The sequence below is a fragment of the Hemitrygon akajei genome, chromosome 22 (genome assembly GCF_048418815.1).
Source record: "Hemitrygon akajei chromosome 22, sHemAka1.3, whole genome shotgun sequence".
Taxonomy (NCBI): Eukaryota; Metazoa; Chordata; class Chondrichthyes; order Myliobatiformes; family Dasyatidae; genus Hemitrygon; species Hemitrygon akajei.
Genome location: NC_133145.1, coordinates 52,718,439 through 52,862,617, shown reverse-complemented (window position 1 = coordinate 52,862,617; position 144,179 = coordinate 52,718,439). Strand labels below are relative to the sequence as shown.

At 44.0% G+C, this 144,179-nt stretch overlaps 1 protein-coding gene and 1 pseudogene across 3 annotated transcripts; one reads left to right on the top strand and one right to left on the bottom strand.

Moving 5' to 3' along the window:
* Positions 1 to 14,874: 14,874 nt before the first annotated feature.
* LOC140714909 (DNA-directed RNA polymerases I, II, and III subunit RPABC5 pseudogene) lies at positions 14,875 to 15,687 on the bottom strand (annotated as a pseudogene).
* Positions 15,688 to 27,570: 11,883 nt separating this feature from the next.
* LOC140714725 (dual specificity mitogen-activated protein kinase kinase 6) lies at positions 27,571 to 108,456 on the top strand. 3 transcript variants are annotated; one of them, XM_073026235.1, is made up of 10 exons: positions 27,571 to 27,616; positions 34,093 to 34,206; positions 52,214 to 52,333; positions 56,501 to 56,617; positions 58,022 to 58,073; positions 58,923 to 59,050; positions 65,877 to 65,954; positions 68,754 to 68,893; positions 91,728 to 91,773; positions 102,626 to 108,456. In XM_073026235.1, the coding sequence occupies exons 2-10, from the start codon at positions 34,168 to 34,170 to the stop codon at positions 102,701 to 102,703; spliced, it is 798 nt and encodes a 265-aa protein (XP_072882336.1). In that variant the 5' UTR covers positions 27,571 to 27,616; positions 34,093 to 34,167; the 3' UTR covers positions 102,704 to 108,456. The 3 variants fall into 3 exon arrangements, with proteins under 3 accessions (XP_072882336.1, XP_072882335.1, XP_072882337.1); XM_073026234.1 differs by lacking the exon at positions 27,571 to 27,616 and adding an exon at positions 33,594 to 33,639; XM_073026236.1 differs by lacking the exons at positions 27,571 to 27,616; positions 34,093 to 34,206 and adding an exon at positions 36,468 to 36,535.
* The last annotated feature ends 35,723 nt before the right edge of the window (positions 108,457 to 144,179 follow it).

The following is a 144,179-nucleotide window of genomic DNA, read 5'->3' as shown; positions in this document are numbered from 1 at the left end:
GTACCAGTCTAGTGGGCTGCTTTGTACTGGATGGTGTCAAGCTTCTTGAGTGTTGATGGAGCTGAACTCATCCAGGTGAGTGGTGAATATTCCATTACACTCCTGACCTGAGCTTTGTAGATGGTGGACAGGCTTTGGGGAGTCAGGAGGTGAGTTACACACCGCAGGATTCCTACTCAGTTTCCTGTCAATGGTAACTTGCAGGATGTCAATAGTAGGGGATTCAGTGATGGTGATGCCACTGAATGTCGAGGGATGATGGTTAGAGCCTCTCTTGTTGGAGATGGTCATTGCCTGGCACTTAACGTGGCTGGAATGTTACTTGGAATGTCAACCCAAGCCTGGATTTTGTCCAGGTCCTGCTGCATTTGGGTATGAACTGCTTCACGGTCTGAGGAGTCACGAATGATGCAGAACATTGTGCAGAACATCCCCACTCTGACCTTATGATTGAAGGAAGGTCATTGATGAAGCAGCTGAAGGTGGTTGGTCCTAGGACACTTCCTTGAGGAACTCCTGCAGTGATGTCCTGAACATGAGGTGATTGACCTCCAACCTCCTTCGTGTCAGGTGTGATTCCAACCAGTGGAGGGTTTCCCCCTAGTTCCCGTTGACTCCATTTTAGCTAAACCTTGATGCCAAACTCAGTCAAATGCTGCCTTGATGTTGAGGGCTGTCACTCTCACCTCACCTCTGGCATTTAGCTCTTTGGTCCATGTTTGGACCAAGGAGATGATGAGGTCAGGGGCTGAGTGACCTTGGCGGAACCCAAAAGCAGGTTATTGCTGAGTAGGTGCTGCATGATATCACTGTTGATGACCCCTTCGATTACTTTGTCTCTGTCTCCGCCTGTGCCACCTCCTCTGGCAGCGCACTCCAGTTAATCTCCCTCTGTGTACCCTTGGGTCTCGCCTTTAAGCTTAAGCCAGTGCCCTCTAATTTCAGACTCCCCTACCCTGTACTGTTCGACCTACACAAGGATATCTTGAGAGTGGAAAAACAATTTCGATTGACGATAGAGGCGGAATTGGATGAATGTCATCTCTGGCACAGTTTTCAGGCTGTTACTTCCTACAGAGTGAAACCTAACGTCATGAATGGCTGTGATGCGTCCTCAGGGAGAATAAAACTGTGTCAATCTGAATTCCTACAGTATCCGATGATCTTGTGATCTCTTTTCTCGGAGGCCGACATCAGAACCTATTTCAAGGGGGTTAATGTGTCGGGCCCTGATGGTGTACCTGGTAGGGGAACTAACTGATGGGGGTGTACAAGGGTGTCTTCAGTCTCTCACTGTCGTGGTGGGAGGTACCCACCTGCTTCAAAAGGGCAACAATCATACCGGTGCCCAAGAAGAGCAGGGTGAGTTGCCGCAATGACTACCACCTGGTGGCACTCACATCCACTGTGTTGAAGTGCTTTGGGAGGTTGGTCGTGGCTAGAGTCAACCCCAGCCTAAGTAAGGACCTAGACCCACTGCATTTAGCCACGATAGGTCTACTGCGGATGTTATGTCATTGGTTCTCCACTAGGCCTTGGATCATCTGGATCAGCAATACCTATGTCAGGCTGCTGTTTATTAATTGCAGCTTAGCGTTCAAAACAATCGTACCCTGAGTTCTAATCGACAAGCTCCAAAACCTGGGCCTCTGTACCTTCATCTGCAGCTGGATCCTTGATTTCCTCAAGAGGAGACCACAGTCTGTGCAGATCAGAAGTAACGTTTCCTCTTTGCTGACGGTGAACATCGGCGCACCTCAAGGATGTGTGCTTAGCTCACTGCTGTAGTCTGTACACCCCACGATTGTGTGGCCATGCACAGCTCGAACACCATCTGTAAATTAGCCAATGACGCAACTAGCGCTGGCGGAATTTTAGATGGTGTCGAGGAGGTGTACAGGGGTGAGATAGATCCCGTGGTTGAGTGGTGTCGCAACAACAACCTTGCACTCAACATCAGTGAGACCGAGAAATTGATTGTGGAGTTCGGGAAGAGAAGTGGAGGGAACACACGCCAGTCCTCATCAAGGGATTAGCAGTGGAAGAAGTGAGCAGTTTCAAGTTCAGCATCTCTGAGGTCTGTCCTGAGTCCAACTCATTGGTTTAATTACAAAGAAGGTCCGACAGCAGCTATATTTCATTACAAGTTTGAGGAGAATCGTTTTGTCACCAAAGAGAGTCGGAAATTTCTAGGGAAGTACCGTAGAGAGCATTTTAACTGGTTGCATCACTGTCTGATATGGAGGGGCCCACTGCGCAGGATCAGAAGAAGCTGCAGAAGGTTGTAAACTCAGCCAGCTCCATCATGGGAACTAGCCTCCCCAGCGTCATCAAAAAGGTGATGCCTGAGAAAGATGGCCTCCATCATTGAGGACACTCATCACCCAGTACAGGCCCTCTTCTTATTGCTGCCATCAAGGAGGAGTTACAGGAACCAAAAGACACAAGCTCAACATTTCTTCCCCTCCACCATCAGATTTCTGAATGGACAATAAACCCATGAACCCATTTTAAAAAATATATATATAGTGGCTGGTGATCAGATTAAGCAGTCTGTGTAGTATGTACATGTCTCCTAATTCTGCTTCAGTCTTCCTGTGGGCCCGAGTATTGGGAAGTAACTCATTACCAAGTGTACTTAACGTGCAAGCATGAAGTCTTTATTTTCACTGTGGTTCGTGCTGGTGATCTCTGGCAGTGTGTGATACAAAGAGCTTCACAAACGAAATTTTTTTAAAGCAAAAAAAAAATTTGAAATGTCTTATCCTTTCAAAACTTCGAACAACAGGAAAACATCTGAGCCCAGAACTCCATCATTTTCTTTTCCTGCCTGTATACACAAGACTGTTTGCTTTACCTCAGTCATTTCCCTTTCCTTGCATTTGAACTGGTAAAGATACCTGATGTATGATATCTCTCCAACATTAACGAGCACACATTAGATTACACCCGTTTACATTTGGTGATATCTTTGCGATTTAAAAAAAATATATTTTGTTGGTTCCTGTTCCAGTTTTTTTTTCCTCTGCCAAATATCTGCCTTAATTTCCCTTTTCAGAAGTGTTCAGTAATATCCCAGACATTTCACGTTGCGTTTTGGACTTGCTCCTGTCTTTAAAGCCTAAACATCCTTCAGAATGAGTCGTCCACAGGATTTTAATCAGAAGTTTATTATGAGGAGGATAATGTAAAGTTTGAAGCTGATGATTCACACCTTCTGATACTATATGATAACAAAGTTCAAATGTCTTGAATCGGTGAGTTTTTCTCTCTCCAACTTATTTTAGCTTCTCACTATATACACCGAGTGGTCACTTTATTAGGTACAGGAGTGGAACCTGGTATGTTCTTTAGCTGCTCTAGCCCATCCATTTCAAGGTTCGACAGGTTGTGCGTTCAGAGACAGTTTTCTGTACGCCACTGTTGTAACGTGTGGTTCTTTTAAATTACTGTCGCCTTTCTGTCCGCTTGAGCCTGTCTGGCTATTCTACTCTGACTTCTCTGATTAACGAGGCGTTTTTCGCCCGCAGAACTGCCACTCACTGGGTATTTCTGCCTCTCACACCATTCTCTGTAAACTCTGGAGACTGCTGTGCGTGACAATCCCAGGAAGTCAGCAGTGTCTGAGATACTCAAGCCACCCTGTCTGGCACCAGCAATCATTCCACAGTCAAAGTCACTTGGATCACATTTCTTCCCCACTCTGATATTTGGTCTGAACAGCAACTGACTGTTTTTGACCATGTCTGCATTTGAGTTGCTGCCACGTGATTGGCTGATTAGATATTTGCATTAATGAGCTACTGAAGTGAAAGTGGTCATGGTGTGCAGTACGTCCCCTGGTTTTGGTGTCTGATATTCAGATATAGTTTCATTCAGTAGTTCTGTTCTTGGGAAAGGGGCGGGGCAGGGAAAAGGTAGATAAATGGACATAAATATTTTATTGATGGCAAAGGAAATTAGTTTCACAGTAGAATTACAAGTGCACAGATATACAAATAGTAGGAAAGTAAGAAAGAATTAAAAATAAGTTATCTTTTTAAAACTAGGATGTACAAGATTTACAGGTTCACACTGATAAGATGGTAGTGCAAGAATTACCATGATATCATACAGTAATAGGTGCACACTCACACCATCCAGATAAGTGCTGGTGGTATTGCACAGTATCCGTGGTGCCAGGGTGTGGTAACAGAGGTTAATAACAGTTTAACAGGAGAGTGTTATCACTTCCCCAGCTATAGGTTGACTCATTGCAGAGCCTGATGGCGAGGGTAAGAATGACTTCATACAGCGCTCTTCGGAGCAGCGCAGTTGTCTTAGTCTTAGTCTATTACTGAAAGTGCTCCTCTGTTCAGTGAAGGTGGCCTGCAGAGGGTGAGAAACATTGTCCAGAATTTGCCAGGGTCCTTTGTTCTGTCACAGCCTCTAGTATAGTGGTCGCGGGGTTTTAGTTCCGTTCTTTCTGGCCAGTGCGCATGCGTATAGCTCTCCCGCGCTACACAGTGTAACTCAGTGGTCCCCAACCACCGGGTCGCGAGGAAACAATATGAGTCAGCTGCAATTTTCCTTATTCCCTGTCAGCCCACTTTTGAACTTGAACCCACGCGAAGTCATCAGGTGACTAAACGCAGCGATAACCTCGCGCCAGGGATCACCGGTTGGCCTCGGGCGGCTGGCGGGAAGAGCCGTCGCTACTGGCCTGGAGCGCTGCCTCTAAACCTGTTTACCACACCGAATGTTTGTGGGGAACCCAGTGCTAAAATATTCGCAGACAACCTAATTCGGACTCAGCGTTTCATAAGTACGAGAGCAGCTACCACGCTGCGATCTACTGAAACAAACATTTGTCGGCCGATAGATCCTACGGGGGGGGGGGGGGGGGGGGGGGGGCGGGTGGGCCCGCTCCTTGTTACCTTCCTCGCTCAGTTGGCTGCACTCCCCGGACTGCGACCGCCGCGGTCCTGGTACAGGGACCTCCGTCCCTGAACTTGTCCTCTCACCCCACCCACGACCAGCCGCACCTGGCCAAGGCGTCTGGCGGCAGGCGGGCGGGAGGCTGAGTTCAGGCCTGGAGGTTGTCTAATGAGGCCTCAAAACTGCTTCAGTACCCCGAGTCCAAGCATCCAGCACTTAAAGACGAACCCGCTGAGTTTTCTCAGCGGAAAAAATGTGAGCAAGCGGGACAGAAGCCAAGAGCCACGAAAACTAGAATAGACTGGACATAAGGAACCTGCTTCGAGTATCGCTGTATTCTGGTCATGTTTAACACCCCCCCCCTCGCCCCCGTCTGCCGGTCCGCAAGAATATTATCAATATTAAACCGGTCCGCGGTGCAAAAAAAAAAGGGTGGGTACCCCCGGTGTTTATATATTATTTCTACTTCTGGGTTACGGGGTTTTTACGTCCGGTCTTTTCTGCCCTGGTGTGCATGCGTGTAACTAATTGATGTGGGGTCGATCTTGCCTTTTACTGAGGCTGAGGTAGGGGATCTTGGGCTTAAAAAGGTTGGTGACCACTACTCTAGTATGTCCAATTTGGCTCCTATAACAGAGCTAGCCTTTCTAATCAGTTTATTGACCTTGTTGGCACCATCTGTGATGCCATTGCCACAGCACACCACCACATAGAAGATTGTACTGGCAACAACGGACTGGTAGAACAAGTGAAGGAGAGGTCTGCGAACTCCGAAGGACCTCAGCCTCCTCAGGAAGTAGAGGGGTCTCTGGCTCTTCTGGTACGCAGCCTCTGTGCTGGTGCTCTACTCACGTCTGTCATCCATGTGCATCCCCAGGTACTTGTAGGTCCTCAACCACATCCACGTCCTCACCATCAATAGTAACAGGGAGCAGTGCCGGCTTGGTCTTCCTGAAGTCCATCACCATCTCCTTTGTCCTACTGATGTTGAGCTGCAGATGATTCAGCTTGCACCATTTGACAAAGTCTTCCACAAGGGACCAGTATTCATTCTCCTGTCCTTGCTTTATACACCCAATTATTGCTGTAGAAGCTGAAGTGGATTTTTTTTTGTGGTAGGGAGGGTACATGGATGATTGGGGAGAAGAATAACCTCTTTAGGCCCAAGAAGTAACAATTTGTAGATTAAAAAAATATATATATTGATAATATCACATACCCAATTTTAGCTCCTATATTTGTGTTTTTTATGCGTCTTAAATCAATAGATGTTGACTTCACCTTGCATTCATAGACTGGAAATAGTTTTACAGTAATTATTAATGGGGATGCATTTGTAAATTATCCATCAGTCAATTGTTCTAAAATGGAGTAACTGGTCCACTTTTCCTGTGAATTTAATTTTTCTTCTGAATTACTGCAGTGACAAAGCTAATAAGGTTTTTATTATTGATTTATGCATTATTTTCTTTTTTTCTCTGGGCCAATGATTATACAAACCTAGTAAATGGTATAAGGTCATTAATTGGCCTGGAGCACGAACAGTGCAATGAGAAATTGAAGTCCAAAAAATAATCATTTTCTCAGTGTTAAAAATGATTAACAAATTAAATCACCCCATTGTGATGTTCAGTAACAGTATATTTAATTCTGCATGTGAAGCTTTGGTCAGAAAGTAAATTCTTTCTGTTTCCATTGATGTAGCCTTGAATGTTGAGTTTTTCCAGCATTTTCTGCTTTTATTTCAGCTTTATATTAATTTGAATGAGGTTGTTGGAGTGGATTGCAGGTAGTACGACTTTGCAACACACAGCAGGCCAGGCAGCATCGATGGAGAAGAGCAAACAGTCGATATTTCGGGCCGAGACCCTTCATCAGCACTGGGGAAAAATGGATGACAAGTTAGAGCAAGAAGGTGGGGGTGGGGGGAGGGGAGGAAGAAGTACTCGGTGGTAGGTGAGAGGGGGAAGGGGTGAGGTGAAAGAGGTAAGGGCTCCAGATAGTCACTAAACAAAAAAAAACCCATGGAGCTGTTGTTGAAAGAAAAGACATCACTCCCCCCCCCCCCCCATGAAAAAGAAACAAAAACTCACAAACCCCAAACCCCTCACCCCGTCCCTCGTTCAAAAACTAACAGATCGCCCATGTGGAAAATGGCAACTGGAACATCAAACCCCAAGTCACCAACCCCGCTCCCTCGGGGGGGGGAAAAAAACATTGCCCTCATGAGGGGGGGGGGAGAGAAAAAACAGTAACAATAACATCAAACCCTCAACTCCCTCCCTCGCACAAACAACTAACATATCGCCCATCCAGAAAACGGCAAGGACATCGAACTCCCACCAAGGAAGTGAACTGAAGGAGACCGATATGAACTACTGTCCCCCACCACTAATCACATAAATCTTAAAACTTCGATATTGCCCTTCACAGGAGGGGCCACAGACATGGGGCATTGAGCTCAATTTGAACCAGAGGCAATTGAGCTAGAGGTCATTGCGGTCTTGAGGAACGTGAGGATGAGACTTGTCGCCCATGATGCACCACAAGAATGCAATTTCTTTACATTTTGATTCCCTTCATTTGCTAATGAGTCACTAAATCAGTATTTTCTATCTTTTATATTTACCGGTCCAGCTTACTTATTATTATTATTTTACTTGGCATAATGTACTTATTATTTAATTATCTTTGGTTTTATATTGCTATATTTCTACACTGTTCTTGGTTGGTGCGACTGTAATGAAACCCAATTTCCCTCGGGGTCAATAAGGTACGCCTGTCTGTCTGTCTAATTAAAAGTGTGTTTCCAGAATGGGGAGACGAGAAAACTGCAGATGCTAGGATTGCGAGCAGGAAAAAAGGGCTGATGGGAGATCGCAGCAGATCAGGGAGCATTCGATGAGGGAAAGAGGCAGTCAGCGTTTCGGTCCAGATCGAAGGGAAGTCTTGACCTGAAAAGCTGACTTCATTTCCCTCCACTGATGAACCACTGAGCTCCTGCAGGAGCTCGTTTTATTTTGCCGCTGTTCCAGAATGTTCTGTACACATAACACCAGGGTCGAGCAAATATCAGGCTTCCGTAAGACTTCTGGTAAACCTTCAGCAGAACTAATCAGCATTAATTTAGTTGTGCCTGGTTGTTATTTTCGAAAGAGATGGGAAGCATTAACACAAAATCAGCCTGCTGGCCATCTCCAAGTATATAGCACTGAGGCTAATTTAGCTCTTCCTGCAGTTTCAATTTCAATTTGGTTCCTCCTTTCTCCTGAGGATTATCGTCTTGTTCATTAGCATGTCTCCTGTTGACTAAGGTAGCAAAGTGTGTGTTCAGAGGCTCACTGGCTAACGGCTGCACTGTACATTTCACCAGACGGGCAGTCTGTCATTTTCTCCTCATGCACCGACCGGTTTGATCTCTGTTGAAACTTACTCAGTAACAGTCCTTTGACTTGACTTGGATCTTCCAGTCAGGGTTAAGACCACAAGTCATAGGAAGAGAGTTGGGCCATTCAGTCCATCAAATCTGCTCTGCCATTCAATCATGGCTGATTTACTTTCCCTCTCAGCCCCATTCTCCTGCCTTCTTCCCATAACCTTTGACACTTACTAATCAAGAAACTATTAATCTCTACTCTAGATATATCCAATGACTTGACCTCCACAATTGTATGAGGCAATGAATTCCACAGATTCACCACCCTCTGGTTAAAGAAATTCCTCCTCAACTCTGTTCTAAAGGGACATCCTTCTATTTGGAATCTGTGCCCTCTGGTCTTAGACTTTCCCAGTATTGGAAGCATCCTCGCCAAGTCCACTCTAGGCCTTTCAACATTCGGTGGGTTTCAGTGAAATCCTTCCTCACTCTCTAAACATGAGAGAGTCTGCAGATGTTGGAAATCCAAAGCAACTCTCACAAAATGTGCAAGGAACTCAGTATTGTCAGGTAGACACTTCTGCACTTCTAAAGTGCAAAATGACCTGCCCAATGCTGTCCTCCTCACCAATGAATTCACGGGCTGTCAAGCAGCAAGGAGTCCTGCTCTTCTATACCTTTCGGAGACTTGGACTCCTTTGAACAGGCACCTCCAGCTAATGGAGAGGTACCTCTAAAGCAAGACCCTTTAAATTCACTGTCAGGAGAAGCGGGTCAATGTCAGAATAACCTTTCACAGATCAGCACCCTGGCCCTGAGGTTTTAGTTACTGGTTCCATTGGGCAGGAAACTTTTTGTTCAGATGCTCAATGTCAGACTCCCGGAAAACAGACACACCATTCTGTCACATCAAGGAACTACAGGAGGGAAGTGAGTCAAGGATGTTCTCGGAGCCTCCTTGAGAAAATGTGACTTTGTCATTGACTTGTGGCAATTCCAGGTCCACGATCGAACAAAGTAACGGCGGGATGACCATCAGCCGTTAATGTCTGGTTTGTTGCAGTGTCTCCTCACAATGTACAAAAGTTGCAGCGAACTGTCAGGACAGCAGAGAATGTCAGTCTCTGCAATTTACCATCACTGTAGGCCTTTATTTAGATCTACAGTGTAGAACATGCTCTTCTAGCCCAGCGACCCACCTATCTAACTCCAGCCTAATAACAGGTTAATTTACAGTGACCAATTAACCTACTAACCAAAACGTCTTTGGAGGAAACCAGTGGACCTGGCGATAACTCACAGGCTGACGTGTAAACTTCTTGCAGTTAAATCGGAATTGAACTCTGGTGCCCCAAGCTATAATAGCGTTGTGCTAACCTCTATGCTACCATGGCGCCAGTGGACTTGTGTGTGTCTAGCACAAAGATCCAGGCCGGAATAATCATTGTGAACAAGACCCACCCAACAAACTCCCTTTTCCAGAAGCTCCCTTCTGGAAAGCGCTGTGGGGCTGTTGAAGCAAAAACTTCACAAAGTTTCTGACCAGATTAACTGCCGAGGGGAAATCATTCTAGTCAATCCCTGCCCCACTCTTATCTCAGGCACTGCACTGCAAACACCTTAAACAACTTCCTATAATGCTGTTTACAAATACGTGCTGGTGTTAATGGATTTATGCACATTTTATTCCATATCTACACTAATAACATTTTTAGGTAATTCAAAGTACGTTTATTATCCAAGTGTGTATACATTATACAACCTTGAGATTCGCCTCCTTACTGACAGCCACAAAACAAAGAAACTTTAAAGAACCCATAAAAAAGACTGTCAGGCACTCACTGTGCAGAGAGAGAGAAAAACAAATCATGCAGATAATGGAAGTAAGCAAATAGCATTCAGAACAGAAGGGAGTCTACAGATGTTAAGCCTGGAGCAGGCCACGGCCTCAACTTCAGTTCTGTACAGAGCTGAGTATATGTTGCAGAGCAGCAAGCAGAGCCGGACCGACCCTTGTCTTTGATCCATACACCCTGCCTTTATGATCCATCTGGCTTGATGTTTAAATTGTCCAAACATCAGCTCATTCCTCGCACTGGGACCTGTCACGTCACTCTGGACCTGGACCCGGCTGCCGCGTTTCAGCCCCGTACCCAAGCTGTCAAACTTGGCCTGGCACTTGCATCGATCAAACCTTGCTCTTGGTTTAGTTGGATAGGCCATAAATCTGCCTCCCCTCTACTCCGATGTAGCTCTGCTCTGCACGCCCTGACTTGGCCTCAAATATGCCTCAACTTCACCTCAGCCCCGCTTCAACCCTCGATGCAGCCTGACTTGGTGGTGTTAGTGTTATGCTAGCAATTTGTGACCTTCAATATGATTTTTTTTGGGTTTGGATGTTGAAATACAGATGTGTTGAAGTTCTATATTTGTGAGGCCAAATTTGGAGTTCTGGGTGCGTTTCTGTTCACCAACCTACAGGAATTAGCTTAACGTGTCTCTAACAGGTCTTAATTTTTATTTATGTGTAGTCTTGTATTGTTTTTATTTTCCTGTAAATGCCTGCAAGAAAATGAATCCGTAGGTAGAATATTGTGACATGTATATTCTTTGATAACAAATGTACTCTGACTTTAACCCTTGTAGAATGTGATGAGGATGGAGGGTGGGAGATGGACTTTCCTCAGCCTTCGTAGAAAGTTGAGACGTTGCTGGGCTTTCTTTGCTATGGAGCTGGTGTTGAGGGACCAGGTGAGATAGGTGAGGTGAAATGGAGCATTTGAGATATTTGTTGCACCCCCTCTCTGCTGTTCTGGATTGTCAGATTGGAAGTGGGTTTATGGAATTCACAGGGATGATCTCATGTCTGTGCAGGTGTGGTTGTCCCTTACTGCATGGAAGAAACTTACGATAGTATTAGAGTATGGAGAAGGGAATGGATGTCCTGTTACTTTACCGCATCGTCTGCTGAGCTGTGGGTAGTTTTCTATGTAGCAATGCACTGTATAGGATGTGACTAAACACGTTGATAGAGTCATAGATGGAGTGTATATGGATTTCAGCAAGGCATTTGATAAGGTATCCCATGCAAGGCTTATTGAGAAAGTAAGGAGGAATGGGATCCAAGGGGACATTTATTTGTGGATCCAGAACTGGCTTGCCCACAGAAGGCAAAGAGTGGTTGTAGACGGGTCATATTCTGTATGGAGGTCGGTGACCAGTGGTGTGCCTCAGGGATTTGTTCTGGGACCCTTACTCTTCGTGATTTTTATAAATGACCTGGGTGAGGAAGTGGAGGGATAGGTTAGTAAATTTGCTAATGAACAAAGGTTGGGGGTGTTGTGGATAGTGTGGAGGGCTGTCAGAGGTTACAGCGGGACATTGATAGGATGCAAAACTGGGCTGAGAAGTGGCAGATGGAGTTCAACACAGATAAGTGTGAGGTGGTTCATCTTAGTAGGTCAAATATGATGGCAGAATATAGCATTAATGGTAAGACTCTTGGCAGTGTGGAGGATCAGAGGGTCTTGGGATCTGAGCCCATAGGACACTCAAAGCTGCTATGCAGGTTGACTCTGTGGTTAAGAAGGCATAACGTGCATTGGCCTTCATCAACCATGGGATTGAGTTTAAGAGCTGAGAGGTAATGTTACAGCTGTATAGGACCGTGGTCAGACCCCACTTGGAGTACTGTGCTCAGCTCTGGTCACCTCACTACAGGAAGGATGTGGAAACTATAGAAAGGGTGCAGAGGATGTTGCCTGGATTGGGGAGCATGCCTTATGAGAATTGGTTGAGTGAACTCTGCCTTTTCTCCTTGGAGTGGCGGAGGATGAGAGGTGACCTGATAGAGGTGTACAAGATAATGAGAGGCATTAATCGTGTGGGCAGTCAGAGGCTTTTCCCCAGGACTGAAATGGCTAGCACGAGAGGGCATAGTTATAAAGTGCTTGGAAGTAGGTACAGAGGAGATGTCAGGGTAAGTTTTTTATGCTGAGAGTGGTGAGCGCATGGAATGGGCTGCCGGTGGCGATGGAAACAATAAGTCTTTTAAGAGACTCCTGAATGGATACATGGAGCTTAGAAAAATAGAGGGCTATGGGTAAGCCTAGTTTGAAGGTAAGGACATGTTTGGCACAGCTTTGAGGGCTGAAGGGCCTGTATTGTGCTGTAGGTTTTCTATCTTTCTATGTACGGTTGGCAGCTCTTCAGTCACTTCCAAAAAACGAGTAATACCTGAAGTAATTGAGAGAAGAATGTGAGGACAGATAACCCTATTGCATTATTCAATTGTTTTAAATTGTAAACCACTTCCTAACCACAGGAATAAGAGGAAGCAAGAGTAACTGACTTGTAAGTTCAAATGATTGAGTTATTGTTTTACTGCAGTGTTCTGATACAGGCATGTTTAACATGAAGCATTTCATTTCTTAAAAATAATTTAACCAAATATTGGTTAGTAACCAATTTTTTTTTAAAGCTAGGTGAATATGTATTGTTGACTTGGCTGTGTTTGAGGACATAATATCGAATTGCCTAATTGTCAGTCTTGCAAACTGCTTCATGGGAGCATGGTCAGTAGGCGGCACTGTAGCGTAGTGGTTAGTGAACCCAGCGACCCTGAGTTCAGTTCCCGCTGCTGCCTGTGAGGGGTTTGTACATTCTCCCTGGGATTGCATGGGTTTCCTCCGGGTGCTCTGGTTTCATCCCGCAGTCCAATGACGTAGCGATTAGTAGGCTGATTAATCATTGCAAATTGTTCTGTGACTAGGCTAGGGTTGAATTGGAGGTTGCTGGGTGGCGCGGTTCAAAGCGCCAGAATGGCCTATTCCGCTCTGTACCTCATAAATTTAGTTTACAGTGAAAGCAGAAAATGTTGGAAATAGGCAGCAGGTCAGGCTGCGTCCGTGGAGAGAGAAGTAGATATAAAACTTGTTGATAACCTTCACCAGCCTGAAATACTAACTCTGGTTCTCTCTTCACGGATGCTGTCCGTTGCCCTGAATATTTTCATAATTTTCTGTTTTTATTTCTGTTCCCAAAAGTATTATTACCAATCTGTGTGGATTGGTAATAACATCTCCTGGCTTGTGGGCAGCAGGGTGTGTGCTTAACCCACTGCTCTACTTTCTCTGCACCCATGACTGTGTGACTAGGAATAGCTCAAATGCCATGTTTAAATTTGCTGATGATACAGCTATTGTTGGCAGAATCTCAGATGGAGATGAGAAGGCGTACAGGAGTGAGATATGAGGAGCTGGTTGAGTGGTGTTGCAGCAACAATCTTGCATTCAACGTCAGTAAGAGCAAAGAGCTGATTGAGGACTTCAGAAAGGGTAACATGAGGGACCACAAACCAATCCTCACAGAGGGTACAGAAGTGGAGAGAGTGAGCAGCTTCAAGTTCCTGGGTGTTAGTATCTCTGAGGATCTAACCTGGTCTCAACGTATCGATGAAACTATAAAGAAGGCAAGACAGTGGCTATATTTCATTAGGAGTTTGAGGAGGTTTGGTTTGTCATCTAAAACACTCAAACTTTTACAGATGTACTGAGGAGGGCATTCTGACTGGCCGCATCACTGTCTGGTGTGTGTGTGTGTGGGGGGGGGGGTGCTATTGCACAGGATTGAAATAAGCTAGAGAAAGTTGTAAATATTAGCTTCATCTTGAGTACTAGCCTCCATAGTATCCAAGATATCTTCAAGGAGCAGTGCCTTGGAAAGGCGGCGTCCATTTCTAAGCACCCCCATCACTCAGAGCATGTCCTCTTCTTGCTACCTTCAGGAGGGAGATAGAGAAGCCTGAATGCACACACAGCGATTCAGGAACAGCTTCTTCCCCTCTGCCATCTGATTCCTAAACGGACTTGGAAGCCATGAACACCACTTCGCTTTTACTATTTCTGTTTTTGCACTATTTTTAATGTAACTCTTTAACATACATATACTCAATGTAAATAATTTGTAGGTTTCCATAAATGAAGAGAAGCGTTTTATGTTTCACGAAATCCGTAACACATTTTATTGAACCCCAAAACCTGCACACAAAAGGGCGCTAAAAATCTTTCACATAATTACGTCATCGCATCAGACCAGCCTCTTAAAGTGAAACCCCAACTCAATGTCGGTGGTTGTGAATTCTGTACATTTCTCCCAATTACGTTACCCTACACAAGGCCCCCCCCCCCCAGAATTCACTAAAACCGGCATTGTAAGCCTGTCTGGGGCTCTGTGTTCCATGGATGGAGGAACAGCAGGAGCATCTGGCTCGTCCAGAGGTGCGTTGACACGCTCACGGTCATATTGTGACAGCAGGGGCACGGCGGCGGAATACTCCCAGTCTTTTATTTTTCTAAACTTTATTTTACATATTGCAAGTTGTAGTTTTTATTTTATTGCATGGTACTGCTATCACAAAATAACAAGTTTCATGACACATGCCAGTGATATTAAACCTGATTCTGTTTCCGAACAACCACGGCTGCATTTGTCCAGTGTTTCAGGTGAAATTGACTCCATCCCTTCAATGAAACACGGGAATAAAGAACAAAGGTCCAATAAATTTATGGTCATTCAAATACTCAAATTAAATCCATTTTATTCAGGATACACAAATGCAAAATGTCTTCTGAAACGATAAGATTAAATACAAGTCAGTCTTTAGATCTCCACAGAGATTCGTGCCATCAACTCCAGTGAGGTTGGACTAATACTTTGCCATTATTGTGATCCACAATCACTTCTCCAAAGGTGCATAGTTCAGGAGTTTCTCAATCAGGTCAACATGGGAGAGGAGCATCCGTCTGCAGCAATATTGCTTCAGGCCCAATGCATCCAAAGCATCACCCTCAGTATATTCAGCCTGTAGCAGGCCCAGATGGGCCTCCCACTTGTTGCCGACAACTTTGCCGCAAGTGAAACACCACACTGGAATCCTCCCAGTCTTGGTGGGCCGGTTTAAGGGGATCTTTCGAAATGCGTTCAGGTTTACTCCTCTTACCTATGACAAAAGTCTTTTCTCTCCGTTCCAGAATGCGGAACGGGACGTCGTGAGGGGGCCTAAGGGGATGTTGGTGTGTGTCATGGTGGACGAAAGCAGATGAGGCAGAACGTAGGTCAGCGGGTGCCCAGGAATGCTGCACGCCACGATGGGAGGTGGGAATAGGTGAAAAGGAGTTGAACTTACTGAGGAGGGCGGAATGCTGTTCAGAGGCTGACCAGGCAGTCGTGGTTGTCAAGAATGAAATCACCTGGCACTCGTAACAGCTGCCCGTGTACCACATCGGCCACGGATGACTGTAGGTCCTCCTTTGGAGCCGTTCTGAACCCTGGCTGGACCCATGGGAGCCGATCATGCTGAGCAGCCCAGGTGCTGATGACTGCCCGAGCCACATCTTGGGCTGTTGTCGAGGCTGGAGGGAGCACCTCTGATCACCTGGTGGTACAGCCCACCATGGTAAGAATCTGGGGAGCAAAAGGATTTGAGGATGTGTACGCTACCTGGGTTGCATCAAACATTGCTCACCATGAAACATACTCCCCCACATCTACTTTTCTCAGAGTGGTCTTTTAACCTGTCTGTGTCCATCCAAATATTTGTATATTTGGTCCCTTAAAATACCTTCCAATAACTTACCCACAACTGATGTCAGACTCACCGGTCTGTAATTTCCTGGTTTAGTTTTTGAGGCCTCCGTCGGTTAGAGTTGACCGTGCTGTCTCCTTGCTCTCTAGATATGTAGCCTGGGCAATGATGTCCCGATGCGCTGTCTCTGTCGAAGCTGTGAGGCAGTCGACAGTTCCTGGTGCTCCTACCAAAGCGAGCACGGTAAAAGCATAGGCCCCCCCCCCGTTGTGTGTATTGCAGCTGCAAACATTCTTTTGTTGGGGGCCTTGCTGACCAGGCTTATTGAGGTAGGGAGAGGAGGAACGATGCACCGCTGCCTAGCTACGTGTAGACTATCAGCCATTTTGGCAAGCTGCCTATAGTCCATCACGGGTGCATTAGCGAGGGCTACGTGAACGGGATCAGGTATTTGCTGCTTGAAGAGTTCTTTTAAAAATAAAACAAGGATATTTATTGCTCAGGAGAGAGACAGCATGTGGTCCAGTAGCTTTGAAGGGCTACCATTGCTGAGACCGGGTAGGGAGAGCGACTGTTTGGCGCACTCGGACTCCAATATTCCTAAAGTCTGTAAAAGGTGAGCTTTCGGCGATCGATATTTATTGTGTGCTGGCAGGTGTTCAAGCAGCCTCGCCGCTGAGCGACACAACCACGTAGAAATATTTGCTGTTGTCAGTGGAGATTTCTCACAGAGCGAACTGAGCCTCAGCTCATACGAACCAAGTGACGGCATTTTTGCTCCCAAAACTCTGGCAGTTTCAAAGCGATAGCATTGGCCGACGTGTTCAATAACTCTGGAATTGTCCCAGAGTGTCGGGGCCACTGATGTAGGTTTCTGCAGGTAAAACAAAGTGAGGGGTTTTATGTTGCTAGGTTAGTTGGTCACAGGGCTGTAATCAGTTGGAATGGGATTGTGGGGCCGGAAGGGTCTGTCTCTAAATAAATAAAAATACAAAATAAAACTTCTCTGCTTATGGAAATATTTTCAGTTGTTGTATCCTGAGTTGCTACCGGCTTGATGTAACAGGGACAAAGGCTTGCATGTGTTGAGTAGCTTTCCAACTGGGTCAGGTTTGAAGAGTATGTTCGTGCGGTGAATGTTCAGACCTTGAACACATTTTCTGTCTTAAACTAAAAGCACTTGAAGCTGCAGTTTCAGCTTCTCTAGACGGACTGTAAATTCTGCATTTTCTCTCAATTTCATTGGAAGTTATACAAGTGGCAGATGATAGGAGAGGACCACGCCTTTGATCGGCAATACTAAACATATACAAGGTTTGTCGTTATAGGTTTGTACGGCCTGGAAACAGGTTCTTCAGCCCAGTCCCTTCTGGACATTTATTTCCACTGAAGTCCACTTCAATTATTTTAGGTTTAGTTGTAAAAGGAGTTTATGTTGAAGTTGTGTAAGACTTTTGGTGAGGTCAGATTTTTTTAAATTCTGTTCAGTTCTGGCCATCTACCTACAGGAAAGCTAATCGATACTGTTAGATACATGGGTTATAACCAAAGGAAAAAATGGCTGGAGTTGCTTAGTACAGAAGTTAAATAAGATAGTACAGGTGGCCCCCGTTATTCGAATGTTTGCTTTATGACAGCTCGCTGTTATGAAAGACCTACATTAGTACCTGTTCTCGCTAACCAAAGAGGATTTTTGCTTTTATGAAAAAAAGACGCCCGCTTTATACGTGTGTTTACCCTGAGAAAGACTACCATGACCGTGAAGCCTTGTGCGGGCAGTTGTGTGCGCGTATGTGTACCTGCCGATTTTAAAATTTTTCTCCTAATTGATTTTGGCTCGCTGTCTTCCCGATTTTGATAAGTGAAACTACACCGTACATACAATATTTCTACTTTATATAGGCTGTATATTTATCATATCATTCCTGCTTTTACTATATGTTCCTGTTATGTTAGGTTTTATGTGTTAATTGATAGGTTATTTTTTTGGGTCTGGGAACGCTCAAAATTTTTTCCCATATAAATTAATAGTAATTGCTTTTTCGCTTTACAACATTTCGGCTTACAAACGGTCCCACAGGAATGCTCTACCTTCGGATAGTGGGGGAAACCTGTACTTCATTCTCTGGAGTTTAGGAGAATGATGGCAGCTCTTACAGAGTTAATACAAAATTAGAAACATAGAAAAACCTACAGCACAATACAGGCCCTTCGGCCCACAATGCTGTGCCAAACATGCACTTACTTTAGAAATTACCTCGGGCTACCCATAGCCCTCTATTTTTTTTTTAAGGGGTACAGATAGGATGAATGAATGCAGGTTTTTCACTCTCACGCTGGTTGTGACTAGAACGAGGGGCCATCGAAACGGTGACATATTTAAAGGGAATCTGTGGGAGAACTTCACTCAGAGGGTGGTTTGATGTGTAGAATGAGCTAAAGTGGAATCAGAATTGGGTTTAATATCACTAGTGTAGTGAAGTTTGTTATGTGGCAGTAGTACATGGCAATACAAAATACGAACATTAAATTAAGGTGAGAAATCTATACATTATATGTTAAATAAGCAGTGCAGAAGGAGAAAAGGGAAGTGCTAGATGCAGGTTTAATTGCAACGTTTAAGAGAATTTTGCCAGGTGGTTGGGAGAAGTATAGAGGGCTACGGTCTTGGTGCAGGTAGATTAGACTAACAGTTCAGCACAGACTAAATGGGCCAAAGGGCCTGTTTCTGTGCTATTATGCTCTATGACTAAGCAAGGAAAATGCACTGGCAATTAAACAAAGTTGTTAAGCCTGGTATTTTTTTATTTGTGCTTTGCTCTTGTCCAATATTTGGGAGTGGTATATGGTGGATTTCCTACCTCCCCCCCGCATTCTCATCTATTTTGGGTCTTTGGTGATTGGTGGCTGCTGCACTGCCTGCTCAAGGCAACAGTCACCAAGGCAAGAGTGAATTCTCCAGAGCACATAAACTGTGAATTCCAGGAGTCTGGAGAATTCCCAGGTACGCCTGCAATGTTACCCAGCAAAAGCAGCTGTGTTGGTAGGGCCTGAGAGAAGTAAATATGCAGGACAGCAGCTGATTCTCCCCCCCTCTCTGTCTTAATTTGTGTCTCAGCAGGTAAGAAAAAGAACCGAGGGCTGAAGTTATCAAAGGAAGTTTTCGAGCAGCCACAGGCAAGTCCCCACGTAAGTAACTGACCAATCACAGTTATTTGAAGTTGGCGACGGGGAGGGAGTTGGGGTAAGGTTGCTCACTTCTGGACTGGACTGCGCGGGTTTACTCAATGGAGTGTGGGAATGAGGTGGAAGGTAATCCCTGGAAAAGAGGGAATGGGACCATCGCTTGGTAGTTTACAGATCTACTGGGTAACAGGACTGAACTGAGTGATAGCACAGAACCAGGACCTTCAGCAAAGTTCCCTCTAATTTGTAATGACCAGTGTACGCAAAAATCCTGCGCCGTGCAATTTTTTTTTGCCAGTGACAGCAACATGGGCACACTGAATAATTTCTACAATAAAAACAGTATAAATAAATCAGTTCTAAAATCTGCAGACAAATCATCGCAAACTCCACATTGTCAGAAACCGGAAGATGAAATGTGACCTGGGTACGATCGTGAAATATACTTAACATGCCAACGAGGAAGAGGGTGACAACCTTTTGTGCGCAGTTTAAATTCCTATGTGTGCTAGAAGCAAAAGATGTGAACGTTGCCCTTCAGCCCATCTAGTCTGTGCTGAACTGTTATTGTGCATAGTCCCATTGACCCACACCTGGATCATAGCCCTCCCATTCACGTTTGTTAGCCAAATTTCTATTCCATTTTAACTTGCACCTACCACTTCCACTGGCAGCTCATTCCACACTCGCACCACCTTCTGAGTGAAGGTGATCCTCCTTCTGTTCCTCTTAAATATTTCATCTTTCACCCTAAATCTTTTAGCTTTCGTCTCATCCAACCTCAGTGGAGAAAGCCTGCTTGCATTTCCCTTAAATATTTTATACCTCTGTATAAGCACTGTGCAAAAGTCTTAGGCACGTTTCATTATTTAGAACGTAGAACATAGAAGACCTACAGCACCATACAGGCCCTTCAGCCCACAAAGCTGTGCTGAACATGTCCTTACCTTTGATCCACCTAGGCTTACCCATAGCCTTCTATTTTTCTAAGCTCTATGTAGCCATCCAGGGGTTTATTAAAAGACCCTACCGTTTCCGCCTCCATCACCACCACTGGCAGCCCACTCACCAGTCTCTGCTTAAAAAAAAACACAAACAAACAAACAAACTTACCCCCGACATCTCCTCTGTACCTACTTCCAAGCACCTTAAAAAAATATGCCCCCTCGTGCTAGCCATTTCAGCCCTGGGAGAAAGCCTCTGACTATCCACACGATCAATGCTTCTGTTTATCTGTCAGGATACAGTATGGATCAGGCTCTACCGGCCTCTGGGCCGCTCTGCCCAGCAGCCCCCGACTTAACCCCAGCCTAGTCAAAGGACAGTTTATAATGACCAGTTGAAGTACCAACTGACATGTTTTTGGACTGTGGGAGGGAACCAGGGCACCTGGAAGAAACCCAGTGGTCACAGGGAGAACATACAAACTCCTTACAGGCAGCAGCGGGTTCTTAGGCCAGACTCACCACCCTCCGGCTAAAGACACTCTTCCTCATTTCCATTCTAAAGGAGCGTCCTTCTATTCAGAGTTCAAAGTAAATTTATTATCAAAGTACAGGTGGCTCCCGCTTTTCGAGCGTTCGCTTTACGACAGCTCGTTGTTACGAAAGACCTACATTAGTACCTGTTTTCGCTAACCAAAGAGGATTTTCGCTTTTCCGAAAAAAAGACGCCGGCTTTATACACGCGTTTACTCCGAGAAAGACTAACATGACCGTGAAGCCTTGTGCGGGCAGTTGTGTGCGTATGCAAACTCCTTGACTTTTTTTTTCTCCAAATCGATTTTGGCTCGCTGCCTTCCCGAGTTTGATAAGAGAAACTGCACCGTACCTACAATACTTCTCCTTTATGTAGGGTGTAAATTTATCATATCATTCCTGCTTTTATTATATGTTAGTGTTATTTTAGGTTTTATGTGTTATTTGCTTTGATTTGGCAGGTTATTTTTTGGGTCTGGGAACGCTCAAAAATTTTTCCCATATAAATTAATGCTTCTTCAATTTACAACATTTCGGCTTATGAAAGGTTACATAGAAACACACTACCTTTGGATTGCGGGTGGAACCTGTATGTATCTGTCACCATATACTGCCCTGAAATTCATTTCCTTGCAGTTATTCACAGCAGAACAAAGGTAGAGTCAATGGAAAAACTACACGCAAAGACTGACAAACAGAAATTCTGAGGCTGAATAGCCCAGACTCAGTTTCATAAAGGAACACCAGTACTTCCTGACCGTTCAGCTCAGTGCCCTGACTAATGAAGGCGACCATGCTGCGTGTCTCCTTTACCAACCGCACAATGTGTGGCCGCTATCAGGGAGCTATAGGCCTTGGACCTCAAGCTCCCTCTGTACCTCCCTTATCCCTGAGACTTGTTCATTCTCCTAACTCCTTGACCATCCTCCGGTGAGGAGCATCACCACTTTGTTCCTGGCTGGTCTCCGAGAGGTGTGGCGAACTGTTTGACAGTATAGCTACTCGCTTGTATCGGCGGCTGCACACGCAATTTACCAGAAGAGCTCGGCTGTGTCAGGCGGCATCCAGTCGACGTTTCCAGCTGAGACCTCTCCTCAGGACTGGAAAGGAAGGGGGCGGAAACCAGATTAATGAGCTGGGGTGGGGGGAGGGAGGAATGAGGAAGGAGTCAAGATGGCAGCTGATAGGTGAGGGGGAAGTTGCGTTGGTGGGGGGGGAGGGGAGGAATGAAATGAGAAGCTGAGAGGTGATAGGTAGAAGAAGTAAAGGGCTGAAGATGAAGGAATCTGGTTGGACAGGACAGTGGACCATGAGAGGGAGGTGATAGGTAGAAGAGGTAAAGGGCTGAAGGTGAAGGAATCTGATTGGACAGGACAGTGGACCATGAGAGGGAGGGTTTCAGCATCGGCAGAGTTTCCTGTGTCTGTCATTCTTACTCAACCTACTTAAGATTCATTGTGTGCTTTTAAAGTTGCGTATTAGAATGTACAAGTGGTGGTTAAAGAAAATTGTTGTAACCCTCCCGTTAGACGTGGAGGATGAGGAAAGTCGTGAGCTGTGATTCGTAATTTCAGTGGTGGGGGGGGGGGGGGGGGGGGATCCATTCCTACAGTGACTATGGGCCTACCTGTGCTCAGCAATGAGGTGCAGGTTTGCGGGAAGTTGGCGCAGCGTTGCCGCAGTTCACGCTGCTGCCTCTGTAGCTGCAGTGAGCCCGGTTCAATCCTGCCCTCGGACGTCGTTGGCGTCCGCTCTCTGTGAGGTGGTGCCAGTTTGCCTTGGGCGCTGTGGTTGCCCCCCCACGTCCCAAAACCGAGCAGCTGGGTCAGGAGATGCCAGGAGCAGCCGACGCCGGGATCTGGAGCAACGAGCCGTCCGCTGGAGGAACGCAGAGGGTCCAGCAGCATCCTGTGGGAGGGGAAGTGATGTGCTGACATCTAGGGTGGAAACTTTGCATCAGGACTGGTCGTTTGGTTGCTTTAATGTGCCCCAAGTGTGGGTGGGTAGCAGGGTAATCGGGAAGGGGGGAGAAGGGCAGTTAATAGGCATCCAAGGGAACATGGGTTACAGGAATTAAAGATGATGCCTGGCCTGCTGGGATGGGTCTGCTGGGGGGGCTGGTATAGACCTGATGACTTGAATGGCAGCACATTAAGTGTGTGAGTGTGTCATGTTCTAAAAGAGGGAAAGCACCAAAATCTCAGGAGGAGATGCCACAACTCGAGTGGGGTCTGTTTTTCTAGAGTTGTGTTAGAGGGGGAGTTTCTTTACTCAGAGAGTGGTAGCTGTGTGGAACGAGCTTCCAGTAGAAGTGGCAGGTTCGGTATTGTCATTTAAAGTAAAATTGGATAGGTATATGGGCAGGAAAGGAATGGAGGGTTATGGGCTGAGTGCAGGTCGGTGGGACGAGGTGAGAGTAAGCGTTCAGCACGGACTAGAAGGGCCGAGATGGCCTGTTTCTGTGCTGTTATGTTTATATGGTTTTGAATGAATTGGGAAACTGACATCTGCTTGGATGTTGCAGAGGGTTGGTCTTTATTCCTGGAGCGAGTCCAGTCACCCTGTGTGTCTTGGAGGATAATTATATCGGGAAAAACGCATGGTATGTTTTCTCTCTGTGTGTGGGAAAGTGAAGAGGCGCACAGCCCAAAGTCCATCCTATCACTGAGTGAAGGCATTTTCCCCCACTGAGGTTGTGTGGAGACTGGAACCGAAGGTCATAGGTTAAGGGTGAAAGGTGAAATGTTTAAGGGGAAGGTGAGGGGGAACTTTTTCACTCAGAGGGTGGTGAGAGCGTGGAACGAGCTGCCAACTCAAATGGTGAGTGTGTATTTGATTCCAACAGTTTGAGAGAAATTTGGATAGGTCCATCAATGAGAGGGCTCTGACAGCTATGATCCAGGTGGATGGGAGGAGGCAGATTTACAGTTCGGCATGGGCAAGATGGGCTGAAGGGCCTGTCCTGTGCTGTAGTACTCTGTGACTCTCAGATCATTTTGGGCTGAAGGTACAAGTAGGTGGTGAGAAAGATGCCATTAAGCCAGAGATTGCTGATTACTGAATCCCAGAGTGTATGACTGGTCAAAGTAGAATCAATCTGTGCCTTCTGAAAGGGACTTGAGAGTAATTAGCAGAGCTCTGGAGAATGGGACTCATGGGATTGCTCTGCTAGCAGGTGGTAAGTGGGTTGAATGGCCTCGTGATGTGCTATGATAGAACTGTACAGTCGGCCCTCCGTGTCCACAGTTTCTGCATCTGCGGATAGAAAATACTCGGGGGGGGGGGGGGGGGGGAAAGTTCCAGAAAGTTCCAAAACGCAAAACTTGAATTTGCCGTGCGCCGAGCACTACGCTGAATCCACGCGAATGAAGTGACGTGCAGGCATACCCTTCTGTAGCCTCCCGCCATTTCACAGATCCTCAGTCTCTCTCCAGCACTCGTTGTTTGAGCGTTGTTCATCTCGCGTCTTGTTCGTTCGCTACTTGTGTTGTGAGTGAGAGGAAGGAGTTTAAGGCTAGTAAGGGATGGCTAGCTAGCTATGTAAAGCACTACAGCCTCAAGAACTTAAAGATTGCAGAAGAATCGGCATCGGCTGATGCCAAGGCAGTATCGGCATTCCCAGAAGAGTCACGATGGTTGTATCTGTACTGAATATGTACGGACTTTTTTTCTTGTCATTATTTCCTAAACAATACAGTATAGCCACTATTTGCATAGCATTTACATTGTATTGGGTATTATAAGTAATCTAGAAATGATTTAAAGTATACGGGAAGATGTGAGTAGGTTATATGCAAATACTACGCCATTTTATATGGGGACTTGAGCATCCTCGGATTTTGGAATCAGCGGGGGGTCCTGGAAACAATCCCCCACGGATACTGAGGGACGACTGTACTTTATTTTTAAATAAAATTGCTGAGTATGTAAAATGACAAATGCACATTATGAGCACTTCATGCACACGTGCTCTTGTACACTGTATGTACCACAGCATTTGTATACTTCACTTGTTATAATGTCATTAGTAGGTACCTGTAGTTTAGATATTTAGATCCCTGTGATTTTTCATCAGATAAAACTTCTATCAGAATTCCCCAACATCTTGGAAACTTTTATATTCTGACTACTGTGGACTATCCTCCTAATGAAAGCACTGTCAATTTGATTCCTGTCCCCCATACCTGCTCTTTGTTGTTATCATGTAAGACATTAGGCCATTTGGCTCATTAAGTCTGCTCTGCCATTCCATCATGGATGATTTATTATACCTCTCAACCCCATTCTCCTGCCATTTCCCTGTACCCTTTGACGCCCTTATTAACTGAGAACCTATCAACCTCCACTTTAAATATACCCAATGACTTGTTGTTCAGCACTCTCTGGCTAAAGAAATTCCTCCTCATCTCTGTTGCAAAGGGAAGTCCTTGTATTCTGAGAATACGTACACAGCGCTGGAAGAACTCAGCAGGTCAGGCAGCATCCGTGAGAAAAGAGTAGCCAACGTTTCGGGCCAAGACCCTTCATCAGGAATGGGGGGGAAGGGAGGGCCGAAGCCCAGTAATAGAGATAGGGGAGGGGGTAGGGCCTAGAGGCACCAGGTGGAAAACCAATCGGGGAAAGATAAAGGGGGAGGGGATAAGCATGAAAGAACTGTAGAGATAAAGAAGCAGAAAGTTGAAAGGGGAGAGAGACAGAGAGGGACCTGGGATAGGGGGAGGGGGAGGGAATTACCGGAAATTGGAGAATTCAATGTTCATACCACCAGGCTGGAGGCTACCCAGACGGTAGATGAGGTGTTGCTCCTCCAACCTGAGTTTGGCCTCATCATGGCAGTAGAAGAGGCCATGTATGGACATATCTAGATGGGAATGAGGCAGAGTTGAAGTGGGTGGCAACTGGGAGGTCCTGTCTATTATTCCTTACTCAGGTTGGAGGAGCAACACATCATCTACCATCTGGGTAGCCTCCAGCCTGGTGGTATGAACATTGAATTCTCCAATTTCCGGTAATTCCCTCCCCCTCCCCCTTCCCCTATCCCAGGTCCCTCTCTGCCTCTCTCCCCTTTCAACTTTCTGCTTCTTTATCTCTACAGTTCTTTCATGCTTATCCCCTCCCCCCCCCTTATCTTTCCTCTGATTGGTTTTCAATCTGGCGCCTCTAGGCCCTACCCTCTCCCCTATCTCTATTACTGGGCTTCGGCCCTCTCTTCCCCCCCATTCCTGATGAAGGGTCTCGGCCCGAAACGTTGGCTATTCTTTTCTCACGGATGCTGCCTGACCTGCTGAGTTCTTCCAGCATTGTGTACTTATTCTTTGATCCACAGCATCTGCAGTTGTATTTTTGTGTCTTGTATTCTGAGGCTGTGCCGTCTGGTCCTAGACTCCTGCACTATAGGAAACGTCCTCTCCACATCCACTCTTTATAGGCCTTTCAATAGGTTTCAATGAGATTCCCTTCATCATTGCTCTAAACTCAAGTGCGTACAGGCCAGGAGCCATCAAGTGCTCTTCGTACATGAATTGAATTATAATATTTAGTTATTCCTTTGTACTGATGCTTTGCTTCGAAATACTTGAACCCAGAATAAAATCCTTGGCACCTGTTTTCCATGATTTCGTGCACTCTGGCTTGGAACTCAGTGCTACAGTGAAGGTTATGATTCGGTTAGTGATCTAGCTGTCACCTTGTCCAAGCCCTGCTCACACTGGGCACCTTCATTCAGTGAAAAGTACACCTTCTCGGGTCCTTGAGAATTTTTCTAGTTTTTAACACCCTGCGTTTGCTCAGTGAGTGACCTGGGAGTTGCTGCAAGCTATTGAAAGAGGTTCCAAAACCAGAGGAACAATAGTTCACCTTTCCAGCCTTCTGTACTCTTAATTTCCAGGAATATTCAACGTCTGCTATTTTGTTTTGCATTTGCAGCACCCGCTGTCTTTTCTGCTCTTGATTTCAGACATTTTCAGCTTTATCCTTTTTTGTTTTACTTCTTCCACGGGTGGCGGGGTAACGATAGGGCGGTGTAAGGCGCTCCTTCCCTTCGCTAGCCTGCAGGTCACCCTTGGGCAAGGCTGGCACCTGCTTAACCTCTCTCGACTAGGGTCACATGAAGCCACGGGATCAAGTGATGGGTGGTCCTGGTTATGCAACCACTGACGATTTCTGAAGAGTATTGGTAATTGCTGTGGTTGTAAAGACACTGCCCAGAAAGAGGCAGTGGCAAACCGCTTCCGTAGAAAAATTTGCCAAGAACAATTGGTCATGAATAAGACCATGATTGCCCACGTTAAACGCCACAGTACATAACGAACAAACTACTTCTGCTGTTCAAGAACATGGAGCAGTACAGGACAGTCAGGTTCTTCGTACCACGCAGTTGGGCTGACCTTTTAACCTACTCTAAGACCATTCTTGGCCTTCCCTCCTACATAGGCCTCTATTTTGTTTCTAAAGTGCCCCAATATTCCTGGTATTATTCTCTCTCACTGTACGCCTTGTTCTGGTGGTAGTTGTTGCTTTTCAGGGGCAAGCTCCATCTGCTGAGTCTCGTGTCCCCACAAACCCTCCTTCCTCCATCCTTCTTCCCTCCCCTTCCCCTCTGTTATATCTGCGCCGGACAGCTACGTCAGTATGGCAGTAAGATTAAATGTTTCACTGGGCCAGGTTAATAGCGGTAAACGCGGGACAACTTGCAGCGTGTTTGCAGTGAACTGGGCCCGCCGAAGAGAGGGGTTTCTGTGTGTTGGAGGCCCAGTCAATTCACTGCGCGATCGTTCGGCCCCATGCGCAATTAATACATTCACGCGGTCGATCCGATTGGAATCAACCTTCAAAATTCTTTAATCGCCGGCTTTTCCCAATTCTACTCAAAGGCCGTTGTCTTGAAACAGTCCCGACCCCTGCCCTTTATTCACAACAGTTGCCCGAGCCTCTGAAGGGTTCCAGGGTTTTCTGATCTTGTTTCCTCTTGGGGTGGTAGTTGGAGGATGTTGTAGCTGAATTAATTGTGTTCATTCTGTCTGCAGCCCTCCCAGGGACCTGGACTCAAAGGCCTGCATTGCCATCGGCGAAAAGGTAGGATTCACTCGGCCTCGACCGTTCACTTGGCATCGTTGCCAGAGTAATTGCATGGTATTATAGGGCACTGCATCACCACAAACAGCTTTAAGGTCGGAATGTTTCATTGTCCGTTTCTTCTGGAGTTCTTGGAAAGTAAATAAAAGTGCGAGGAATCCTTAAAATGAAACATTGACATTGGAGAGTGTTCAGAGGGGGTTCACGAGAATGATTCCGGGAATGAAAGGGTTAGTGGATGAAGAGTGTTAGGCACCAGGTAGCCTCCAACCTGATGGCATGAACATCATTTTCTCTGAGTTACAGTAATTACTCCTCTCTGTTTTCTCTCCGTTCTCACCCCCCCTTCCCTCATATTCCATTCCCTATCCTAATCATCCTGTCACCCTTCCCACCACTTCCCTCTGCTTCCCCACCTCCTTTCCTTGACTCCATGGTCCACTGTCCTTTCCTATCAGATTCCTCCTTCTTCAGCTCTTAGTCTTTTCCACCAATTCCCTCCTAGCTTCTTACATCATCCCCCCTGCCCTCACCCACTCACCTCCCCCCCCCCCACACCTCACCTGGTCTCCCCTGTCTCCTGCCAGCTTGTATTCCACTCCCTCACCTACCTTACTTTAATTTCTGTACCCTACCTTTCCAGTCGCGATGAGGAGTCTGGGCCTGAAATGTTGGCTTTCTGTCCCCCTCCATAGATGCTGCCTGACTTGCTGAGTTCCTCTAGCACAGGGGTTCCCAACCTGGGTTCCACTAGCATTTTGTGTGTGTGTGTGTGTGTTGCCCAAGATTTCCAGCATCTGCAGATTATCTGTGTTGTTGATTTTGCTGCAGTGCTTGCTTTGACCACTTGAGGGGGCTGCTCCCCTATTCCCTGCCTAAAGTAGAACAGCAAGTGCACTTTGCTTCTTCACAGAAAGATTTTGAAGATTTCCCTGTAACCTGTGAGACTGTCTTTTCAATCATAAGGTTTAACTCTGATTGTATAAGGCTGCATGACAGTGTAAGGTGGGGAACTTCCCAGTGTGTAACTTGGAAATGCGTTTTGGTAGAAGGAATAAGGGCGGAGACTATTTGCTAAATGGAGAGCAAATTCCGAAATCCGAGGTGCAAAGGGACTTTGGGAATTCTCATGCAGGATTCCCTAAAGGTTAACCTGACTTGCAGGTTGGATCAGTAGTAATGATGGCAAATGCAATGTTAGCATTCATTTCAAGAGGACTAGAATATAAAAGAAAGGATGTAATGCTGAGATGTTATAAGGCACTTGCTCACTTCTCTAGCCTCGAGACAGGCTGTCTTCTTTTTTCTGGCCTCCAGCCACCGGTGGGCTCTGATTCTGACCCAGGCATACAGACGTTTGGCCTCCGTTCAATAAGTATCCACAAAACTTCTGTTATTATTTATTTACTTACTTAGAAGTACAATGTGAGACAGGGCTTTCTGACCCAGTGAGCCACACCGCCTAGCAACCCACCTGTTTAACCCTAGCCTAACCGCAGGACAGTTTACAGCGGCCAGTTAACTTACTAAACGATCCGTCTTTAGAATGCGGGAAGAAAGCAGTGCGCCCGGAAGGAGCACACGCAGTTCTCGGGGAAGAACGCGCAAACTCCGTACAGATGACATCAGAGTTGAATCCCGAACTCCAGTGCCCTGAGCTGTAATAGTGCCGTGCTAACTGCAACGCTGCTGTGGTACTGAGCACGGACAGGTGGGATTATATCGGATCAGTACAGACCTGTGGGTTAAAGGCCTTGTTCTTGCGCTGGACTGATCTGTGTTTTGTGTTAGCACACGGAAAGGGGCAGGACTGTACCAGTAGCACTCGGGGATAATCTAGCCTTGTCTCAGTGGAGCTGTGTGGTCATGAGGGGGCAGCAGCAGTCCGCGACTACACTGTAGAGTCACAAGTTGGTTTCAGGCCATGTATCACACGATGCCTGAGCAGAAACTCAAACAAGAAATGTTAGGACACAGCAAAAAGCACACAGAATTTGCTCTAAAAAGTTAAATACTCACCTTAGTTCCTTTTGGTGATATGTGTGTTTCAATACTGCAGACTTTGCTAAGTAACAGTTCACTTTAGTCTTACAGAAAAGAGAACACAGAGCATTATAGCATAGTCCAGGCCCTTCGGCCCACAACATTGTTCCGATCTTTTACCTACTCTGTGATCAATCTAATTCTTCCCTCCTAGATACCCCTTAATTTTCCCATCATATGAGTGTCTGTCTAAGAGTCTTTTAAATGTCCCTGAAGTTTCTGCCCCCAGCACTTCAATATGAATCTCGATTCCGTGTCAGAATTGAGCTGCAGTGTCAGGTTGGCTTTTGGCAATGTTGAGCGAGGGTTGAATATTGGCCCGCTGAGGGATCAGATGGGGCCCTCTTGTTACTCTCTCTTCTGAAAGAGAGAGCATCGATTCCCTCAGGAATCCTGAGTTTCTGCCCATTTCATGGGATCCTGGCGGAGCCCGAAACGTCGGAGGGGTGTGTGTGAGTGTGAGAGAGACAGAAAGGTCTGCTGACAAATCCACTCTGGGGCAGGCCTGCGAGGTTACCGTGTAGGCTATACTCTTTTGCCTGGTCGCTGTGGAGATCTCGTCAAAGCAAACTCGCCACTTGACATAAGAAACTAGCATAATTAACATAAAGTCGATGTTTCAGGCGGATACCTTTCATCGGGTCCTTGATGAAGGGTCTTGGCCCAAAGCATCGACTGTTTACTCTTTTCCATAGATGCTGCCTGGCCTCCTGAGTACCTCCAGAATTTTGCGTGGGTTTTGATTTCAGCAGCTGTGGATATTCTTGTGTTTGTGATAATTAACATAAAATTGACTGGCTAACACAAGTTATTCACCACTTAAGGTAGTTCATCGTCTTAATATTAATCGCGTTTTCTGATATAATTGTCACTGTTTCATGCTGGAGGAACTCAGTAGGTCAGGCAGTGCCCTATGGACAGGAATTATAGAGTCGGTGTTTCAGGCCGAGACCCTTCATCAGGACTGTTAAGGTCAGATAGCTGCCTTTTTATCCTGGACATACCTCTTGTCGCACTTGGAAGCAGTGTGATCTGGAATGAAGCGCACGGTTGGAATCCACACCAACCTTGTCACAAGGACCAGATATTGTTTGCAGCCTCTGCCTGCCCTTGTCCCAGGAGACCTGACCTTGTCCAACTCCGTTACTTAACAGGGATCATCCCCTCGACCTAAGGGATTGTCACCTCACCTGGCAACATCGTAATACATAATGTGTTATGCAGCCCGCAGCTTCTGCCAGGGTGAAGCAGCGTCTGACCTGTCAACTGACTGAGTTATGGCAGGGTCTCCGGATGTGAATGTGTATAAATAGTTGTTCTGCAAACGTGTTCTTTCAGTTGCCTGTCTGTTGACAGACGCCCTGCGTCCGTATTCATGGGATTGGATTAAACCTTTTATATTCTTAAAATGTTGGAATCCATCACGGCTCTGGCTCTGGAAGCCCTATCAATTTTCTTTTTCAGATGCCAACCATTCTGTTAGAGATATTTAAAAATAAATTTCTGCTTCCTTTTGCGTCAGAGCATTTTGGGAAGTCGGCTTTTGATTGCTTGGGCTGTGGTGCTAACTGCTCGCTTCTGATGGTTGGTTCTGTTAGTCCCTGGAGTCTGATCTCAGGGGCATCAAGTGGGGGCAAGTAAGGTGGGGAGGGAAGGGTATGTGGAGCTGTGGGGGGGTGGGTTTCAACACTAATGCTCCCATTGGTGGCCAGAAGTAAACTTGCTGCAGACTGCAGGGAAACTTTTTGAGTACTTGGAAATTGACGCTGGAATGCACCCAGACAACTTGCAGCACACCCTCGAGGGTGTTGGTTGTTATTGCAAATGGCGCATTTCACTGTGCTGTGTATGTGATAAATGAACTTGATTCCTGAATCCTGGAAATTACCTCTGAATTCAGACCATCTAGGATTCTGCTCTTAAGATATTGGAGCAGAATTAGGCCACTTGGCCCATCGAGACTGCTTCGCCATTCGATCATGGCTGATTTATTATCTAACCCCAGGTTACGTCACTGCTGATGTGCCCCATCGCATCCTAGAATGTATCTCAACATCAACCCTATTCTCCTGCCTTCTCCCCATAACTTTTGATGCCCTTACTAACCAAGAGCGCATCAAACTCTGCTTTAAATATATCCAATGACTTGTCCTCTACAGTCGTCTGTGGCAGTGAGTTCCACAGATTCACAATTGTCTGGTGGAAGAAATTCTTCCTTACCTCTGTTCTAAAGGGAAATCCTTTCATTCTGAGGCTGTCCCTCTGGTCCTAGACTCTCCCTCTATTGGAATTGTCCTCTCCATCTAAACCTTTCAATACTTGGTAGGTGTCAGATTCCTTCGGATGTTCTCAAAGCCTCTGGTCACGAAGCAGGAATCGACCATTCATCCCGGCACACCTATGCCCGATCATTCAGAATGTAGGAGAATGAGGGACGACCTTATTGAAGTGTTTAAAATGATGAGACGCACCGCTGAGCTGACTTTTCCCCCCAGGATAGAGGAACTCGAAACGAAAGGGCATAATTTTAGGGTGAGCGGGGGAAGACCTAAAATGGATGCGTGAGGCAGCTTCTTCACGCAGAAGGTGATAAACATATGGAGTGAGCTGCCAGAGCAAGTGATTGAGGCGGTACGGTCGGGTCATTTCAGAAGCACTTCAGTTGGTATGTGGAGGGGCATTCAGTGGGCTTGAGGACACAAATTGGGATTAGCTGGGCAGGCACTGTGGCTGGGCCAGAGGGCATGTATTTGAGTTGTACTGTTCTGTGACTCTAAGATGGGATTACATTCCCAGTGTTCCCGTCCACCCGCAGTAACCTAGCTCGTAAAGGAATTATCAAACTTTGCTTTAAAAACTTTCAAGAGCTCTTTGCCCACCACACTTTGAGGAAGACAGCTCCAAAGGTTCTTTGTCCTGAAAACTACAGGACTGTGCCTAAGATTTCTGCACGTATATATAACAAGGGTGCCTAAGACTTTTGCACAGTACTGTGCATTGTGTCTTTCTAGTTACCAAATAACACTTCATACTACTGAGCTAGTACAAAGCTAAGCAGTTTTATTTCTGTTTCCCAACTACCTTCTTATTTTAAACAATATACAGCACTGTGCAAAATTCTTAGGCACCCTAGCTATATGTATGTGCCGAAGACTTTTGCACAGTACTGTGTAGCTCGTTTATCTTAAATAGGCACCCTTATTTTTAAACGCTTATTCTCTCATCAGAGGGGTGATCCTCTCCATTTTCATCCTGTCCTGAGAGCTGAAGATCTTCTACATTGCAATGAAGGCATCTCCACTCTTCTGAACTTCAAGATCAACCTGAGGATGCTTGAGGAACTCAGTGGACCAGGCATCATCTACAGAGAGAAGCAGACAGCCGATGTTCCAAGTCAAGGCCCTCCATCTTGACTGGTCCAAATCCAGTCCAGATGAAGGGTCTCAAACTGAAATGTTGTCTGTCCATTTCCCTCATGGATGCTGTCTGATCATCTGACCCACGGCATTTGCAGCGTGTTGTGTGTCTAGCGCATTCAAGCCTAGCATGTCCAACCTTTCCTCATGGGATAGTGTGCCATTCCAGGGTTAAGCCCAGTAGACTTCCTTTGGACTGCTTCCAAAATATTCACATCCTTCCTTAAGTAAAGAAACCCTGATGGAAGGCAGTCCTGCAGATGAGGTTTCATCGATCCGATATAAACGTGAACCACTCTCTCCTAACCTTGCTTTCAATTCCCAGTGTCCTCTTGTGAAACTTCCTAATTACTTGCAGTATCTGTATACCAGATCCCCACTGCAACTCGGATGTAACTTATTGCAGCGTTAGCCTTAAGCTGATTTGGATTTCTTTGGACTGACTGTATTACCCACCATTTACCCATTAGCAACTTCGGAGCGCTGCTTTTATACTGTTGTAAAAAAAGTAAACCATGTTGTCTGAATGTTACGTACGCGTGGAGCAAGAGCGACAATGGCATGGTATAATTAAATGTTTTTCTGAGTAATATTAGTACACACAGGGCAGCTTGTAGTGTGGGAACGATGAACCGAGCCCTTGAGATGAAAAGCAAAAGTGAGCGCCTCCTGCACGTGAGGACCACTAGACCATGATCTCAGAATGGCGGTGCAGGCTCGAAGGGCCGAATGGTCTACTTCTGCACCTATTGTCTGTTGTCTGTTCACCACACTGTCAATCAGCTGCATGAGCATTTGTCATATTCCCACAACCGATCTGCAATGGTCGTGATTGGCCTTGATGGAGACGTACTCTACGTGCTCCATTGTGCATTGCCCACTGGGAGTCTAATGTCCATGCTTCCACCTGCTTTAATCACCACCTGGTCTATTTGAGGCGGTCCTCCGCTGCCCTGTACTGTATTTACCTGCCGCTGTTTACTGACGGCCATTAAACTCGAGTGCTTGTTTCCACAGAACTTTGAGGTGAAAGCCGATGATTTGGAACCACTCTCGGAGCTGGGCCGCGGTGCTTATGGCGTGGTGGAAAAGATGCGGCACACACCCAGTGACACGCTGATGGCTGTCAAGGTAGGGACAGTCTGCTGGACGGCATCTGGTTTGTGGGTCGCTCTGGAAGAAGGGGGCTGTGGCCTTTGACCCTGAGGTGTTAAATGTGACTTGAGTTGGGGGTTGTTAGTTGTACTTTCTCCCGTTGGCCTGGGTTTTCCTGTCGTGCGCCATGCACTGGCCTCCCTCAGTATGGAGAACCGGGAGACCCAAGTGATGGCTGGCGATGGAATCTGGGACCAGCAAACAAGATGCTGGAGGAGCTCTGTGGGTCATGTAGCATCTGTGGAGGGGAAATGGAGAGGTCACACTTCAAGAATTAAAGAGAGAGGGAGGGAGAGAAGGAGAAAAAAAAAACAGATGCCAGGCAGACAGTCTCTGAAGAGTATTGATATTGGATGGGGTCACCTGACTTGTAAAGACACCACCCAGAAGAAGGCAATGGCAAACCACTATTGCAGAAAAATTTGCCAAGAACAATCATGGTCATGGAAAGATGACAGTCGCCCATGTCATACGACATGGCACATAGCGAACGAACCATTGTTGAAAGATTTTGAACTTATTATAGATGCCCTGACCTTTATAAACAGTTGTAGTAGGGAGCTGTCGAAAAGCTGTCAGGGTGTTTAGAAATGAGGCCTCAGGATGTATTGCCTGGGGCCAAGTCATTGCTCTTAAATCATTCCAGTTGGTGGGAAGGTTCTTGGGTGTTGGGGAGAGTGGCCACGACGATTGGTTGGGATGGATGAAGGTTCAGGCTGGGCCTACTTGGTGACGTAGGCCGAGATTCACGCTGACCTTCTATATTTGATTCAAGAGAGCAGACACCAAGGCCATAGGTGAGAGCCAGCATGATCCAGCTTGATAGGATGTTATGATTTCTAACAAGCTGTTAGAAAACTGGAATGCCACGCATGGTGGTTGTTTTATTGGACGTTGAATGTACACAGCTGAGTATAACTTTCTGCTCCTTTGGGTGCTGTTGACCGTGTTTATCTGTGTGAGCACTTCCTTTTTGAGGAGTCTTCCAGGAGATCTAACATAATGAGCAGTCCTTCCTCCGTTTCTTAACAATGCATGGAAATGATGGAGGGGAAATGCTAACCAGCCCAGAACTCTTCAGTCAGGTTACTAAAAGTGCCATGCCAGCAAGATTTTCATTCCTGAAGGATATGGTTTTGACAGACTTCTACAGATGTGTGGTGGAGAGTGTTACTGACTGGCTGCAGCTGAGCCTGGTATGGAAACAACAATGCCTTTGAGCAGAAAATCCTACCCATTCGGCCCTGTGCATCACAGGTAAAGCCCTCTGAACCACTGAGCACAGCTGCATGAAGCGTTGTCATAGAAAAGCAGCGTTCATCGTCAGAGATCCTCACCACCCAGGTTAAGCTCTTTTCTAGCTGCTGCCATTGGATAGATGGTACAAGAGCCTCAGGACTCGCACCTCCAGGTCAAGAACAGTTACTACTCCACAACAATCAGGCTTTTGAACAAAAGGGGATAACTACACTCACTTGCCCATCCATTGAGATGTTCCCACAACCAATGATCTCACTTCAAGGTCTCTTTATTTTGTTACTTTATGTTCTCCTTATTCATTGCTACTTATTTATATTTGTATTCACACAGTTTATTGTCTTTTGCACTCTGGTTATCTTTCATTGATCCTGTTAATAGTTACTATCCTATAAATTTGCTGACTATGCCTGCAGGAAAACGAATCTTGCGGGTTGTATGTGATGATGTGTGTACTCTGATAATAAAATTTACTCCGAACTTTGGTTCAAGATAGTTAAACAAATGGGTGATTGAATTGCAAGTGCGAAGAACTGGGCTTGTGTAACCAAGGCATGTTCTAAAGCAGCAAGGAGAATTTTGTCCGCTCATTTGTACGACGTTGGTGAACAGCAGCAGCTTCGATTTATGTAGTGCCTGTAAGGTAGCAAACGTCTCCGTCGAGGTAGGGGAAAAAAAATAGACTCTGAGCTCCATAAAACTGCTGACTGTAAGGAGTTTGTACACTCTCGCCGTGACCGCGCGAGTTTCCCTCAGGTGCTCCCGTTTGCTTCCACAGTCCAACGGCTTACCATTTGGTAGGTTAGTTCATCATTGTGAGTTGTCCCATAATTAGGTTAGGGTTAGATCTAGGGATTGCTGAGTGGTGTGAATTAAAGGCTTTTTCTGGTGCTGTATCAAAAGATTAAAAAATAAAGCATCTTGGTGCAAGAGGACTAAAATCTGTTGAGAGACTTTTTGAGCAGGAGGTAAGGAAGGGCGTGAGGCTGTTTAAAGGAGCAAGGAGCTCTTCGTAGCTGTTCCAGGGATTGGAAGCCTCTCTGTGGGTGTGAGTGGATGGGGGGGGGTGGGAAAGGGGGCTTGTGTTGTTGTTGTTGCTGCCGCCACTTGTGTTGTGATGCTGTGCATTGTGGGTATGTTACGTTGGCGCCAGAACGTGTGATGGTACTTGTGGGATGCCCCCAGCACGTCGTTGTGTGTGTTGGTTGTTAATGCATTTCACTGTGTGTTTTTGTGATAAATCTGAATCTGTTTGTCTCCTTTTCCATTCTCAGTGCACGTGGGCAGCTTTAAAACAAGGTTATCAGCACGCGCTGTATGAGATAGAAGTTTTCTTGTCAGTAGCGTGTACTTATGATAGGGAGAAGGATGTTGTGTTATTTGGTGAATTTTTATTTCAGAAATGCATGATTAGTAAATGTGAGTCGGCAGTTCTGGCCCACAGTGTTCTGCATGTGGAGAGTTTGCTATGATGCGTTGACCTGGTGTGGTCAATTTCTAATTAGCGTGTAAATTCCATGATATCTGATATGGTATTAGGTCTGCTTTCTGATTGTTGTTTATCAGGTCTGTACTTCATTCCAGATGAACTTTATTGGCCTTTTCTGTTCCTCTTTTTCTCATAAAACATTCTCGCTTTCTGTGGCGGTCACAAGACCAATTTTTCCACATTCCATTACCCAAATTTGTCTTAAAAGAGGCAGCCCATGAAAGTGTTATTTATAGCCTGCAGAGGTAATTCAATAAACAAGCAGCTTATTACAAATGAGGGCAAGCTGGAGACTGCATTTCTAATTTAAGATAACTGGTCTGTGTGGAAATTATGTCAGTTATGCAGTGGCATAGCTAATTTTTCTGATAGCCTTTGACTTAAGAACCAGCCTTAAAAGATGGGGATAGGAACACATTTTTGTTTCTTTGTTGAGTTTTGAGCAGTATTTATTCTAATATCAGCCCAAGTTCCCTCCGTTGCAAAGTGCTTAAAGCTTCTTTGATCAAATTGTTTCATTGTATTAAATGAAACCGTCATTGAAAACTTAAAAGATGAATTGCAATCAGAAAATGCAGGAAATACTCACTCAGCAAGTTAGACAGATCTAGAGAGAGAGAGAGAGAGAGAGACAATTAGCATTTTCTGCCAAACGCCCTGCTCGGAACTAGGAAAATATTGGAATGATTTTGTGGCCCTCATTTTCCACCCCAGGTCTCCTTTCTCAATTTCCGCCACCTTCAACAAGATTCCACCTTTCTCCAGAGTTATCCTTTCTCCAGTCTATCCCTCAGTCCAACTATCTGCAACCTGGAAATTAGTTTGTTTTGCTTTCACAGCTCTGACTGCTTTTGACGAGGAACATTGCTGTTGATTCCCTTTTCATAGATGCTCTCTGCACACTGACCAGGTCCAGCTCTTTCTGTTTACAATACAGTGCAAAAGTCCTGTGTGTATCTATCTATCTCTGGGTTGCCCAAGACTTTGCACAGTGTTGTATTTTGGTTAAAATAGGAAGGTGATTGGGAAACAGAAATAGGAGTACTTAGCTCAATGGTATTAGGTGTTATTTGGTAACTGGAAAGACACTGGGGTGGCAGGTTGGAGATGTATCTCTACCAAAGGAGGTGTAAGGTGCTTCTCCCCTCCACTAACCTGCAGGTCACCCCTGGGCAAGGTGTAGCACCTGCTTAGCCCCTGTTTTTCACCCCCCCCCCCCCCCCACTGATCGGGGTCACGTAAACACCAGGTGGATGGTCATGCGAGCAGTTGGCGCATGTCGCAAGTCCTGGTTACGCAACCACTGTCCTCAGGCAGACGATCTCTAAAGTGTATTGATAATGGCTGGGGGGATCACCCGTCTTGTAAAGACTCTGCCCAGAAGAAGGCAATGGCAAGCCACTTCTGTGGAAAAATTTGCCAAGAACAATCATGGACATAAGGGCTGGAAGACGATGATCACTACATCATGTGACATGGCACGTAATGAACAAATGAAAGACATAATATACAATACTCTGTAAGAGTTTTGGGCACCTTCGCTATATATATGCCTTAGACCTATGTACAGTACTGTATATTATTCGTCTAATAGTTTATCCTTTCCATTGACCAGGTGGTAAAACTGACCAGTTATTATTGTGAGACACTTCATTGTATATTGGAATGGATGCCAGGAACTATTTATTATGAAAACAAACTTGGGTGCATCAGCTTAAAAAAAAAACTTAAATAAACTTTATTCCCATATTCTGTGCCTGGTGGTGGTTCACCATCCCCCCCCCCCCCCCCCCCCCCCCCACTATAATTGTTTGTAAGTTAATTTTTTGAGAAGATATTTACTTGGTCACAGAGTGTGCGTATTGTTGGCAGCGTGGACAATTGTTCTTTATTCCTGATTGTCCCTGAAGTGAAGAAGCAGTTCGGTCAACCAGACTGGTTAGTTTGGAGTCCCTTGCACTCAGTGACTGCTTTATTCGGTATCTACTGTACCTAATAAAGTGGCCACCGAGTGTAGGCTCATGGTCTTCTGCCATCCTCTTCAAGGTTTGACGTGTTATGTGTTCAGGGATGCTTTCCTGCACACCACTGTTGTAATGTGTGGTGGTTTGAGTTACTGTCACCAACCTATCAGCTTGAGCTAGTCTGTTCATTCTCCTCTGACCTCTCATTAAGAAGGAATTGTTGCCAACAGAGCTGCTACTCAGTGGATTTTTTTTTGTTTTTCATACCATTCTCTGTAAACTCTAGAGACCGCTGTGCTTGAAAATCCCAGGGTGTCAGCAGTTCCTGAGATACTCAAACCACCCCATCTGGCACCAGCAATCATTTCACTGTGAAAGTCACTTAGATCACATTTCTTCCCCATTCTGACGTTTGGTCTGAACAGCAAATGAACCTTCCGACCACGTCAGCATGCTTTTATGCATCGAGTTGCTGCCACGTGATTGGCTAGTTAGATAATTGCATTAATGAGCAGGCGTGCCTAATAAAGTGACCACTGAGGGTAGGTATGTCAGACCAAGCCAGGCCAGCAGGCATCCTGCCCTGAAGGACGTTCATGAGGCTGATTTAAATTTATATTCCCATGCCATCAATACAGAGACAAGCTGTTAGTGCCCGACTTATGACTTACTGTACCAGTTGTAGAACTTCATATTCCATTAATCAAATTTACCGATTTTACAAGTTTAAGTAGACATCATTAACAATTTTGCTCAGTCCATTGTCCCTTGGAGTGTCTGGTTTAGCAAGTCCCCTAATATTAAGTCCTTATCCTGGTGCTCATGTCTTCCTGAAGCTTTGCCCCTCCCTCCAGCAATATTTTTTGTTTGCAGTCACTCGAGTCGAGTGTGATGTTCTTCAGAGGGGTTGTCTATTGGTGCCTGTAGAGGCTGATTCAGAGTCCACTTGACCAGGATGTTCGAATGGATTCCCTTAATGGAGAAAGCCAGTGTGTGACATTGCTTAGCGTAGGCAGGCCGATGCATAGGAAGCCAGCACACGCTCCTTTACAGATCGAGGTTAGGTTCCAGTGGCGTGGATTGCAAGACTGGCGACCCTTTGCCGCTGTCGTGATGTGTCGTCATCTTCCGCCAGCTCCACCGTTGAGGTCTTGGTTGGATTGCTCTTTGTTTGGAACCTTGACCTTACTGTCAGGGGCCTACCAGGAGCTAACTGCCAGACGCCTGAACTCCAGGCGGTATTGCTCTCAGGATACCAAGTACACACAAGCCTCTCCACCACAACAAGGTGAAAATCGTTGGAGAAGACCCAGCAAAGCATCCCTCTCTGTTCCTGCAAATTTTGCCTCTTGTACATTCCTGATATCCTTTGTTCCCTCACTGGTACCATGGCCTTTGCTGCCAAGCCTCAAGCTCCAGACTCTATTTCATAAATCCTCCACCACGCTCTCCTCCTCTCTCTCTCTCTCTCTCTGACCAATCTTTTGGTCTTTTTGGTAAACAATCTCGAATATAACTCACAAGAGGAAATCTGCAGATGCTGGAAATCCAAGCAACACACACAAAATGCTGGAGGAACTCAGCAGGCCTGGCAGCATCGGATATAACTCTTTAATGGATTTTGCCTGTTAATTGCTTTTACCTTACTTGTGTCACGGCTATACGGGTTTTGTGCATCACCGATACACTTCGTTGCTCTGTTTCTCACCAGAGCTGTCATTAATTGGTTGTTTCTGTAAGACCTGCTGGGTCATTCTTTACCACGGTGCTATCATCACTTTTAAAGTGGAGAGTAATAATTTTTTAACAAAAAGAAATACCACAAACATGTCAGTTTTAATAATAATACAACTTAATTTTAATGGAAATCATGTGCTGTAGGATTTTAGACCATAGGACATAGGGGCAAATCAGGCCACTCCGTCCATCGAGTCTGTTCCGCCATTTGATCATGGCTGATCTATTTCCCTCTCACCCCATTTTCCTGCCTTCTCCCTGTAACATTTCAAGCCCTGACTTATCAAAAATCTATCAACCTCCTCCTTAAATGCACCCAATGATCTAGCCTCTGCAGCTGCCTGTGGCAACGAATTCCACAGATTCACCACCCTCTGGGTCAAGAAATTCCTCGCAATGGACATCCTTCTATTCTGAGGTTGCGCCCCCTGGTTCGTGACTCCTCCATTACAGGAAACATCCTCTCCGCATTCACTCTATCTCAGCCTTTCAGCATTCAATTGGTTTCAAAGAGATCCCCGCTCATTTTTCTATGTTGCAGCAAGTGCAGACCCAGAGCCATTAAACAGTACTCGTACGATAAGTCTTTCATTCCCAGCATTTTCATTAACCTTTGAACCCTCTCCAATGTCAGCACGTCCTTTCTTAGATGAGGGGTCCAAAACTCCCAATACTCCAAATGAGGCCTTACCAGTGCTTTATACAACCTCAACATTACATCCTTGTTTTTGTGTTCTCATCTTGTCGAAATGAATGCTTGCATGGTATTTACCCTCCTCACCACTGACGTAACCTGCAAGGTAACCTTCAGGGAATCTTGCATGAGGGCTCCCAAGTCCCTTTGCACCTCAGACTTTTGAATTTTCTCCCCGTTTCGAAAATAGTCTGCACCTTAATTCCTTCTATCGAAGTGCATGACCATACAGTCCCCGACACTATTCCATCTGCCAGTTTCTTTGGCTGTCCCCCTAATCTGCCCGAGGCCTTGTGTAGCCGCCTTGCTTCCTCACTCTGTGCACCTCCAGTTATCCTTATATCATCCGTAAACTTGGCCACAAAGCAATTGATTCTGTCATCTGAATCATCGATACGCAGTTTAAAAAGAAGCTGTCCAAACACCAACCCTTGTGGAACACCACTAGTCACCGGCAGCCAATCAGAACAAGCTCCTTTCATTCTCACTCTGCCAGTCAGCCAATACTCTATCCACGCTAGTGTCTTTCCTATAACACCATAGGCTTGTAGCTTGCTAATTCGCCTCATGTGCAGCACCTTGTAAAAAGGCCTGCCAAAAATCCAAGTGCATGACATTCACTGATTCTCCTTTGTCTATCCTGCTTGTTATTTGCTCAAAAGAATTCCAACAGATATTGTCAGGCAAGATTTTCCTTTAAAGAAACCAGGCTAACTTTGGTCTATTTAACCATGTGCCTCCCAGTACCCTGAAATCTTATCTTTAACAATTAACTCTTAAGATCTTCCCAGCCATTGAGGTCGGGCTAACTGGCCTATAATTCTTCTCCCTCCCTCCCTTCTTGAGTGGAGTGACTTTTGAAATTTTCCAGTCCTCTGGAACCATGCCAGAATGTAATGATTCTTGAAAGATCATTGTTAATGTCTCCACAGACTCTTCAACTACCTCTTTCAGAACGCTAGAGTGTAGTCCATCTGGTCCAGGTGACTTGTCTATCTTCAGACCTTTCCGTTTCCCATGCACCTTCTCCCTAAAAATTGCACCACTCACTTCTGCCTCCTGACACTCTTGAACTTCTGACATACTACTGGTGTCTTCCACAGTGAAGACTGATGCAAAATATTTATTCAGTTTGTCTGCCGTTTCCTTGTTCCCCATTACTACCTCTCCATTGTCATTTTACAGCAGTCCGATGATCTGTTCTCCCCTCTTTTATTATTTATACACCGGAAAAAGCTTTTGGTTTTCTCTTTGACATTACTGGTTTTCTTATCTTCATATTTAATCTTTTTAGTTGCCTTCTGTTGGTTTTTAAATTTTTTTTCCCAATCCTCTTAATTCTCCCCACTGATTTTTGTTCTAATATATCCGTATTCTTTTGCTTTTATGTTGGCTTTGAATTCCCTTGTTAGCCATGGTTGTGTCAGCCTGCCTTTAAAACACTTCTTTGGGATCTGTCTGAATTGCTCTTGATTTTAACTGATTTTGAATGGTAATTACGCATCAGAGGGGAAAGATAAAATCACCATAGCTCGTAAATTAACATTTCACGCAAACTAAAACCAAGTGGAAGATGCTCTTTATACTGGATTTTGTTAATTCCTGCCTTCATCGTTCTGTCATCCAAATATAATCTGTATCATATCAGAAGAGAGGCTCGACATGCTCATTGGTATCAATGCTTTGGCATAATTTTAAGTGATGACTCCTTTAAATCTCTATTTAAATTTCCAATTAAAGCCGTTAGTTATAAACCTTTAATGATTCTGCTTGTGCCTTTCTTTTTGGACTGCTGTATCTTGAAGGCCAAAAGAATTGGGGGGAAATGGGTAATGTGCAAAATGTCTGTGAAGTGTTATAAATCAAAGACTTAATTGAAATAAGGAGACAAATGGTTGAGGTTCCAGGAAAACTCTGCATGTTTCCTCTCTTAAGTGTTGGGCTAATTTTATTCAGATTTGCAAATGGCATCTCTTTTTGATCTGTATGGAAAATTGACAGGGGAATCAAAAATCTGTTGCTGGCAGCTTCAAATGAGCCATCTGCTCTAAATCCTTCCGCACGCCAATACGGCAGCCATGGGCGTTGATGGTTATTACCAGTCAGCAGCGTCCCACGCTTCCGGTCTCTGCCTTCAGGTAACTTTACACCACGTTCCTCTGCAGAATTGTATAAGTCACTGTCACAGTCACAAGGCCACATTACCTAATTTATTGATTTCCAGCACGTTTGAATTTAATGGAGCGAATTGAACTTGGAAAAACCTTAATGCAGGGAAATCTGAGGAATGGACTGCTGATGTTCTACGGAAATATGATGATTTGTGCTGTTTTGAAGCAGATGGTGGGTCTCAGTAGGACCGCTCCCCAAAAATGGGTATCCAATGTGCGATTGACACACGTACACACAGGCAAGCACTCAGACAGACAGGCACAAACACGCACACAGTCGCACGCACGCACAGACAATCGCGCACACACGCAAGTTGCAGTGCAAAAGGCTTGTCAGTTCGTTAGGCTGCGTTAAGTACATCGCTAATTGACCAGTCGGCAACAGGGGTCAATAATGTCTATGGCAAGTACATTTAAAAGACCATGAACCCTGCCTTGTGGTGACTGCACAGTGACAATTAATGTGTATAGCATATGGCACAGGCCAGCCCGGGGTCTGGTCAGAATGGTCATTCTATGATGGGCCAACTAGAAATCTGGCCAGAATGGTTTTTCTCTGGTGGTTGAGCAGATTCTGCGGTGGTGGGTATCAGAGCGAGGGTTTAGGGCAGGACTGTTTCTGAGTGTGGTCTAGGCTTTCCTGCAGCTTATCTCGGAAGACCTGTTTATGCACTGATTCTTCTGCTTAGCAGGCATAGCTTCCCCCCCCCCCCCCACACCCTCTGGTCAAACTTCATATTTCCTCACAGTGTATGAAAAGGCCATTCAGCCTATCAGGTATGTTGGCCCACAGATCACCTCCATTTCTCAATTTATTTTCATTTTAAGCTCTTCACCCCCACATCCCCGTCAATTCTACCACACACCTGTACTAGAGCTCATTTTTACAATGGTCAGTAAAACAAAGTATATAAAAATGCCTCTGGAGGCCATTGCACAATTTCTTATGGAAATATGAGGGACATCCAAAGTGCAAAATGTTTGTGGAATCATAACAATAGCTTGAAGAAATCAGCCAACAACTCACCTGTGGATAATGCTTTAGGATTGAACTGAACTGAATATGCATGGGCTCTTTCAATTTTGTGTTTTATATTCTCCGTTTTTTGCTCGTTTTTTTGCCATTCGCTCAGTTTGGCTTTTTTTGGTGCATGGGGGTGGGGGGTGGGGTTGATGTTTTCTTTGAACATGTTCTAGGGTTTTCTTTGTATCGTGGCTGTCTGTGGGAAGACGTATTTCAGGGTTGTATACTGCATACGTACTTTGATAGTAAATGTATTTTGACTCTGAGTATTAATGGTTTCTGAAGTGTGGTTGGAATTGTAAGAAAGGAGGCGACTAAGAAGATCCATTGAATGCTGTGCAGTGGATCTGGATTTGAGGTGGTTCTTAAATATAGTCAGAGAGTTGGACAGCATGGAACCAAACCCTTCAGCCCATCTAAGCTATGCTGGTTAAAATGTCTGTCTAAGTTTGTTCCATTTGCCTGCATTTGCTCCCTAGCCCTCTAGGCCTTTCCTATCCACGTTCCTGTCCGACTACTTTTTAAATTCTGTAAACACAACTGATTCTGCAGATGCTAGAGATCCAGAGTAACGCACACAAAATGCTGGAGGAAGTCAAGGTGTCAGGTAGGATCAGTGGAGAGGAATAAACAATCATTTTTTCAGGCTGAGATACTTCATCAGTCCTGATAAAGAGTCTTGGCCTGAAACGTCTATTTGTTCCTCTTCACAGATGCTGCCCCTCCAAGAGGACCACAGCCTTGTCGTAAGGTTTGGACGCTTATGTGCCTCACTGTCCCGGAGAGCTGTTTTGGCTAGAGTCAGGGAGTTGGGGTCACCCATGACAAACAGGTCAAAGGGTAGAGGCCAGACTAAGAGTGGTCCACCGGTCTTCCAGGTTCGGGGGTTCAGCTCAGGGCTAACAACACCGATTGGTCAAAAAAAAATATTGTTTCGGAAACAGCAATGAAGAATCCTTCAGCATCTGAGTGTGACGGTATTCCTGAGTCTCCAGCTGGGACTTGCATGACTGGCAGTAGTGAAGACTGAGAGCAAGTCACTGCATGATGAAGCAAGCCCTGAATACCACCAAAGATAGAGGACCTTCGTAGCGGCGTAACAGGCAGTAATAGTAATAGTAGATGCTGCCTGATTTGCTGGGAGTTCCTCCAGCATTTTGTCTATGTAACTCTTAAACATTGCAATTGTACCTGACTCTACAGCTTCCTCTGGCAGGGGTCGTTCTTTACTCCCATCACCCTGCTACTGGCTTGAAGGGTAAGTGTTGAGAAAACTGTTGCACTATCTCCTCCATTCTTTCAGTTCTCACGGTGTCTAGTGTTAATGTGTGATATGAAAGATCGTGTGGTAACAAGCAGCCTGCTGGAGGTACACCAGCGGTGAACAGCATCTGTGGGGAGAAAGGAATTGTTGTTTCGGGACCAAACCCTGGAGCAGGATTGAGAGGGGGAGTGCAGTGAGACAGGAGTCCAAAGTGATTGGTGGATTAAGGTGGGGGGGGGTACAATGATAGGTTGTGCTAGGTAGGGGAGGGAAGAGGTGTGCAGTCACCCCTCCTCAGTCCACCAATCACCTCGAACTCCTGTCTCACCATGCCTTTCTCTTTATCCTGACCGTCTCCCCTCTTAGACCTGATGCATCGTTTTGACCGGAAACGTGGACAATCCCTTTCCTCCCACAGATGACCCACGGGGTTCCTCCAGCAGATACCTAATTGCACCTGAAAGAATGTGCCTCCCAGAGCACAGCCCTCCCTCTATACCCTGAAGTCAGCACGGGTGTTTGTCTCTGGGTTTGGCATGGAATGCTTAACCTCTTGGTTGGTGGGGGCGGGGGGGAGAGTGTGTGGCATGTGTTCAGCCAACCGAGCCAGGGCTGAGGCTCTAAGGCAGGGTCCATGGACCCTGTCAGTTAACGGTAAGGCTCCATGGTTGGAAGCTCCTGCTTTACCTCAGTGTGCCACTTCACAGTCAGCGTTCAATTCCCGCCGCTGCCAATGGGGAGTTTGTACGCTCTCCCTGTGGAGGAGTGGGATTCCTCCGGGTGCTCTCGTCTTCTCCCACGTGCGGGTTACGGTTGATAAGTCGTCGACGTGCTTTGCCGGCGCTGGAAGCGCGGCGACACTTGTGGGCTGTCCTCAGCGCGTATTCCGACTGCGCGGTTTGTCGGCGCAAACCACGCGCTTCACTCGCAAGAGAAAATCTGCGGACGCAGGAAATCCGGACAACGCACACAGAGAGAGCGCTGGAGGAACTCAGCAGGCCAGGCAGCATTTGTGGCGGTGGGGGGGAGTACAGTCGACGTTTTGGGCCGAAACCCTTTAGCAGGACTGGAGGAAGAGAGGCTGAGCAGCAGTTTTAAAAGGTGGGGGAGCAGGGAACAGAGAATCACCAGGTGATAGGTGAAACCGGGAGGGGGGGTTTCACTGTATGTTTTGATGTATGTATCCCAAATAAAGCTTGGCTTTAAATTTGGCAGAAAATGGAAGAACCTCAAGGAATGAATACAGAAGATGGGAGTGGAAATGCAGTGCTCTTTACAGTTTGTTTAGCGAGAGGATTTTATGCTACACGTGCACTCAATTTCATTCGTTGCAATACATGTGGCTAATTGTTCCATGAGTTGTTTAGCAAAGTATAGTGTTGGGCTCCTGTCTTGGGTTCTCCACCTTTCACTAAATGAGCACCACAATAGCTCTGTAACTATTGTCCACCCTTCTGACACTTCAGATGGTGAAGTAGCATCATCTTCTTGTCTCTGGCTCTTTATCTGTTTTTCTCTTGTGGAAATTGTCTTGTGTTGGTGAGCTGTTAAGAAAACACAGATGTTCTGATAATGGAAAAAATTACTAGCAGGATAATCGAGACCATTCCGAGGTTTAGGTCATTGAAGAATGAAGAGAAAATGAGGGATGAGTGGTTTTTCTCAACAATCTCTAACCGAGGTGGGCTGCCTTGTGCAGTGTTGGGGAGGATTAGAGCCAAGTGATCAGATTAAATACTGAAGAATCCAAGAGTTGCTCTTGCAAATGGAGTAAAATCACAATTGGAGTTATCGGCCAGCATAATAAACTGATTACTAACACAGTACTGGGGAAGGGGGAGTGGCCCGGTAGGGCAGTTAGTGCTTTACAGTGGGGTTCGATTCTTGCTGCTGTCGGTAAGGCACTTGTACGTTCTCTCCGTGACAGCATGGGTTTCCTCTGGGTGCTCCAGTTTCCTCCCTCATTCCAAAAACGTACATTTAGCGTTAGTGAGTTGTGGGCATGCTTTGTTGGCATCAGAAGCGGACCGCGCCCCCCCCCCCCCCCCCCCCCAACACTGGCACAATTTGATGCAAATGACGCCTTTCACTCTGTTTCGGTGATTCGATGTACATGTGACAAATAAACTAATCTTTACTGTTGCAGAGAAAGCTGATTTTGTTCACCCTAATTAATAAGGGTTAAAGGTCATTGAGCGCAGGGAATCTTCTCCATTCACTCAGCAGTCCAGTTTACCGTGTAACTCTCCACGCGCTATCATCTTGCTTTGAGGCAAGACAAATCTGTAGGAGCAGGGTAATCAATCAGCCCCTTGGGCCTGTTCCACTTTTCAGTCAGTGACTCATCTGTGAGTCTGTCCTAATCTAATTGTTGCAAGTCCTCAGTATACCATTCAACCATCAGGCTCCTGAACCAGCGTGGATAACTTCACTCACTTCAACACCGAGCTGATTCCACAACCTATTGACTCACTTTCAAGGTCTCTACAACTTGCATTCTCAACGTTATCTATTTCTATTTTTTTCTCAGCTCAAGCTGGTAAAACCTGAGGTGGCTATAGCCAAGATTACACATTTATCAGTTGCTAGGAACATTTGGACTATTCTAGTAGAGCTTAGTATTGTGGCTTTCTGAAGATTTACATAAATATTGCTGTGTAGACCTAATTGTTTAATGCTATTGTGATGATATCGGGACAATGTATACCTTGTTCATATTCCATAGTCTTTCAGTTTCCTCTTTTAATTCAGCATATGTAGAAACATAGAAAACCAGCAGCACAATACAGGTCCTTCGCCCCACAAAGCTGGCCCGAACATGTCGTTGCCTTAGAACTACCTAGGCTTACCCATAAAAGGTTAAAGTCTGTCCCGAGCCTTGTAGGCTCATCAGGCCAGTGCTTATGCTGGTTTCCGTGGCATGAAGTGACAGAGAGTATGAGACTTCCCTCCCGGATAGTCTATCGTGAGGTTAACCCCCAGCATTTTGCGAGTACCCATTTTCAGCTGGGTGGACTGGAGCAGTATGTGGTTAAGTGCCTTGCTCAAGGACACAACACACTGCCTCGGCTGGGGCTCGAACTCACGACCTTCAGATCGCTAGTCCAACGCCTTCACCACTTGGTCACGGGCCACACAGGCTTACCCATAGCCCTCTATTTTTCTAAGCTCCATGTATCCATCCAGGGATCTCTTAAAAGACCCTATCACATCTGCCTCCAGTGCCACCAGCAGCCCATTTCACGCACTCACCACGCAGTGCATTTAAAAAAAAACTTGACCCTTGACATCTCTGGTGTTTTTCAGTTATTGATTTCTGTACATTATGTGTGTTTGGAATGGCTATATCTATTAAGTAAGCTGTCCTATAATAATATATCCGGATGATTATGATAGATTGATTTATCTGTTATTTTATTTTTTTATTTGCAGTTTGCAAATAATAAATTGGTTGTTTGTCAGTGTTTGTGTGTGGCTTTTCAATGATTCTGTAGTATTTCTTTGTTCTGCTGTGAATGTCCACAAGAAAATGAATGTACATGGTGACACATAGTGTACGTAATTTGATAATAAATTTACTTAAAATTTTTCTTTACTGCTTTACCTGTTGAGTTCTTCCAGCTTCTTGTGTGTTGCTCTTCCATATACTTGCCTGATGTCAATCCCTTGATGTCAAAACTGAAGCTTCATAAGGATCCTAGAAATCAGTAGTAGAGAAGTGAGCCATTCAGCCCGCAGGACCAGTGCAGGGCAAAGGCAGTAGAGGGTATTTAGTCCGATTCCTGGCCCCAGTCGTCCAGCCCTCGTCCAGGTAGAGGACGTCTTTCTCCACCTTTTCAGAAATGGGTTTGGATTTCCAATACCCTTTATTCTCAGCTGTGACTCTGATTTCACTCTCAAAGGCAGTCCTGTTCTGGGGTTCGCCACTAGATGGAACACCTTCTCTATTATCTCATCTGCCGTTTCATTCGATGGTTTCAAACATCTTGTTTGCATCACCCAGTTCGCCCTTTTTTAGTTCAAAGCATTGCATGCTGCATTTCTGTAACTTGTGATCTTACTTTAACCCCGTTAGCTCTGATAGCATTCTGTTTTATCCCTTCCAGTACAATCACTCCTGACATGCAAGGATTAATTAAATCAAACCGACTCTGGGCTGGCTCAGAGAGAAATAAATTCTGTGAAATTCCTTTCATATCTCGAAAAATGAGCTGCAGGAGATGTGACCACTCACTACATTCCCCATAATCCACCCCCCCCATTTACTTGCTTAAACATCTTTACCTAGGCTGCATTTTGGTTTTATGCCCGCCTTTGTTTAGGAAGAGGTCCCACACCACCAGGGTCAGGAACAGTTATTACCCTGCAGGCTCCTGGACCGGCATGGATGACTTCCCTCACCTCAACCTACAGACTTATTTCAAGAACGCCTTACAACTCATGCTCTCACTTATTTTTTTACTTGCACAATTTGTCCTTTGCTCTTCGGTTGTTTGTCAGTTCTTTATTCATGTATAGTTTTTTTTCCAGAAATTCTGATGTACAGTACTGTGCAAAAGTCTTCGGCGCATATATATAGCAGGTGGTGATGCAACTAGTTAGAATACATTTGTGATAATCCGTTTTTCTTTGACTATGATTCTTTTATCTCCTTTTCTCTAAAAGCCAGAAACTGCTAATGGAAACAATTTACACGTAGGTAGAAATCAAAACTAAAGACAGAAAACTTCCGGCATTCTCAGCAGGTCAGGCAGCATCTGTTGAAAAGGGAACTGTTAAACTTTCCCTTTGTTCTAATTCTCCCTCACCCCTCACGGATGAGCATTTCTCTTAATTGGAATTTATAGTACCGGTTCTTTCACGCCTGACCTGCTGAGTGTTTCTTGCATTTTCTGTTTCTGTTTTACACTTAGCTAGAATTCTCTACTTGCACGAAGTTGCATCAAGAAAACACAGAAGAAGTTATGAAAGCCCTCGATTAGCATCAGTTGGTGCCTTGGCTGTTGCCTCGTCCTTGTTGGCAGAATTTCACCTTCCCTATCCACCCACTGTGGTCAGTGGTAACAGTTTCTAACACTGAAAGACACTTCACATCAAGAAAAACAAATATCGCAGTTCAGTGCGCTCTCAAGTTTATCATGAAATTTCATGAAGTCCTTGAACTGTGGATTATGATTTACTGCGTATTCTCTACAAGTGATCAAGGGGTGGAAGTTTTATCTCTCTTAAATCTGCAACTTTGTACTTAGCTTCTGAAATTCAGTTCCATTGACTTAAGTGCCAAAGTTCCTGTCCATAATTACTTATGCACATCTCTAGGGATGTTTCTAGCCCAATCAATCAATTGTATAGAGGCAATATCCTTTAAGCCAGGGATTCCCAACCTGGGGTCCACAGACCTCTTGCTTAATTGGCATTGGTCCATGGCATAAAAATGGTTGGAAGCCCCTGGTTTAAGTGAATAATCCAGAGAGTCTCAATGGAACATGGACTATAGTAAATTGAGTATTCACTGAAACCGATTAAATTCAGTATATATCGTACACTTCATAAACATTTTTGTGTGGTGTTTATGCGTGTGTGGGAGAAGGTGAGAAAGGAGAGAGAGAATGGTAAAGGAGAGTGAGAGAATGTTTTGTTATTGTCCACTAAAGGTCTGTATCTATTTCTGTAGAATAACTCCTTCCAGACTGCACTTCATCAGATTTGTTCGATGGCATCTTTTAATAAATAGGTGATGATAATGACATTAGCTTTAGAGCAGGAATTCCCAACCTTTTTAATGCCGTGGGCCCCTAACGTTAACTGAGGGGTGTGTGGACGCCAGGTTGGGAACCCTTGATGTAGAGTTTTACGTTAACATCATACAGATAGAGGTGCTCCTGTCCCATCAAAATGGTGCCATCCTTTGCCCACTTCTCTAGTTGATCTGGACCTATACACCGGCCATTTCACAGCTCAGCCGAGGATCATGTTATCCACTGTGTATGTTCTACCTTCCTAACCTTCCTAGAACCATTCTGGTCAATCCATTCTGTCCATACCCTAAGACCCTGCTTAAAGCTTCATGCTAATTACTTGTTTGAGTGGAACAGACTTTCCCCAAATGTGGACAATGAAAAGTGGTGGGGGGGCGGGGTGTGTGTGTGTGTGTGTGAAGATGAAGAATACTTAAGTTAATGTCGCTTATCTAATGTGAAAAGCAATTTCATTAATTGACATAAAAATGATTAGGAAGTCGAGCATTGCTTTTACACAGCGCAAATCTCGATTGATTGATATTGGCTGATGGTATCTCAGAGAAAAGCTGCCTGTTATTTCGGTGTGAGGACCAGCTCTAAGCGTATTGCTCCGCTGTGACAGCTGTCTTTTGTCTTTTGCAGAGGATCCGCGCCACAGTGAACAGCCAAGAGCAAAAGCGGTTACTGATGGACCTTGATATCTCCATGCGCACCGTCGACTGCCCCTTCACCGTTACCTTCTACGGAGCACTTTTTCGAGAGGTAGGGAAATCAACAGCCTCACGTGGTCAAGTGTCTTGTCAGGATTTGCAGAATTAGTGGCTCCTCATCCACTTGGTCTGATTGGTAGAAAGTGCCACTAGATGCCCAGATTTCATGGAAACAGTACTCATTGTATGTCCTGCAGTCCACCTGGAACATCAGGCCAGGAGTAGCTGTTTACCCCTTAAGCCAGTCCTGTAACCTACTAGTTGATAAATTATCTTCATTTTTTTCTGTATATCCCTTAATATCAAAAAATAAATTGACCTACCATCACCTGCATTTATCAAGGACCATTACCCTCCATGTGTATGTATGTTGGAGATGTGCAGCACCCACGTCCATGCCAACCAAGTCTCTACATTAGTGGTTGCCAACCTGTCAATTGCGATCGACTAGTCAATCTTTGGGACTTCCCCAGTAGATCCCCAAAAGAAGAGAAAAATAAATACACAGATACTGTTGAGAGATTGTTTCTGGGTTGTGGGGTTTTAGTTCTGTTCTTTCTGCTCAGTGCGCCTGCGTGTAGCTCCCCCGCCACACACTACACAGTGTACTTCAGTGGTCCCCAACCACCGGGCCGCGAGGAAACGATATGAGTCAGCTGCACCTTTCCTCATTCCCTGTCACGCCCACTGTTGAACTTGAACCTGCGTGAGGTCATCAGTCGCCTAAACGCAGTGATACTCTCATGCCAGGGATTATTGGTTGGCCTCGGGCGGCCGGTGGGAGGTGCCGTCGCTACTGGCCTGGAGCACTGCCTCTGAACCTGTTTACACCACACCAAATGTTCGTGGGGAAGCTGGTGCTAAAATATTTGCAGACGATCTAATTCAGGCTCAGCGTTTTGTAAGTATCAAGCAAGCTACCTTGCTGTGATCTACTGAAACAAACTTTTGTTGGCCTATAGATCCTACAAGGGGGACAGGCAGGTGCCTTGTTGTTCTCCTCGCTCGGTCGGTCGCTCTCTCTGGACTGCGACCGCCGCGGCCCTGGCACGGTAACCTCCTGCCCTTACCTTGTCTTCTCACCCCACCCACAACCAGCCGCACCTGGCCAAGGCGGTTGGTGGCAGGTGGCCGGGAGGCTGGAGTTCGGGCCCGGAGGCTGTCTAATGAGGCAATGAAGCCCTCAAAACTGCTTCGGTACCCTGAGTCCAAGCACCCAGCGCTTAAAGACAAACCAGTTGAGTTTTTTCAGTGGAAAAAATGTGAGCAAGCGGGACAGAAGCTAAGTGCCGAGAGCTGTGAAAACTAAATTGCGGAATAGACTGGACATAAGGAACCTGCTTCAAGTATCGCTGTATTTCCGTTGTGTTTAACACCTCCCCCTCCCGTCGGCCGGTCCTCAAGAATATGTCAATATTAAACTGGTCCGCGGTGCAAAAAAAGTGTGGGAACCCCTAGTGTTTATACATCATTTCTACTTCCAGGTTGCGGGGTTTTACTTCCGGTCTTCTCTGCCCCAGTGCGCATGCATGTAACTAATTGATCTGGGGTTGATCTTGCCTTTTACTAAAGCCAAGGTAGGAGATCTTGCGCTTAAAAAGGTTGGTGACCAGTACTCTACATTAATCCCATTTACCAGTACCTGGTTATTTGGCTGCTGTCCCTTCATGATTCAGATGCTCTTTCAGATCTTCTCAGGCAGTGTTAGAAGATCTTTGGATGAAAGAATTTTACCTAGGGTCTCTTCTAAACCTCTTACTCTTAACCTTAAAACTCTTCCTTCTAGTTTTAGACTCCTGCCATGGGGAAAGGTTTATCACAGCCTACATGATTCAACTCCCCCATCAGCCTATTCTGTCCTAAGGAAAACAATTCCAGTTCATCCAGAACCTCCTCATCACTGAGACATTCCAGTGCAGACGACATCTTGATGAAATTATTTTCCAGGCAAAGTTATTGTGGAAGGGTTTTGTGGAAAGATGCATTGTGTTGTGGGGGGTGGGGGGGGGGGGGGGGGAGGTGGGGAGGTGTGTGTGTGTGTAGATCAGTTTTGTGTATCCTCCACCTTTGGCTCCTGGCAAATCAACATTGGCCCACTTCAAAGGTGTGTGCTTATCCTACATCTCTACTCACTCTACACTCACGATTGCTGGCTCAGCATGGCACAAACGTCATCTATAAATTTGCTGATGACACAACTACTGTTGTCAGAATTTCAACGGTATCCTTGATCCTTGGCATCAAGGAGTGAGATAGATCAGCTGGTTGAGTGGTGTCACCACAACAACCTTGCATTCAACGTTACTGAGACCAAGGAATTGATAGTGAACTTCAGGAAGGGGAAGTTGAAGGAAAACATACCAGTCCTCATCAAGGGATCAGAAGTTAAAAGTGCTTCAAGTTCCTGGGTGTCAGCATCTCTGAGGATCTATCCTGGGCCCAACAAATTGATGCAATTACAAAAGAAGGAATGACAGTGGCTATGTTTCATTAGGAGTTTGAGGAGAATTGTTATGTCAGCGAAGGTGCTCGCAAATTTCTACAGATTTACTGTGGAGAGCATTCTCACTAGTTGTATCACTGCCTGGGATGGAGGGGACCACTGCACAGGATTGGAAAAAGCTGCAGAAAGTTGTAACCTCAGCCAGCTTCATTATGGGCACCAGTTTCCCCAGCATCCAGGACATCTTCAAAAGGTGGCATCCATCATTAAGGACCTCATCACCTAGGACCTTCTCTCTTCTCATTGCTACCATCAAGGAAGAGGTACAGAAGACACACTAAACATTTCATGAACAGCTTCTTCTCCACCGTCAGATTTCTGAATGGACAATGAACCCATGAACAGCACCTTACTATTTAGCTTTTCTTTCTTGCACGACTTAATTATTTTTATATATATATATATAGTTCTTTCTATAATTTATAGTTTTTATTTCTGCTGCTGGAAAACAAATTTCATGACCTGTATAAGTGATATTAAACTTGATTCTGATTAGGATGCGTTGAGTGTTGGATGTGTTGTGTGAAAGGGCGCGAATTGTGGAAGGACATGTTGTATGTTAGGAAGCGCGTGGAAGGCTGTGTTGTATGTTAAGTGTGTGGAAGGCCGTGTTGTATGTTGGGATGTGCTATATGTTAGGAAGCGTGTGGAAGAACATGTATGGAAGGGTTTGTGTTTTTCACTCCAGAACTGCTGGTTGCTAAACCTTTTGGACGAGTTGCCCAGTTCCTGACTCTCGTTCTGGTAGAATAAATTCCGTCTCTCTACATTATCAAGTCAGCTGAATTGGAAAGACTAACACTAGATTAGCCTTTTTGATCATTATGACCCCAGGGAGAGGTATAGACAATGATGTTTGTAGTCAGGCATCCACCCCATCTGCCCAAATGTGTCTGGTACTTGCCTGTTGGAAACTGCTCTGCACTTTGAAGGTCCCAAGTGGATGAGTTCATGTTTGCCTATGTCCAAATCTGTTTGCCACTCTTTAGTTGAGTCTGTTACTATTCTGTGATTGAATATATCTGTCTGCGCTGCTATCTGCTATTGGGTCATTGCCAAGCTGGTCTGTGCATCCTTTTGCCCAGGAGCTATGAAAACCATGAATAGTTTTGACATCAACTCCAGTGTTGATAGTTTTTTTATTTTGCACATACGTGTGAGACTATTGAAAGCTTCTGCAATTGCACAGACCTTGATGAGACTTTATTTGGAGTATTGTGCACAGTTCCTTCCTTAAGGAAGGGAATTACCTGCCATCGAGGGCGGACACAAGCTTCATTTGATTTTCCTAAGATTGATAGATTTGGATTTGATGGGGATTTGATATAAGGAGCAAATAGATATACTCGTTTTGTATTGCGTATACTGAGAGGAGATCCCATAAAAGCATACAAAGGTTCGGCAGGCTTGGTTGTTTCCCGGGATGGAACAGAGGACAACGTTTCAGAAGAGTACTGAGATGAGGAGAAATTTCTTGGAGAGTGGTGAGCCTTTCAAAGTCCCTACCCTGAAGGACTATAGAGGTTCAGTCTTTCTATTCATTCAGAGCAGAGATTGATATATATCAGGGCATAAAGGAGTCCGGGATGTGGTGATTATGCAGGAAAATAGCATGAGCTAGAATCTGTGGTTTTGATGAATGGGGAGTAAGCTGAAAAAAAAGCTGAATTGACTCTTATTTCTTATATCCTTGTGTTCTCATTACATTTGTCATAGGGTGATGTGTGGATCTGCATGGAGTTAATGGACACCTCCTTGGACAAGTTCTACAAAGGGGTCATAGACAGGGGTATGACCATTCCGGAAGACATCTTAGGAAAGATAGCAGTATCTGTAAGTCCCTCTCTAATGTTGTTTATCCTGCTTTGCTATTTTCCAAGAACACCTATTGGTGGAACCCACCGTTAAATTAATGGATTGAGTGTTGCTGCTGGCAGACTGCAGAAAACATTCTTTAAGATTTATAGATTTTTTGCACAGTAGGTAATTGCCTAGAAATTGGATTTTGTTTCTTCTAAGAGTTAGATGTGGAGTAAATATTGAGAGTGATCATCTCTGTGGTCTGTGGTGCTTGGACGTTCCCAGTAGTTTTACTCTGCCCTCTCTTGGTGTGGGATCTCGTGCCAGTTCACCTCCAACCACTCAAACTAAACAGTGAGAGCCCAGATGAATGAGAATTAGCTTTCCTTTTTCACAAGTAAAGAAGTTAATCACAGCTGTGCTTTTTATTAGCTTATCTTGGAGCTTCCATACTCAACGTAATAGAGAGAAACAGTACAGAAGCAGAACAACAACAGAAACCGAAGCTTAAAGATTCTGCTGCGGTCTGTAAGGAGTTCTCTCAGTGAGTTTCCTCTGGGTGCTCTGGTTTTCTCCCACAGTCCAAAGACGTACTGGTTGGTAGGTTGATTAGGCTAGGATTAAATCGGGGGTTACTGGGCAACGTGGCTTGTAGGGCTGGAAGGGTCTGTTCCACACATTATCCCAATAAATAAATAATAATTCATTAAAACTCAGTGGATCAATGGAGGTGGGGTGGAAGTGATAGGTAGGACCAATTAGGGATGCGGTGATGGGCAGATCGAACCAGGTTCATTCCTTAGCAGCATCTACGATTCACATCGCAGCTATTCATCTCCGCAGCTTCCAAAGGCACATTCCAAATTTGGAATTCCAAATTTGGCGTCGGGTTTAAATTCTGGAGGTCCCTACCCAAGCACCTTCACCAGCAGTGGTTCAAGAACACTGCTCACCACCATCTTCTCGGCTATCAAGAGTTGGGTAGATGCTAGTCTTACAAGCAGCCATAACTCTCTCCCTTTTTCCACAGATGCTTCCTGACCTGCTTGGGTGTTTCTAGCATTTTCTGCTTGGCTTTTAATGAATTTTTTTTTTTGTGAATCCAATTTGGCATCAGTTCTAACTGCTTCAAAGTTTCAGTGTGTCAAAGAAAGGATGCCATCCAATTTCTAGGCAGATTTTTTTTCCAGTTGTCCGGATGGAATTTCAATTTGCTTCAATTCAACACACCCAGCTCGAATATAATTAATGAAAACCTGACCCAATTATGGATTTCATTTTCATTCATTCTGGCTGAAGTCTCTATTTTTGCATTAAGCTAATTCTGTCTGTCAGATTTGTTCAGTCAGTTTTATCCCACAGCAGTAAAGGAAACAAATGGTGCTTCTGCACCAGTCTGCATTCTCGTGGTCTAATTGCACTGGGCTTGTTTTGCAGATTGTGAAAGCATTGGAACATCTACACAGTAAGCTGTCTGTGATACATAGAGGTACGTGCCTGACTTGAATCCATTTAAGCACCGAACTGTCATAACAACTTGCAGTTGAGAACAGGAAGTAATGATGGTGCAGTCTGACTTTCTAATATGGAACCAGTTGACAAGAGAGTTTAAAGATTCGGTTTGTTGGCTTCCATGTGTTAACTACTTCTGCTGATGCTACCATTCAGTGAATCACGCACATTATTTGTGGGACTCCTGTTGGCAGCTTGTTTGCAATGTGAAACCCTTATACCTTGTGTACTTAAGAGCTTACAAATGATGCTTTGTTCTGTGATTCAGGTAATTTGTTTTTTAAAGCAGGTCACAGTTTCTTGTGGGTCAAAACAAGCTCTTGGAATACCAACCTATAGGAGCCATGTACCTGTTTGCTATCCATATTAATACACTAAGACTGTTTATTTTGTTATATTGCTAGTCTTAGTTGCATTAGTTTTTATCGCTTCAAAATTGTTTGTTTTGCTGATTTCTTAATAAAACATCAAACTTGTTCTTTGACTTTGAAACCTTGTTATTGGATTGGAGAGCACGTCATACAAGATCAACTTAGTCTTTAAGCGGTGATGATTTGTTCGAGTAGCCACTGCATACCTAGTAGGCTAAAAAATGGCAGATGCTGAAAAGCTGATTATAGAATGGTGGAAATGCTGCATTAGTAGCTGTTTCTCTCTCCACAGGTGCTACTTGGCCTTCTGAGTATTTCTAGCGTTCTTTTGTTTTTATCTTAGAACACCTAATCTTTTCCCCAAAACCACTCAGGTGGAAGAAAGGCCAGTTCATCTTGTTAACTGTGTCTTGGACACTTCTGGGAACTCATCAGCTTGTTGCGTTTTCTTTCAGACGTGAAACCGTCCAATGTCCTCATTAACGTACAAGGCCAAGTTAAGATGTGTGACTTTGGCATCAGTGGCTACTTGGTGGACTCGGTGGCTAAAACCATGGATGCAGGCTGCAAACCATACATGGCGGTAAGTCAACCTTCAGCCACAATGGGAAGACCTGGGCTTCTGGGCCAGTGTGAACAGTGGGGAAGGGTGACAGCTCTGCTGACGTTGCATGGAATTTGTGTTGATGTAGAGTGTCTTGGCTTATCTGGTTGATGTCAGAGGGAGAATTTTTGGAAACTCAGAGGTTGGTGTGGGGAATCTGGTTGGAGGCTTAGAGCAGAGACCCAAGGACTGCAGATGCTGGAACCTGGAGCAGCAAGCTGCAAGCTGGACGAGCATGGAGATTGATTCAGGTGAGGAATGGTGATCACATGGAGGAATGGAGAGTGGGAATAGCAGCATGGGGGCCACTTCCTTTACTTGATTCCACACTCCACCTCCTTCTATCAGTTCCCATCTTCCGCAGCCCTTTGTCACCTCCTCCCAGCTTCTGGCACTCTCTTTGCTCCTCCATCTGCCTGTCATCCCCCCCCCCCACCAGCCTGGATCCACTTATCACCTGTCAGCTCTTCCCCTCACCTCTCCGTACTTGCTGTCAGCCCTCAAGTCTTTCAGTCCAGATGCAGTGTCCTGGCCTGAAACATGGACTGTCCATTTGCCTCTACTGCCAGGCTCAAGGAGAGCTTCTGTCAAGCAGTAGTAACAATATTGAATGGATCCCGGGTCAATAAGCTAGACTCTTGATCTTTAATTTCTACCTGCAGTGCACCTTCTTTGCACGTGTTACACATTATTCTCATTCTGTTACGGATTGACCTTGGACTACCTCAGTGCGCGGAGAATTGAACAGTATGCAAGACCTCGGTACGTGTAACAGTAATAAACCAATTCCAGTGTCTGATCTGCTGAGTTCCTCTATCAGAGAACAGTACAGCACAGTAAAGGCATTTTGGTCTGCGTTCAGTCATCTTGTTTGTTAGTTTAAAGCAGATTGGACAGAGTGTTGCACTGAGCTTTCAAAGCTCCCTCTTCTTGTTTGGTGCCATTACTGTTGGTCTGGTGGGCAATGTAACGTTATGATACACCATCTGTAAAGAGACTGTGGAGTGCGTGGGTTTTCCCCTGGTATTCTGGTTTCCTCCCACAGTCCAAAGATGTACTGGGTAAGTTAATTGATCATTGTAAATTGTCCCGTGATCAGTTGAGGGTCAATTGGTTTGTCAGGGATTGCTGAGAGAGAGTCGTGGCTCGAAGGGCCTATTCTGTGCTATACTAATAAATAAATGGGTAAACAAACAAACAAATAGCATTAGCTTCACTGAGCACACGTGACAGTTTCATGATCACACCAAAATAGAACACGTGTTCATTTCACGACTGCAGCTTCACAGAACATACATGATGGTGTAAGCAGACTTCACTTACATTAGGCCACGCAATGATGTCATGGCAGTACACATGACGTCCAGTTGTAGCTTCAATGATTCAGACTCGATGGGCCAAATGGCCTAATTCTGTTCCTATGTCTTATGGTCTTAACTAAGTGTTCATGATAATGAAATGATAACGGCTTCACTGAACATGTGTGACTGTAATGTCAAGCAGCTACAGGGCATTATAATATGTGTCGTGTCAAATGACGTGTACGAACATGGTCTTGACCATGATTGTTCCTGGCAAATTTTTCCACAGGAGTGGTTTGCCATTGCCTTCTTCTGGGCAGTGTCTTTACAAGACGGGTGACCCCAGCCATTATCAATACTCATCAGAGGTTGTCTGCCTGGAGTCGGTGGTCGCGCAACCAGGATTTGTGATAAGCAGCAGCTGCTCAAATGATCATCCACCACCTGTGCCCATGGCTTCACGTGACCCTGATCAGGGGTGGGGGGTGGGATGCGGGGGCTAAGCAACTGCTACACCTTGCTCAGGGGTGACCTGCAGGCTAGCAGAGGGGAGAAGCACCTTACACCTCCTTTGGTAGAGATGCATTTCCACCCTGCCATCCCAGTGTCTTCCCAGTTACCAGATAACACCTAATACCATTGAGCTAAGTACTCCTATTTATGTTTCCCAACCACCTTCCTATTTTAACCAAAATACAACACTGTGCAAAGTCTTGGGCAACCCAGAGATAGATAGATAGATACACACAGGACTTTTGCACTGTATTGTAAACAGAAAGAGCTGGACCTGGTCAGTGTGCAGAGAGCATCTATGAAAAGGGAATCAACGGCAATGTTCCTCGTCAAAAGCAGTCAGAGCTGTGAAAGCAAAACAAACTAATTTCCAGGTTGCAGATAGTTGGGCTGAGGGATAGACTGGAGAAAGGATAACTCTGGAGAAAGGTGGAATCTTGTTGAAGGTGGCGGAAATTGAGAAAGGAGACCTGGGGTGGAAAATGAGGGCCACAAAATCATTCCAATATTTTCCCAGTTCTCAGAAGGGTGTTGGACAGAAAATGCTGATATCCCTCTCCCTCTCCCTCTCCCTCTCCCTCTCCCTCTCCCTCTCCCTCTCCCTCTCCCTCTCCCTCTCCCTCTCCCTCCCCCTCCCCCTTTCAGTATTTCATGCATTTTATGATTGTAATTCATCTTTTTTAAAATTTTCAATGACTGTTCCCTTAATCCAATGAAACAATTTGATCAAAGAAGCCTTTTTTCACTGTTAATATCAGGGAGGAGGTACAGGAGCCTGAAGGCACACACTCAGCGATTCAGGAACAGCTTCTTCCCCTCTGCCATCTGATTCCTAAATGGACATTGAACCCGTGAACACTACCTCACTTTTTTTAACATATTATTTCTGGTTCTTTTGCATGATTTTTAAACTATTCGATGTTTGTATACTGTAATTGATTTACTTTTTTTCTCTGTTTCTATATTATGTATTGCATTGAACTGCTGCTTCGTTAACAAATTCCATGACACACGCCGGTGATCATAAACCTGATTCTGATTCTAAATTACAAAAATAAATGACTAGTGCAAAGTGAAAAGAGTAATGAGGCAGTGTTCACGGGGTCTTGGGCTGGTCACAAACCTGATGACAGAGGGGCTGAATCTCTTCCTAAAATGTCGAGTGTGGTTTCTCTCGACATGTCCCTGATAGTGATGGGTCTTCAGTGTGGGATATCACCACCTCCTGAGGATTAATTAATTGCCATACAGAATAGGCCCGTCCTGCCCTTCAAGCCACGCTGCCCAGGGTTAAATCCCCTGATTTAACCCTAGCCTAATCGCGGGACAATTTACAACGATCAATTAACCTACCAAAAGGTACGTCTTTGGACAGTGGGAGGAAACTGGGGAGTACCTGGAGGAAACTGGAGTATCTGGAGGAAACTCGCGCGGTCACAGGGAGAACGTAAAACCTCCTTACAGGTTGTCATTGATGGTGGGGAGGGTCGTGCCCAGGACGGAGCTGGCTGAATTGCTGCCGCAGTGCTCAGTGATAATAAATCAGCTTCCAGTTATCTCTACAACACTGAGCACATCATCACTACATGACACTGGGTGCGTGAAGCACGTGTGACATGGTATTTTTATCAGTCATGTGACAATAATTGAGGCTATGTCAAGCACACATGGTCACAAAGTTCAGAGCAAATTCAATATCCGGGTACATTCCTGTCACCCTTTTTCCGCTGGCATACTTAGCAAATCTCTCGAGCAGTAACTGTGAACTAAATATCAAGATCTGCTAACTGTAAACAAACTGTGCAAGTGGAGATATAAATAAATAGTATAAATAGAGCAGATATTTGGAGCATTCATGACAAGAGGATCTTGCAGCTTCTCCCCCCCCTCCCCCCCAATATTAATTCATATCAAAGCAGTTGTCCTCCCGGTCAGAGCCACAACACTCTTTGCCTCCACTCTTGTCAGGTAAAACTCCTCATCTCTCTCTCGAGTCTCTGTTGGCAGTGGTTGAGTACTGATCAACTACAGTTGGGTCTGTGTCTTTCATCTTTCTTTGCTTCAGGGCACAGTTGCGTTTGGGATGGCTAATTGAATTTGGAGGGCACATTCAGATCAAAAGTGTGAGCCCGGTGTTCTCTGATCAAACCGGGAGCCTTTCCTGTTGGGAATCCTATAGCTCCCCATCGCTGCCTGAAGCCAAGGATAGAAGTTAATTATCTGGAAAGGTGCAAGGACTGAAGTCAAGGATTTTTCTCGTTTGCTCCAAGTGTGCAGCCATGAAACCAGTTTTGACTCCCGTAGGCCTCTCATTGGGGACGGTTAACTGTTTCAAGTCCTCATGTGGATAGGCTGAGCCTTTCAAGATGGCTTCCTGTAGGGAAGTTCCAACTGAAGTTCCACAGGACTTCCAGCCCTGTGATTCCAGATGCCATCGAGGAGAGGTTGGGGTGGTTAATTCATTGCTTGGGTTAAATTTTCCCTCTGTAGACTCTGTCTACAGGTTTCCCCCACTATCCGAAGGTAGAGCATTCCTATGAAACCCTTTGTAAGCTGAAATGTCGTAACGTGAAGAAGCAATCACCATTAATTTATATGGGAAAAATTTTTGAGCATTCCCAGACCCAAAAAAATAACCTACCAAATCATACCAAATAACACATAAAACCTAAAATAACACGAACAAAGCAGGAATGATATGATAAATACACAGCCTATATAAAGTAGAAATATTGTATGTACGGTGTAGTTTCACTTACCAGAATCGGGAAGACAGCGACCCAAAACTGATTTGTAGGGAAAAATCGGCACGTACACACATGCGCACACACTTGCCCCCGCAAGGCTTCACTAGTCACGGTAGTCTTTCTCGGGGTAAACACACGTTTAAAGCAGGCATCTTTTTTCACAACAGCGAAAATCCTCTTTCAGTCAGCAAAAACAGGTACTATTGTAGGTCTCTCGAAACAGCAAGGTGTCATAAAGTGAATGTTTGAAAAACGGGGGCCTCCTGTATACCTCTCGTTGCATCAGTAAAGCAGACAGCCTAATCACAGACCCCACTCACCCCAGGCATTCTCCCTTCTCCCCTCTTCCATTGGGCGAAAGATACAAAAGTCTGAGAGCACGTTCCACTATGCTCAAGGACAACTTCTCCCCCTATTAAATGCGATAAGTTGGACTTCTCTTTATGCTCTTTCACCTTATTGTTCACCTGCACTGTACTCTCCCTGTAGTTTTTACGCTTTATTCTGCATCGTTTTTGTTTTACCTTGTTCTACCCCAATGCTGTGTAATGATCTGATCTGTATGAACAGTATGTAAGACGAGCTTTACACTGTACCGTGCATGTGACAATAATGGGAGCCATGGTAGTGCAGCTGTTAACGTGGTGCTATCAGAGTTCGGGGCGTTGGGACTTCTGGCGCCGTCTGTAAGGAGTCTCTCTGTCTGCCCGCCCTGTGGAATGTGTGGGTTTTCCCCTGGTGGTCCAGTTTACTCCCATTGTCCACCGGGTAGGTTCGTAGGTCAGTGTAGATTGTCCTATGATTAGGGTTAAAGGGGGTTGCTGGGGTGACGTGGTTTGAAGGGCCGGAAGATGCTGTATTTCTAAGTAAAATAAAATAAAACAGCACAATACAAGAGCAGACTCTTTAGCCCATGATCTCTTTGCTGAACAGAACACCAAATTAAACTAAATCTCTTCTGCATGTATGTCTCTTCACATCCTGTGTAAGGTACACAACAAAATAAATGATTTCAGAACTCTCAGCGACATGAGATACTTAAAATACGGTTGTTTAAAACATGTTATCACATAGAGGCAATGTATACATTTTGTTCTGGAAGCACTGATTTATCCTGTCTGGTGGTTTTCTTGTACAATCGGGCCTAGAATACCTATTATTCCTTGTGGTTAAAACAAAACTTATCCTGTACGTATCCTTTGAACTAAAGCAACATGTGCAAAATGGTGGACGAACCCAGCAGGTCAGGCTGCGTCCGTGGAAATGAATAAACAGTCGACATTTGAGTCTTGGTGAAGGGTCTCAGCCTGGAACACCGATTGTTTATTCATTTCTGCCTGGCCTGCTGAGTTCCCCCACCATTTCATGTGTGTAGCTTTGGATTTCCAGTGTCTGCAGAATCTCTTGTGTTTATTCTTTGAACGTTATCCCACTTACCTAAATGTGTGTCCTTTAGTTCTTGCCATTAAAGATAAATATTTATTGAGATACAGTGTGGAGTAGGCCCTTCCAGCTCTTCGCCACACAGCAATCCCCCGATTTAATCCCAGTCAAATCACGGGACAATTTACAATGACCAATTAACCTACCAACCATAAACAAGAGAAATTCTGCAGATGCTGGAAATCCAAGCAACACACACAAAGTGCTGGAGGAACTCAGCAGTCCAGGTAGCATTGATGGGGGGAAGAAAGCACAGTTGACATTTTGGGCTGAGATTCTTCTGAGGATTTAAATTTCTTCAGTTCCTCCAGCGTTTTGTGTGTGTTGTTTAACCTACCAACTGGTAGGTCTTTGGACTGTGGGAGGAAATTGCAGCACATGGAGGAAACCCATGTGGACACGGGCAGAACGTGCAAACTCCTTACAGGTAGCAACAGGGATTGAATTGGGTTGCCTGTGCTCTAAACCGTTGTGCTAACCACCTCGCTACTGTGCCAGCATTTCCACTCTGGGGCAAAAAGATTCAGGGAGCAGAGTTTTAAATTGAATGACAAAGAGACTTGGATCAGTAAAATTCCCAAGTTACCAGCATTAAAAATTACTTTTAGTAGCAGTGATGTGAAATTATTATGGAAATCCTTTGATACAAAAAGAATATTTTATTTCCAAGAAAAAAGGTGTGGCTGTCTCTCACCTGTTATTTCTGATGACCGGCATGAGTTGATAATCTCTTTCCAGAGAGGATATTGTATGTTCTGGTATCGAACATAATTTGGTGAAACCTTGCTGTTCTTTTTGTAGCCGGAGAGAATTAACCCTGAGGTAAACCAGAAGGGATATAGTGTCAAGTCTGATATCTGGAGTCTGGGAATCACCATGGTAAGTGTTCATCCGGGAGATCCAGCAATTTCTAAGTTGTCACTATTTAGTAATATAGTCAGAGAGCATCCTCTCTTGAAATCCTGCTGCCTGAAATACTTTATATTCTATCTGTCTTGTGCAGTAATTTTTAGGTAGTTACGTACAGGGCTTTGGGATTGAAAAGTAAAAATATACATTCAAAATTCAAAGTAAATTTATTATCAAAGTATGTACATTTAGATAAAGTAAAATTAAAAGTTGATACTAAAGTTCAAAATTCAATGTGAATTTATCAAAGTAATTGCATGTTAAGCACAAGTGATCCTGCAGATGCTGGAAATCCAAAGCAACACACACACAATGCTGGAGGAACTCAGGGGGTAAGGCAGCATCTATGGAAATGACAGATGTTTATTCAGATGCTGCCTGACCTGCTGAGTTCCTTCAGCATTTTGTTTGTATATATTACCATATTCTACCTTGAGATTCATTTTCTTGCAGGCATTTACAGGAAAAGGTAATAAAATAGAATTTTACAAACAAATATACACAAGTGAACAAGGACTTGGAAAAAACCAATGTGTAAAGAAGACTAACTGTGAAAATAATAAAAAAATAGGAACATGAGTTGTGAAGAGTCCTTGAAAGTGAGACTATAGGTCATAGAACAAGTTCAACATTGAGCCATAAAGCACTATGATACTAAAGCAGGCCCTTCTACCTAGTCCCAACGACTTGCTCCTGGACTACAGCTCTCCATCACCTCTCTACCGCAATCACCTTTAAAAATATTTTAAATGTTTAAAAACTATTGCTAACTGCAGAAGATGATTAGCCTATGTTGGGAGAATGACTCCGTATGTCGTACATTAGCTATTGACAGGTTGATGTTAGGGTACCCTGCTAAAGGCAACAGATATCTTGCAGGAATGCTTTTGCTCTGCAGCTTTGAGAAATATTCATAAATTCAAGGAATATTCACTCAACTTTCGAGGGCTCTACAACTCATGTTTATCTGAGTTTATTATCTGAGTTTGTATTTGTGCGGTTTGTCATCTTTTGCACATTGGTTGTTTGTTGGTTGTAAGTGTCAATCTTAATGTGCAGTTTTTAATTGATTCAGTTGTATTTCTTTGTTCTACTGGGAATGCCTGCAAGAAAATGAATCTCAAGTTAGTACGTGGTGGCATTTATGTACTTTGATAATTAATGTACTTTGAACTTTGAATCGTCATCCATGAATGCCTAGAAATTGGATCGACCCACCTGTTTTTAAAAAGAGAAAGTTATGTATGAAGTTGTTTAACACACTGGTAACTACTTTACTGATCCTTCGCAGACCAATTAGGGAAATGAGTCTGGGCATGTTTCATCTTAACAACATCGAGCATTACAGCACAGTACAGGCCCTTCAGCCCATGATGTTGTGCCAACCTTTTAACCTACTCTAAGATCAATCTAACGTTTCCCTCCTACTTGACCTCAATTTTTCTTTCATCCATGTGCCTATCTAAGAGTCTTTTATATGTCTCTATTTGCCTCTACCATCACCCCAGCAGCACGTTCCACACACCCACCACTCTCCGTGTAAGAGAAAAACTTGCATATGACATTCGCCCTGTACATCCTGCAATCACCTTAAAATTATCCCCCACCTTGTATTAGCTATTTCTGCCTTGGGGGGAAAAGTCTCTTGGTATCCACTTGATCTGTGCCTCTCCTTGTACACTTCTATTAAGTTAAAGTTCAAAGTAAATAGATTATTAAAGTACATATAATCACCGCATACAGCCCTCAGATTCATCTTCTTGTGGGTATGCTCAATAATTCCATAGAATAATAACCAGAACAGAATCAATGAAAGACCACACCAATTGGGCGTTCAATCAATGTGTAAAAGACAACAAGCTATGCAAATACAAAAAGGAAGAAATAATAATAAACATTGAAGAATATTTAATATTTATTGCTTATTTTATTATTAAATAATTATAAATAAATAAGCAATAAATCTCATCATCCTTCCCTCCAAAGAGAAAAACCCCATCTCGCTCAACCTATCCTCATAGTGCATGCATTCTAATCCAGGCAGCACCCTGGTAAATCTCTTCTACACCCTTGCTAAGGCTTTCACATCCTTCCTGTCAGGAAACGATCAGAACTGAACACAAGAGTTCTCTAACCAGGGTTTGATAGCAACATTACCTTGCCGCTCTTGAACTCAATGCCTTTGCTGTTCCTCCAATCAACAGTCACGCAGCTAGTGACATAATTGATTGCACAGCTCGTATATCTTCCACTGCCATTGGAAATTGGAGTACTAGGGTAGGCCCGTGGTCACCATTGCTAACTTAACAATGGTCATTGGACTGAAAGATCCCTTTTGCTGCATGTCTTGATGACCAGTAGAACATTGTGATGACTTGAGACTTAAGACATCAGTTAAATTGTCTCCTGCATCATATTGATCTCCTGCATTTGGTGGCTTCTAGCCTTATTTTTTATTTGCCACTGTTAAATTAGATAGGTCATAGGAGTTCTCTTCTTTGGTTATAGTCCTTTATTTTCTGACTCCTTCATAGTATGCGTGCAGAGATCACTGGCCCAGTGATGTGATGTGGGCTGCTCCAGAATTTTGACCCATTGGCTGATTGTAGTAAAAATATCTCACAGTTAATGAGTTAGACACAGCTGTGTATTATTTGACAATTACATCACTGCCTCAGTCAGCCCAAGTGTAGGTGAGAAGACTGAAAGTCTGCTCAGTGTCTGACACCTCCAGAGAATTAACCCTGCCTGTCTGTGTGATCTGTTTAGATTGAGATGGCAATCTTAAAGTTCCCGTATGATTCGTGGGGTACTCCTTTCCAGCAACTCAAACAGGTGGTGGAAGAGCCTTCGCCACAGCTTCCTGCTGACAGATTTTCCAAAGAATTTGTCGACTTCAGTGCCCAGTGGTAAGAGTTGGGAACGTCTCTCTCGTTTAGTAGACTCTACCTCTTGGAGTTTCCTCATTGTCTTTTGGAATTCACACAGAGTCGAGAGTTTGTTTTTTGCTTTGGACTGTTGATAAATCAGCACTGACCGTACTGTAGCATTTTAAAGTTTGTAGCAGCAATTTAGTTTTGTGTGAATGTGTATGAAGCCAAGGAGAGGCTCCCGGGTAAATGTGAGTTGAGCAAACTCTCCAATTACCTCAGGTATCATAGAATTTTGCTGCACAAAAACAGGTCCATGCTGAACACGTTCAAAGTAAATTTATTGTCAGTATATTGTATATATATATCACCATATACGACCTTGAGATTCATTTTCTTGTAGGCATACTCAGTAAATCTAATAACCATAATACAGTCAATGAAAGACTGCACCAACTGGGCGGACAACCAAAGTGTAAAAGACAGCAACTGTGCAAATACAAAAAAAAGGAGAAATAATAAATAAATAAACAATAAACATTGAGAACATCAGATAAGAGTCCTCGATAATGAGTCCATAGGTTGTGGGTACATTTCAATGATGGGGCAAGTGAAGCCGAGTGAAATTATCCCCTCTGATTATAGAGCCTGATGGTTTGAGGGGTAATAACTGTTCCTGAACCTGGTAGTATGAGTCCTGAAGCCCCTGTATCTTCTTGCTAATGGCAAACAGGACAGTGAAAGGAGAGCACGATTGGGTGGTGGGGGTCCCTGATGATTGATGTTGCTCGCTTTCCATTGACAACGCTCCATATAGTTGTGTTCAATGGTGAAGGCTTTACCTGTGATAAATTGGGCTGTATTCACTACTGTTTGTCAGATTTTCCATTCAAGGGCTTTGGTGTTTCCGTACCAGGCTTTGATGCAGCTAGTCGATATATTCTCCACCACACATCAATAGAAGTTTGTCAAAGTTTTAGATGACGTGCTGAATCTCTGCAAACTCTTGAAGAAGTAGAGGTGCTGCCGAGCTTTCTTTTGTAATCATATTTAGGTGCTGGGCCCAGGACCAGTCCTCGGTAATGATAACACCGAGGGATTTAAATTTGAGGTCTGGCTCATGGACCTCCAGTTTCCTCCACCTGAAGTCAATAATCACCTCCTCGGCCTTGCTGACATTGTTGCTGTGGCACCACTCAGCCAGATTTTCATTCTCCCTCCCATATGCAGGTTTAGCATCACCTCTGATTCGGCCTACGACAGTGGTGTTGTCAGCAGACTTGAATATGGCATTGTAGCTGTGCTTGGGTTCACAGTCATAAGATGCCCATCTGTTAGTGCCATTTGCCCAGACTTGGCACATGTTCCTCAAGTTTTGAGTCTAAACCTTTCCTATTTGTGTACCAAAAGTTGTTGAAATGTTGCTATTGTACCCACCTCAATCACCTCCTCCAACTGTTCGTTTCATATGCACACTGCCCTCTTTGTGACCAAGTTAACCCCGGGTCTTTTTTAAATCTTTCCCCATCGGTCATCCCAATCAAATCACTCAAAAACAGCAAAAAAAAAGTAGCCAAAATCCAGAAATATATGCACCATGAACCTCCCAAGTCCCCCAAAACAAGTTTGCAGCCTCGCTGATCAATCCTCACAGCAATCCTCCGAGCCTCCAGCACTTTCCTCTGACAGCAGCTAGCAAGAAAGAGAGGAAGATCAGTCAAACACAGGCAGATGGTGCCGAACACCCGCCCGTCCTACGCTCTTGTCCTCGTCGACTTCAACCCTGCCCGATACCTCAATCAGAGAGAAGCAATGGAGTCGATCGCGGGCTCGCACCCTATCTGCTGGCTTCTTGATCTCCAGGTGGCACACCCTCTCCGAACCTTGCTGAACCAGATCACTCATTTGGCACAAAATCTCACCATCAAAATGTAACTCGCGTGTTCCAATCACTCACAGCTTAGCAGTAGGATCATATTTGAAAGAAGAAGTAAAAGAAGTTGTTTAGTGAGCTGTCTGTAGGACGTCACCGTTGGTTGTTGTTCGCCAGCGCCATCCTGCTTCAGTACACTGTCGGTGGAAATTTGTGACAGTCATGGTTCCCCCACCGTAGCAGTTCTAGAGTCCCTCAAAAATCAACAGCGCAGGTACTGGCAGTCTGAAATAAAATTAGAAAATGCTGGAAGCACTCAGTGGGTCAGGCAGCATCTGTGGAGGGAGAAACAGAGTTAACCGTTTGGTTCGAAGATTCTTCATCTTGACGTTGTACACAAAGGAATTTTTATTTTCACCCATTACTAAGGTCTTCTTGTACTGATGGAGGAAGGAACGTTAGCATGGAAATAGAAAATTCTTCTTTCGTTATTGTCATAAAGTCACGAATAGCCATTAGACTGTCAGGACAGCTAAGGAGATCATGGTTCAACGTTTGGCCAACAGAACAGTATCTTCATTGATTAATCAGTACTTCATGGTCCATTGAAGATAAATGCTATGGACATCAATGTTACTTATAAAAATAACATTTTTCATTGCTGAGTATCTGTAGAGGATATCTGCGGAATATAGAGAGGATCAGTGGGCACATCCTTTTACCCAGGGTTGGGAAATCAAGAACTCAGGGCAAAGGTTTACAGGAAGAGTGGAGAGGTTCAAAAGGAATCTGAGGGGGAGCCTTTTGGGGAGTGATTGTTACATGGAATGAGCTGCCAGAGGAAGTGGTTGAGGCAGGTACAATAACGGCACTTTAAGGCACTTTGACAGGTATAGGAAAGGAAAGGTCTAGAGCAGGGGTTCCCAACCTGGGGTCCATGGACCCCCTTGGCTAATGGTAGGGGTCTGTGGCTTATAAAGGGTTGGGGGCCCCTGGTTTAGAGGGTGATCCAAAAGTTGTCAGGTGGGACTGGCTTGGACGGGAATCATGGCATGAACCAGTTGGGCCAAAGAGCCTGTTTCCATGACGTGTGACTATGACTCTACAAGGGAAAATTGGAGAAATAGTGGAAACAATGGAATTGAAGAAAATGTGGATTAGATCAGATTAGTTGAAGAAACCATTTCAATGCCGTAAATTTCTTGGTTCCATTGAATACTCTGTAGAATGTAACAATGTAAATGTAACAACCTTTCTTCCAGTTATTTCCCTTCATTGGAGAGGTTTCCTCTCAGCTCTCGTGTTTGGTGTGAAGAGCATCCTTTTTCTTGGCAAATACGTTTATACTTCTGGCTCTTCTTCAAGGTGCTGATTTTAATGAATTCATTAAATATATCGTATCTTTGTTGACAAGTTGATCTTTAGCCCATAGCTGAAAATAGTAAGGTTGTTTAATCTAGTTATTGAAAATACCAATGCCTCCAAGTTTGTCTTTGTCTAATCCTGCTAACATTTAAAACAAAGGTCAGTATATAACTTTGGTAGCTGTTGTGATTTTATTTAATGTCACAAATTTCAAGAAGCCTTTCACACAAAGATAAAGGCATGGATTTGTGCATAATTTGTTTCTTTGTGTGTCATCATCATCATGTTCCATGTCGTATGATGTGGACAATCTTCGTCTTCCAACTGTCATTAAACTGAGAACTTCTAATAAGCTCTTCAAAACTTTTGCCCGTCCTTTCCTTGATGTAACTCATGAATGTTATATCTAGAGAAAATTAACCATCTAATTCTGTTTCAACTGCTCCTTTTGTGTATGTCAGAAAATCAAAATAGTCTGGCAGAGGACACAGTACTGGGTGAAACTATTGATATTTCAGCTCAAAGGGTCTCTCAGTAATTAAACCTTACCAGTTCTTTTAATGTTGTAAGAAAAAATATATATCCCTTTGACACTATAAAATCAGATGTAGAGTTAGAGAATGTAGTAAACACAGAGGCTCTGCAGAAACCCAGAGCAACACTGACAAAGCGCTGGAAGAACTCAGCAGGTCAGGCAGCATCTATGGAGTGAAGTATGTAGTTGAAGTTGACTGTTTATTCCCCTTCATAGATGCTACCTGATCTGCTGAGTTCCTCCAGCATTTTGTGTGTTGCTGAAGAATACAGTATTGGGGGTGTGCACTGTGAATGTAATCCTCGATGCTGCTTAGATCTCCAAGTGGTCGGCGTGATGGGAAATACAAGAAATTAATTAAACATTAGGAATGGTTCACAGTAGACTCTTTTCTTACTGGCTGATATAGCTGTTGGGCCTTCTGCTTTTGTGGTTACCTTTGGAAGGAATAAGAGGCCTGTTCCTACTATCAGGGCATCAAGAAACCTTTGGCCCAACCAGCAGCAACGAAGAGAGAATTGGCTTTGGAATTCATGCTGCATCAATGTGTTTTATTGAAAGGGGCCCATCCGGGCTGACCTGGGGCTGAACTTGCTCCTGAGAAAACTGGCTGAATTGATATCATTGTTGCTGCTTTTTACTTTCAAATAAAGTCACTGAGAACATAAACTATGCACGTGCACATTATGAGTACTTATGCACTAACATTAAGTATGTTAGTATGTACCACGGCGTTTGAATAATTGTGCATAATGTTGTAAGTAGGTACATTTAATATCAAAGATCCTATGGTTCAGATATTAGATCCCTGTGATTTTTCAGTAGGAACAATCCTATCAGAATTCCCCTTCATCCTGGAAGCTTCTGTCTTCTGGCTACTTTGGTCTAGCCTCCTAATGTAAGTACTGTCAATATGATTCAATACTGGATGTTGATTTGATATGGGATGTTTCCTATAATAGGGGAGTCCAGGATCAGAGGGTACTGCCTCAGAATACAAGGACATCTCTTCAGAACAGAGATAAGTGGGAATTTCTTTAGGCAGAGTGTGGTGAACCTGCGAAATTTGTTGACAGAGACTGCTGTGATCGCCAAGTCATTGGGCATACTTAAAGTGGAGGTTGACAGGCTCTTGATTAGTCAGGGTGTCAAAGATTATAGGGAGAAGGCAGGAGAATGAGCGTGATCGGATGATAAATCAGCCATAAGAGAGCATACTCGATAGGCTGAATGGCCTAATTCTCTTTTGTCTTACGGTCTTATGATTTTCTCGAGGCACACAGGTGTGCACATACTTCATGTGTTAGTTTGAAGTGCAACATTCTACCTATTTTCAGGAGGCATAAACACTGTGTGTGGGAATAAGAGCAGAACATAGATGAATTTTCATCTCCCTAACTCTTTTTTTCCCTCAATTAAATTGGTTCTTATTATGAGTGTGAATGTAGTGTTAGCCAATCTAAACTAAGCAGGAACATAACCTCGAATGGCAGTGACTTCATACTTCTAATCAATTCCTAACCAACCTGCAGGGAACTTCTGGAAATTGTTGTGAGAAAACACCCCAGCTAAATATGTGAGCAGAAAATTGTGATTTCATTTATTTAGCGACACATCACAGAGCTGGCTCTTAACAGTCCTTCGAGCCACATCGAACCCCCGATAACCCCGATTTAACCGTAACCCAATCATGGGACAATTTACAATGACCAGTTAACCTACCCGGTACGTCTTTGGACTGTGGGTAGAAGGCGGAGGACCCGGAGCAAACCTTCACGTTCCGCGGCGAGGATATACGGTGGCTCTTACAGAGCGGAGCTGGAATTGAACTCCAAACTCTGGAACGCCCCAAGCAGTAGTAGCTTCACACTGGCTGCTATACTGTCGAGGATTTGTAATGTTTCAGCCAGTTAGAAGGATGAGAGAGGATCTGATTGAAACATAATAAGATTATTAAGGGATTGGACACGCTAGAGGCAGGAAACATGTTCCCGATGTTGGGGGAGTCCAGAACCGGAGACCACAGTTTAAGAATAAGGGGAAGGCCATTTAGAACAGAGTTGAGGAAAAACTTTTTCTCCCAGAGAGTTGTGGATCTATGGAATGCTCTGCCTCAGAAGGCAGTGAAGGCCAATTCTCTGGATGCTTTCAAGAAAGAGTTAGATAGAGCTCTTAAAGATAGTGGAGTCAAGGGATATGGGGAGAAGGCAGGAATGGGGTACTGATTGTGGATGATCAGCCATGATCATATTGAATGGTGGTGCTGGCTCAAGGGGCCGAATGGCCTACTCCTGCACCTAGTGTCTATTGTCTATTAGAGTGAACCAGCACCCAGCAACACTCAAGGACCTCAGCAGCCCATTTATAGATCATCTTCGGTGAACTACACTGACTGCAGGGATGTGGTTTTGAGGTTTTAGCTGCTGTAATACATGTTAGTAGGAGGGAAAATTGAAGATATGTAGGGCTCAGCTGAGTTGTTATGCCCATTGCTTAGCATCTGTGAATCACTACTTAACTGTGCAGATAAATCTCACACAGCCATGTGCAGTCGGTTAGCAACCCCTTGTGATGTGAGAAAGGTCCTGACATTTTGAGAAAGAAAACAACAAGGTTATGAAGATCACATTCTTCCAGTGCGGCAAGTAACTTGTGATCTTTTGCAATCATTCTGTAAAACAAACTTCAAAATAATGTGAACTAAAGCTAATCGCAGTGGACGTAGTCCAAAACAAACTGTCCTTCCACCTTCACTGGAAAATTAGGTTCTGAAAATAAAAGTCCCACACAGTTCATTTTTCCATCTAAATTTCAAAATACAGATGAGCTTGGGATAGTGACACAGCCACAATCACGCTGAATTTTAAGTTCCTGATGGAAAATCAGTGTTTGAAGCCGATCAAGTGAATTAAAACAGGTGTGAACATATGCACATCCATCATTAATGAATGTCCTAGTTAAACAATACCTGAGGTTTGAAATTCTCAATTTTTTTTAGATCACTCCCTGGACCCCAGTTCTTCCCTTCCCATCTCTGTAATCATCTCCAGATTTGTAACTCTGGTCCCTAAAATCTCAGTTCTTAACCATGTCCACATTTAATCATTTCCTCTTTTTTTAAAAATTCGATTCCACTTGTGTGAAAGTATTTGGCATTTTCTTACATTGAAGTTGCAAGTGGTAGTGTAGTGGTTAGCACGACGCCCTAGAGCATATATGTCAAACTCAAGGCCCGCGGGCCAAATCCGGCCCGCGGTGGAATTATCTTTGGCCCGCGAGATAATATCTAATTACTATTAAAGCTGGCCCCAGTAATCGAAGCGCCTATGGCGTACGATATGGCTAATGCTGAGTTTATTCAGGTACCAGGTTTTCAGGGTTTTTAGTGTTTATTCGGCAGTCTTCTTCATAAGAAACAGAATTTGTAAAGTGGAACACTTTGTAGTTATAGCAGAGACTGAGACACATGAGAGCAGGCTGAAAAAACGGAGGCAACGAAAGCTGCGCTTGCACGCGTCCGACTGATCCGGCCCGCATGAAGCTGCATTTTGCTCAATCCGGCCCGTGACCTAAAATGAGTTTGACACCCCTGCCTTAGAGTATAGGCGGCCTGGGTTCAATTCCCGCTGCCGCTGTTTGTGAGGAGTTTGTACGTTCTCTCCCTGGCTGCGTGGGTTTCCTCCAGGTGCACCGGCTCCCTCCCACAATCCAAAGATTTAATTGGTCATTCTAAATTGTCCTGTTATTAGGGATTGCTAGGTAAAGGGCTGGAAGATCCTATTCCATGCTGTATCTCAATAAAATAAATGACAAAATAAAATAAATGGAAGTTGTTATTATGGATGGACCTGTCTATGTGTGGAGGCTATTGTGTAAGTTAAGATTATGAGGAATATGTAATAGTATAGGCTATTTATTGAAAAAACAGCATTACTTACTTGCTGCCTGTTACACTGCTGGCATTGAGGGAAGCAGTGAAGACCATGATGATTGTGGCCATGTCCTCTTGGTGACACTGAAGGAGCTGGGCGTGGTCGGAGATCGATCTTAGCCAGAAAATATGGAGGAACTGCTGGGTGCTCATGGTGTGGAATGTTGACAGCTTGGCAAAGGTCTCTCTTTGTCGTGCACCAGCATTCTGACCCGTGCATGGGTGTGGACAGAACACAGCTGTGAAAAACAGCATGCATTAAGATATATACAGCTGATTTACGACCACAGGACTATAAGCCATTGGAGCAGGATTAGACCATACAGCCAGTCGAGTCTGCTTCACCATCCCATCACAGCTGATTTATTTTCCCTCTGAACCCCATTCTCCTGCCTTTGATGCCCTGACTAATCAAGAACCTATCAAACTCTGCTTTAAATATATCCAATGACTTGGCCTCCACAGCTGTCTATGGCAATGAATTCCACAGATTCAAAGTTGAAGTTTCAAAGGAAGTTTATGATATTTATTACCGCCATATACTTGATTCATTTCCTTGCAGGTATTCACAGCAGAACAAAATAATACCATAGAGCCAATGAAAAACTGTTCACAAATACTGATGAACAGCCGATCTGCAAATACGAAAAGAAAGCAAATAATAACATACATGCAAAAAGACAAATAAATAAATGATACCGAGAACATGAATTGTAGAGTCCTTGAAAGTGAGTCCACAGATTGTTAGTGTTGAGGTAAGTGAAGTTATCTAGGCCAGTTCAAGGGCCTGATGGTTGAAGAGTAGTAACTGTGGTGTGGGTTCTGAGGCTCCTTTCCCTCCTTCCTGATGGCAACGGTGCGGAAAGCGCATGGTGTGGATGGTGGGTGTCCTTGAGGATGACTATGCATTCGTCTTTAGATAGAAAAGGGAATGCATACTAAACAATTACTGTGATGTTGTGGCATACTAATAAATGCAGTCCTGTAGCTATTGTGTTGTACTTACAATCCTCAAGTGTATACCTTGATCGCTAAACTACTTCAATCCATTTCTCTTGGACGTTACTGTTTGCCATTGCATTATCTTGGACAGAGTTGTGTTGAGCGCCAACGTATCTGAGTTCTGCACCGTTGAGATGTTGATGTAACTGTAGACAGCTTTGCTTCTGGGTTCATTGTAGTATCATTTGGACTGGGCCTCAGCTGAGGTGAGTCTAAACAGCAGATCAAGAGCAAGATGAAGTCGTATCACCATTCACGACAAAATCTGACTTTAGTGTACAGTTTCTGGGTCTACTATGTGCATTGGGATCAACTTTAGCAAGCCACTACAGCTTGCATCTTGTAGATCTTTAATCAAAGCAAAATATCCTCAATGATGGAGGAACTCAGCAAGTCAGGCAGCATGTATGGAGACAAATAAAATTAGATTAGATTCAACTTTATTGTCGTTGTGCCGAGTACAGATACAAAGCCAATGAAATGCAGTTAGCATCTAACCAGAAATGCAAAGAATAGTATTATTTACAAAATAACTGCAAATAAAAAGTGTTACAGCATACAAATATAAAAGTACTGAGACAGTACAGTATGGGTGCAATACTGCTTAGCGCTGTGACGTGAGGTTCAGCAGGATCACAGCCTCAGGGAAGAAACTCTTCCTGTGCCTGCTGGTGCGGGAGTGGAGGCTTGTGAAGCGCCTACTGGATGGGAGGAGAGTAAAAAGTCCACGGTTAGGGTGAGATGCATCCTCGATAATGCTTTTCGTCCTGCCCAGGCAGCGTTTATGGTAGATGTTCTCAAAGGTGGGTAATTGGATGCCGATAATCCGCTGGACAGTTTCCACCACACGCTGGAGTGCTTTGCGGTCCGATACGGGACAATTACCATACCGAGATGCAGTTGGTGAGATGATTTTGGCGAGAAGGATCTCGGCTGCTGTTGTGAGCCGAGATCCTTCTCGGCCTGAAATGTGAGCTCTTTATTCCTCTCCATAGATGCAGCCAGGCCTGTGGAGTTCCTCCAGCATTTTGTGTGTGTGTGTGTCTCTCTCTCTGTCTGCCTGTCTCTGGATTTCTGGCATCTGCTGAATCTCTTGTGTTTAAACCATCCTTGGGTGCTTTGTCATGCATTATTGAAACTCCCCAGGTGTGGTAGGATGGGTTTACTGGTGCTTTAAGAAGTGGGTTAAAGGAAGAGAAAGGTAGGGGAAAAGATGGAGAACCTGGGGGAGCTGGAAGTATAGTTGCTAATAATTGAACAGGGAAGATGGCAGATTCACAGGAAATTGGATCAAGGATCAGTTTTATTCACCATAAACATTTGCATGTGTTGGGAATTTGCTGTGGAGTGCTGGCTTGCCATGCAACAAAAAAACCCACTATTCAGCAGTTATAAAGAATCAGAGTCAAAATCAGGTTTAATATCCCTGGCATATGTTGTGAAATTTGTTAACTTTATGGCAGCAGTACAATAAAATACATGACAAATAAATACAGAGAAAATAACTGAATTATGGAAAGTATTTGTATATCTATAAAATAGTTAAAATGAGTAGTGCAAAAAAAAACACAAATAAAAAAAAGTGTCGTTTTCATGGGTTCAATGTCCATTTAGGAATCGGATGGCAGAGGGGAAGTAACTATTTCTGAGTTGCTGTGTGTTATTACTTCAGGTTGCACTTTATTATTACATAAACATAAAATTAAAGATTGAAGTGCAGATGCGGAATAAAATGTGCATAAATATTTAAGTGCCAGCTTGGATTCACAATGTATAAAAAATCTAATAGAAAGTGTGTAAGTGTTTACAGTGCACTTCAGTGACAAGCATAATAGATGGGGGTGGGTGGGGAGGGGCCAACTAGAATGGTTGATCTGATTAACTGCTGGGGGAGTAAGGCGGTATGAAGTTTTTGGTTTAATAGCCTTACAGCGCTTTGTAGAAGGGAGCTTTCAGAAAAGGGAGTTTGCTCTGTGGGTAGTGTCCACAGTGATCTTTTACCTCCCTACTTTGTCTTTGACACATTCAGTGATGGTAGGCTGCCGCCACTGACCTTTTGCTGCTGCCCTGACAGCTCACTGGGAGAGGATGCTGCACCTTACAACGTTATGCACAGCATAAAAGGGCAGGGCTGCTTCAGACGAATGGAATGACCTCTCATCAGATTCAGCCGACGTCTGCAAATGTTGACAGCAGATATGCGTGCTGGAAATCTTAAGTGTGGAAAGAAAACACAGGGAATGTTTTAAACACAAGCGAGTCCGCAAGTGCACGAAATCTTCAGCGCACACAATGCTGGAGGACCTCAGCAAGTCGGGCAGCATCTTCGGAGGGGATGTTTCGGACCAAGACCCTTCATCAGTACAGGAAAGGAAGCGGGCAAGAACCCGAACAAGAAGATGAGGGGAGGGGAAGGAGTCAAAGCTGGCAGGTGATAGGTGGCCTTGTGTTTAGAGGAGATCTAACGGGAATATTTCACAGAGTTTGGTTGTGGTATGGAATGTACTGACTTTGGGGAAGTTTCTGTCATTGAACTGTGTGATGTGGGTCTTCAGATTCCTGTACCTCCAACCTGATGGCAGCAATGAGAAATGTGCACGGCCCAGACGATGGGGCTCCATGATCCGTAATGGGACCGCCAGAGTCTGTGAGTCTCCGTAGACCTTTGCATTCCAGTGCATTGGAGTTTCTATACCGGGCCATGATGCAACTGGTTTGATTCGGTTGGATGTCAGGCTGGCAAAGGCTGTGAGGAAGTGGGAGTGGGAAGTACCAGAGGGATCATCTGTAATGATTAATAAAACAATTGTTTAGAATCAAGTGACCTTGCCTGGTGTCTCAGGGCTGGGTGTCTCTGCACCGGCGCTGCTCTCTGACCCTGACACTCTGTCCCACACCCCTCCCACGGCGCTCCATGCTCGCCATTCCCAACATCCTTTGCTCCCTTCAGATCTGTGAACTCACTCTTCACTCCCTGTTGACAAATACAGTACTGTGCAAAGGTCTTGGGCACCCTATCTATGTATATATGTGCCTGAGGCTTTTGCACAGTGCTGTATGCTGGTGCTGGAAAGTGTAGCAACACACACCAGCTGTTTCCCAGCACATCCTTAGGTTGTGTAGGTTGTTAAAGCAAAAGGCGCATTTCACCCGCTGTTTCGATGTACACGTAATAAATTAATCTGAATCTTGATTGCTTTCCATTGCACTTTTGTAGAAATTTGTTACTGTCTTCAATGACATGTTAAATCTGCTTCAACTAACTCACTCCTGTTTTCCTAGAACATTGAACAGTACAAGCTCTTCAGTCCACGAAGTTGTGTCGACATCTTAACCTAAAATCAGTTAAACTTTTCCCTTCCACATAGCCCTCCAATTTTCTATCGTCCATGCTCCTGTCTGTGAGCCTCTTAAATGTCCCTAATGTATCTACCTCTTCCAACACCACTGGAAGAACATTCTGTGCATCCATCGCTCTCTGTAAAAAAAATAAAAATAAATTTTGAAAATAGCACAATAACAACAACAACTACTTACCACTGACATCCATTCCTCCAGTCCACTTTAAAATGATACCCCAGGGATTAGTCATTTCTGTTCTGGGGAAAAAGTCTTTGGCTATCCACTCAATCTATGCCCATTATCATATTGTACAGCTCTATCAAGACACCTATTATCCTCTTTCACTCCAAAGAGAAAAGCTGACTCCAGCTACTCTCGTAAGATATGTTCTCTTTTCAGTTAGTGTCTGATGGACTCAGGTCTTTGATATCCAAAGCAGATGGGAAAAGAAATGAAGTGAAGCTGCCGTTCCTGGTCTCGCTGACATGGGTAGAGTTTGTGAGCAAAATCTGCCTGGAATGCCACGTATGGTTCTACAGTTACAAGGAAGTTTGTGCCAGTGGAGAGAATCCTGACTGGTTGCATCATGGCCTGGTATGGCAGCGCCAATGCCCAAGAACAGAAAAGTGTCTACAAAGAAGTGGTAGGTACGGCCTAATCCATCAATGGTAAAGCCCTTCCCACCACTGAGCACGTCTACAAGATGGTCTGCCTCAAGAAAGCAATATCCATCGTCAAGGCCAGGCTCTCTTCTTGCTGCTGCCATCGGGAAGGAGGTGCAGGAGCCTTCGGTCCCAAACCACCTGGTTCTGGAACAGCTGCTACTCTTCAAATATCAGACTCTTGAACCAGTGTGGATAACTTCACTCACCTCATCTCTGAACTGATTTCACTTTCAAGGTGTCTACATCTCGTGTTCTCAATATGACTTATTTACTTTTTTTTAAAAAAAAATTTGCACAGTTTGTCTTTTGCACATTGACTGTCAAGCTTAGTGTGCAGCTTTTCATTGATTCTATTGTATTGGCTCGTTCCACTGTGAATGCCTGCAAACAGAAAGAGTCTCAGGACAGTATATGGTGACATATACATACTTTGATAATAAATTTCCTTTGAACTTTGAAAACGTGATGTCAAAGGTTACAGACGTAGGCCGGGTGGCATGGGTTTCAGCTTAGCTTAACATCAGCAAGGAATACGTGTACCAGAAAGAACGAGACTTTTATTAATAACTGAAAAGCCCATTGGAGCCAAACTTGCCCTGAAATGCAAAGGGAAGACTCGTTGTAACTGCTGATCGTATCTTGTACCAACAAACATCCTTCCTCGACTGTTTTAGTACTGTGCAACTACTCAGTGAATTTTTTAATAGTGTTCCTGTAAGACAGCAGGCGACCTTGTAATTTATTGAGGATTTAATGGGAGGTTTTGCAACGGGATAAAATGGGATGAAATATCGCAAGATTGTAAATAAGATACTATTGAGCAGGTCAGAGTACTGGGAGAAAGTAATTACATAAATAAGAGTCAGTTTTAATATCACTGGCATATGTTGTGAAATTCATTATCTTTATGGCAGCAGTACAATGAAATACAAGATAAATATAGAGGAAAAAAACTGAATTATTTTGAGTATATTGTAGGTCTACTAAGTAGTTAAAATAAGTAGTGCAAAAAAAAAGTAGTGAGGTAGTGTTCATGGGTTCAATGTCCATTCAGAAATCAGATGGCAGAGGGGAAGAAGCTGTTCCTGAATCGCTGAGTGGGTGCCTTCAGGCTTCTGTACCACCTACCCAATGATAGGAATAAGAAGAGGATATAATCCAAAGAACACATGTCCTTGAATCAAGAACGGGAAGGTGACATTTCATCAGGAGCCGTGATGCAGGGTCCTGGCCAAAATGTCAACTGTTTCCTCCTCTTCATAGATGCTGTCTGACCTGCTGAGCCCCCTTTCCACATCTTGTGTGGGTTGCTCTGGCTTTTCAACATCTGCAGAATCTGGGGCCTTGGCCTGAATCGTTGACCGTTTATTCATTTCCGTAGATGCTGACCTGCTAAGTTCCACTAGTGTTTTGTATCTGTTGCTTTGCACTTCCAGCATCTGCAGAATTCTGCGTGTTTATGATCTGCAGAATCTTTTGTGTTTGTGTAGTGTGGAGTGTTTTACATGTAATGTGTTAAGTCTGAGGTGCGCTGCTGCTTTTGCATAAACTTAAGATGCACAGCCATGATTTACAAGCTGGAGAGCTGCCTGTGGATGTGAGGCCTTATTGAAAGTGGGTGGGTGGGCTGTAGGGTGCTGTCGTTCCAAAGATAAATGTTTCTTTAATATATAGTGTTAATAATTAGAGTGTAGAATGGGGTAAGGTACAGCAAATATTTTTGAAATGGGGTGTAATGACGAAAGGTATTGGGACATCTGCTTAGTACAGGAGAACAGGACCCCAAAATATTACAGAGCATTTGCAGCACAGGCCTGCCTATCATGCAAATTATCTCCCTCCAGACTTCCCCTCCTCTCTGAACTCAACTCACATAATCTCAGGACAGTTGCTGACATAATGGCTCCCAACCCAGCCATCTTCTTGCTTCTCTTCCCCCCCCCCCCCCCCACCCCATTCTGTTGGACAGGAGATACTAAAGTCTGACTCAGGGCACCATCTATCCTGCTGTTATCAGGCTCTTGGAATGGATCTCTCTGCCAGTAGAAGATGCACTCTTGATCTCTCAAATTCCCTTATTGTGGTCCTTGTGTTCTTATCGTCTACTTGCACTCCCTCTGCAACTGCAACACACACCAGTGCTGGGGGAACTCAGCAGGTCAGACAGCATCTATGGAGAGAAATAAACAGTCGCTGCCTCAAGCCGAGATCCTTCAAAGACCTCTTATGGTGCTGTCTGAGTTCCTGCAGCGTTTTTGCTTGTGTTGCTCGAGATTTCCATTGCTTCCAGCTAAACTGCAAACTTCCAATCAAAGTTTGCGCCTCATTGTTTTCTGTTGTTTCTAAACCCGGTGAAGATAATGGTGAATGAGCAAGGCATAATGAAGGGCACTGGTCTCAGCAAAGCATCGCAGTTGGAAGTTCTCATCTTCTGCTTGAGAACACATGCTTCAGATGCATGACACTTGGGAGTCCTAATGAAGATGGTCATGAGGTTTTACCATGCAGATAATAAAGTACAGGTGACTGGAGTGTAGATCAGGTGGCTGCTCCAAACTTATCAAAGTTCAAAGACAATTTATTATCAAAGTGCCCATACTATATCATTTACCACCTTGAGATTCTTTTCCTTGTAGGCATTTGCAAGAAAGCTAATGATGTACATTAGAATTCTATGAAAGAAACTTTCTGTGGACTTTTTTTGCTTCTGTTCCTGGTGGACTAGTTAGTGCAAGATCTGGCATGGGTGTAGGAGATGAATTGCTGGATTAATATCCAGGGACCTAGACTCCTGATTCAGAATCATGGGTTCAAATCCCACCATGGCTGCTGGGAAGTGTAACTTAAAATAAGTATCTATGGAGCTTGTTACCTCAGCAAGACTCCAAAAGTAAAACAGTAGATCAGTGTAAGAAAAAAACCTGATTTGATTCAACTAATGTTGAAATGAGGAGAAATTTCTTTAGTCAGAGAGTGGTGAATCTGTGGAATTTGTTGCCATATGTGGCTGTGGAGGCCAAGTCATTGGGTATATTTAAGGCAGCAGTTGATAATTTTTTGATTAGTTGGGGTGTGAAAGGTGGGGAGAAGGCAGAACACTGGGGATGAGAGGGAAAATGGATCAGCTACGATGAAATGGTGGAGCAGTCTTGAGCCAAATGGCCTAATTCTCCTATGTCTTGTGGTCATATGGTCATGTTTTTCAAAAAGGACATTTTCCATCGCCACCCAATGTGTCCTGTCTGATTCCAGACCAATGAACTTGTTTGTCTGTTAGATTCTTCCTTGGTTGAGGGGAAGTAATGGATGGACTAAATAGCTTGTCTTGTCTGTGAAGTCCACATTCCCACGAGCAAATAAACATATATGAAAAAAACAACTCCCCACCTGTCCCTAGTTACTTGGGAATTTTTGATGTTCCCTATGTCCTACTTGGCAGCAAGTGAAGCATTACTGGCCTACAGCAGCGTTAGTGGGAATAAAAAAAAAGTTCTGGGACCTGCAGAGAAATGCTGGTAATTCTGTGCCTGGCTGCGTAAATTGCCTACTCGTGAAAGGTGATTTGCACCTGCTGCACGACTGTGGGCCTGTGACTTGGAGGGGAACTTGCGGCTGGTGGTGTTCCTACACATCTGCAGTCCATATCCCTGTGGGTGAGCTGCTCTTGAGGAAGCCTTGGCAAGTTGCTGCAGTGCTTTTCATAAATGGTGCATAGTGTGACTTTTTGTGTCTGGCTTCTGCAACACAATGTCTGAGAATCAGGGTTGTAAAAAGGAGCAGCTTGGGGCAATACAACCTCCTGTTCTCTTCCTTGTTTTCCTTCTGCCTCACTCCAATGTTCTCATACGGCAAAGAGAGGAGTCACTTCAGCCCACGCAGTCTATACTAGCTGACAGAGTAATTTCCATTTCTAGGGGCAACTTAGTGGCCAAGTAACCTAACAACATCCCATGTCTTTAACTGCAGGTAAGAGTTGGTAGTAAAGAAAGTCACTACAGTGTTAGAGAATTATAACATAAAATCAAGAATGTACAGGTGTCCCCCGCTTTACGAAAGTTCACTTTACGCCACTTTGCTTTTACGAAACACCTACATTAGTACCTGTTTTCACTAACCGAAAGAAATCGGAAGAGGATTTTTCACTTTTATGAGAAAAGGCACCCGCTTTAAACTTGTGTTTACCCCGAGAAAGACTACCATCACTATGAAGCCTTGCGCGGGCAGGTGTGTGCGCATGTGTATACGTGCTGATTTTTTTCTCTCTCTACAAATCAGTTTTGGCTAAATCTTCCGGATTCTGGTAAGTGAAGCTACACTGTGCATACATTAGTTCTACTTTATATAGGCTGTGTATTTATCATATCATTCCTGCTTTTACTAGATGTTCGTGTTATTTTAGGTTTTATGTGCTATTTGGTAGGTTATTCTTCGGGTCTGGGAACGCTCAAATATTTTTCCCATACAAATTAATGGTAATTGCTTCTTCGCTTTACGCCATTTCGGCTTACAAATGGTTTCATAGGAACGCTGTACTTTCAGATAGTGGGGGAAACCTGTACTGCTGAGGCTCTACAAGACATTGGTCAAATCCCATTTGGAATATCACAAGCAAGTTTGGACCCAGTAAGGCTTGGTGTGCAGGAGTCCGTGAGGTCACGAAGAGACGGTCTCGACTTAACGACTGAACAACAAAGGAAGGGTGTGCTAGTCCTGGAGAGGATCCAGAGGAGGTTCATGAGAATGATCCCAGGAATGAAAGGGTTAACCTACGAAGAGCGTTTGATGCCTCTGGGCCTGTACTCGATGGTGCTCAGAAGAATGTGGGGAGATCCCATTGAAACTGACTGGATATTGAGAGGCCTTATAGTGTGTATGTGGAGAAGATGTTTCCTTTGTAGGAGTGTCTAGGGTCGGAGGGCACGGCTTCACAATAAAGGGGTGACCCTTTAAAACTGAGATGAGCAGGAATTTCTTCAGCCAGAGAGTGGTGAATCTGTGGAATTTGCTGTTACAAGAGGGCTGTGACAGTCAACTGGATGGGTGCAGAGATTGATAGGTTTTTGATTGATAAAGGGGTTAAGGGTTATGGGAAGAAGATGAGAGAATGCTGTTTTTAAAAAAACTTGAATGGTGGAGAAGACTTGATGGGCTGAAAGGCCTAGTTCTGTTCCTACGTTTGGGAGGAAACTATATTAAACTGGTGGGAAACCTACATAGTCATGGAAAAGGCGCAAACTCCACGCAGACAGAATCAGGAGTTGGTTGAAACCAGATCTCTGGAGCTGTGAGATAGCAGCTCAACTATATCTGTGCCACTATGTTACCCACCACATCTCCCCACCAGCCCCTAAATAATGTTGAATATACTTTGGATATTTAAAAGAAAACTTCATTCTCTGGTAGCTGGCATCGTTTAACCTTTACACTGCATATAAATATGCTGCTAACCACATTTTAGTTTAAGTGTTGGGGGTGACTGCTTTCCTGCAGAAATTTACCCCTTTGATAACTACTCTTGTAGCATGTGCATTTGTAACTCTGGTTGGGTTTATTGAAGTTGGTGGGATGAAGTTTAATCATTAAATGAAGTTCAGAAGTGGAGGTTTGTTATTATCTTGGGATCGTGGAAACTGGAAATGAATAATATGTGATTGGTGAAATCTGAGGCAAGGTACTTCATTAGTACAAAGTTTCTAGTTATCTGAATTACCCTTTGATCTGTGAAGATTCAGTGTCCCAATTCCCCAGGTGATGAAGAAAAATTAATAAAGTTATTATTTCCACTTGTTGCTTTTGAAAGACAGGCATTCCTGAAGTAGAAATACTTTTTCTGATTTATGGAAACCTGCCACTGTTTTCATGAATGGACACTTCATTTTGAGCTGCAGTTGTCTGGATAGAGATCATGAGCGAGCAGTGTGTGGTGCACACATCCTCAGCCATCAGTACTATGGCTGGTACAGGGAAGGAAATTCGTTATGCCATTTTACTTCAAACTCCCACCCCACCCTCACTGAAACTAGAAGCCTTTTCACCTTTGTCTCTGCTGTCCTTTAACTAAAACTCGGGCAGGCAATGAGGTCAGATTGTTTCCTGACTAAAAGAGTAAATGCTTAGAGGTATTGAATCAAAAAGTCAAGCAAATATAATTAAGAATACATAAATCAAGTCATGGTCATTGACTTTGTACACTTTTTGGCATCTGTTCTTATTTTAGCTTGACTCAATGTTGGGCCTCAAGTTAAATCTGCTGCTGAAAGATCTCCAGCTGTTTAACAACCAAACTGTGGTACTTCCACCATTATCTTTCATTTTAGGTCCTTATGTCCTTGAGCCCTGTGGCCAGGGCACATCACTATCTGCACTCACATCAGTGACAGTGGTAATGGACAATGTTGGGCTCATCTTATTTCCTTTCCACCTTGGTCTCCTTCCTTCTCTTTGATGATCCATTTTTTGTCACATAGTCTGACAGAGTTATTTCTCCTATGCAATTCCTTCATCTTGGTCTGAAGATGATTTGTATGCCTGTGTGTTTCTCACTCTTTGCAAATGAAGACATTCCTAGCAGAATGCACAGGGCAAAAGGAAGGAACTTGACCAATTTGAATAATTCTCCCTTTGAGTTGAAGTTGTCTTCGCCAGAATAGAAGCTACTCAGAAAGACAAGTGTTTTAAAAATCAAAGAACTATAAATGCTGGTGTAAAGTGCTAGGCATTCTCAGCAAGTCGGGCAGTGTCTGTGGAAGGGGAATCAGACTTAATGTTCCAGGTTGCACAAGACAGCTTTTAAGTTGCATAGAGGTTGGAAGAGGGATGATGTGAGAAAGGGACCCTCTCCGATAGGATGTGGTCAGCGTGGATCGAATGAGGCCAGTATTGATTGGATATGCTGTTTCTGATGTCATCTAGTTTGAGAGATTAATGAGGGTGCTTGGAGAGAGGGGAACTAAATGGATACATTAAAGTTTTTTTTATTGAGATACAAGGTGAAATAGTTCCTTCCAGCCCTTTGAGCTACACCACTCAGCAACCCCTCAATTTACTCGCAGCCTAATCACGGGACAATTTACAATGACCAGTTAACCTAATCTTTGGACTGTGGGAGAAAACCGAAGCACCCAGAGGAAACCTACACAGTCACAGGGAGAATGTACAGAGTCTTTACCGGCAGCAGCAGGAATTGAACCTGGGTCACCTGTACTGTATAGCGTTGTGCTAACCACTTAGTGAGTTACAGTGTTGAAGAGGCCCTTCCAGCCCTTTGAGCCACGCTGCCCAGCGATCTCCCAATTTAATCCCAGCCTAATCATGGGACAATTTACAATGACCAATTAACCTACCAACCCTTGGGTCTTTGGTCTATGGAAGGAAACCGGAGCACGCAAAGGAAACACGCGGTCACAGGGAGATAGGTACGAGTCTAAAGGAGAATTTTGGAAAATACCAACACATTAGGTGGTGTTATTCATTATATTTTTGGTTTAATTGAGAATTTACTTGAGACGGCTTAATTTCGGTTCCTTAAGGTTGTTAATACCCCGTGGTGGTAGTGGGGGATAAGCTCCCACTACCTATTAAATGCTCCCAATGGTGTGTATCTCAACTACACTCTTGACAGCCAGGTCCAGCTCCTGTGTGGCTTGGCTACTAACCCCAGCAGAACAGGAGAAGGGGCAAAGATGGGTTACTGGTGCCTTAAAGCCAGTCACTTGAAGCAGATGGGGCTCATCAGCCATGGCTGGCAGCTCATCTAGAAGAACAAACCTCTGCTGGCTTGCGGTAAGCCTACTCGTGGGAGAAGTCCCGCGGAGAACACCGGAGCCGGAATCCCTAAGGCGTGCCTACGTTGAGTTCAACACTGACTGGCAGCTCGTGAATCCGCTGGTGCCAAACTATATTGGTCTCTGCCGTTCCTTTGGATTAATTGCCTGCACGGAGAGAGGGAGCCTGCTGCATAGGCGTCAGCTTGCTCCCCATATTGTACTGCACTGGCTTGCTTATCATGTAGACAACCTCCATGGTTGACCCTGACTAATGGAGGCATTGTGAATTGGAAGTGGGAGATGGCTGGCTTTTTAGTGCCGGAGGGGGGGGAGGGATCTGCTTTCTCTGATGGAACTGCAAGAATGCTGGTCTTCTGGTTGATTTAGGGGTATGATTCGGATTGTGCAGATGTGATGCATCTTTAAATGTGGTGACCAGTGAAGAATGTTTAAGAGAGCACAGACAGATGTGTCACGCGAGATCAAACCTGCAAAATGTGAGGTGATAGATTTGGTGGAATGAATGAGGAGTACAAGAGATTTTAACAGGGAGACAGTGACATAGCAAAGGAGGAGAGATGCATTTCACAAATCATTAAAGGTGAAAGGACAGGCCAGAGTTCCTGAGCAGCTGCATCGCTACCTAGTTCGGGAATTGCACCGAATTGGATCGCAAAAGCCTGAAGTGGATAGTGAGGTCAGCTGAGAAGATCATCGGTGTCTCTCTTCCCGCTATTACAGACATTTACACCACACGCTGCACCCACAAAGCTAACAGTATTGGGAAGGACCCCACGCACCCCTCACACAAACTCTTCCCCCTCCTGCCATCTGGCAAAAGGTACCGAAGCATTCGGGCTCTCACAACCAGACTGTGCAACAGTTTCTTCCCCCAAGCCATCAGACTCCTCAATACCCAGAGTCTAGACTGACATCTACATCATTTATTATTATATTGTAATTTGTCCTCTACTGTGCCTATTGTCTTGTTTATTAATTATTGTACTATTGTAATTTTGTGGACTTTATGTAGTGGTCCTGTGCAGGTCTGTAGTCTAGTGCAGTTTTTATGTTATTTTTACACAGTCTAGTGTAGCCTTGTGCTGTCTCACACAGTCTAGTGTAGTTTTGTGTTGTTTCATGTAGCACCAGGGTCCTGGAGGAACGTTGTTTCATTTTTGCTGTGTACTGTAACAGTTTATGGTCGAAATGGCAATAAAATTGACTTGAACAGGGAATCCTGGGCTTCCTGTCAGAGGTATTATAGAAACACTAGCTCAGCTGAAGGTTATTCAGATGCAATGATTGTGCGAAGCCTTTGCGGGACCTGCAAGAGTGAATTAGTGGGGTGGTTCCAGGAAGCTGTAATTTGTGGTGATTCATATAATGATGTGCTTCTGGTTTCTGCTTACTCTTTTGAAAACATTTTTACTTTGTCCAATTTTGATTGGTGCAGGCTGGCTCTGCGGTCTGCAGTCAACGAACGACACAGCGCTAAACTGAACTGAACTAAACTGAGCATTCTTGGACTGTAGATGTCTCTACCTGCTGCTCGTTTTTTTTTGCTGCTTGCATGATTTGTTCTTATTTTTTGCACGTTGGGTGTTTGATGTTTTCCTTCAAACGAGTTCCACGGTGTTTCTTTGTTTCATGGCTGTCTGTGGGACGACGAATCTTAGAGATGTATACTGCCTGCATACTTTGATAATAAATGTACTTTAGAACAGGGAAGGATGAGAAGAGATTTGGGAGAAATGCTTAGGATGATCTATTTAAAAGACGAACCAGGTTCAGATACGCTGTTGTCTACAAGGAGTTTGTACGTTCTCCCTGTGACTGTGTGGGTTTGCTCTAGGAGCTCTACTTTCTTCCCACAGTCCAAACACATAAGGGGTAAGTGGGTTAATTGGTCACATGGATGTAATTGGGTAGGGGCGCAGGCTCATTGGGTCTGTTATCCTGCTGTATCTCTACATGATCTAAATAAATAGAGCACAAATGGTTTTCCTAGTCGGATGAGATGGTTCGTGATGGAAATGTCATTCCTGCTAGGGCGGAGGAGATGAATTTGGTAGAAAATCTGCAATGAGAATGAAATAAATATTTGAAGGAGAAAACATTGCGACAATGTGGACGTAAGAGTGGTGAGGTGGGAGTACACTGGAGCGGGAGAAGGTATAGGTCGCCCTGTCCCGTGATTCGATAGTCTTCACTCGTGCCAGTCACCCTGGGTGCAGCACCATCTCAGAACGTTTTGCCCAAACCCGTGGCAGCTCCTGAAGCTCAGACCTGACCGCCAGTCTTCTGGGGATTCAGGATTCATCGCCTGTCGATCCCAGTCACAACCCGTGTAACACAGCATTTCACTAATTGATGTTTCCATTTTCTTTGCAGTTTAAAGAAGAACTCCAAAGACAGACCAACATACTCAGAGCTTATGGTAAGAACCCCCTGACTATGTACATGGATTGCATTTCCTTAAGTGATTCCTACAATTCTAATGATTTCAGTTAACAGACAGAATTGAGAGTATTAAAGATCTTTTAGTTAAACTGAAGCATTCCCTCTGTCTCCCTTTGCATATATATAGCCTGACCTTCTGTCATTCTCACCACTTGCAAATGGTACTTTAATGTGCTGTTGAAAAGGAAAGCTTTTCTGAATGCTATTGGACAGGTTATCCATAAGCCATTCAGCCCACTGAGTCTGCGCCACCATTTCATTAGCTGATTTATTATCCCATTCTCCAGCTTTCTCCCCATATTCTTTGGCGTCCTAACTATTCAAGAATCTGTCAACCTCTGCTTTAATTATACGCAGTGACTTACCCTCCACAGTCGCTGTGGAGTTACACAGGTGTACCACTGGCTAAAGAAATTCCTTCTCCTCTCAGTTCTAAAGGGATGTCCCTCTATACTGTGCCCTGGGGCCTATTCCTTTGTTAAACGTGCTGTGTGAATCAGTGATACTGTTTCCTTCTGGCTTTAAAATTAGCCCCATTTGAACAATGTCTGGAGCTGGAAAGACTATAGACAAGCAGAACCTGCTCTGGTTGGTTTGCTTTTCCATTGCTCTGGGTGGTTTTCCGTGGATGGAATCTTCCAAAGAAACCGCGCAGATATCGTTCGAGAGGTTTATTAGTTTTAGTCGTGTCTTACACACAATTTGGTTTCTAGTCACATGACCAAGAAAGCACACCAGTGTTCTACTTCCTCGAGACTGAACAAATTCATCACGTCGCCAGTGAGATTCACCAGCTTTTATAAATGTACAGGAGAAACCCATCTGGATGGTTTGGTATGGAAACGCTGTCTGAGACTGCAAGGAACTGGAGAGGGTGTATGTAGATACAGTTGAGTGCATCATGAAAACCAGCCTCCCTTCCATAGACACTGTCTCCTCTTCTGGCTGCCTTGGTTAAGCAGGACCCCAGCCACTTCCGCAACCTCACTTTGCCCCCTTCCCACTGGACAGAGGATACCAAAATCCGAAAGCACAACCCCCCAGGCTCAAGAACAGCTTATATCCCAGTGTTAGAAGACTATTGAATATATGATAAAATAGTTTCTTGACCTCACAATCTAACTTGTATGGCCTTTGCACCTTGTTACCTGCCTGCACTGCACTTTCTCTGTAACGGTGTCACTTCACCCTGCATAAGTAATTTACCAGGTTGATTAACTTCTGGAGGGACACTGCCCACCATTTTGACGTGACAGATAATGAGGCAGCAGGCTTCCACTGCAAGACACTGATTCCTCTCTGTATCTGAGCAGTGGCGAAAGGTGGCACCATTGAGCTGTCCTGAACATTTATGGCAATGTTTTAACAGCAATCATGAAGTCCTGATCAATGATTGGTTTGGTTAGTCTTTGTTTATGCCTGATTAGTTCGTGTAAGATCTGTTTCTGGGCTGTATCAATGATGCTATGAAACATTAATTAAAGGTAAAAATGTATTATTAAAGTACATATATGTCGCCATGTACGACTCTGAGATTGGGGGCAGACTCAATTAGAATCAATGAAAGACAACACCAACTTGGGCAAACACCTGTGTGCAGAAGACAAGAACATGTGCAAATACAAAAGAAAGAAATAATAAGTAAGCAATGTGTGGAGAACATGAGATGAAGAGTCCTTGAAAGTGAGTCCATAGGTTGTGGGAACAGTTCATTGTTGGTGCAAGTGAAGTTATCCCCTTTGGTTCAAGAGCCTGATGGTTGAGGGGTAATAACTGTTCCTGACGCTAGTGGTGTGAGCCCTGAGGCTCCTGTACCACCTCTCTGATGTTTGCAGTGAGAGGAAAGGGGGTCCCTGATGATGGATGCTGCTTTGCTGTCATAATTAGTTGAACTAACAGCACATTTATAAATAGAAAGAAATACTTTCCTTGTCATGTGATTTATGAATAAATTACTGAATTTGTTATTATGAATAAATTACTAAATTACTGAAAATCCCAGCCATCCAGCAAGTTAACGTGCGACTCAAAGGGAGATCATGTCCGCAGAGAGTTGCGGGGTTTGAGACTATAATGCTCTGGCTTTCCTACTCTGCACTCTGTGTTAGCACTTGACCAGAAATATATTGCAACAGATGTCCCAGGTGATGGGAAAAAGCAAGCATACCATTTCATCTGAAAGAACACTCTATGCTTGGAGGAGTATATCGTTTTACAGAAATGTTGACTTGTGGTCTCAAAGGAAAATAAATGTTTGAGACTGTCTTGATTAGGGGTTACGAACCCAGTGCTGCTTGACACAGAGCCAGATGTTGCCTCTAGCATATAGCAAAACCTGAATTCAACTCAGAATGTGGATTCTGGTCATTCTACATCAGCCTGCTCCTTCTCAGTACTTTATGGTATTTTAGTTTAATTACTTTACTTAGACCACACTTGGAATATTGCGATCGGTTCTGGTCACCTCATTATAGGAAGGATGTAGAAACTTTAGAGAGGGCGCAGAGGAGATTTACCAGCATGCTGCCCGGGTTAGAGAGCATGTCTTATGAGGATGGGTTGAGTTAGCTAGGTCTTTTCTCTTTGGAGTGAAGGAGGATGAAAGATGATTTTGATAAGAGGTGTATAAGAGGCATAGATAGAGGGGACATTCATCTCCCTTTACCCAGGGTGCAAGGGGGCATAACTTCAATGCGATTGGAGGAAAGTATAGGGGGAATGTCAGAGTTAAGTTTTTTACACGGAGAGTTTCTTTTACGTGGAATGCCCTGCTGGGGCGGTGGGAGAGGCCAGATACACCGTAGGCCAACAGGCTTGTACTGTGCTGTGGTGTTCTGTGCCCTATGTACGTACTGTAGCAGCACAAAACAAATTTAACAATAATGTTTTAATTTATTTTATGCAAGTATTTCCTAAAATGATTTATGACCTGGTTAAAATTATCTGTTGCTAGCAGTTACAGACCACCCCTCTTATATGGCTGTTCATGTAACAGATATTGACCCGTAGAGAATTCAGTAATCACCTCCTGAAATTTTGAGGTACGGAATGAAATTCAATCTCATGAAATTTCTGTCTTAGAAAGAGTAAATAAGCACAGAATTTATTTGTTTCTCAGCATTTCTTGATGCAGATTTGCATTAGGGATCATTATTTAGAAACAAGAACTGCCATAATGCAAGAGTTGCTGATTCATGTATATCATTATTGTGATGGTGCTCGTGCTTGGCTTCTGTTTTAATTTTACACCCTCTCACAACTCATTCCTCTGCACACCGTCCTTTGTATGAAGAAGTTGTTCTTCAAGTTCTTTTAAAATCTTTCCACCTCTTATCTTAAACCTATGGTCTCTAGTTTTAAGTCCCCCTTTCCTGGTAAAAAAGGATCATGTATGCTCACCTGACCTATGTCCCTGTCCATTTCTTTAGCTAGTAGGGTGGGAGGAACTGTGGTGATGTTACATGGTATGCATTGATCCTGAGGCTGTGCTTAAACTCAGGAGTGTTGGTTGTTTTAATGTGAGCGCAAGTTTACCAAGTATAAGGTACTGGCTGCTGTGGACCCTGGCGTCATTTGAGGATGATCTGTTTTTCCTAGACAGAGGAATCCAAAGGGATCTTTTCTATAGTTTATAGTGAATGGGGTTTGGAGCATTCTGTTTCCTTAACACTGATGGGCTGACCCAAGAGGTACTGCAGATGCCTGAAATATAGACCAATACACACAATATGCTGGAGGAGCTCGGCAGATCAGGCAACATTTATGGAAGGGAATAAATGGTCAACTTTTCGGGCCAAGATCCTTCATCAGACTCATAATGAAGGATCTCGGCTCAAAATGTTGACTGATGGGCTGATGGTGTTTGTGGGGATGAGACTGGTACAGGTCAGGTGATTAATGTTGGATTATTACATTTCCCATGAGTTCTTATTTTCTTTAAGTATGATATACCTCTGTTGTTTTACCGAGTACGGAATCAGTATTCAGACCTCAGACCTCCTGGTATTTGACTGACCTCTGACCCATGTAAACAGGCTAATCTCAGTGCCAGTCAAACCGCTTACTAATGTGGTATATGCCAGATACGTTTCACACCATCTTAACCGATCCCAGTTGGTTTAATGGTACTGAACCAATCTTGCACAAACCATATTAAATCTGCCAACTCTTCTCAAGTAGTTTGAAAGTGTGCTTCTACCATATAGGCATGAATGAGTGCACAGTTATGAACATTTCTGTTGTGAAAATTGTTCTTTTGACACCTTAAAGAACACCAATTTCTCCTGGGGCATGGAGTCAGATTTTCTTCTATTTCTGAAAAGCATGCCATGAAGCTGTTGGAGGTAATCTTTCAATAAATTTGCATGTACTGGACGGCTTCAGAAATGGCCTCTTGCGTTTTAATGTACTGGTACCCTTTTCGACATGTTGTCCTCACATTTGAGGGGTCAAAGGGTTTTGTTTTCATCCGCTCAGGTGCCAGAAAAGCAGGAAGACCTATCAGCTTCTCTGGATTTTCTGTTCAAGGGCATTGGTGTTTCCATACCAGACTGTGATGCAGCCAGTCAATATACTCTCCACCACACATCCATACAAGTTTGTCAGAGTATTAGATGTCATGCCAAATCTCCACTAATGGTCAGGAGGTGCAGTAATCTCTATGGAGACAGAAATAGACTCAACCACTTAGCATCTTTAGCCAGAGGGTGGTGAATTTGTGCAATTTATTACCACATGCAGCAATGGAGGCCAGGTCATTGGGTGTATTTAAGGCAGAGCTTGATAGGTTCCTGATTGGACACGGCATTAAAGGTTACGGGGAGTGGGGCTGGTGGGGAGGGAAAGGATTAGCTATGATTGAATGGCGGAGCAGAATTGATGGGCCAAATAGCCTAATTCTGCTCCTATGTCTTATGGTCTTATTCATCAGTCAGTTTGACGATCCAGTTTTGAAGTAAGGGCCTTTAACCTGATGAATAACTCTCCACAGATGCTGCCTTGTCTGCTGAGTGTTTTGTAGCAGTTTTCTGTCTTGAATTCAGAGATTCAAAATCCTCATTGCTTTTTTTCTGTTTTTGAAATCTACCTCTGGCCAAGCTCTTTCCAAATGTCTCAGTATCTGTTTATACATCCCTGCATTAGATTCTGTTTATCACATACCTGTGGACCACGCATGGTTATCTTCCAATTCGTGTCCCCCATGGAAAAGTAGTCTAGCTGCCCTTAAGCTCCCCGTTTGTGAGCGTTTTGGGGGAGCCCGTGGTTTCACCTCAGGTGGTCAGAATGAGAATCAAAATCAGAATCAGGTTTAATATCGCTGATACGTCGTGAAATTTGTTGTCATGCGGTAGCAGTATATTGCAATACATAATAAAACTGTAAATTACAGTCAAGATAAATATAAAGAAATTGAATAAGTGGAGCAAAGTGAGGAAAAAATTATTGAAGTCGTGTTTATGGATTCAAAATCCATTCAGAAATGAGATGGCAGAGGGGAAGAAGCTATTCCTGAATCTTTGAGTGTGTGCCTTCAGGCTGCTGTACCTCCTCCCTGATGGTAGCAATGAGAAGAGGGCACGTCCTGGGTGATGGGGGTTCTTAATGACGGATGCCACCTTTTTGAGGCATCGCTCCTTGAAGATTTCTTGGATACCAGGGAGTCCAGTGCCCATGATGGAGCTGACTGAGTTCACAACTTTCTGCAGTTTATTTTGACCCTGTGCAGCAGACCCCCACCTCCATAACAGAGAGCGAAGCAACCAGTTAGAATGCTCCAGAAATGTGGTCATTTATGGGGCAGTCATTGGACCTTACTCTGGAAGAGCAAGATCACTGCTCCCTTTGTGTCGGAGAGTATGTCTGAGTGAGTTCTACATCAGGGCAGTTGGAGCTTACTGAGATTAAAAAGAAATAACGTAAATAAATCTTGCAAAGTGTACTTTAATACTTCACAAAGGTTAGTCATGGAAAACAAGATCCTGACTTCCAATTAAGTAGCCCTGGAAGCCTTGAATCCCTGATGCTTTTACGTCATTGACAGCATAAATCACTAGGAAGTGGTTTTGTTTTGAGTTAGGATTACAGTCTTGTGAAGTGATGCGAGTTGCCCGAAGAGGTCATTTATATTGTTAGTTTGAAGTTGGACTATTAGAACGTTGGCGCCACAGTCTGCTCGTAATTGAAGTGTCAAAACTGAATGTGGGTTTGACAGGGCCCTGATTAAATGCAGCCTCATTATTGATGCAAAAGTAGAGTTTCTAAGCGAGCGCTGTAAGACTTGGCTGAGAGTTCCCTTCAGACACAAATTCCTTTCGGGAAATCAAATCCACTTTCCGTCTTTACTTTTTGTTATCAAGGTAGTATATTTCCAGATGTGCGCAGCAGACAGTGCAAAATGGGATCACCCGCTCCACATTTAATGCTTTCTTGTTTAGACATAGACATAACACATTGGAGCAGAGTTAGGCCATTTGGACCATCGAGTCTGCTCTGCCATTCCATCATAGCTACTGCACAGGACCGAAGTAAGCTGCAGAGAGTTGTAAATTTAGTCAGCTCCAATCCGGGTCATCTTCAAGGAGTGGTGCCTCAAAAAGGCGGTGTCCATCATTGAGGACCTGCACCAATCAGAACGTGCCCTCTTCTCATTGCTAACGTTAGGAAAGACCATAAGATATAGAAGTGGAAGTAGGCCATTCAGCCCATCGAGTCTGCTCCGCCATTCAGTCATGGGCTGATCCAATTCTTCCAGTCATCCCCATACCCTTTGGTGCCCTGGCCAATCAAGAACCTATCTATCTCTGCCTTAAATACACCCAATGACTTGGCCTCTACAGCTGCTTGTGGAAGCAAATTCCACAGATTTACCACCCTCTGACTAAAGTAATTTCTCCGCATCTCAGTTCTAAATGGATGTTCTTCAATCCTGAAGTTGTGCCCTCTTGTCCAAGACTCCCCTATCATGGGAAATAACTTTGCCAAATCCAAGGAGGTTCAGAAGCCTGAATACACACTCAACAATTCAGAAACAGCTTCTTTTCCTGTGGCATCTGATTTCTGATTGGACATTGAACCCATGAATACTAAATACTACCTCACTATTTCTTTTATTTTCTATTTTTTTGTTGCACTACTTATTTAATTTAGCTATACAGGTCTGTGCTGCTTAATGTCCACGATACATTCTGTGAAATTGGATGTTATGTGATTTGGTGTTGTGTGAACACCATGTTATATACTTAGCAAACCTATATGGAGTACTGTAGTGTACCTGTATTGACTAAATAGCCAAGAACTTAAACTAAAACTGTACTGTACACTATAATACATACATACACTATAATTTTTTAAATTTCATTTTAAACTTTTAAAATTTTTTTCATTTTTTAAACTTTTATGTAAACACTTTCTTAGCCTGTATCACACACAATGTATCAAAGAGGGGGATTCTCTTTTGTGTTTGGTCCTCAATCCATGTCATTAGCAATTTCTCCATATCTGATATAGGTCCCTCTCGCATTTTCGTGAGCCTTGTAGTTTTCAGTGAAGCCGATCCTTTAACAGCTTCGAGAATATTTTTCTTTGTTTTTCAGGGTTGTCGTGATTGTTGAGTGTGACATGCCTAAATCTCGAGCAATAGCATTCACTGGTTTCCCACCTTCATACTGTTTAATAACCTTTTGCTTCACTTCCAAATCAATACTTCTCATTTGCCTCTTGCTGCTGCTATCGCTAGGAGTGGTTTTGCTGTGTTTGGAAGCCATGATGTACTTGAAGGTTATATTTTCAAAAGAAAATTAAACAGATAACGCTACTACAATTGGGAGATGCGTGATACACGAGGTTGGTTACGTCCGCTATGTCACGTTCTCCGATCGGGACTACGGACTTGTATGTGATTGGACGTTAGGCGGCGTGTGTACACACACACACACACACCCCCCCCCCCATTGAAAATCTTCTTTTTCTCTATTACCATGAATTGCACTGTACTGCTGCAGCAAAGTTAATAAATTTCACAACATATGCCAGTGATATTAAACCTGGTTCTGATTTATTTTCTTTATCAACTCCATTCTCCTGTTTTCTCCTTCTTAATCAAGAACCTATAAACCTCTGCTTGAAATATACCCAATGATTTGGCTTCCACAGCCATCGCTGGCAAAGAAATCTATGGATTCCCCACCTTCTGGCTTTAAAAGCTCCCCCTTGTCTCTGTTGTAAAGGAACATCCTTCAATTGTGAGGCTGTGCCCTTTGGCCCTAGACTCTTCTTCCACCCCACCCCCAACCCCGAAAGGAGACGTCCTTCCCATGTGCACTCTATTGATATTTGATAGGTTTCAGTGGGATGTGTCTGGGATTGGCCTTGAATCTGTACTTGTAATTTTTATTACCTATACCTGGTGGACTGTGCAGCTTGGCTGCATCAGAGAGCAGCAGATTCAGTCCCGGCAGAGCTGGTTAATACGAGAAGCAAAAGGGAAGAGCACGTTAGGCTTGACCGTGTCAGTGGAAGGCCCGCACTGAACTCACGGCCTTCTGTGAGGAACATCGCAGAAACCGGCATCCCTTCCCTGGACTCTGTCTACACTCCTCACTGTCTCAGTAAAGCAGCCAACATAACGAAAGACCCCACACCCCGTCGACGTTGTCTCTCCCCTCCCATCAGGCAGAAAATAAAAAAGTCAAAAGCATCTACCACCAGGCTCAAGGACATCTTTGGTCCCACTGACAAACAGTCCCCTAGTACGATAAGATGGACTCCTGACCTCACTGTTGTCTTGTTGTCTAACAGTAACACGTTATTCTACATTCTCTCGAGATTATAGGGATTAGCTTTATTTATCACATGTACATCGAAACATATAGTGAAATGCATTCTTTGTATCAATGACCAGCACAGTCCGGGTTGGGGGGAGAGAAGAGGGACATGTGATGTGCTGGGGACAGCCCGCAATTGTGTCCATGCTTCTAGCTTGCAACTTATTAACCCTAACCTTTATGTCATTTGGAAAGTGAGAAGAAACTAGAGCACCGTCGGAATTGAAACCCTGTTCCGATTGGTGGCTGGTGCTCTGAAGCTTGATGCTAACTACTATCCTACAGTGCTGACCTTCTGTTACAGTTTTCCCCTGCACTACCTCAGTGTCCTGTCACAGTCAAGTGCTGTGCATGGTCCATATGCAAGACGAGCCTTTCACTGTATCTGGGTATTTGTGCCAGTAAGAAACTCCGTTTACTCTGACTCTGTTCCCATAACTGACAGAGTGCTGAACGAGGCAGGTTGGGTAAAGATGGTGTGGGGTACATCGTTGAACAAAAGGTGCCTGATTTCAGCGCTTCCCCAATACACTCTCTCCAGCCCTCTGACACAATGTTCGTTTTCCCTGGTTTTTTTCTCCCTTTCTGTTCTTCCTTCACTCCTACCACTTATTGCCAAAGTTCCTTCCCCTCCATCAATCCTCTGCCTGGCCAATTAGCTCCAAAGCCCAGCCTTGGGAAGGAAGCTCCAGGAAGGACATTTTCACCTATGGAAGTGTGCGATACCTGCTCTGTTGTACCTGCCATTTATGGAGGCAGTGAGGGTGATGTGAATAAGGTGTGTCCTCCAGCCATTCTAATCTGATGTGCCAATTAATTCAGAGCGCTAACTGATTATTTTAGCTAATTGTGTGGCTTTTGCCCAGGTTGCTGTGTGAAGCAGGGAATATTATTTGAAAAGAAGGAATAAATGTGAAAGAGATGATTTGTCTTTCACTAAATAGCAAAATGCAACCACAAAAGATTGTGCAGATGCTGAAAATCCAGGGCAACACGTACAGAATGCTGGAGGTTCTCAGCAGATCAGGCAGCATCGATGGAAGGGACTAAACAATTGGGCTGAGAGCTTTCAGGACAATTTGATAAGGGTCTTGTCTTGAAACATGGACTGTTTATTCCTTTCCATAGATGCTACCTGACCTGCTGAGTTCCTCCAGCACTTCGTGTGTGTTTTACTAAATAACATTTGATTCCTTAGTTGAAGTTGTGGCTCCTATGCATTAAACTAGTTAAATTTTGAGTGCTAGGTTTTTTCCTAAGAAACTGACGCTCAGTTTTTTTTGGTATCAATTACAAGGTGGTAACGATCAAACAGTCCAGCTTTGTGATGATTATCTGCCTCTTTCTCAGCAGGCTAGAGGTTCAAGACATTCCCAGGGATTTGAGAAGAGGGCTTCAGGTTTACACTACAATGCAGTGCTGATGGTGGGCTACACTCTCCAAAGAACGGATTTTCAGATTAAATGTTAACTTGGGGCGGGGGGGGGGGGGGTGCTGTCTTTAGGAAATCTAAGGCACTACATGAAGAATAAGGCGTTATCTCTAGAGCAGGGGTCCCAACCTCTTTTATATCATGGACGGCTACCACTAACCGAGGGGTCCATGGACACCAGGTTGGGAACCTGTGTTCTAGACCTTTGGATAACAGCCAGAAAGTTGGACTATTTGATTGTTATCACCATGCTGTTTGTAAGAGCGTACTTTTTGCAAATTGGCTGCTGTTTCCTGGATTATAACTGGATGTCCTTTAGAAGTCATTCATTTGCCATAATTAGCTTTGGAATAACTGTGAGGACGTGCAGGGTTATATAGGAATGCAAGTCACTACTTTTGATTTTACATTAATTGTAATGAGTGACCTGGAAGATGATACACTGACAGTGAATCTGTGGCCCCTGTGTTCGAATTTCAGGAGTTCTGTGCAAATATAAAGGTCCCCCATTAGCAATTGAAAGTTGGTCAGGCATTTCTTTGAATTCTAACCCTTATGCTTTCTCTTTTTTGTAGCAACACCCCTTCTTCACACTACACGAATCCAAAGAAACAGACGTGGCCTCATTTGTGAAGCTGATTTTGGGAGACTGACAAATTCCCAGGCAGTGTGACGGCTTTTGCGATTGGCCCACCTACATGCTCTACTTTGGGATGAAATCGCAAGATATTTTCTGCCACGGATGATCTTGGAAATTTGTCAGCAGCAGCAGAAGTAACTCCAGTCTCTGGCAGGATCGGCCGGGGTTGGGAGGGGTGGGTGGGCATTGGCAAGGGTCAAGGAAAATTGTGAGGAAACTTAAGCATTTGGGGGAGAGTCCAGAGCAAGTTCCCTAAACGTCCGAGTGATAACATAAAATCCCTTGGGAGGGGAGAAACTTCTGCTAAGTGTGTTCGACTAACATGCAAAAAAAAAATAATTGGCAGGAAATTCACTTTTAATTGTTATTTTTAAAAGTTAAATTAATGGTTAGAGGGTGGTGCCCTCAGAATTAACTAAAAGTAGTGAATCACTCTGACTGTAAGGACTTGCATTGACTCAGATGATAAACTGGGTTCTTAAAAGGCCAGTTTAGCTTCTGAAAATGTAGAGATTTGATACAATGATGTAGAGAGAATGTATGTGTGTGTGTGGATGTGTGTGTGTGCGTGCGTGTGTATGCGTGTTTTTAATAGGTGCACTGAAAACAGTGTGACTGCAGGCAAACTAGAGGACAGGCACACTCTAGATCAATTGGGCAGGGTCCTAGGTGGACCCAGACTTTGGCTCAGTGTCTACCTGCTTCCTGCCTACACACAGTGTGACTTATAGCTACGTGTATAAAATGTGTAAATATGTGCTAACTTCCATATGACACCCCCCCCCCCCCAAAACCCAGAAGTAATAATGCTCATCTTCCCCCCTCCTGTGTTTAAAGCACCAGGCAGACTAGATGGAACAGTTATTGTTATGTTTTCACCTGCTAGAGCCACTAAAGGGATAAACTTCATTCCCTCCCCACCCCCACCTGATTAAAAAAAAATAATTTTAAAAAAAAACTCTCAATTCAGCCTAATATCACATATCGTGCACATCCTGTAAATTTTTGCAAGTTGTATTTAATGAATTGGTCAGGACAGAGATTGTATTTTTAAATAATGTTTGTACATGTCACATTTGAGGCAGTCATAGATTTTGATAAACCAAGTGATTTTACTTGGTTGATTTTTATAAATTGAGGTAGACTTGAACTAATTTTTATAAACTGATAAAGGAACTGAGTATTGTGAATCTTTGTCCAGCAAGTAGTACAAGTCTTGCAGGAAACACTGCTTACTTATAACCTACCTGCCCTTTTCACTGTTTTACCTGTCTTTATAGCTTCTGGATAATTAATCCCATCTCTTGACCTGCTGAAAATAAATCAGATCATTAGGCCAGAGTTACTTGCTCGCATTTCAGTCATCAACTGAAAATTGTCATCCTCTTCACTTTTGTGCATTTGGTATCGATATTTTTCACACTCTCATTTATTTAACTTCTGTTTTGTTTGGAAGAACTTTTACCATCAATGGGGCATCCTCATTAACACTTTCAGACTCTGTACCCAGTGAGCTGCTGGGTCAGGGAACCTCCCTTTATGGGGAGTGCCCGAGAGTGATTGCTTTTTTTTTCCAATGTTCACAAAGAGCTCAGAGACCTCCCCTATTGAAAACAAAAATTCAAATGTTGCAGACTCCAGCCATCCTTTCCTGTACATAACACCATAGTTTACTCCCTTGATTTTGGGCGGATAACCCTCCTGTTTCCGTGAGATATATTCCACCCCCGAAGGGAGACATCTCGTTTTTCTGACTTGAGAAGTCATTCTGACACTAATGGATTGCAGATCAGGAGCCTCTTGTTACAGTGTAATCGTACTAAGAGACAAGGGCTTGGTTAAATTTCTGGAGTGTAATTCTGTCGAGCTGGTTGCTATTAAAATCCACTGTTAGAGTAGTTCAGGGTGTCCTTTAGTTTTGAATGTTTATTCCTCAGCTTAGCTGGGGGAACACTGCAGATCAGGTAGCATCTATGGAAGAAAATGAGCCGTTGGCATTTCGGGCTGAGATCCATTGTTGCTGGAAAGGATTGGGGCAAAAGCCAGAATCTTAGTATTCCATAAGAACATAAAATGGAGGAGCAGAATTAGGCCATTTGGCCCATCAAGTCTGCTCTGCTATTTCATCATGGCTGATCCAATTTTCCACTCAGCCCTTAATCTCCTGCCTTCTCTCGTATTCCTTCATGCCCTGACCAATCAGGAATCTTTCAACTTCTGCCTTAAATATACATAAGGACTTAGCCTCCACTGCTGCTTGTGGCAAAGAATTCCAGATTCACCACTCTCTGGCTAAAGAAATTCATCCTCATCTCTTTTCTAAAAGGATGCCACTCTATTCTGAGGCCATGTCCTCTGCTCTTAGACTCTTTCACCAGAGGAAACGTCCTTTCCACATCCACTCTATCAAGGCCTTTCACCATTCAATAGTTTTCATTTAGGTCACCCCTCATTCTTCTGAATTCTAGTGGAAACGGGCCCAGAGCTATCAAAAGTATGACAAGCTGATCAATCCTGGAATCATGGACCTCCTTTGAATCCTCCTTAGTCTTAGCATATCTGTTCCAAGATAAAGGGCCCAAAACTGCTCACAATATGCCAAGTGAAGCCTCACCAGGGCTTTATAAAGGCTCAACATTACATGCTTGCTTTTCTATTCTGGTTCTTTTGACTGAATGCTGACATCACATTTGCCTTCCTTACCACAACCTCAACCTGTAAATTAACCTTTAGAGAATTCCTCCAGGACTCCCAAGTCCCTTTGTGCCTCAGTTTTGTGTATTTTCTCCCCATTTAGAAAATAGTCACCCCTTTCATTTCTTTCTACCAAAGTGCATGACCACACACATCCCGACACTGTATTCCATCTGTCACCTCTTTGCCCGTTCTCCTTCTGTAGCCTCCGTACTTCCTCAAAACTACCTGCCCCTCCACCTATCTTCATATCATCTGCAAACTTTGCGACAAAGCCATCAATTCCATCATCCAAATCACTGACATATAACTTAAAAAGAATTGGCCCCAACAAAGACCCCTGCTTAGCTTAGGTGCTTTTAATCCATTCATAGGCCGTAACTAATTATCCATGAATTGAGCAACTTTCTAGGCCGTTCCCAAGGCAATTAAGAATCAACCGTATTGATTGAGAATTTAAATCACTGTTGTAACCAAATGGACTTTTACGTCAACCGCGTAGCTTCTGGTTATCATTGCAAATACTAGTTGTTAATTCCAGATCGTTTCAATCAATTGAATTGGAAAATGTTTATGGCCAAAGATTTGAATTCTCTTCTCAGCATTATTAGTGTAGGCCTCTGGAAAACTGGTCCATTAATACAATCACTGAGTTGCCACATTACCTGTTAACGAGCACCCACTGGCCACAATGCTCGAAGTGTTATCTTCCACGCACTTTGGAGGTACATAGACAATTTGCTTTAAAAATTGACCATGTTTTAAAAAAATGCCAACAAGAGGTCAAGTCTTTCGGAGTGTTCTCAGAAGAATGCTTGCAGGAATATACAGCAGCCCTACATTTCAGAATCGGAATTGTCTGACTACCGGAGATATTAAACATGGAACTTAGAACAGGCCAGCACAGGAACAGGCCCCTCAGCCCACATGTTGTGTCGAACCAATTAAATTCATAAACAAAAAACTAACTAAACTAACGTCTTCCACCTACACAATGTCCATTTCTTTCCATTTTCCTTACATTCATGTGTCTGTCTAAACATCTCTTAAAATGTTTGTGCCTTCTACTAGGCAGTGCATTCCAGGCACCAATCACTCTCTAGGTTTAAAAAAAACCTCTCTCACATCTCCTTCGAAATGAGCCCCTTTCAACTTAAATGCACACCCTCTGGTATGAGACATTTTAACCCAGGGAAAAAGGTCTTGTCTAAGGTAGTATTTTTTTAAAAACTTAAAATCTTGCATCAGAACCAAAGCTTTGAAATTTTTTTAAATGATTTTTTTAAAAAACCCGTGGCAGAGGAAGGGTAAAATCCTAATGAGCCCACCAGACAGAGCCAGCAACTCGCTGAACTTTTCTTTAATGCTGCACTTGTACACAAACCCAGAGAAGTCCCCTGTTTTCAATGAAATGTAAGCACAGTTTCCACTTTGCCAGATCACAAAGCTGCTTTAAACATTTGGAGCTAGCAGCAAGCACTTGTTTGGAGTACTGATCTGGAGAGAGTCAACCCAGGTAATTGATGTGGTTGAAAAAAAGATTGAGGTTTAAGCAGTCCAGCTGATGTGTGGAATGTTGTTCTGGGTCCCTGCATAGTTTGACGATAAACAGAAGGCTGAGTGGTGCTGGATCAGCATGGGGTTAAGCTGTTTGTGCAATGGTTGAACAGCCCTGCCTGCGAGGTCCTACTTCATTGGTGTAATGGCACTAGGGAGATGTCTGGGGGAGAAAAAAGCATGAAGTAGGTGCTAAGTCAATTTAAATACATTTTTGACTTTCTAATGCATTGGATGCATTAATTTGCCTCATTTTCAAAGGCTGACTGACAGGAGGTTCTGGGGAAACAAAACCTTAGTTCTACGCCCTCGGCTGCCTTGGGTCTTACATGGACTTGAATCTGGCTGGTGGAGAGTCGGCAGACTGGCTCAGAATGGAAGTCACCAAGACGTTTTAAACTCTGATTCTTGGTAAATCGTACTGTGATGAAGTAACTACCTGTTTGCAGTTCGGCAAATGACAAATTACACAAAGTTAACACTGTTAGAACATTGTTGATTAATTCATGTTGAAGAAGATGTTAGCAGATTAACACTGAAAATGAGGAGCTATTAAGATGGTATATGTAAACTGGATGAGAGAGGGACAGTTGTTATATGGGTAGGTGTTTTCTATTTTTCACATTATTTATATTACTGTTTTTAGAGTCACAGAGCACTACAGCACAGAAACAGGCCCTTCTGCCTATTTAATTTGTGCCAAACTGTTATACAGCCTAACCCCATCCGCTTGCACTTGGATCATAGCCCTCCAAACCCCTCCCATCCATGTACTTATCCAAACTTCTCTTAAGTATTGAGATCAGACGTGCATCCAGCACTTCCACTGGCAGCTCGTTCCACATTCTCACCACCCTTATGTTCCCCTTTAACATTCCACCCATGACCTCTAGTTCTAGTTTCACACAACCTCAGTGGGGAAAAGACCTGCTTACATTTACATTGACCTCTCAGTCAGCCTAATGTCAAAGTGTAGGGTTCAGTTTGGGCTCGGAAGGTTAAGGCTTGAATGGGAGATGGAGAACTTCAGTTCACTAATGTCTGCTTGCTCCCCAGATTGGACTGACCTCTCTTTTTAGTTAAATCACCCATGGACTCTGGGCTGCCTTCCAGATGTGGCTACAAAGAATGCACCGGTCATTTTGTCTTTACTTGGATCTACTTTTCACTAGTTTCATTTTTTCTACTTTAAACGGGCTTGACTTGGGGATTTAAGTGATAACGATCACTTCAGTTATCAAAGCCTTATTTTTATCAGTCATTTTAAATTGGACAATTATGAATCTTTTAATTCACTTGGAGTGACCAAGATTCAGGGCTAAAAGATTGCAAGATCCAGATAACTTTGAACCTGGTGGTGCGTTAATGCTGTTCCTAAAACAAACTTAGCAAATACAGGTAGAAACTCTGATTTAATATTCTGTGGTCTGATCTGCTCTGGCAAGCTTTACAGATCTCTAGTAATTAACTAATTCTAACTAAGAAATAAAATTAACTAAGATCTGTACTACTTTGAGGGAGTACCAATGCCATTTCTGCAGTCTGAGTCAACAGTTTTCAACTTGGGGAAACTTCGAGTTACAGGTGGTTCTTGGAGTCCTTCTGTGACCAGGGGGATATGTCTAGTTAAAATGCACAGTTCTCCTCAGAGGAGGATGATTGGGAGACATTTCTAAGGTCGGGGTTTTCTGTGGACTGGTACCTATCAAGTCAAGAGTTTTGACCTGTACATTGCTTATGATCACTGTAATTAGGAAGTAAATGTTAACCCTTGGGAAGGATCTGGATTGATGGCTAGTGGAACAAAATGCTTGACTTGACTAGTTCCCCTGAATTTTGCCACAGCTGTGGCCCTGTTAAGGTGCCTTTAGTTGATGTGAGGACCCCCTCCCACTGGCTGTAGAGCTCGCTCAACTCCCAAGCAGAATTTTCCCCCTTTTACTCAAAAGATACTTCCAGTTGAGAGGGTAAAAATTGAAGAGCTTAAATGGAGCTACTGAAGTCGTGAAGGAGTCGGCCAGCCCTGGGTCCTCTGCGCACACACACCATGAGAGCAGTAGGGGCCTATTTTTGGGAATCCACTGTCTCAACCACAGACTGCTTCCTGCAAAACTTGAATTTCTACTCCACAATTGAATATCTCAGTAAATTAACTTTTGATCCAGGGACTCAAAAAGTTCTCTTTTTACTCCAAGTCACTTTACATTAAGGCCATAAGAAGTAGGAGCTGAATTAGGCCATTGGGCCCTATTGAGTCTGCTCCACAATTCGATCATGGCTGATTTATTTAACCACTCAACCTTATTCTCCCCATAATCTTTGACACCCTTACTAATTAAGTACCCGTCAACCTCAGCTTTGAAGATACCCCATTGTTCTCCTACCTGACTATGCTTCCTCAATGTGAACCAGAAGCTGTTTGCAGCTCTCTGGTATCTGTAGTATATACATGTTTTTAAAGATTGGATATGTGACACCAAATGAAATCCACTACAATAGTAACTACACTTTTGGAATGACTTCATTGACTGTGAAATGATTTGAAAGGAATGTGTAAGGTGCTAAATAAATGCAACTCTTTAGTTCTTACCTTCTTTAGGAGCTGGTTAAACGTCTTAGTTAATTGAAGAGCCTCGGTGCTATTTCTACCTGACTTGCGGTCCCTATTTGACATCAAAAAATCATGATGCAAACTGTGTGCGATCCTCAATATCTGCTAGAAGCTAGCAGTTATATCGGAAGACTGCTTTAGCAATCGGGTTCTGCGTGTGAATTTTACTTTCCATTGAGAAATAAACTGAAGAATTCTCAAGTAGATTTAAGTGTGTGTGTGTGTGTATGTGTGTGTTGCAAGCTTTGTCACAGTGCAACTGATGGATTAGAGCAGAAGAGTATTTTCTGTTTTGGTTTTCGAAGTTTGTATTCATTCATCCGCCCACCCCCTTATGTGCTGTTGAACCAATACTGACTTAACTCTGGAAAATGAAGCTGTGATTTCTGTCCAACCAGTCGGTGTTTATTTGGATAATGCTAGACAAGTTAGTGGGGCTATTTCTGTGCTGCTGAAGCCCATCTGGAGCATAACTTGATTTAAACCCTAACAACTGTCCTCCTGACTCACAACATTTGGCAGCCTATGAAAGGGATAAGTTCAGTCATTTCCTCGCCTAGATACCGCAACCGCATCTCAATCTTGTCTCTTACCAACAGACCAAACATTCGATCCACAGTTTGGGATGATTAAGAACAAAAGCATTTTCAAACAGTTAAGATTCATTTACGTTTGAGATGAGCCGCAGCCGGAATTTCCAGTTCTCAGTGGATGTTGCTTACAAGTCATCCTAGCATGTGTGTGTATGGGTGTGCGTGAGTGTGTGGGGTGTAAGATGGGCTTGTTCATTTAAATGTATATGTTTGCAAAAATACTGCACAACCTGTTTGAGTTTATAATATTTATGGCTGGTGTATAATTTAATTTGATTTATTTGAAGCCTGGAGGGTGTGTATTGCGCAGGGGAGTGAGAAAGTAAAGCTGCAGTATTCCTTTCTAATGGCTGTTTGTTTCTCTGGGTGACTGTAAACCTTATGCTGGGGTTGAATGGTACTGCACTGTAACAGGGTACCAAGTCATAGCCAGGTACATGCTGTCGGGAACATGACCGTCCTTCACAAAAAGGTCCACTTTGATTAAGCACTTCTTCTGATCTCCTTTACTCAACCCCAGGAAGCCCAAGAGAGCAGTGACTGAATATTTCCCCCGCAGTCAGCTCCATAGGTAAAGAGGTCTTTTGGCAGAAGTCATCCGCATCTTTGTCACTCCTCAACCTAGTCAAGCACACAGTGAGATGGATTTCATGTTGGAATTGGAATATTGCTGTCACTTTACCGAGGTACCGTCTAGCATACTTTCCAGACAGAGCATTGAGGTGTTACAAGGTAAAGCAACAACACAATACAGCATAAAAGTGTAACAGCCACAGAGAAAGTGCAGTGCAGTTATACAATAAGATGCAATAATGAGGAAAAGATTTAATTTATTTAGAGAGACAGCGTGAAACAGGCCCTCCGTCCCTTTGAGCCAAGCTGCCCCGCAGTCCCTGATTTAATCCTAGCCTAATCATGGGACAATTTATAATGACCAATTAATCTACCAACCAGTAGGTCCTTGGACTGTGGGAGGAAACCAGAGCACTTGGAGGAAACCCACGCGGTCACGGGGAGAACGTACAAACTCCTTACAGGCAGCAGTGGGAATTGAACCTGGGTTGCTCGTACTGTAAAGTGTTATGCTAACCACAGTGCCACCGTGCCACCCCAGTATGTGTGCTAGTATCTCCAGTACCCCTGTTTGCCCGTTGTGTCCATATATACTTAAATATTGTCCTTTCTTATATATTGTGCCCATATATAGATTCACACCTAATTTTCCCTCTGACTTATTCTCCTCACATTCCTATCAGCTCTTCCACCCCCACCCCCAATCACTTAGCCAATTTTCCCACCAACCTGCACGACTTTGGGAGCGTGGGAGAAAGCTGGAATATTTGGGTGGCCACAGGGCAGGACGTAGACGCCCCACTCCCAAAGTGGTGGAGGCCAGCCTCGAACCTGGGTTGCTGGAACCGCAAGGCAGCATTTGCTGCGCCACATGTTAACAAAGAGGTCACGCTGGACCCTCCCATCATTCCTGTGAAGCAGCTTTGTGGTGGGCAGGCGGGGGCACCAAGGGGAGAAAGGAAAATGATGCCTGCCCTTGAGAACAACACACCACTGAGACCTCTCAGGGTGGTTAGGTTACAACCAGCACAATACAGAGGGGTGGGGAAATGGAGAGGTGGTGATACAGGCAATATAGTTATTCATTCAGGATGGGTTGAAAGGATTGGAAGAACAATATTGCAAGGAGCGGACTCGTATCTGAAAACAGACTTTATTCTAGAGTTGATCTTGGCTGCTCAGTGTCGGAGAGGTTTTCTTTTGTAATGGAATGAATCAGCGGCAATCACTTGTGACAGATCCTTACGACAAAGGGCAGTGCAATAGTTTACAATGCTATTTATACACTCGTTATTTATTTATGATGCGGACTAGCTGTTGCTACTGAGAAGGACCCGCCAGTATAGTCACAGCGATCTTTGAACTTACTCTGAGGCCATTATTCCTTTCTCCCTGCACAGTACCCCAGCTGGCAACGAGACCACCTGAAAGGTAGAACAAGGCACCAAGGTAGAATTATTCTCTCCCTCGTCAGCTCCGCAAGGTAATAAAACACAGGGAGTTACTGTCAAACTACTTCCTCTCTGGAGGTTTAGGCAGGCAGAATAAAATGAGTTTGTTCTGAGACGACTACTCTGAGCTTTGTGTCGATTAATCAGCGTAATTAACGCAGCGCTCTTGAGAAGCCATCGCAGATTCAGGAGATCATTGCCTGGCTTGAATTTATTCACCTCTGCAGTATGGGCGGTCGCTTTGCAACAGAAGGGCTGGCACGGACTGTCTCCCACGGTCTGAACTGAACTGGTCTCCCGTAGTGAAGCTGACACCATCTGGTCGTCAGGCCATTACTCCTCGCTCCGCCACCAGCAGGCTGATGATTTATATTACATAATTGGTCATGTGGCTGGCATTGGACACGTAATATCGTAGACCATCACAGCACAGCCGAGCGTTACCCCTTGGCCCATGAAGTGCTGACCTTTTCAACTCTTCTGAGATCAATCTAACCCTTCCCTCCTACACCATGTTGTAAGTTTCAGTGAGCTTGCTGTAAATTCTGTTAACGTAATGCTGGGTTTCATCTCTCCCTCGTCAGCATTGAATTAAAGTAAATGGATGTGACATTGACTCAGTGCTAATTTTAAACTAATTTGTGTGTACAACCCACGGACTGTTAAATAAAGTGTTATGAATTTGAAGTATTTATGAAGATTGAAAATGATCCTTGCAGACAAATTAAAAGGAATACCGCAGCTTTAAACGGGGGCACTCAAAAAAAATAAAGAGAATCTTTTTGCTTGTTCAGCATTTTTCTATTTAGGATGATTGAGTTGTTAATCTAAAGAAAATTTCTTTAAGCCTTTAATATGTCTTAAGTCACGTGATTTCTGACCTTGTAAAGCTGTCTTGTTTCAGTGTGGAGTGTCGATAGGCTATCAGTTAAAATTAATGTCCCATTGATCAATTTGGAGCCTTTGATTCACTCCAGGTCACCAGGGACAGGAACCTTATTCCTCTTGTTTCTTCATGTGCTTTATCCCTTAGCTGTGGAGAGAGTTGGAGCCCACTGACGTTAATGGGTGCGATTGTGTCCCATGTACTTGAGGTTCATTTTGATTTCAAAGCCTCCAATCCTTGTGTATAATGTATTTTGTCTGTTTGGGAAGTTAACACACAACTTATGACTGCACACAAAATGCTGGAGGAACTTAGCAGGTCAGGCAGCATATATGGAGAAGAATAAACAGTCGCCGATTTGGGCCGAAACCTTTCATCAGGACTGGAAAGGAAGGGGGCAGAAGCCATAACAAGAAGATGGGACTTGGCCAGAAATGTCAGCTGTTTATTCCTCTCCTACTGAGCTCCTCCAGCCTTTTGTGTGTGTGTGTATGTTACAGTGGATTTCCAGTATCTGCAGAATCTCCTGTGAACATAATTTATTAACCTGTTACTGAACAAGACTTAAATGCTGACAAAATCCTTCCCCAGTGATACTCTTTTCCTTGCCAAGGAAAAATTAGAAATACAGTTTATGAAACCTCTTGGGATATGTACAAAGGGAAAAGCAACTGCTGAAAATGGATTGTTCGGATTTAGCCTGATGCCCTTTGACGTCTCCTCAGTTTGTCCGCATATTCTATTGCTTTGTTGACTCCATCTTCCATTGTAGATCAGCCTTTAGTCAGGTGGTTTTGAGATAAAGTGACTGAAGTTGGGATGCATTTTGGCTAAGTGCTCTTTGTTCCAAATTATGATTAGAGGGATTAATCATCTCTCTCTTTCTCCCTAATGAGGTGCAGCAGCAGCTAATTGTGTTGAGACCTTTGGTGCCCCTTGCCTGTCCAAAGTCCGTCCTTCCACTGTGACTGCCAGCCCGCAGTGACTATAATCTGAAAACTGGCCTTGATTTCCCCGCCCCCGAAGGGCGAGGGTGTTGCCCAATTAAACAGAGGGCAATTTGTGGACTTGCATTGTCAGAGGAAACTCCAATCAGAACTGAGTACATTGGAATGACGAATGATGCATGAGAGCTAAAGTTATGGAGTAATTCAGCATGGAAGCAAGCTTTTTGGCTCAACTGGTCCAGGCTATGTTGCCTGCCAAGCTAGGCCTGTTTGCCAGCGTATTGCCCATATTCCTCTGAACCTAAAGCCGATCGAGTCAAATGCATGTTTCTAATATCAATAGTACAAATTACCATTAAGTTTCAAAACAGCTTTTTTAAATGGTTCAATCCAAATGGGGACTTCGTATTTTAATTTTCTTTTCAAGTGTCTTGCCAACTTTGTGCTTTTGTAACAGACTTACAGCTCAGTGCCAGTCAGTGAGTTTGAGGCAGGATCGTATTCCACAGTAAACAAAGACGTGGCTATGTACGGATCAGGCCCACCAAAATTAATCTCAGTCTTGTGCAGCCACCTTTCTGATTGACAGGGGAATCACCCAGTCACCTTCACTTTGGCTGTCTTGTCAACTACACTCAGTGGCCACTTATTGGGTACACCTGCTCATTAATGCAAATATCTAATCAACCAATAATGTGGCAGCAACTCGAGGCCTAAAAGCATGTAGACATGGTCCAGAGGTTCAGTTGCCTAGACCAAACATCAGAATGGGGAAGAAATGTGATCTAAGTGACTTTGACTGCAGAATGATAGTGCTAGATGGGATGGTTTGAGTATCTCTGAAACTGCTGATCTCCTGGGATTTTCTAGAGTTTATACAGAATGGTGCAAAAAATAGAAACTCATCTAGTGAGTGGCAGTTCAGTGGGCAAAAATGCCTTGTTAATAAAAGCGGCCAGAGGAGAATGGCCAGACTGGTTCAAGCTGACAGGAAGGCAGCAGTAACTCAAATAGCCACACGTTGCAACAGTGGTGTGCAGAAGAGCATCTCTGAATGCGCAGCCCCATCGAACCTTGAAGGGAATGGGCTACAGCAGCAGAAGATCACACTGGGTTCCACTCCTGTTCCTAATAAAGTGGCTACTGAGTATATGTATGCACCCTTCTTCTCGATAGTTGTTGAGTTTTCAAACCTTATGTGTGTGTTTAAAAAAAAAAGGTTGGCTGGAATGCAATGTCAAATAGACACTGTTTTAGAATGAAATGATAATTATAGAGCCATAATGAAACTAGAATGCCAATTGTAGGTTTACTGAGCACTCCCTTAAAGTTTGTTCTGCCGGTGTCTGGAGACGTCGTGTAATGCTTAAGCTGTGCTCTGGAGCTGCTGTAATCTTCTGTATTTTCAAAAGGGATGAGCATGTAGTATGCTGCTTGGACTTTTATTCGGATTAATTAGCTCAAATATGATATGGATCTGATGTGTCATTTGAGTGACTCATTTATATTATTACACTTGAGGAGCAGGTTGCCTCTTCTGATGGAGGAGCTGTTGCACTGGGAAACATTGCAGCATAGTGACCTCTGAACCAACAATCTGGCCCAAGTTCCATGCTATCCACGTATATAGAGGGAACACCTTCCCAATGCATTGTCAAAGCAAATTTGTTATACGAGTGTGTATATGTCATCGCATACTACTCTGAGGTGTACTTTCTTGCAGGCATTCACTTAGAACAAAGAAATACAATAAAATCGGTGAGAAACTGCCCACAAAGACTGACTAATGTGCAAATGACAACAAAATGTGCAAACACAATAATTAACTGTGGGTTGTAGAGGCCTTCAAAGTGAGGGCAGAGGTTGTGGAGTCTCTCAGAGGTCAGGTGAGTGAAGTTATACACACCAGTTCGGGAGCCTGGTGGTTGAAGGGTCCCTGAACCTGGTGGAGTGGGACCTAAGGCTCCTGTACATCCTTTCGGATGGCAGCGATGAGGAGAGCTTAGCCTGGATGGTGGGGTTCGTGGAGTCATAGAGAAGAACTGCACAGAATCAGGCCTTTCAGCCCATCTAATGCATGCTGAACTATTTAAACTGCCTAGTCCCATTGATCAGCACCTGTACCATAGACCACCAAACCCCTCCTGTCCATCTATCTATCCAAACCTCTGTTAAATGTTGAAATCCAACTTACAAGCAGCACTTCTTCTGGCAACCCGTTCCACTCTCTCATCACCCTCTTGAGTGAAGAAGTTTCCCCTCATGTTCTCCTTAAACTTTTCACTTTTCACCCATAACCCAAGACTTCTAGTTGTCCCACCGAACCTCAGTGGAAAAAATCTGCCTGCATCTACCCTATCTATACCCCTCATAATTTTGGATATCTCTGTCAAAACTCCCTTCAACCTCGTTTGTTATAACCTGCGTATGATGACCTTGATGATGGATGCTGCTTTCTTGTGACAGTGCTTGATGTGCTTGCACCTCTCAATAACGAGATAAGGTCATGGATAGAGTTGCAATCTCCCTCGGCCTGACAGGCAAATCCTTTGATGGTCAGCTCCTCCGTCTCAAGCATACAGGCAGTCATCAGTTCCTCGCTCTCTACACGACATTACCAGCCAGGACTCCAACCTTTATAGCAGCAACTTAAAAGCCTGAAGAGTGCACAGTCTTTACTAATTATGAAAGCCTCACATGCTTGAGATCATCCAGGTTTATATTAACTTGTCATTTATTTTAAATCTGATCTACTTTTATTTTGGCTCCTGCAAACACTTTAATTGGACTCGATTCAAATTAAGATTAATTTGGACAATATTTTTTAAAGCAATGTTTTGCAGGGGATTACCTTTGCAAAGATTGGGGTTCGATGCAGACATCTTTAAGAAAATAAAATCTAGCCCTGTCCAGGATACCTGCTAGTTAAAAACAATATTTCAGCTCTTCCCCTGTTATGTTTCTCCAGCAGTTTGCTGTCTTGTGTCTGAGCTAGAGTGGAAACTGTTGCTAAGAATTAGGATTGCTGTTGGTGAGATTATTTCTTCATTTAGTGTCCTGAACTCCAGAGGATCCTCATTTGCATTCTGATTTATCCGAGGAAGTAAACAGAACATAATGTGCTTGGCAATAATTAAACGGTGATAACGTAATAGGCTAACTAGACTGGGTAGGTTACTCTGCCATTGTGCCAAGTTTAGAGGCCAGTTGAAAAACAAAAGAAAACGGATATTGGAAGTTTTTTTAAAAATTTCTTAAACTCTAGAAATATTCAGCAGGTCAATTGGGGACGGAGGAGTAGAGCTAACATTTTGGGTTGCTGATATTTTAATTAGAACTAGGAAAAATATTGAAAGAGGAATGTTTTTACAGAGAATTGGTGGTGGTGGAAGATGAGGTAGTGGTGGAGTGGGCTGTGGGAATGTCTGAAAGGATGGAGACCAGAGCGACTGGATAATCGGAGAAGTGACATCGGCCGAGGAGAACGTGAGGAACAGCATCAAATCTTCTACTTTGCAGCCCTTTGGACTCAACATTTATTTCAGATAACCTGCCTTACCAGTTTGTGTTTAGAGCTGGCCAATTCTGATGAATTGTTATTGGATCTTTAACTCTGTTCATTTCTTTAACAGGTGCTACCTGAACTGCTGAATATTTCAGCTATCTGCTTTTTAGATTTCCAGCCAATACAGGGTTCTATATCTGACTGTTCCAGAATTGCTTTTTCACTTTCTCCTCTATCACTCGTTTTCAGCTTACACTCTACCAGGCAGGTGAGCTTTCACACCTCCCTCTGAAGCATCTGTGTTATTCAGTCCGTTTTGAGCTCTGCCCTATCGTGAACATTTCCTTTCTCTGTAACCTAAAGGGCAGCACGGTGGCGTAGAGCACAGTGACCCGGATTCAATTCCTGCCGCTTCCTGTAAGAAGCTTTTTGTTCTCCCTTTGTGTGGGTTTCCTGTGGGTGCTCTGGTTTCCGATTGGTAGCTTAATTGATCATTGTAAACTGACCCGTGATTAGGTTTGCATTAAATAGCAGGTTGCTGGACAGTGTGGCTCAGAAGGTCCTATTCCGTGCTGTACCTCAATAAATAAATAATAAATAGCACTGATTTCTTAGCTACACACAAAATGCTGAAGGAACTCAGCAGGTCAGGCAGTATCAACAAAGGGAAATGAACAGTGGACACTTTGGGCTGAGGCCCTTTATCGGGACTGGAAAGAAAGGAACCCAATTCTGCAGAATCTCTTGTCTTTGATTTCTAGTTGTTTCCTAGTTTTGATGTAAGGTTGTCAACCTAAAACTCTTTATATTTTAAAATAAAGTGATTAAAACATCAAAAAAAACGAAGGTGAAAATCAGTTTCTCTCTCCACAGATGCTGCCTGACCTATTGATTATTGTATTTTTATTTCTGAGGGGATCTGGCAGTCTAGTTTGAAGGATGTAATAGCTCTTAATCCCACTCAACTGCACAAATCCCGGGGATTTTGGGGATGTGTAGCATTTATTTGAAAAACAACCCAAAACTACTGCGACTGAGTGAAGGACTTGACACTGCGCTTCCAAAAATTCCAAGTTGGAAAAAGTACATTTGATTCTTTATAATGAAACTAGCAAAGATGAGTGATGGAAATGATCAATATCAGCGAAACTAATGGAATGGTCACATAATTGCCATATTTAATGATATAAGTGAAATAAACAGTCAACAAAAAGTATCCTTCCAAGTCTCTCTCTAACTAAACTACTGCCACAAAGGGTGGATATGTAACTCTACTCATTTGGTTCTCTACCACTCCCCAACCCTTGTGACAAATTACCACTGCCCATAATAAAACACGCAACAAACATCCAATACAAACAGAAAATAGATACGTGGCTCCTGCAGGGAGGTTTCAGAGATGCTTCTGATGTGCCTGTTTATGGCTTGGTGCCCACACCAATTGGGTTGTGCTTTAGCAGTCAGGTGACTTCTCCAGCCTCTGCACCACACCTCTGCAAATCACTGTGAAGTAAGAAAGGGAATTTCCTGTGTGAGGTGATGAGTAACATCATGAATACACATAGAAAATGGAGAAGGGGAGAGCACAAGAACAGGCCCATCAGTTCACTGTGTCTATGCTGACAATCATGCCCCATTGAACGTCCTACCTGCACGTGATCTGTAGTACTGTACTCTCTCTGTTACTGGGAGCAGCACGGCGGTGTGGTTAGCATAACGTTTTACAGCACTGTTTTAAGATCACGGTTCAATTCACGCTCCTATCGCATGAGTTTGTACCTTCTCCTCGTAACCGCGTGAGTTTCCTCTGGGTGCTCTGGTTTCCTCCCACGGTCCAGTTAGGGTTAGTAAGTTGTAGGCGTGCTATGTTGACATCGGGAGCACATTGATGTTTGTGGCCGCTCCCAGCTTATCCTCAACGCAAGTGACACAATAAATTGTATGTTTTGATGTTTCAATATACATGTGACAAATTCCTCTCCCTTTTTGTTCATGTGTCGGAAAGTCTTGTAAACATTGCTTCCACCACCTGTCCTGGCTCTCCGTTTCCCATTATCTGTTTTTTTAAGAAACTTGACTCACAGATCTCATTTAAACGTTTCCCCTCACATCTTAAAGCTGTGACCTCTAATATTTGACATTTTTACCCGGGGGGGAGGGGGGGGAAAGACACTTTCTACCCTATCTAACCCTTCCACAATTTTAGATACTTACCTCAAGCTGTCTCTCAAACTATTAATTTTCTCCTGCATCGATGAAATATTATATAGCTGTGGTTTGGGGGGGGGGGGGGGGTGTGGTTGAGCTCAGAAAATCCATTGTACCCAAAAAAAAGTGGGCACAGGAGCAGAGTGCCGATGGGCTTTACTGGCCCAATGGTTGGGCCTTGGACATCGTTGACTGGACATTGCCCATTTTGAATTTCTTTTTGTGCAGCCCTGGTGAGTTCAGGGTGGCAATGGTTCTAGGTCTGACTGTGCCACTGCTCTGCCTAAGTTTAGGACGGTGGTGGAGAGTGAACTTTACACTGATGGGCAGAATTGGGGATGCAAACACAAGTTGATGGTGGATCAACAGTCTGATGGGTGGGGACAAAATGGAGGTCAGAGATGGTGGTTTAAAGGATGAGGGGCTGGATGGTTGTCTTAGCTCATGGGGATCCTGTATTGTCACTGTAGTGGAACCCCTGCCTCCCTACGCTGTTCCTGAAATATCTGACAGGTACTTCAAGAACAGCGATCCCAATTTCCTGTGCAAAACTCAATTAGAGTTTTAATCAGGCACAAGACATTGGCAGTATTGGCACTAGTTGCTATTTGAAGAGTTTTTTAAATTTCAAAAATAAGTTCAATAAAAATACATACAAATAGAATTGACAAAAACAGTGGTTACATTGGTTGAGTCATTCAATCGATTTACAGTGTTCATGGTTGTATATATTGGTAGTGTTCGCACATTTTTATATACATGGTACCTTTGCCATTCATGTGGCCTCCTGGTGTGATACAAACTTCAGTAATTTGAGGGAGTTCCACATTGGGTCAACCCCTCAGTGTCTGTTAGCAGAGGGACAAGAGCTGAGGCAGAGACAGGCAGAGCTTGTTAATCTCAGTTTAAGTTTAGCACAGGTGTAATCCCGGACATCCTGAGCCCATGCTTAGCAAAACGTGACTGAATTGCACGTTTAAAGCAGTTACATCTGCTTTAACATCACAGTGTGTGTGAAATCGGTGAGACTACAGCAGCAGGTTGGGGTGTTGAAGTACAAAAGTCTTTACAAGCAGTTACCCTTCCATGTTATTTACACCATTGTAAGGCAACATTTGGCTTGAATCCAGTCCTGCCTACACAGATGGGCATTCTCCTGATTATAACAAGGATGTTGGACATTTGTTTATTTAGAGATTCAGCACAGTAAAGATTGCACACACGCTCAATGACCCTACTAACCCCTATGTCTTTGGGAAGAGGGGGGAAACTGGAGCACCCAGAGGAAACCCAACGCAGTCTTTTGGGAAAAAGCACAAACTCCTATCAGGCAGCAGTGGGATGGGAACCGGGCTGCTGGCACCATGAAGCTTTACGCTGCCACGATATGCCTACTCAACGCAAACTGAACTTTTTAGGTACACAAGTTGGTACTTCTGAAAACTTTACATGTTTAAAAATAGTTTGTTTACAAAGAAATTAAACAGTACACCACAAAAACTAGTAAATCAATGCAAGTTTTATTTAAATAGTTATCAGGCTACTCAGAGCTAATACATTCAAACGTTATTCACAAGTACTTGTATGGATAAAGGCAATTTTAATGAAAGTAAGTCAGGTTACCACTCTCAACACTATCAACTAATAAATTTTCATTTAATCTATAAGGGAGGCCATCCTTTCTTCTTACATTGCTCTGATGATCCATGGAAGATTTTGCAGGTGAATTTTGACAGCAGGTGAAATTGTCGCACAACCAACACCAAAACCTGATGCTAGTGTTCAATGTTTGGTTTCAGTCTGCTGTGAAGTAGCCAGAAGATGGTGCTGTTAGAGCACACAAAGTACTGCCTCATGTTTTGTTGATCATTGTCTCTGCAGAAATCCATGCTCGGTAAGCATCTTTGTAGGTCCCAGTTCCTACAATACCATATAACAATTACAGCATGGAAACAGGCCATCTCGGCCCTACTAGTTTGTGCCGACGCTTGCACTCACCCAGTCCCACTGGCCCGCACTCAGCCCATAACCCTCCATTCTTTTCCTGTCCATTTACCTATCCAATTTTACTTTAAATGACAATACCGAACCTGCCTCTACCACTGCCACTGGATACCTGGCTTTGTACTGTAGCATAAATTAATGTTTGACGTTCTGTGCCTCAGGGCTAAAATAGATTAAAGTTTCAAAGTAAATTTATTATCAAAATATGTATGGTCATCACATATTACCTTGAGATCCATTTTCTTGAAGGCATTCACTGTAGGACCGGGAAAGATAATAGAATCAATGAAAAGTTATGCTCAAAGACCGACAGCCAATGTGCAAAAGAAGACAAACTGCAAGTAAAAAGGCGGATAATTAATTAATTAATACTGATAACGTGAGTTGTAGTCCTTGAATACGAATCCATAGGTTGTGGAATCAGTTTGGTGTCAGGGTGAGCATGGCCTGGATGGTGGGGTCCTTGATGATGGAGGCCGCTTTCTTGTGGCATTGCTTCTTGCAGATGTGCTCAATGGTGGGAGGGCTTTGCCTCTGACGGACTGGACTGAGATAAAAGGCTTTAGCTTTGTATTGGCTCAGTACTATTGAGTGTTATTTGGTAACTAGAAAGGCATAATAAACAATACTGTGCAAAAAGTCTGAAGCACCCTTGCTAAATATATGTGCCTAAGACTTTTGCACCGTACTGTAATTATAAAGGCAAACAGTGAAGAAAATAGCAATTCCACTGAAGTGTGCTTTATATGGTCAATCAAATACTTTTATAAATGCGGTTCTGTTGGAAAAACAAAAGATTGTATCAGGAAATTAAATCAGTTTGCTTTGACTGTTGTAGAATAAAAAGGAGTCTGAGATTTTGACTCCATCGTGACCTGTTTGCGTTTGCTACATACAGTGGGGAGACTCCAAATAGTCTTGTCACTGAAGTCCTTTTTGACGGAACACACCGTACATTTTTCTACATTACTTTAAGCCCATTCTGTGATCTAAACAGCTGTGGCATTTTCTGTTCTTATTGGCTTTCCACTGCTTACAAAGTTCAGTGAAGCGATTGGCCCCTGTGCTCTGAAATGCCAGGGCCTTACCCCGGTTTAATCACCGATGTGGGGCTGGCTTTCACCTTTGTCCAGGTTCACTATGCTGCAGATTCCCTCTCACTGACCTTTGAGCCACAGTACAGCCGTCCAAGTCTGTGCCAGTGGCTATTTGTACATCATATCTGATTGTTGCCGTAAGATGTTTGTAAAGAATTATCACTGATTTTGGAAAACAAATATATATTCAGGTTTCTCATTGTAATTGTGTGAAATTGTACTGATTTAACTCAATAAAGAGGTATTTTTCCACAATACATCATCACCTTGGATCTTAATTGCTTAGAGTAAGAAACTACGAGCTTTTCTCAGAACTGGTTCTCCTACCTCAGATTCGGAAAGTTGGGAGATCAAAACCCGCTTCTGAGCTATCAGGAGAGTAAATGGCCGAGTCCTTAGGAATGCTGAAGACCGGAAAGACATTGGGGTGCAAGTGCCTCATTTCCAAAATGACACAGGTGGCTAGGGTAGTGAAGAAGACATCTGTCAGGCTTGCTTTCTTAGGCCAAGGCCTTCAGTGTAAGAATTGGGATGTCACGTTGCAGCTGTACAATGCACAAGTTTGGCCACACTTGGAGTATAGTGTACAGTTCTAGTCACCACGCTCCAGGAAGGTTGTGGTAGCATTAGAAAGCGTGCAGAAGAAATTCACCAGGATGTTGCCTAGAACGGAGGGCTTTAGCTACAAAGAGAGATTGGATAGGCTGGATTTGTGCTCACTGGAGCAAAGAAGGTTGAGTGGTGACCTCACAGAGTTAAACAGGTTTCAGATGGGAAGGGAGAAATTTAGGGAAGATCTGGGGGGCAAATTTTTCACAGAGGATGGTGGTTATAGGGAATGAGGAGCTAGAGGATGTGGAAGAGGCAGATCCAAGATATAAAGGGCATTTAGACAAGTACTTGGTTAAGAAAGGGGGAGAGGGATGTGGGCCTAATGTAGACAGAAGAGATTGGTCCAGATAGGCATCACAAGAAACATAGGCCAAAAGGTCTCTTTCTTGGCTTTACAGCTCGTTATCTCTGTGATACTCTGTTTTATTATCTTGCCCAGTTCCTTTCAACACTGCTGCGATCCCTTCTATCTAATGCCCCCCCCCCAGATTTTACTTGAAAGCTTTAGCTAGAATCATACGGTGTGCAGCAACAAAGTACAGATGCGAAAATCCTCGACAATTCAGTATAATTATCACTAAGCACTGCAGAGAGAAAAAAAACTAGGCAGACTATGCAGGTAGCCGCGCTGAATTTTGGTAACAGTGAGGAATCTTGCTACGCCAAGTTGTTGAAGGAAAGTAAATGGCTGTAATCAATTTCCAGGCAGACGCAGACTTCACACAAAATGCTGGAGTCATTATTGAACATTCTTCTTCCCCTGGAGAATGGCTGGAATGTTCAACATGTGCCACTCAGCTCCAGAAGGCAAACGGGCCGCTTGCTCTTAAGAATATAAAACAGTACAGAATAGCACAGGCCCATTGGGCCACGATGTTGTGCTGACCTTTTAACCTACTCTAAGATCAATCTAACCCTTCCCTCCTGCATAGACCTCCGTTTTCCTTTCATTTATGTGCCTATCAAAGGGTCTCTTAAATGTCCCTAATACATCTGCCTCTACCAATGTCCCTGGCAGGGTGTTTCATGCACCCCCCATTCTCTGTGTAAAAAAAAAACCTACCTCTATACTTCCCTCCAATCATCTTAAAATTATTTCCTCTCATATTACCCATTGCAACCCTGAGAAACACGCACTAGCTGTGCACACTGTGTCTCTTATCACCTTATCAAGTCTCCTCTCATCCCTCTTTGCTCCAAAGGGAAAAGCCCCCAAGCCTGCTCAACCTTTCCTTATAAGAAGCTTTCCTCTTCAGATGGGTGCGACGATTACATGTGGATTAGATCTGACTTATTGCCTGCTTTCTGATCACTGCACTAACAAGTGGGGCCCTGTCTGAGATTTGCTAGTGTTGGCACTGGAGAATGACTGTGTAACCTGGTGCTGGACGCGACCCTTATCAAATACTGGCTGCAGGCGGGAAAGCAACAAGAAAGCTATGTTTTTTTCTATATCCACAACCTATGGACTCACTTTCAAGGTCTCGTCATCTCATGTTCTCGATATTTAGTGGTTATTTATTTATTTATTTATTTTTCTTTTGTACTTTGCACAAATTGTTATCTTTTGCACACTGGTTAATATCTGTCCTGTTGCTGTGGTCTTTCATTGTTCCCTGTTATCCAGGACATGGCCTGTTTTCATTGCTACCATCAGGGAGGAGGTGCAGAAGCCCGAAGACACACACTCAATGATTCAGGAACAGCTTCTTCCCCTCTGCCATCTGATTTCTGAATGGACATTGAACTCATGGACACTACCTCACTAATTATTAAATTTTTAATTTTTAATTTTTGCACTACTTATTTAATTTAGCTATTTAATATACTATACATATACTTACTGAAATTCATTATATTTTTCTCTATGTCCAGTTCTGGTTGCCTCAGTATAGGAAGGATGTGGAAGCATTGGAAAGGGTACAGAGAAGATTTACCAGGATGCTGCCTGGTTTAGAGATTATGCATTATGATCAGAGATTAAGGGAGCTAGGGCTTTACTCTTTGGAGAGAAGGAGGATGAGAGGAGACATGATAGAGGTGTACAAGATATTAAGAGGAAAAGACAGAGTGGACAGCCAGTGCCTCTTCCCCAGGGCACCACTGCTCAGTACAAGAGGACATGGCTTTAAGGTAAGGGGAGGGAAGTTCAAGGGGGATATTAGAGGAAGGTTTTTCCATTCAGAGAGTGGTTGGTGCGCGGAATGCACTGCCTGAGTCAGTGGTGGAGGCAGATACACTAGTGAAGTTTAAGAGACTACTAGACAGGTATATGGAGGAATTTAAGGTGGGGGGTTATATGGGAGGCAGGGTTTGAGGGTCGGCACAACGTTGTGGGCCGAAGGGTCTGTAATGTGCTGTGCTATTCTATGTTCTATTATTATGCATTGCATTGTACTGCTGCAAAGACGACAAGTTTCATGACATGTGCCGATGATATTGAACCTGATTATGATTTCGATTCCTGGCTTTACTGAGTAAGCCCACAAGAAAATGGATTTCAGGGTACATTGTGACATACTGCATGCCAGACATCTTCCAGTCTCTAAATAAATTGCCCCGCACATCTTTGAACTTACCCCCTCTCTCATGCCCTTTGTTGATCCTATATCTTAATTTGTTTCTAACTACTTGTAAATGTTGTTACCATTTAAAAATTCACTTTTGATCATGTTTAATTTAGAAAGATAGAAAACCTACAGCACAATACAGGCCCTTCAGCCCACAAAGCTGTGCCAAACATATCCCTACCTTAGAAATTACTTAGGGTCACCCATAGCCCTCTATTTTTCTAAGCTCCATGTACCTATCCAAAAGTCTCTTAAAAGACTCTATCATACTTGCCTCCACCACCTTTGCCGGCAGCCCATTCCACGCACTCACCACTCTCTGCGTAAAAAAACTTAACCCTGACATCTCCTCTGTACCTACTTACAAGCACCTTAAAACTGTGCCCTCTTGTGGTAGATATTTCAGCCCTGGGAAAAAGCCTCTGACTATACACACGATTAGTGCCTCTCATCATCTTGTACACCTCTATCAGGTCACCTCTCATCCTCTGTTGCTCCAAAGAGAAAAGGCAGAGTTTACTCAACCTGTTTTCATAAGGCAACCTCCCCAATATAGGCAACATCTTTGTAAGTATCCTCTGCACCCTTTCTATGGTTTCTACATCCTTCCTGTAGTGAGGCGACCAGAACTGAGCACAGTACTCCAAGTGGGGTCTGACCAGAATCCTATATAGCTGCAACATTACCTTTCGGCTCCTAAACTCAATCCCACGATTGATGAAGGCCAATACTTCATCAACATTTCAAGTTGGGATTCTTCATCTGGTCTCCTATCCTGCGCTAGGGCGTATCTAAAGTTTGGCTTCATTTCCAGTTTATTGTCCAATCACACCCTTCGACAAACCTTTGGTCTAAAACACTCCTTGCCTCTGATTTAAATATATTAGATGACTTGACCTTAGTGGTCTTTGGGGTAGAGGCTTTACATCCTTAATAAGAGCAAAAGAAACCTCCTCATGGTAGACACAAGAGATTCTGCAGATGCTGGAATTCTTGAGCAACAAAATGCTGGAGGAGCTCAGCAGGTCAGGCAGCATCTATGGTGGGGAATAAACAGTCAATGTTTTAGGCTGAGACCCTACATCAATTTGGTATTTGACTGTGATAATTGCATTCAACTCAGGTTTCCTCAGTGGTGTCCAAGGAATTTGCTTTTAATATATACACTCTTGGAAAGATCCTTCCACCCAATTTTCTGATGTGGTAACTGCATTAGTGTTAGGGTTAAGGTTACATACAATATCTCTATGTCAGTTTGAAGTGTCCGATATGTCCTGGACTCTGCACTGGACCAAGGACCTTCCAGTGCTCCTTAAGTGGCTGATCCCTTCAACAAGACATTTGGCCTTCAGTTTTCACCTTCCCCTACCAACAAAAATATCTCAACAGTATTTATCATGTTAAGCCAAAATGAGTTCACAGCAGTCTTTAGGCACAAACCATGAGGTGCCCCAAAGGACCTAAACAGCAAAAGTGGGATCAGGGTGCAAAACCTCCCCACCCACAGGATGTGGTAGAGTTTTGAGGATGCTGGCAGGCCGAGGTTTGTGCTTGAATCCGGAGAAACATTCTTGGTTTTGTCAAGTTCTGGAAGATGTTTACCCCACAGAAGACTATTGGTTTGGCGGCTGTTGACTTGAGAGCTTCAAGTTAAATGGCAGGTTTGATCTCTATCTAGTATTCCAAACAGGTCTTGGCCCTCAAACTGGAGAACTGGGAGGGGAATGACTCTGGAAGATTGTCGGACAAGTAAGAGCCTCGGACAAATTGAGCCCTTTAACCTGAAACACAGACTCTGTGTAGGCCAGATACCACATCAGAAAATTGGGTGGAAGGAGTGGATATGTTAAGGGCAAATTCCTTAGGCACCTTTGAAGAATCCAGTACCCCTGAGTTAGATGTGATTATTATACCTAGTTAAATACCAAGCTGGAAAGCATTTTTTTGTTGTCCCCTCAGCATCAGTAAGTGCACATGTTTGCCAAGATAAAAATGAAAACTAAACGTTGGCATGCAGTATGTAATTATAGATTGGTTTGAACTTACACAGAGGTCTGATTATATCTGTGGCAGCAAGTTTGAAATAGCAAATGGGCGACCCCTATTCCTTAAGATCCAATTTGCATCGAGTGAGGCCTTTCTCAGTCAACAGGTTCCTGCTCTTGTTGGATGAGGCTCTGCTGTGTGGACCACACACTAGAGCTGATTTCTACAAGGCTCTTATTGTTCCTTGTCGGAAGGCGAATACCAGAAAACTTTAATTCGTCAACCCTTAAACTTTTGGCATTTGGCATGGTCCAAATTGCATAATTGCCAGCAAGGTTATTCGAAAAATGCAGGTAAATTATAAAGTTCTTTGAAAATAATTTGCCGTTTTTGCACGTCGCAGGTCTCTACGAGGCTCGGATCACGTAGGCGCTTACATTCTTTCCATTAAGAGGCTGAACTGGGAGGTTTAAAACTCCAAGCAACACACACAACATGCTGGAGAATGCAGCAGGCCAGGCAGGATCTATAGAAAAGAGTAATCAGTCAAAGTTTCGGGCCGAGATGCTTCATCAGGACATGTTTAAAACTCTGGCTCAACTGCATTTCTTGGTGTGCTTGCATGGCGGTCAGTTTTGTAGATAACTGTATAGGAATTGTATTCAGGAGGAGATTGGGGAAGAAAATTGGAACTCCGTGTCCTTGGAATGATGTGAGTGATGCCTTCGTTACCGGTAAATAGCATTAGCATGCGAGACACGCTGTTTTGAGGAGGGGAGTCTGATACTTCTGTCAGTCGCACTCTTGTTACAAGGCAGAGGATTGAAAGAGGCTTCAGAGGTTTGTAGACTCAGCCAGCTCCACCATGGGCACAACCCTCCATCATCAATGACATCTTCAAGAAGTAGTGCCTCAAGTATCCATCGTTAAAGACCCTTATCATCTGGTGCATGCCATCTTCTCATTACTCCCACCAGAGGAGAATTACAGGAGCCTGAAGACATGCACTCAACATTTTAGGAATAATTTCTAGCCCCTCTGCTATTAGATTTCTGAACAGTCCACGAACCCATGAAGACTACTTCACGATTCCTCTTTTCACTCTTTACATATTTATTACTGAGAGTTGCAGTTTTTTTTTTATATCTTGTGCTGTGCTGCTGCGACAAAACAACAAATTTCATGACCTATGTCAGTGATAATAAACCTGATTCTGATTCAGAAGAACTTCGTTTGGTCAAAGTGGTCTGTGCCAAGGTTTCCACTTCACGTGGACCTCCTCCAGCTCTGCATCGTAAGAATGTTTATCCAGGTACTGGATGACATAAGACTTGCTAATTGATAGATGTGGGATATTTCAAGTGTGATGGACAATAGGAGGTTAAATTCAGGTGTATAGTATTCAAAAGTATATATACACAGGGTATAAACAGCGTAAACATTAGCTTTACATAGCAATTGCAATTACAGGGAAAGCACCCAGAAGTTAATATAAACTTAAATTAACATAAATTACACACAACCTACACTTGCGTAGTAATAAAACAAACAAAATCAACATAAACATGCTGGTTAAGATTTTGTTTGTTTTATTACTACGCAGCTCGAGTGCATTGGTTGTCACATAAACATCTTTAGTACCACTCCCCTCACCAGTCAAGGCACAAAAGGCTAATCTGTTGACGAGGCCAGAGTGTACACCATCCACTCTCTAAGGTACATTTACCAAGGTTTCCCAAAGCTGTGATCTATACTACCTGCAACACACACAAAATGCTGGTGAAACACAGCAGGCCACACAGCATCAATAGGGGAAGCACTGTCAACGTCTCGGCCCGAAACGTGGACACTGAGTCCCGACGAAGGGTCTCGGCCCGAGACGTCGACAGTGAGTCCCGACGAAGGGTCTCGGCCTGAAACGTCGACACTGAGTCCCGACGAAGGGTCTCGGCCCGAAACGTGGACAGTCAGTCCCGACGAAGGGTCTCGGCCCGAGACGTCGACAGTGAGTCCCGACGAAGGGTCTCGGCCCGAGACGTCGACAGTGAGTCCCGACGAAGGGTCTCGGCCCGAGACGTGGACAGTGAGTCCCGACGAAGGGTCTCGGCCCGAGACGTCGACAGTGAGTCCCGACGAAGGGTCTCGGCCCGAGACGTGGACAGTGAGTCCCGACGAAGGGTCTCGGCCCGAAACGTGGACAGTCAGTCCTGACGAAGGGTCTCGGCCCGTGACGTGGACAGTGAGTCCCGACGAAGGGTCTCGGCCCGAGACGTGGACAGTGAGTCCCGACGAAGGGTCTCGGCCCGAGACGTCGACACTGAGTCCCGACGAAGGGTCTCGGCCTGAAACGTCGACACTGAGTCCCGACGAAGGGTCTCGGCCCGAAACGTGGACAGTCAGTCCCGACGAAGGGTCTCGGCCCGAGACGTCGACAGTGAGTCCCGACGAAGGGTCTCGGCCCGAGACGTCGACAGTGAGTCCCGACGAAGGGTCTCGGCCCGAGACGTCGACAGTGAGTCCCGACGAAGGGTCTCGGCCCGAGACGTGGACAGTGAGTCCCGACGAAGGGTCTCGGCCCGAGACGTCGACAGTGAGTCCCGACGAAGGGTCTCGGCCCGAGACGTGGACAGTGAGTCCCGACGAAGGGTCTCGGCCCGAAACGTGGACAGTCAGTCCCGACGAAGGGTCTCGGCCCGAGACGTGGACAGTCAGTCCCGACGAAGGGTCTCGGCCCGAGACGTGGACAGTGAGTCCCGACGAAGGGTCTCGGCCCGAGACGTCGACACTGAGTCCCGACGAAGGGTCTCGGCCCGAGACGTGGACAGTGAGTCCCGACGAAGGGTCTCGGCCCGAGACGTCGACACTGAGTCCCGACGAAGGGTCTCGGCCCGAGACGTGGACAGTGAGTCCCGACGAAGGGTCTCGGCCCGAGACGTGGACAGTGAGTCCCGACGAAGGGTCTCGGCCCGAGACGTGGACAGTGAGTCCCGACGAAGAGTCTCGGCCCGAGACGTGGACAGTGAGTCCCGACGAAGGGTCTCGGCCCGAGACGTGGACAGTGAGTCCCGACGAAGGGTCTTGGCCCGAGACGTGGACAGTGAGTCCCGACGAAGGGTCTCGGCCCGAGACGTGGACAGTGAGTCCCGACGAAGGGTCTCGGCCCGAGACGTGGACAGTGAGTCCCGACGAAGGGTCTCGGCCCGAGACGTGGACAGTGAGTCCCGACGAAGGGTCTCGGCCCGAGACGTGGACAGTGAGTCCCGACGAAGGGTCTCGGCCCGAGACGTGGACAGTGAGTCCCGACGAAGGGTCTCGGCCCGAGACGTGGACAGTGAGTCCCGACGAAGGGTCTCGGCCCGAGACGTGGACAGTGAGTCCCGACGAAGAGTCTCGGCCCGAGACGTGGACAGTGAGTCCCGACGAAGGGTCTTGGCCCGAAACGTTGACAATGCTTCTCCTATAGATGCTGCCTGGCCTGCTGTGTTTCACCAGCATTTTGTGTGTGTTGTTTGAATTTCCAGCATCTGCAGATTTCCTCATGTTTGATCTATACTATCTGAATTTTCTGTTTTCATTCCTTATTTTACAGTGAGAAGTTTGGCTAAACCTCACCTGGATGTCTGAGACATTCTAAATGAAACTTCCCTGGACAAGTCCATATTTCTTTTTGCCATGATCACAAGCATGGTGATGCACTGTGGATTGAAAAACTTGCTCCCAGCAGCACCACAGGCAGCAGGAACAAACAACACACAGAGTACAAATTATACATACCATACAAATTAGATATAGCGTTAAAAGCAAGACCCCTAGTGCAAAACAGAAGGATATAACTGAAGACAGCTTTCAGAGTGTCCAGGTAAGTAGTAGCATCTTAGTTATGCAACACACAAAATGCTGGAGGAACTCTGCAGGTCGGGCAGCATTTATGGAAATGAATAAACAAAGTTCAAAGTAAATTTATTAGCGAAGTACATACATCACAATATACAACCCTGAGATCCATTTTCTTGTGGGCATACTCAGTAAATCCGTAGAATAATAACGATAACAGAATCAATGAAAGAACACCCAACTTGTGCATTCAGAGTGCAGAGGACAATAAACTGTGCAAATACAAAATAAAAAGAAGTAATAATAATAACTAAATAAGCAATAAATAATCAAGAAGGTGAGATGAAGAATCCTTGGGAGTGAGTCCTTTGGTAGTGGGAACTTTTCAATGACGGGGCAAGTGAAGTTGAGTGAAGTTATCCCCTTTGGTTCAAGAGTCAGATGGTTGAGGAGAGGCAGCTGTTTCTGAAACTGGTGATGTGAGTCCTGAGGATCCTGTGCCTCCTTTCTGAGGCAGCAGCGAGAAGAGAGCGTGACTTGGAGGTTAGGGGGTCCCCGATGATGGGTGCTGCTGTCCTGTGACAGCTTTTCATGTAGACGTGCTCAGTGGTTGAGGGGGCTTTACCCGTGAGGAACTGGCTGTACTCACCTTCTGTAGGATTTTCCTTTCAACAGCATCAGTGTTTCCAAGCCAGTCAATATATTCTCCACAACACATCTATGGAAGTTTGCCAAAGTTTTAGATGTCTTGCCATATCTTTGCTAACTCCTAAGGAAATAGAGGCACTGCTGTGCTTTCTTTGTAATTACACTTACGTGCCGGGCCCAAGACAAATCCTCTGAAATGAAAACAATGAAGAATTTAATGTTGCTGACTCTCTCACCCCTGATCCTTTGATGAGGACTGGTTCATGGACCTCTGGTTTTCTTCTCCTGAAGTCAATAATCACCTTCTTGGTCTTGCTGACATTGAGTAATGTCACTCAGTCAGATTTTCAATCTCGAGGTTTCAGGCAGAGACCTTTCATCAGGAATGGAACGGAGAGGGGAAGAAGCCAGAATAAGAAGGTGGGTGGAGGGGAAGGAGGACAAGCTAGAAGGTAATAGGTGAAGCCTGGTGGGTGGGAGAAGGGGGATGAAGTAAGAGGTTGGACTGAAATGTACCACTACGGGGCACATCTTACCTACTGGGTGTTCCCAGGACTTTCTGTTTTTATTTCATCAGTAGTTGTCCTAAAGTGGCCTACAGACAATGGAAAACTTAATGGGAGACTTGGGATTTTCAGTGGAAACAAGATGTTTGCAGGATTACTATCTCATTCAGGTGCAGAGCATTTAATTGAATGATTAGGTAGAGCCCTGCTCTGCTGTGTGAGGATTGCTTACCAGAATGTTGCTAGGAGTGTAAACCTTGGGAATAAATGGCACTTGTGTCCTGTTGCTTTGCTCAATTATTCCCATGTCGGTCCAGCTGCAGATTGTATGATGATATCAGAACATCTACACTCTACAGTAAACAAATGAAAGTACAATTGGTCAATAAATGTCTGTAATATTGTCACCTCTGTTAAATCTGAATCATTTGATGGAAAAGCCATGCATTTTCTTGCAACCTATCAAGTACCAAATGGGATAAAAACAGCTGGACTCAATCATGTGACTCTATGCTGAGCCTGGTCACAGTGACATATTATTTGGAACACTGAGAACTCTTCCAGAATGTTCTTAAAAACCTCCTTGAAAATGTACAACATCCTCACCAACTTGTGGGAAACTTTGGTTTGTGACTAATCAAGTTAGAGGAGCATCAGGGTTGTCACTGAGAATGTGATGAATGGAAGTTAAACTCCCTCAACACTCAGGTAGCTATCCCATTATGAGCATCTTATATTGTGCACCCTCTCATCCCTTCTCTTCTCCTCACCTGCCTATCAGCTCCCTCTGGTGCCTGTCCTCCTTCCCTTTCTTCCATGGTTCATTCTCTTCTCCTATCAGATTCCTTCTTCGTCAGCCCTTTACCTCTTTCACCTATCACCTCCCAGCTTCAAATTTCATCTCCCTCTCCCTTCACCTGGCTTCACCTATCACTTGCTGGCTTATATTTCTTTCCACCCCTCATCTTCTTAACCTGGCATCTTCTCCCTTCCTTTCTGGTCCTGATGTTAGCAGCGAGAAGGCATGCCCTGGATGGTGGGGGACTTTGATGGATATTCTTTCTCATGGCAGTGCTCCATATAAAAGTGCTGAATAGTGGGGAGGGTTTTGCCTGTGATGGACTAGGCTGCATCCACCACTTTCTGTAGACTTATCTGTTCCTGGGCATTGGTGATTTCAAACCAGGCCATGTTGCAACCTGCCAGGATACTCCCCACTGTGCATCTAGATGCCAAATCTATGCAAGTTACTAAGAAAGTAGAGGCATTGTCCTGTCTTCTTTTAGATGATCAGTGGGCGCCTGTCTATCTGGTTTCAATATTCCTATTATTCTGGACATTTGGTGCAGCAGGAACACAAGGGCCAGACAGCTGTATTGTGCTACTGATTGGCCCACTGTTGCTAGGGTCGGCCAAAGAAAGAGCTTGCGATTGGCCTATTTGTCGGCTGTATAATCTGATTGGCTGGTCCCTGTGCTACTGCTAGGATGTTGGCCCTCACCGATTGGCACCATGAATTGCTCTGTGGCAGTGTTGGTTTATTTATTGGGAGGGCTGTTGGAGCTCAGAAGCAAACAGAAGGAAAAAAAATACAGAAGAATGGCAAAAAACCTCTGAGGACACAGATATGCTGAGGTAAAGGAAGCGATGGGTGTTGCAAGGAGATAAGTTTTCATTGTCAGGAGCAGTTGTCGTAGAGTGGAAATTGAGAGATTCTTGTTGACACTAATCTGGTTGCCAACTTAGCTATCTTAAGCTTAGAAACAAACCTTGATTTAAATCTTCATAACCTTCACTCTTCCAGATGATCGCATCACATGATGTTGTGGATCTATTGTCTAAGCAGGCTTTATTCATAACTAGAAAACATAGAAAACCTACAGCACAATACAGGCCCATCGGCCCACAAAGCACTGCTGAACATGTCTTTACCTTAGAAATTACCTTGGGTTACCCATCGCCCTCTAATTTTCTAAGCTCTTATGTACTCCAGGTGTCTCTTAAAAGACCCTATCATTTCTGCCTCCACCACTGTCACTGGCAGTCCATTTCACGCACTTTCTGCGTAAAATACTTACCCCTGACATCTTCTCTGTAACTACTTCCAAGCACCTTAAAACTGTGCCCTCTCATGCTAGCCATTTCAGCCCTGGGAAAAAGGGCTGATCAATTCTATTCAGTGTAAGTTAATGGAGTTGTAATACTCAGTGACCACTTTAATAGGTAGCTCTTATTTCTAATGAAATGGCCACTGAATGTATGTTTGTGGTCTTCTGCTGCTGTAAGCACTCCTCTTCAAGGTTCGATGTGCTATGCGTTGGAAGCTCTTCTGCACACTGCTGTTGTAAAGTGTGGTTACTTGAGTTACTGTCGCCTTCCTGTCACCGTGAACTAGTCTGGCCATTCTCCTCTGACCTCTCTCATTAACGAGGCATTTTCACCCACAGAACTGCCGCTCACTGGATGTTTTTTGTTTGTTTTTCACACCATTCTCTGTGAACTATAGAGACTGATGTCTGCGTGAAAATCTCAGGAGATCAGCAGTTTCTGAGATACTCAAACCACCCTGTCTGGCACCAACAATCATTTCATGGTCAGTCACATTTCTTCCCGCTTCTACTGTTTGGTCTAAACAACAACTGAACCTCTTGACCATGTCTGCATTCTTTTGTGCATTGAGTTGCTGCCACATGATTGGTTGATTAGATACTTATATTAACATACAGGCATGTCTAATAAAGTGGTCACTGAATGTATAAATTCAAACTACATTCGTGTTTCCTTTTCGTGATATTAAGCCAACAATCACAGAGTGCCAAACTCCTGTCTTTTTATTAGCTGTTCCATCTCATACCACTAGTTTCTGAAAAATCCCCAGTCTTCCGATCTACCTTAATAGATCGGAGAGTTCAATCTGAATCATCAAGATCGCTGATGACACAGCAGTGTTTGGGCTCATTGACAGTGATGACGAGACTGCATACGGAGCGGAGATAGAGCGGCTGGTAGAATGGTGCAAGCAAAACAACTTGAGTCCCGGTGTGGACAAGATCAAAGAAATGTTTGTGAACTTCAGGAAGGTGTAGGCTGACCACTCCTTACTACACATTCGTGGCTCCTCTGTGAGGAGAGTTAGGAGCACATAACGTACAATTTCACCTGGTCCCTTAACACCACTTCTTTGGTCAAGAAATTACAGTGGCGTCCCCACTTTCTGAGAAGACTGAGGCAAGTGGGACTCCCCTCGCCCATTTTAGCTGACATTTACAGGAGCACCGTCGAGAGTGCTCTGGCCAGTTGCATCACCATCTGGTATGGGAATTCCCAGGCATCCGACCGCAAGCCTCCAGTGAGGATTCCGAGCACTGCTGAGAGGATCGTCAGGGCCCCTCTTCCACCCATTGGAGATATTTATCAGGAACACTGCGTACGCAGGATCCTTAGCATTGTTAACGATCACTCCCATCTGTCCAACAATTTCTTTCACCCCCTACCATCAGGCGGGAGGTACCGCAGCATTAGGACAAGAACTTTAGGATGGGAAACAACTTCACCGCCCAGGCCGTAAGATTACTGAACTGTCTGCCACCAGCCAAGTCTCATCACTTATGAAATTCCAATAGTGTTGTTCTGTTTACACATGCACCTAATTATTTGTTGAAATATTACTTTATCTGTTATGTGTGGGAGTAATACGTACTGTGTTTTGCACCTTGGCCCGGAGGAATGTTGTTTCACTTGGTGATATACATGTGTACAGTTAGATGACAATAAACTGACCTTGAACTTGAACTTGAACTTGAATAAGGCAACAACCTTGAAACCTTGATGCTGAACTGGCAGATTTTCCTGACTATTGGTTATTACTCTTAATAATACATCAGAACACTTTTGAGTTTCATCTTTCTAAATGATGTTGCACATTGGTACAATAAATTTTCCATCAAGCAGGTGAGGACAGAGATAGCAAAGGAAACAGCGTCCTGCTAAGTTTAAAAGTAACGTGTTGGGGTTCCAGTTTTCATGACTAGTCTATTCTACCTCTAATTTTTTGCTGCTCTGTATGCTCTAGCTTTTGATAGAATATTTTTGTTAACCTCCTTGATGAAGGCAAACGTCAATGTAAAAAAAGTCACTATCATCTTCTGTAGACCAACTGCAAGTTGTTAGACATAGGGTAATGAGCCCCTGGTGGGGAAAGGAAATGTTTCAAACATCAAAATCAGCCTGAAGAAATTCAACATTATGTTGAAAAACCGGGAAGACATTGTATTCAATAGGAAATTCAATATGGAGGAAATCTGTTCTGGAGGGAGCTGTGCTAAATGAGGCCAACCTCTGCCGTGCCGAGCGGCAGCTATGAGCGTAGAGACTGAACAACAGCCACCAATTCTTGCTGCCCACACCGCACCAGGATAAGTGGATCCCAGATGGGCTCCTACAGACACTTGAGGACCCACCAAAAGACAACCCCTTCGGAGAACATCGTACTCGACTTGAGTAATTGCACAACTACTGGTCAGGTGACTACTTATTGTAAGTTGACTCGAGTGTGAAAATAGAATCTGGGAGGTAGCTGATGGGAATGCGGAGAGAATGAAGTACGGGACTACATTGCATTCGACCAATGGTTCCCAAACTTTTTTCGGGTTACTGCCCCCTTGACTCCCAGACCACACTCCTAGTACTCCCCCACCCTTTCTGGCCATTACATTAAAACTATAAAGAATTTTGATTTACGATGCACAGTGAAAGAAAATAGGAATTGCAAATTCAAAGCGGTGACAAATAATTGCAAAAATTATTCAAATCTATTTCAAACTACAAATTCTTTTATTCAATTACAGTAAAAACAATTTTCATCAACAATTTTAGAGCATACATTAGTAGTCCAACTTTACTCCTTCATTGCTTTCAGTGAATTGGATGGTCTTGTGCCATCATGTCAGCTTCTCAACATCAGGCTGAATGTCTCAGATCCCCACGTTCAGTAATTTTCTGTTCGTTTCTTTGCTTTGAAAAAAGTTGGGTGATGGCACTGAAACTTTGCTCCACTAAGTATGATGTCAGAAAGGCAATAAAGAACATCTTGACCTTTTTCCATTGTGCAAGGCAGCATTCAGCAATTTCTTTCTCCAACAGAGTCTTGATATGGTTTTTTGAACCTTGGTTTCAGCTCAAAGACTTTTTGCAGTGAGATTGATTTTCCTTCCATCCTTCCTGTTAATTCCTTATTACAAGTTTTCAGTGGGTAATGGACTTATTGCCCAATCTAGAATTTGGATTGAGAGAAGTCTTTGAAATCTCTCTGACATGTCTTGATGCCCAGCTCTCAGAAGGACACAGTATCCTTGAATATCATCTGGTATTCTTTTTCTCTCTTCCAACTCAAAGAGGCTCAGAAATTGGAAAAGGTCGCAATGGCCAATGTTGTACATAAATAGGGCTAACTCGGACAGAATTGTGGAGACGAATGCTTTGCCTTTGATACGATTGACACCATTTCCTTGTCATTGAAGATAGATTTTATTAAATTTTGTGAATAATTCTGACAAATAAGCAATATCATGCCTAATATTCTTCAGTTGATTACTGGATGAAGTTTCGAGTCTTCGAAGAACTTTATCACAGTTTCAAAAAGCAGATAAAAGCATCTCAGGCAGTTTCTTCTGAGAACCATCTGATCTCTGTATATAACAGCAAGCATTCAAATTGTTCATCATTCTCAATGCAAAGCTCTCGAAATAGTCGAGAATTGAGAGCTTGCGTCTTGATTTTATTTACCACTGTGATAACAGTATTAATAATTCGTGCAGCCAATCACTTAGATTTTTTTTACAAGATGCTAGACCATACGACTATAAAACATAGAGACAAAATTAGGCCTTTCAGCCCATCGAGTCTGCTTCACCATTCCATTGTGGCTGACTTATTATCCCACTCAACCCCTTTCTCCTGTCTTCTTCCATAACTTTTGACAGCTTGACTAATTAAGAACCTATCGACCTCTGCTTTAAACATACTCAATGACTTGGCCTCTATTGCTGTCTGTGGCAATGAATTCCACAAATTCACTACCCTCTGGCTGAAGAAGTTCCTCCTCATCTCTATTCTAAATGGATGTCCCTGTAGTCTGAGGCTGTGCCCTGTGGTCCTAGACTCACCCGCTATAGGAAACATTCTCTCCACATCCATTTTATCTAGGCCTTTCAATGTTTGAGGGGTTTCAATAAGATCCCCGCCTCATTCTTCTAAACTCCAGCAAGAACATCAAGCACAACCTCATATGTTAACCCTTTCATTCCTGCAATCATTCTTATGAACCTCCTCTGGAACTTCTCCAATGCCAACACATCTTTTCTTCAATAAGGTGCTCAAAATTGCTCACAACTGCTCACAATACTCCAAGTGTGGTCTGACCAAAGCCTTATAAAACATTGGCATTACACCCTTGCTCTTATATTCTGGTCCTCTCAAAATGAATGCCAACGTTGCAACTGCCTTCCTTACCACTGACTCACCTGCAAATCAGTCTTCAGGGAATCCTGCACAAGAACTCCCAAGTCCCTTTGCACCTTGGATTTTTGAATTTTCTCTCCATTTAGGAAATAGTCTGTGCCATCAGTCCTTCTTCCAAAGTGCATGGCCATACACTTCCCTACACTATATTCCATCTGCTATTTCTTTACCTATTCTCCCAATTTAAGCCCTTCTGCAGACTCCCTGCTTCTTCTACACTACCTATCCCTCCTCCTCTCTTCATATCGGCTGCAAACTTGGCCAGAAAGCCATCAATCCTGTCATCCGAGACACTGACAAACGCAAAAAGGAGTGCTCCGAACACCGACCCCTGTTGAACACCACCAGTCACCAGCATTTTGACTGTGAATTACACAGCGAATGGCAAATATGTTATGTACAGCTCTTTTTCAAGAAAGCAATAACCCCACGGTGGTGCCCTGGTGAGCCACCTGGCTCACAAGTGGGAATGCTGGGGAGCGGAATGTCCTTTTCTTTGAACAATTGCTCAGCAATCCAAAAGATTGACTCCCCCTTTATATCTGTTTCTAGTCCCCTTGCAAATACCAATTCTTGAACCATGCTTTCATCTTTAATGAAGTGAATGTAACCAAGAAGAAGAAGGTTTGTTGCCTGGCAAAGTCGACTCATCCAACTGCAGAGCATATTCTGTTGTCTGAAGTATGCTGCTCAATGCGTATTTCCATTCTCAGACGTTTCATCTCTTCGTCTTTGAACAGAGTTGTCTCTCTGGAAACACTTTAATTATTTGGCCTGGTGACTTGTGCAAAAAGCATACTCAGAACTTTCCTTACAGCTGGGGCTCTAATTGTATGGGGCTTTCCAGATTTAGCAACGAGCGATGAAACGTTGTTTGAGGCATGCAAGCCATCACTGTTTTGCTGTGAAGTGCTGACAAGCATGTTTTGAAGTGTTTTCCATTTTTGAAAGTTTTCACAAAGCGACTGAAAATAAGCCAAGTTCTTGTTTGCTTTGTCAGAGTGTATTCTCTTCAAATGTTCAAGGAGTATGGAAGGATCATTGCTTCATTTGAAAAAGCCTTTTCTTACAACAGACGCACTGCTTGCTTAGTTCTCGTATAAATCTATATTTCATATACTCCACACTATACAGCCTAGACTTCTTTTTCATTGGGTCTGCTTCTGTCATTTTCATTCTGGATTAATGACCTCAGTCAATTATCAATATAGATCAATATCCATCAACATAGACCTTCAGAGATGTTGACACCCAGAAACTTGGGTGGAATTGGGCGACATGGACTTATTTGTCTGGAAGGGTCTGATACTGTGCTGTATCTCTAAGTAAAACAATTAAAAAATAAAATATTAATTGAAGCACAGGAAAATGCGGGGTGATCTTACAGAGGTACATATAAACCTGAGGTGTGTAGACAGAGAGAATGCACGTAGTTTTATCCCCCCCCCCCCCCCCCCCCCCAGGATTGAGGAATCAAGAACTAGAGAGCATCGTTTTATAACAAGGGTTTCCAACCTGGGGTCCACAGACCCCTCAGAGAATGGTAAGGGTCCATGGCATAATAAAGGTTGGGAGTCCCTGGTTCAGGTTGAGAGGGGACTGGTTTGAGAGGAAGGGAGGGACAGCCTCTTCAGTCAGAAGTTGGACAGAATGTGTTACACTTTGCCAGAGGAAGTGGTTGTGGCAGGAACATCAGCAACATTTAAAAGGTTCTTGGAAAGTTACATGAAGAGAAGTTAGAGAACTACAGCACAGTACAGACTCAACTGGCCATAGTATTGGGCTGACCTCTGAACCTATCAATCTAACCCTTCCCTCCTACCTAGCTCTCCATTTCACTATCATCCACGTGCCTATCTAAGGATTTCTTAAATGCCCCAAATATACTTGCCTTTATCACCACCCCCGGCAGGATATTACACACACCCACCACTCACTGTTTATAAAACTTATCTCTGGTAGGAAAGGTTCAGAGTCGTAGGGGTCAAATGGAGACAAATGGGACTAGCACAGATGGAACTCTTGGCCAGCATGTTAGTTTGAAGAGGCTGTTTCCATGCTGTATGACCCTTTGACTCTATGACTTTGAGAATCTAGAGTTCATTCATCAGTGGTACAAAGGATTCCAGCATAAAGCAGCACACCATCTCCTAAATTGTCCATAGTTCAAATTTCAAAGTAAATTTATTATCAAAGTATGTATTGTATATGTCACTATGTACCAGCCAGAGACTCATTTCCTTGTGGGCATTCACAGTAGAACAAAGGAACCATCAGCTTCTTGAACCAAAGAGGAAAACTTCACTCAACTTCACTTGCCCCATCATTGAAATGTTCCCACAACCAATGGACTCACTTTCAAGGACTCTTCATCTCATGTTCTTGATACTTATTGCTTATTTATTATTATTTTTTCTTTTGTATTTGCACGGTTTGTTGTCTTTTGCACATGGGTTGAATGCCCAAGTCAGTGTGGTCTTTCATTGCTTCTGTTATAGCTATTATTCTATAGATTTATTGAGTATAGCACCAGAAAATGAATCTTTTATAATAAATTTACTTTACTTTAACTTTAGTTTGAAATACAGTGGAATGAATGAAGAACTGCATACAAAGACTGACAAACAGCCAAAAAGACAAACTGTGCAAATACAAAAAAACTAATCCAAAAGAAATTGCTGAGAACACAAGTTGTAGTGTCCTTGAAAGTGAGTCCTTGGGTTGAGGAATCAGTTCAGTGTTGTGGTGAATGAAGTTATCCACACCAATTCAGGAACTCGATGGTTGAAGGGTAATAACTGTTCCTGAACTTGGTGGTGTGGGCCCTGAGGCTCCTATACTTTCTCCCTGATGACAATAGCAAGAAGAGAGCATGACCTGGATAGTGGGGGTCCTTGACGATGGATGCTGTCTTCTTGTGGCTGTGCTCCTTGTCGATGTGCTCAATGGTGGTGTGAGCTTTTCTTGTGATGGACCGAACGTGGAGATCTGATGAAACACCACTTGCGTAACCTGAGGCTATTGTGGGTCTGATCAGAAAAGCCAGAACACTCAGAATTGAAAGGAAAGATGTTATTTTTGACTCTTAGGGATAATCTGACAAATACAGGATAGGTTTAGAGAAAAAGGATAAGACTTACACAGAAGCTAGAGGGAAATAGTATTGGGATCGAGGTTCCGGCAGGTATAAACACACATGAAATGTAAGGCGTTGGGAGCTAGGAAAGGTATGAAGATGCAGGATAGATATGGAGGAAACACGCAGATATAGAAATGCAAGATCACTTGCAACAAATAGGGACACAAAATAGATAAAGAGATACAGGATTGACATATAGATGCACAACAAGAAAAGCATCACAGGACAGGTAGGATACAGGTCCATAATTCCTTGAAATTGACCTTACAAGTAGAAAGAGTCATAAAGAAAGCTTTTAGCACACTGACCTTCATAAATCCAAGTATTGAGTGCAGGAGTTGGGATGTCATGTTGAAGTTGTATGAGACGTTGATAGGGTCTAATGTGGAACATTGTGTGCAGTTTTAGTCACCTGCCTATAGGAAAAATGTCAATAAGATTGAAAGAGTGTAGAGAAAATTTACAAAGATGTTGCCGGAATTTGAGGACTTGAGTTACAGGGAAAAGTTGAATATGTTAGGACTTTATTCCCTGGAGCATAGGAGAATAAGGGGCGAATTGACAGAGGTTTATGTACAAAATTATTTATTGAGATATAATGCAAAATGGGCCCTTTTGGCACTTTGAGCCACACCACCCCAGTAATCCCCCGATTTAATCCTGGCCTAATCACGAGACAATTTACAATGACCCATTAACCTATCGTACGTCTTTAGATTGTGGGAGGAAACCGGAGCCCCTGGAGGAAACCCACGCAGTCATGGGGAGAACGTACGGACTCCTTACAAGTAGTGGTGGGAATTGAACCCAGGTCACCGGTACTGTAAAGCACTGTGCTAACCACAATGCTACTATGCACCCCCTTTATGGGGGGGGGGTTACAGTGGACAGGGTAAATATAAACAGGTCTTTTCCATTCAGGTTTGGTGAGACTAGAACGAATGGTCATAAGTTAGGGGTGAAAGCTGAAATATTTAAGGGGAACCTGAGGGAGAACTTCTTCACTCAGAGGGTGGCAAGAGTGTGGAACGAGCTGCCAATGGAAGTGGTTGATGTGAGTTGATTTCAATATTTAAGAGAAATTTGGATAGGTACATGGATGAGAGGGGTCTGGAGGGCTAAGGTCCATGTGTGGGCCAAAGGGACTAGGCGCAATAACAGTTTGGTGCAGACTAGATGGGCTGAATGTCCTGTTTCTGTGCTGTAGTGCGCTATGACTCTAGGTACCAGGACATAGAGTACCTAGGTATACACAGATGGTTTAGGGAGTCACATCGTAGGTGTAGAAATACAATGTAGATATGGAAATTTAGGAGAATCTAAAGGTATGGCGTAGATATCGAGGCAAAGAATATGTGTAGTTGTAGGGAAGGGATAGGAAAAGTACCAAAGTAGTTGGTAGGAATCAAGAGGCAGGATAGTTAAAGGGAAAGAGGATGGCCATGGTAGCAAAAGGACAGGTATGGGAAAGACATTGGATGTCCAGTATAAGATCATAAGACATAGGAGTGAAATTAGGCTATTCAGCCCATCAAGTCCATTCTACCAT

Excerpts from the sequence above, each read along its gene's own strand:
- LOC140714725 (XM_073026234.1), top strand. Across the intron at positions 52,334-56,500 it reads ACGGAGCACTTTTTCGAGAG|GGTGATGTGTGGATCTGCAT; the intron begins GTAGGGAAATCA and ends CATTTGTCATAG. Across the intron at positions 65,955-68,753 it reads GGAGTCTGGGAATCACCATG|ATTGAGATGGCAATCTTAAA; the intron begins GTAAGTGTTCAT and ends TGATCTGTTTAG.